General features: G+C 36.0%; 2 protein-coding genes across 3 annotated transcripts in view; both read right to left on the bottom strand.

Moving 5' to 3' along the window:
• F13B (coagulation factor XIII, B polypeptide) overlaps positions 1-19849 on the bottom strand; it is a 31704-nt gene extending 11855 nt beyond the window's left edge. The window contains exons 1-10 of the mRNA XM_011995737.1: positions 19741-19849; positions 15440-15640; positions 14341-14526; positions 13460-13636; positions 12929-13105; positions 9903-10082; positions 9630-9815; positions 8015-8197; positions 5925-6125; positions 3211-3393 (exon numbers count right to left, since the gene is read on the bottom strand). Coding sequence (XP_011851127.1) covers positions 3211-3393; positions 5925-6125; positions 8015-8197; positions 9630-9815; positions 9903-10082; positions 12929-13105; positions 13460-13636; positions 14341-14526; positions 15440-15640; positions 19741-19804 — 1738 coding nt within the window. The 5' untranslated portion in view covers positions 19805-19849. The remainder of the gene's footprint in view (positions 1-3210; positions 3394-5924; positions 6126-8014; positions 8198-9629; positions 9816-9902; positions 10083-12928; positions 13106-13459; positions 13637-14340; positions 14527-15439; positions 15641-19740) is intronic.
• A 25104-nt stretch (positions 19850-44953) lies between these two features.
• ASPM (asp (abnormal spindle) homolog, microcephaly associated (Drosophila)) lies at positions 44954-107398 on the bottom strand. 2 transcript variants are annotated; one of them, XM_011995719.1, is made up of 28 exons: positions 106846-107398; positions 104730-104873; positions 103104-104583; positions 100572-100676; positions 95936-96082; positions 94205-94450; positions 93137-93204; positions 91067-91208; positions 90341-90471; positions 89645-89820; positions 86127-86272; positions 85951-86036; positions 85214-85435; positions 83470-83677; positions 83237-83379; positions 82991-83119; positions 78877-79071; positions 61481-66235; positions 57064-57230; positions 55157-55253; positions 54135-54344; positions 52952-53101; positions 51648-51836; positions 50992-51184; positions 50737-50891; positions 49084-49260; positions 47628-47797; positions 44954-45252 (listed from the first exon to the last, which is right to left on the bottom strand). In XM_011995719.1, exons 1-28 carry the CDS (start codon positions 107140-107142, stop codon positions 45150-45152), a joined length of 10431 nt encoding a protein of 3476 aa, XP_011851109.1. In that variant the 5' UTR covers positions 107143-107398; the 3' UTR covers positions 44954-45149. The 2 variants fall into 2 exon arrangements, with proteins under 2 accessions (XP_011851109.1, XP_011851118.1); XM_011995728.1 differs by lacking the exon at positions 61481-66235.
• Between the last annotated feature and the right edge of the window lie 5690 nt (positions 107399-113088).

Here is a 113088-nt window from a genome sequence, read left to right as displayed (position 1 = left end):
AAAGCACAATGAAATACCATATCATGCCAGTTACAATGGAGATCATTAAAAAGTCAGGAAACATCAGATGCTGGAGAGCATGTGGAGAAATAGGAACACTTTTACACTGTTGGTGGGAGTATAAATTAGGTCAACCATTGTGGAAGACAGTGTGGCAATTCCTCAAGGATGTAGAACTAGAAATACCATTTGACCCAGTGATCCCATTACTGGATATATTCCCAAAGGATTATAAATCATGCTCCCATAAAGACACATGCACATGTATGTTTATTGTGGAACTATTCACAATAGCAAAGACTTGGAACCAACCCAAGTGTCCATCAATGATAGACTGGATTAAGAAAATATGGCACATATACCCAGTGGAATGCTGTGCAGCCATAAAAAGGGATGAGTTCATGTCCTTTGCAGGGACATGGATGAAGCTGGAAACCATCATTCTGAGCAAACTATCACAAGGACAGAAAACCAAACACTGCATGTTCTTGTTCATAGGCAGGAGTTGAACAATGAGAACACTTGGACACAAGGCAGGGAACATCACACACTAGGGCCTGTCATGTAGTGGGGGGTTAGGGGAGGGATAGCGTTAAGAGAAATACCTAATGTAAATGACAAGTTGATGGGTGCAGCAAACCAATATGGCACATGTATACCTATGTAACAAACCTGCACATTGTGTGCATGTACCCTAGAACTTAAACTATAATAAAACACACATACATATATATGGAGAGAGAGAGAGAGAGATGACCAATTGGATATACATGGAGTATAGTAACATACACCTAGTATAGAAAGATGAGGTATAAACTGAAATATATTAGTAATTACATGAATACGTAAATGAACTAAATATTCCATTATAAGGAAAAAATTATAAACTGCATAAGTATATTTTAAAATAAGCTATATATTGCTTATAAGAGATGCACACTAAAAGTAAGAACCCAGAAGTTTGAAAGTTAAGGGATGGAAAAATGTGTACTATGTAAATGCTTGTCAAAAACCCTTTGGTGCAGTTAAGGAGACTTCCAGTCCAAAAAAAAAAAAGGCATTACTATATATGAAGGAGGTCTTTTAAAATTAGACTATGCCAGTATACCAAGATTTAGTGTCCCAATTTGTGTGTGTACCTAATGAAATAGCATCAAAATACAAAAGCAAAAATTGACAGAACTAAAATACGAAATGTTTTACAATGCCAAGTGAGACTTTAACATGCTTCTCTCAGTCATTGATAGAAAACAAACACACACAAATCAGTACAGCTTTGGATTAACTTAAACATAAAAAAAAAAATTCAATCTAATTCGCATATATAAAGCAGTGAACCCAACAGTGACAAAGTTAACTTTTTTCAAGTACAAAAAGAATATTTAGCTAAAGCAAATATATGCTTGTTATAAAGCAAATATCGACAAATTTTAAAGTGTAGATATAATTCAAAATATGTCTTAATTGAATTAAACTAGAAATCAATAACCAAAAGAAAACTAGAAAATCCCCTAAATATTCAGAACTTTAAAAAGAAACTTCTAAATGATGCAGAGCACACAGAATGTATCAAAATGAATACTATAAAATTTTTGAGCTGAATGATAGTAAAAATCCAAGATATAAAAATGGGTTGGATGAAGTTAAAGTTGTGCTCAGAGAGAAATTTCTATTTTTAAATTCATTTTTTTAGAAAAAATATAAATGCTAAAAATCAGTAATCTATGTATGCATCTAAACAAACCAGAAAAAGAGTAACAAAAGAAATCCAAGAAAATAGAAGAAAGAAAATAATAAAGATAATAGCATAATTAATGAAATAGAAAGCAACATTTGATGAATCAACAAATGCAAATGTTGGTTGTTTGAAAACACTAATAAAATATGTAGACCCTTAGTAAGGCATGTCAAGACAGATACATGTTAATAGAAGTAATAACAAAAGCTACGTCAATAAAAACATCAAAAAGAGGATAGGAAGATGTCATAACTACTTTATGTTACTGGATTGGAAAATGTAGCTGTAATGAACAAATCAAGAAACCGCTCTCTACCAAAACTGATAGAAGAAGAAATAATTACCGTTATTTGTTAAACAAATCGAAGCTGTCAATTTGTCTTTTCATGGAAAAACTCAAGTCTCAGATGGCTTCTCTGGTTAACTCTTAAGATTATTAAGGAAGAAATAGCATCGATCCAGAAAACCGGAAAAGAGGGAACACTTCCCAATCATGGGATGAGGTCAGCACAAACTTGATATTAAACCAGAAAGGAAAATAACTGACCAGTCTTTCTCATGAAAATAGATGAGTAAAATATTGATAAATAAAAATATAACATATAATATGCATAATTTATCACAACTTTGTGGAATTTCTCACAGGAATACAATCATGCTTTAACATTCAAAAGAAGCAGTATAATTCATTAAATTTGCAGGGAAAAAAACAAAAATAATAATCATGAAATTATTTCAACAAATATTGCTAAAATTAAACACTGAAGATTCTTTAAAAATATTTTTTGCAAAATAGAAAGAAAGGTTTCTATACCTTTAACTTGATTTTTTAAAAAGTATTTATAACAACACATAGAAGTGAATTATTGAAAGTTTTACTTGTGAGAATGGGAAACAAATAAAGACATCCACTACCTCTTCCATTCAACATTGTACTGAAGTCCTAGCCAGTGAAAGAACATAAGAGAGATAAATAAAAGTCAGAATTGGAAATAAAAAAATATTTTCTTATTATTTACAGATGTGCTATTTTATGCCTCTGAGGGCCTTAGTAAATGTTGTTACTCTTACTAGGATGCCTTGCTAATAAAACATTAACTTGCTTCATCTTTCCATATTGAGTTGTCCATTTCTTTATTTCCCCATTGTACTAATGTTTTCTATTATAGTACAAATCACAATGAATGATAATTGTTAACGTTTACTCACACCACTATGGCTTATTCAACTTATAGCCCCACATCAACCTGATGTGTGGTTTGTCTTTAACAAATATTTATTAGAACAAACTGAACTGTAGTTATTTATGATCTAGAGGAAAGAATAGAAACCAGTGATGAAATAAGCACATGAATAAAATAACACAAATGTAGCAAATTTAGCATTATATTAGTGTTATGTTACCTCAAAAATGACAGCAAATTAAAAATATATAGTTTTACTTTGTTAGAGGCATATTTAGTAGTACATACCTAAACACAATGGTGGTGTAGTCCACGTTCCTTCTAAACAATAGGCCTCCCTAGATCCTTGTAGGAAATGGTGATCAAAACATCTGTATTCTACTGAAGAGCCATTTTCATAGGTGTCTACTATTGAACTGATAATGTCTCCATGTTTAATAAGTGGAGGAGATGTGCACATTCCTTTAGATTCTGCAAAAATTAGTTTTAAAGTATACAATGAATTGCTATAATGAACATCCAGTACTTTGTAAGTGCTACAGAAATAAGTTGAGACATATAACATAAAGGCATTTGTTTTTTCAGAGACAGAGTCTCACTCTGTCGTCCAGACTGGAGTATGGTGGCATGATCATGGCTCACTGCATCCTCGGCCTCCCAGACTCAAGTGATCCTCCTGTCTTAGCCTCCCAACTAGTTGGGACTACAGGTACATTTTTCTTTTGTAGAGACAGGGCCTCACTACGTTGCTTAGGCTGGTCTTGAATTCCTGGACTCAAGAAATCTGCCCACCTTGGCCTCCCAAAGTGCTAGGATTACAGGCGTGAGACACTCCACCTAGCCATAAAGGCATTTTTTAGGCAGTTCTGAAACATTTTTAAAATACTGAAAATATTTTTGCAATAATATTATACCATACAATTTATTTTCATAATTAGAATCACATGTTATAGTATTTACATACGTATTTAAAACTATCAGAGTATTAACAATCATGATTTTATTTCTCCCTGTCTATGGGATTTTTCTAGAAGCCATGCTTTCTGTATATATTATCTTCCTTTTCTTCCTTATTAAAAGTAATAGTCCCTATATCCAGGCAGTATTGAGACAATGGGTCCCCAGAAAGCCCTAAGTAGAGCAATGCTTTACAGTGTTTGTTGTTGAGTGTCACAAGAAGGTGATTAATTCTCTGATAGTCCGGCAACATTTATAAAACCTCTTGATTTTTCCTCTTTATAAAATTGACTTATTGGAATTCAAAGATGTCAGCATGGCCATCCTATATTGGTATGTATGCTGATTGAAATTTGGAAGTTGGATCACTCCTCTCAACTTTATAGATTAGAAGATGATAGTGGTGAATTGGGGTCATAGGTATAAATTTTCTCTAAAGATCCGTGATGTTGAGCTTTTTCTCATATATTTGTTTGCCACATAAATGTCTTCTTTTGAGAAGTGACTGTTCATATCCTTTGCCCACTTTTTGATGGGTTGTTTTTTTCTTGTAAATTTGTGTTAAGTTCCATGTATATTCTGGATCTTAGACCTTTGTCAGGTGCGTAGATTGTGAAAGTTTTCTCCCATTCTGTAAGTTGCCTGTTCACTCTGAGGACAGTTTCTTTTGCTGTGCAGAAGCTCCTTAGTTTAATTAGATCTCATTTGCCAGTTTTGGCTCTCATTGCAATTGCTTTTGGCATTTTCATCATGAAGTCTTTGCCCATGCCTATGTCCTGAATGGTATTGCTTAGGTTTTCTTCTAGAGTTTTTATGGTTTTGGATTTTACATTTAAATCTTTAATTCATCTTGAGTTAATTTTTGTATAAGGTGTATCCACAATGAGATACCATCTCACACCAGTCAAAATGGCAATTATTAAAAAGTTAAGACACAATAGATGCCGGTGAGGCTGAGGAGAAATAGGAATGCTTTTACACTGCTAGTGGGAATGTAAATTAGTTCAACCATTGTGGAAGACAGTGTGGTGATTCCTCAAGGATCTAGAACCAGAAATACAATTTGATGCAGCGATTCCATTACTGGATATATACCCAAAAGAATATAAATCATTCTACTATAAAGACACATGCACACATATGTTTATTGCAGCACTATTTACAATATCAAAACATGGAACCAACTCAAATGCCCATCAATAGCAGACTGGATAAAGAAAATGTGGTACATATACACCATGGAATACTATGCAGCCATAAAAAGGAATGAGATCATGTCCTTTGCAGGGACGTGGATGAAACTGGGAGCCATTATCCTCAGCAAACTAACACAGAAAGAGAAAATGAAAGACCATATGTTCTCACTCACAAGTAGGAGTTGAACAATGAGAACACATGGTCATAGGGATGGGAACAACACACACTGGGTCCAGTCAGAGGGTGAGAGGTGAGGAGAGGGAGAACATAAAGACAAATAGCTAATGCATGTGTGGCTTAAAACCTAGATGACAGGCCGGGCGCGGTGGCTCAAGCCTGTAATCCCAGCACTTTGGGAGGCCGAGATGGGCAGATCACGAGGTCAGGAGATCGAGATCATCCTGGTTAACGTGGTGAAACCCCATCTCTACTAAAAAATACAAAAAACTAGCCGGGCGAGGTGGTGGGCGCCTGTAGTCCCAGCTACCCGGGAGGCTGAGGCAGGAGAATGGCGTGAACCCGGGAGGCGGAGTTTGCAGTGAGCTGAGATCCGGCCACTGCACTCCAGCCTGAGTGACAGAGCGAGACTCCATCTCAAAAAAAAAAAAAAAACAACCTAGATGACAGGTTGATAGGTACAGCAAACCACCATGGCACACATATACCTATGTAACGAACCTGCACATTCTGCACTTGTATCCCAGAACTTAAAGTAAAATAAAAATAAAATAAAACAAAATTAAAAATAATAATAATAAAAAGAAAAATAACAAAATATGAATAAATTTTCAACCCAGGTAGCAGATATTGATCAAGTAAGATACTTGCAGAGAACATTGTTATTTTACCTTTTCTAGTACATAAAGGATATTTCACTTCTCCTCTGTTGCACTGCACAGATAATTCAGACAATGGGGTTAACGGAGATAAGTCATATCCCTGTTTACATACAAAATCTATTAAATCTCCATGTAAGACTTTCCCTTCATATTTCCACTTCATCTCTATGTTATTTCTGTTCATGTAATCCACATTAACAGTACATGGCTCTGAAAAACAAAATGCTCTTTTAAATTCTTTACTTGTCTGACAAATATAAAAGTGATATTTTTTAAAACAAAAATTATGACAAGTATCAAAAGCAATATTTTATAATTTAAATCATAATTAAGGCTTCTCACACACATATATACATATAAGAAAATACACACTTTATTACTATCAAATGAATCTATACATTACTTATTGTCATAAACTAAAACCACTTAAATTAAAACATCAAAAATACTGTTTAAGGGCATCAATCAGTTAGATTAATAATAGTTTTCTTTCTACAAAATAAAAACCTTAAACTACCATGTAGAAAATAATAGAATAATGAATAAAACCAAGACTCCCGCCCTCATAGAGCTTGCCTTCTAGTTGGGAGAAACACCTACAATACATAATAAATATAATAAAGACATGAATTGTACAATTTGTGGCAGATATGGTTTGGCTGTGTGCTTACCCAAATCTCATCTTGAATTGTAGCTCCCATAATTCCCACATGTCATGGGAGGAACCTGGTCGGAGGTAATTGAATCCTGGGGTGGGTCTTTCCCGTGCTGTTTTCGTTATAGTGAATAAGTCTCATGAAATCTGATGGTTTTATAAAGGGGAGTTTCCCTGCACACAATCTCTTGCCTGCCTCCATGTAAAACATGCCTAGCTTGTCCTTTGCCTTCCGTCATGATTATGAGGCATCCCCAGCCATGTGGAACTGTGAGTGCATTTAATTTCTTTCCTTTATAAATTACCCATCTCAGGTATGTCTTTATTAGCAGCGTGAGAACAGACTAACACAGTGGCCATCTTTAAACTACAGCATAAGATAACTTGGTTGAAAAAAAGAGTAATGGAGGGGGAGGGGGTAACAAAAGAGTTAGGTGAAGAGAAGTTGCACTTTTCAGTAAGGTGATTAGGGTAGGCCTAAATAAGAAGTAATATTTGCACAAAAGCTTGAAGGAGACTGAGTGAACCACGTCATTTTCTTATGAAAGAGTGTCCCAAGCAACTAACCAGTGCAAAGGCCCTGAAGTGAGAGCATTCTTGGCTTGTTTGTGGAAGAGTAAGGAGACCAGAAAGACTGGAGTGATTAGAGCAGGGAAGGGAGTATGGAGAGGTTAGAGAGACTCTTAATGTCTGAAATAATAATTCCTACAGAGACAATTCTATGCTTTATCATACCGTTGTGAATTTGTACTGATAGCCTTTCCGGCTTCAATAGTTAAGCAAGATATACAAATCCCCTTTCCCTTGCCCTAATAACAATGATTAATCTTCATTTGATATTTCCTTTGATTCATTAGGACCAAACCTAACTCTCTTGAGGTGGTTGTTCCAGATATAGAATGATGTAATTCCTTTAATGCTGTTATTTCCTTATGAACTTGTTTCGTTACTAGTTTTGCCATAAATATTTTAATCTAGTCTTTGTCCTTAGAGATTACTGTATCTCCACTCAACGCAATATCAATCAAATCATCAAAAACTTAATACCAAAACCATTTATAAAAATACGAGAGCAATAGAAAAATTCTACATGAATATGTGCCTGTGTCTGAATTTGAATAGGAACAGCCTCCTAAGAATTACTTGAAAGGTAGAAACTACTAACAAAAGGTTGAAAGAGCTCAAGACTTAAAACATACATTTATATATAAGTGTATACATATATACACTTAAAAATAGCTAAAGTAAATTTTATGTAATGCATAATTTACCACAATAAAAAAAAACACTAATATTTTAGGGACTTTCTACTTAAAGAACTGGGAGGGAGAACAGTTGTGAAAAAAAATGATTTATACAAAATCATCATTTTCATTATATAAAACACTACAAGAAAATCATATAAAAGTACGAACATAAACATTCCATGTGCTCTCTTTCTTACCCAAGCAAACAGGTGGGGATGACCATTTTCCTTGCTCACAACGAGATATTTTTGATCCCCTCAGCAAGTAATATTCATTGCATCTATATTCCACTGAAGATCCTGCTGCATAGCTTGCCAGTAACCCATCGGCAACAGCCCCATTCATTACAACAGGAGGATGCTTACAATTCTCATTATTTTCTAAGAAAACAGGTTGTTTTAAATTAATATGAGCTCAAAACAATATACTATAGTAACTCATACTGTAGTGTCTCAATATTTGTATTAATAAAATAATTTAGGACAATTGTTTTATAAATTCTTTACAAATATGAAAAATGTTTTTCAGCTCAAATATTTTTAAAATTTGCTAAGCAAGAGTTGACAGCAAATATGTTGCCTAAAAACAACTATATGTATTTTTTCTCTTTTCTCAATTGTGAAGGAATTATGATACAGACATTTCTTAAATCTATAGAATGAGAAACTATTCTTCAACCTAAAGATTATGGTCAATTCTAAAATTGCTCTTTGGCATTAACCCATTTTTATTTTCTTCTTTCTCATTCCTCTTCATCTCAGGTCTCAATCGACCCACGGAGGAAATATCCATTTTTTTCCCTCTTTGTAGTATCTTTTTTTTTTTTTTTTTTTTTGAGATGGAGTCTAGTTCCGTCACCCAGGCTGGAGTAGTGCAGTGGCCGAATCTCAGCTCACTGCAAGCTTCGCCTCCCGGGTTTACGCCATTCTCCTGCCTCGGCCTCCCGAGTAGCTGGGACTACAGGCAGCCGCCACCTCGCCCACCACCTCGCCCGGCTAGTTTTTTGTATTTTTTAGTAGAGACAGGGTTTCACCGCGTTAGCCAGGATGGTCTCGATCTCCTGACCTCGTGATCCGCCCGTCTCGGCCTCCCAAAGTGCTGGGATTACAGGCTTGATCTTTTTGGTATCTTTCTCTTACTCTGTAAATTTCTTTAGCATCCTTCATAGCTTTTGTCTTATTCAATAAATATCCTATATAAACATGTGTGTGAAGATCTCACTGTGATCTGATTAAGAAATGAGAAAGATGACAGGAAGAGTAGCCCCCAGGAGTGATAGTGTAGCCTGGTGGTGCCCTTCAGTAAAATCAAAGACCAGGGACGTGTCTCAGAAGGGCATAAGGTTCAGAATGGCCAGATGCAAAATATCGGCAGGACTTACCCAAGGTCAAGAACAGAATGCTCTACCCTAACTTTGTAGGACACATGGGGAGAAGAAGCAGATAATGCTTATGGCCAGCCACTCAATCCACCATGCCCTTATTTACTTTTGTAATGAAGCACGTCATCATTTATGTGCTGTCATTTCGAACTTACAGGTCATAGCATGACATAGATCAGATAACTGTGCTTAGCACCAGTGTTCAAAAAGTTTTTTTTTTTTAAATTCTTTACATTGACTTAAATTCTATAGATGGCTCCACACATACACGCACATACACATGCACACATGCAACGCAGAAGAGTAGGTGGTGTAGCAATGGGTTTCTAATTTGCCTAAGCCGTGGTCTCTTCCTAGGAATATGCAGATTAAAGTAACAGAATGGAAAATTTTACACCGTAAGTTTAGTTACTGATGGTAAATATACATACCAACACACTCAGGAGCAAGTGTCCATTTTCCACGATTACAAGTTATCTCATTCGATCCACGGAGAAGGTAGCCACTTTTACATGCATATGTCACTTTATCCCCATTGTAATAAATCTTAGAGTGTAAATTTGCTGTACCATTTTCAATGAAGGGTGGTTCCTCACAGGCTACCCTCTCCTGTCCTTCTGAAAAGGTACAGTTGAAAGAGAACAGACCATTTATCTACACATGCAAATTTCATTTTAGCAAGGCTTCTTCTAGGTGTTACTAACCAATGCATTTTGGAGGTTCTGTCCATTTTCCATTTTCACAACGTATTTCTTCTGACCCATGGATCACAAAATTAAGTTCACATTCTATATGAACTATTTCTCCATGACGATAAGTTGTTGAATGTGTTTGAATTTTGGAGTTTATGGGTAGAGGTGGAGGAGGACATCTGTTTCTTCTTCCTTATGGAAAAAAAATCAGCACCTTTAGTCATATAATTACAAAAATAATAAAGATTAAATAAAAAGATCCATTGTGTCAAGCATCATAGAGAGTATGGCAGACTGATTCCAGGAGCATTCCTTTGATCCCCACCTCCTGATGTTAACTTCCTTGTGTGATAACCCTTTCCATGAGTAGGACCTGTAACTTGCTTCTAGCCCACAAAATACAGCAAAGATGATGGATTAGTACGTGATTATGTACACATAATTATGTAACATCAGATTTTAACACCATTCTTGCCAAGAGACTCTCTCTCCTTGCTAGTTTTGAAGAAACAAGAAGCTACACCATGAGCTTCCAAAGCAGAAGGGCTGTAAGGCAAGGGGCAGCGGGCTGCCTTCAGTTAACAGCCACAAGAAACAGAGGCTCTCAGTTCAGCAGTCTGCAAAGCACTGAATGCTGTCAACAACCACAGTGAGTTTGGAAGAAGTCTTGCCCAGTCAAGCCTCAGATGAGACTTCAGTCCAGCTAACGTCCTGATTGCAGCTTTGTTAGCCAGGGATGCAGGGATCTGGTTAAGCCACACCCAAACTCCCAACCTACAAGCAATGGGAAATAATGTTTGTGTTGTTTTAAGGTGCTGAGTTTGTGGTGACATTGTTACGCACCAATAGAATACTAAAGTAGCAGGCATTTTACATTCATTACCTCCTTTAGTCCTAAAATAACTTTATTAAGTAGGAACTATTATTTCTCCCATGTTGTAGACAAACTAAAACTTATGAAGTAAATAAATTAATAGCATGCAGCAGATCTGTTCTTGAACCCACGTCTGTCTAAATTAAAGTCTCCTACTCTAAAATACTGACCACACTACTTTCCTATTGCTGCTGTGATGAATTACAATTTAGTGGCTTAAAACAGCACAAATGTATCCTCTTACAGTCCTGAAGGCCAGAAGTCCAGAGTCAGTTTCACTGGACTAAAATCGAGATATCAGGAGAGCCACATTCCTGCTGGAGGCTTTGGAGGAGAATCAGCTACTTTGCCTTTTCTAACTTCTTGAAATTACCTGTATTCCTTGGCTCACAATCCCTTCCTCAAAACATTTCAACCTGTGGCTTCCTTTATCACATCTCCCGCTTCCTCTTCTGTAGTCAATCTCCCTCTGCCTCCCTTTTATAAAAGCATTTCTGATTATATTTAGAGTCTGGATAGATAATTCCAGATAGTATTCCTACCTTAAGATTGTTAACCTCAAAGTGTCTTTTACCAGGTAAGGTAACATTTAGTGGTTCCCCGTATTAGAATGTGGTTATATTTTGGGAGAAGAGAGATATAATTCAGCCCGCAACACTGTCTATTGTATGCCTAATGACTATTTACTGGAGAAAATAGGCTTGTTTTCATGCTGGCTAATTTGGAAGAGGAAAGGGGTATAAAAGGCCTTAATAGGTCTGCCATTTATTTTTGAAATAGCAATGTGGGAGGCGGAGGCAGGCTGATCACCTGAGATCAGGAGTCTGAGACCAGCCTGACCAACATGGCAAAACTCTGTCTCTACTAAAAACACAAAAAAATTAGCTGGGTGTGGTGGCTGACGCCTGTAGTCCCAGCTACTCAGGAGGCTGAGGCAGGAGAATCACTTGAACCTGGGAGGTGGAGGTTGCAGTGAGCTGAGATCGTGCCACTGCACTCTAGCTTGGGTGACACAGCAAGACTCCATCTCAAAAAAAAAAAAAAAAAGGAAAACTATGCTTTAAAAAATTTGTTTAAAAAATCTTCTTCTCTACTACTATACCAAGGATGTCAAGCATGAATGAAAAATCATAAAATATTTAAAGTTACTGTACAGTGCATTTAGGAAATTATGATAGTTCTGGCAATCCCACTGCATACCCGTGGTCAGAGCCCTCATTTGTTTCCCCCAGCACCCATTCCAAATCTTCACCACTTTCTTCCAAGTTGTACCTTCATGTCTTTCACCTGCCTGTCAATAGACATTATGTCCCATATTACAGAAAATAAAAAACTACTATTAAACCCTTTGCCTCACCCTATCCTCCCAATCCTCAAACTCCTATTTATCTCTTAAGACCCAATGTAAATATTAGCCATCACTTCTGTGAATGCTATTCCACAGCATACCAATCAGAATCCCTAATGTTTATTCCTGCACTTTGTACCTGAGTTGATTGTACCATTTGTCACATTATAGCAATTATTTTTTCATATCTGCAATTATTTTTTTCATATCTTCTACTAGATAGGACCGTCCTCATATTAAATTGTATGTGTGTTTAAATAACTATGGATGTCTTCTGATAGGTAATTGCATCACCCGTTTGGACACATCCAGTAATAGAAATGTGACCATAGATATTACATTTTTGGGCAGCTTCTACTAGATGACCTCTTTTCCCATTTTCACTTCTGGGTGTTAGTGTTCTGTTTTTTCTGCTTTCTACCTCGCTATTTTAGAGATTAATTTTTACATCTGGAAATATGTGGCAAATAAAAAGAAAGTATCCTTGCAAAGCTGCCACATTGGGGTAATTAGGTCTAATAATTCCCAATAAGAAAAGTTATTTATTGTAATAAGGGATTTAAAATGTATAATATATATTTTTAAATAATAAATTTAAAAGATATAGTCATTTACAAACTAATACAAAACAAGATTTATTCAGGTGGAATATATTAAAGATTGCTGAAAATAGCACTGATTTAAAAGACAGTATTTATTTTAAAAATAGGACTCAGGAAAAAAATTAGATATGACCACAGGAATTTTATCAGAGCTAATAGAGAGTAAAGCTGATAAAGGCATGGCATTTTGTGAGTATTAAATTTAAAAATTTACCTTCGCATACAGGAGATTCTGGGTACCAACCAAAGTTATAGCATTGAATTAAATCAGATCCACTTAGATAATAATTTTCATGACAGAAAAACTGAATGACATCTCCTTCTTCATAGGTTTGCTTTACAGGATGAAAATAACCATTTTCAATTAATCTTAAAGAAGAGCACTTTAATTCTACAAATAAAAGAATGAATAAAATTACAAACAAATTTTTTTTCTGCTACAACAAAATTCACTATTTACGTGACATATCTAGAATAAAAATTAAATTTGCCAAAAAGCTTATGAATTCATTTTATATATTTGTTAAACATCATTAAGCTTATTCTAATTTAATCCTATGAGCTAAAATGAATTTTTTTCTACTTGGGAGCTTTCAATTATCAAAGACTGCTATCAACATAATTAAAAATAAAGGCAAAAAAGTATGAAAAGATGAAATATAATTAGCATGACAACTTATATACACTTCTCTATGAGAAAAAGCTTTCAGAGTGAGAGTAGATTTTATTCCAAATGAGAACCTACTGGTACATTTTGGTGTGAGAGACCATCCGTATGTGAGACATTCTACCTCCTCCGTCTTCTTTCCTCCGGCTGTGTAGTAGCCAGTAGCACATTCATATTGTACTTTGTCCTTCACTTTGAATGTTTTCTGTGTTGTGGAATAATTTCCATTATATAATTCAGGAGCCAAACATGTTTCTAAAATTATAAAAATTATTTATTTTATAAATCTTTTTAATAACCTAGAATATAAAAAAATATCAAAATGTGTTTTAACAGATCTTAAGAATATATGGTAAAATCAACTCTTAGTAAAATTGAAAAATAGCCCCAATTTTTCTTTGCTTCTATTCTCTTTTTTCATACACCTTGTGACCTAACCCTACCAGCTTTCTGTTCTTAAAATTCTGGTCTACAAGTGCTTGACCAAAAGCCAAAATTCAACTGAAGGCTTGTGCAGTAGCAATTGTGAAGTACGTGCTGTCTATGTATTTTCACAATTTAAACAACTTACTAACAAAGTATACGTATATTTAAATTATTGAACTATTTTTAAGTATATCTGGCATTGGTTCACAACATAAAATAATGTACATGATCTTAAATTCTTCTGTAATAAAGGAAATAGTGACATATAAAGGAAAAGCTTCTTTTATTTTATTCCATTCCAATTCCTTTTATTGGTGCAAAGTAAGAACTATTGGTGTAGGTGTGTTGTAGGGATTGAGAACATTTGGATTAAGGAATCACCTAGTACTTGAAAAAAGTAATATCAACTTCCTGCATTGCAGACATAATGAAAAATAAATTCTATTAAATAATAGATATCAATATAAGCTTCAATATATTCAATATAAGCTTGACAAGCTCTTATCTTCAGTTTTAGGAAATGATTCTTATACCATGTTCTTTCCTACAGGTTGGTTGAGAAGACCATCCATCTGAGAGACATTGAACCACTTCTTCATCCTTCCCTCCAGTGGTTTTGTACCCTGAAGCGCAACCATAATGCATGTTCTCTTGAATTTTATACAATAACTTTACATCAGAGATGTAACCATTACTCAGGTCAGGCTTAGTGCATTTTTCTATGGGAAAAAAAAATTATTTGTTTAACTTAATGAGGAAACTAAGCTTGTTTTTTACTAAATTGTAAAATTAAGTCAAAAATATAATGTTATTATTAGCAATTTCATTTTGGAAATATCTGCATAAATTTTTTTTGAAATAATCTGCATAATTTTTGAAAATTAACACTGACTTTCTTTGTATTTAGTATTTTTAGTTCTTATAGTAATTTCTACCCCTACCAGATCTACTTCTAGGTAGATTTACTAGATATATCAACAGCAATAACCATATTCAACATCCTCTTTTAAATGAAACTGGCTCAACCAAAGCCCCTTACTCTGGATCACCTGCCCTAGCGGAAGATCACTGATAGTTCGATGATAGTGTAGCCTGACATAAAATAATGAAATGAGTCAATTAGATTACCTTCTCACAAATTTGAACTCAAACTTTCAATTCAAAATGGAAAAACACATTTTTCAATGGGTATCATGAGAGAAGTTGGCACACAAAGGAGTGATGAGTCTTACAAATGATAAAGCATTAGAGTAGCAATCTTGCGCTTCCAGAGGCCAGCATTTCAAGCACTTTTCTGGCATCCTATGCTTAATTATCAAAATAAGTTTCTTGTTACTTAAAGTAAATTACATCTCTTTGCCTTGTAATGTGATAAACAATTTCAGTTATTACCCTATTCCCTTCAACAGAGTATTATTAAAAACAGATAAAGAAAATAACATTTTCATGTAAAAGCGTTCTTTATCGGATTTCAAATTACGCCTTCATGTTGTAGAAAGACAGATTACTAGTGATTTTGTTCTTATCTACTAAACGGTTTAACTGCTTTCTGTTTTTATTGGACCCCTATTTTTATATACGAATTTCTTTGAGTATGCAACGTTGAGTGACAGACACATCCAGCTGACTTACTGAAGCACCTTGGCTCTGGAGACCAGCCTTCTGTTGTACACGTGGTTCGCTCTTCTTGTCTTCCACTTTCGGTGGTATAACCAGCCAAGCAGAAAAATGACAATTTTTGGTCTATGCTCATTGGAAAGTAATAGCTTTTAAAAATATAGTAATATTGGGCAATTCTTCCATTTTCCACATGAGGAAAACCACAGGGTTTCTCTGAAATGAGTAAATGTCAAGCTGAAAATGGAAAAAGAAATCTAAAAACATAAATTTGTAATCAGGTGACAACACAAACTAAAAGTTTTTAGGGACACTTCAACTAGTACTTATTTTTCTTACTTAAATTTTCAAGGTACTTTTGTGATAATTCGAGCAGTCCTTTTATCATAATTGATCTGCAAATGACTTTAAACATCCAACAGTCACGGTAAAACTTAGCAGACCACTTTTTCAGAGAAGCTTTGCCTAACTTCGTAGAACAGTACTTTCTTTTTTCTTCCTAGAGACAGAGTCTGCCTCAGTTTTTCAGGCTTCAGTACAGTGCTGAAATATAGCTCACTGCCACCAGGAGCTCCTGGGCTTAAGCAAACCTCCTCTCCTGTAGCTAGGACTGCAGGTACATGCCACTACATCTGGCTAAGTTTTGTTTTATTTTTTGTAGAGATGAGGGGTCTCCCTGTGTTGCTCACACTGGTCTCAAACTCCTGGACTCAAAGGATCCTTCTGCTGTGGCCTCCCAAAGCACTAGGATTACAAGAGTTGAGCCACTCCACCCTGCCTGCACTTCCTAATAGATATGTATTGCAAGTCACATATGTAATTTAAAAATTTCTAATAGTCACATTCATAAAAATACTAAGGAACAGTTGAAGTTAATTTTAATAATAGGTGTTTATTTAACCTAATATATTGAAAATATTTTACAATATTTTACGTTCTTTATTTTCTTACTAACTCTTTAAAATCCACTATATATTTATACTTACAGAACATCTGATCTTGGACTAGTGACATTTTAAGTACTGTCTCCAATAGCTATATGTGGCTAATGGCCACTGTATTGGACAGCACAGTTCAGGAATAGATAAAATTTCTCCTTAACATGTGCAAACTCATAAAAAATTTTGAAATAAATCGCATTTTTAAAGAAAAAAACAGACAACCAATTAAAACAAAGCAAGACTTGAGCAAGAACTTTGCAAAATAGGATATTTAAATGGTTAGAGACCTAGTACTTAGCATTACTAGTCATCAGGGAAATGCAAATGTAAACCACCATGAGATAGTACTGCATATCCAACAGAACTGCTGAAATGAAAAAGGCAAGTTATCTCAATGATTGTGAAGAAGTGAAGAAACTGGAACTTGCATATTTCTACAACTGAAAGTATAAATCAGTCCAAACCCTGTGAGAGAATACTTTTGCAAGACATTTTGGGGTAAAACGTGTACAAGCTGTATTACCCAATTGAAAAAGCATATATTTTTATACCAAAAGACATGTAAAAGAATGCTTATAGTAGCGCTATTCATATAGTCCCAAACTGGGAACAATCTAAATGCCTATAAATAATAGAAAAGATAAACACGTTTTAGACTATGCATACAATGGAACATTACCCAAAACAGAAATGAACAAATGGTGAATCTCATAAACATAATATTGAGTGAAACAAGCCAATCACATATGAATTAATGTATACATTTGCATAACTTTTTAAAAGAAGACAAACTAATCCATGATAATAGAAGTCAGAATGGTTACCTTTGGGGTTTAGTGCCTTAGAGGGATCATTTTTGTTTCTGGGGTGCTGTCACTGTTCTGTATCTTGATCTGATGGTGTAAACTTTTATAAAAAAATATATAAGTGTATCCTATGACTTTTGCATTTTTCTGGATATATTATACTCCAAATGAAACATACATTTTAAAAATTTATCTTCATGCAGAAAATCTTAAAATCATAAAAACGCTTAAAAGAAAGAAATACTTGAACAATCCTAGGAGCTGTGTTGGGAAGAAACATGGGCAGTCATGGATGGAAGAAGGCCTGGATCCAGTATGATTACTCTGGCTTCAATGCCTTGGTTGATCACTGTATACCTTAATGCTACTGTGAGACATAAAAGAGTAGCAGTGCTAGCCTAGGTCTGAAGGAAATGGATGTGGAATGATGAGTAACAAAACTTCCAGCATCTGATGGAGCAGACAGAAAAACATGGGCAGGATGGTCCCCATTCCCTGAGAATTCTTCTCACCATTTTTCACACCCAAGCACCAAAGGAATTTACAATAAAAAGAGTCTTTCAAAATAGCAGTGCAATGGTGAATACACAAGGAATTTCCCTGGGGGGCACAGGTGCTTGTCAGGGAGGGGCAGCAAAATATTCTTTGCACAACAATCCTAGGTTGTGGCTTTAAAGACTCTGTCCTGGGACATCGCCCTCCACCACGAGGATAGGCACATTACTTGTTAAGGTAGCTGGAATGCCTTGGAGAATATGAACTCCTGAGAAAAAATTAATGAGAAATGTGAGGAATATGCTAATCATATATAAACCAGAAAATCACAGACATCTGAACATACAAAAAAAGTATATGAAGAGATGGACACACTACTGATCAGAGAATGGTAAATAAATAAAAATGGATGTTATGAATAACCGTGTAGCAACCAGTATAAAAATGGACAATATGAGGTGTTGGTGAGGATGATGAGAAGCAACAATTTACATCCTCTCTCAGAGATGATATACTTCGAAACTGCCATTCTGCAAAAGTAATCTCTCACTACTCACAGAAATCAAGTACAAGAATAGACTCAAGAATCCTACCTATGAGTGAATACAGACTAACGATATTCTCACAGAAAGATAAGTTGGTTATATCATAATATTCATTCTAGAGCTATTTGTGGTTGAGAGAGCTAGAGTAACATGTTAAAACACTGTAGTAGGTCCCAGGGGAAACAGACTTCAAGACTGGGAATAAGGGGATAAAATGTGTAAGTAAAGTAAGAGTGAGACCTTTCATAGGCCAATAATAACTGCAAACCATGAAATGAGAAATACAGTTAATCCAATTCTTGCCCCTGAAGTGCACAATGGGAGTTGAGAGAAGCATGCAAAAATAAGATCATTGTCTCTGTCTTCAAGCTGCTTACATTTTGTTGCTGTGTAAAACGCATTGTAACCTTATAATAATTAGAAAATTGACTAGAATATTGCAATGGCTTTATGGTATGGATAACGGTCAATTATATCTTCTGGTATTTCCCGATTTAGACAGAAAAATAAAATCAAAAGAAATTCTTGCAAAAATCATCCTATTATAGATTAAAAGTATAAAATAAGATGAATTCTGTGTCTTTCACTTTTATAATTTTAATTATAGATGTTTGGGTAGAAAACGTATAGTAAACTATTCAACTAAAACACAATGAAAACTTATATATTTAATTTCAACGAATTCCCTTAGATGTTTATTTTAGAAAAGCTTTATTGCTGTAGCTTCCTTCTTTGTATGTTCACTCTTGCTAATGCTAAGTGACCTCCCTGGATTCTTCATCCTACGGCCTGATAATATTGACAATGTTCCTAAACAACATACCCATGTATACTGCCTACCTTCCACTCTCACACTAATCTTACACACTGGGCAATCTGACTATAAAGCTTTCTAATAGGGAGTCCACAGGTGTTGGTTTGTTTGGAAAGTCCTGATTTACATGTATTGTCCAAACAATTATTAATAGAGCCCCTCTTTTACTCTCTAAGTGTTCCTGTTTGTACAAGCAATTGTATAGTTCACCTACTAATCGTTACTTAATGTCTCCAAACCAATGAATAATTCATTGGGATAAAAATCAAAGTCTCAAAAGTAGAAAATATTTATGGCTGTTTCCTTTTCAAATTTCCCACATGAAACTCTCACCTTATGAACAGAATTAAAATTGTACAAGTTTTCTCAGTATTAGGAGTGGATTCTAGCATAAATTTAGAATTAAAGTTAACATGTGACTTTGAAATGGACATATTGTTAGCCTGAAAACCTTTTCGAAGTATTTAGATCGTTGTCTCCTATGCCCTCTAGAGATACGAGGATTTTTGTTTTTCTAACTTATACTACTGTAAGAACACTTCACTAATTTTGCTCAAAGGAAAAGGTCTAAATATTATAAAAAGTTATATTTATAAAATATGTTATAAAATTGATATATGAAAATGAAAGAGTATACTAAAACTTGAGTTGTACAAATATTAGAATCTCCATTTATACGTTTTAGAGAATAAAGAATATTAAGAATTAATTTTACCTTCTGCATAGAGTTCTCCTGAGATTATCAATATGATGATAAAAGTCAGGTTTTTCAACCTCATCTTCAGTGATGTGCTTCACAAAGATTTTAACAATTCTAAAGCACTAGGAACTTGTCATTAAGTACACAATACTTCTCTTGAGGAAAAAGTTAATAATTTATAACCTCTCTCTAAGTCCTTTTGTAACAAGTCTTACATTTCACTTAAAATATTTTGAAATAATGTTAAAATAACACAACTATATTAATTGACATTACTTATCATGCCAGAGTCCATTAAGAGTATTATAACTGATTAGGGCAACAATAGCAACAGAATAAATAATTAACACAGGCTGCATAAAAAAACTAGGTAAATTTTCAACCTAAGTTCCCAATTGTCAATTCATAAAGTTCACTTGAGGCCATGAATCTTTACTAATATTGATCAGGTAAAAAGATGAACTTAGGAACATGAGATAATGGATACCTGATGTTGAAATACGTTGTTGCCTAGATTGCACTCCTTAAAGAGATATAGAACCATATTGTCTCAATGATAAAATAGTATTACTTATAATAGTAGTATTTGACATTTAGAGAGTTTCTACTTTGTGGTAAGTGGTGAGATCAGCACTATGCTACATCAACATTCATTCATGAGAAATGTTAAAATGTCTATGATATAGCGGGACATGTAACAGTTTTGAGGTATTTAGCAGTGAAAAAACGGGATTAAAATTATTGTCCTCATGGAGTTTACATACTAATGAGTTTTAATTTAAAATACAAAATAGGAAAAAATGGTGGCTAGGAGGCAGGACTAACTTGCAACTCCCACTTGGATGGACAGAGCAGGATGTGGAGACTCGCATCATGAACTTTTGCTCCAAGAACTACTGCAGGGATATACCAGGAAAGCCAAGAGATTCCACAGACCCTCTGAAGGAAGTAGGTTGCTCCCGCATGAAACAGAAGACAGCCCACATACTGTGAATGCCCAAACTGTGAAAAGTGTGAAAGGCGTATTGTCCACCCCTGAACACATACCCTTGGGGAGCCTGAAGGTCTAGATCACGGAAGAAGGATTTGACCTTACCTGGAGCCGAGACAATTTAGAGAGCTGAGTGAAATACAGGGGTAGAGGAAGCAGGGAGTAACACCCCATGGTCTCTGTGAGTCCCCAGAAAACCATTTCTGACTTGACTCACAGGGGCTGCCAGAGGAACTGGGAAAAGACCACAGGGAGAAGGAAACCTCCAGCTGAACTTTGTAACAATTCCAACCGAACACAGAGTTTCCTGGCCAGAACTCGGCGGGGCGCGGTGGCTCAAGCCTGTAATCCCAGCACTTTGGGAGGCCGAGACGGGCGGATCACGAGGTCAGGAGATCGAGACCATCCTGGCTAACGCGGTGAAACCCCGTCTCTACTAAAAAAAAAAATACAAAAAACTAGCCGGGCGAGTTGGCGGGCGCCTGTAGTCCCAGCTACTCCGGAGGCTGAGGCAGGAGAATGGCGTAAACCCGGGAGGCGGAGCTTGAAGTGAGCCGAGATCGCGCCACCGCACTCCAGCCTGGGCGACAGAGCGAGACTCCATCTCACAAAAAAAAAAAAAAAAAAAAAAAAAAGAAAAAGCGTGAATCTGGTGTGGGTGTGCAGACTCAACAGGTAGGGAGGCACAAAAGTCTGGCTTGCATTCTCAGCTGGGAGGCTGATAGCCTGGGGCAAGTTCTCACTCCTGTTCCCCCACTGCCTGGAAACAAACTCGGTGCTTTTGGGAGGAGCGCAGTAGAAGTGAGATTTGTTTGTTGGTTTGTGTGGGAGCTGGGTGGGGTGAGGTCTGTAACTGCCAGCTTTCCCCCACTTTCCTGACAACCTGCATGACACAGCAGAAGCAGCCATCATCCTCCTGGGAAGATAACTCCATTGACCTGGGAATCACACCCCCATTTCCCACAGAGCCACAGCAAGCCCCACCCAACGCGAGTCTGAGCTCAGACATGCCTAACCCTGCCCCCACTTGATGGTCCTTCCCTACTCACCCTGGTAGCTGAAGACAACGGTCATATTCTCTTGGAAGTTCTAGTGTCCCACCCACCACCTCATCCTCCCTCCCTTATACTACCACAGCTGATGCTCTCTTGAAAGCACTACCTCCCGGCAGGAGGCCACCTAGCAGGAAACTAGTGCATTAAACAACTACAACTAAGGACCCTCACAGGGTTCATTTCATTCCCCTGCCACCTCTACTGGAACAGGTGCTAGTATCCATGACTGAGAGACCCGAAGACAGTTTACATCACAAGACTCTATGCAGACAACTCCCAGTACTAGCCCAGAGCCTGGTAGCCCTTCTGGTGGCTAGATCCAGAAAAGTAATAACAATCACTACAGTTAGGCTCTCAGGATGTCACATGCCTAGGAAAAGGGGGAGAATACTACATCAAGGGAGCACCCCGTGGGACAAAAGAATCTCAACAGCAGCCTTGAGCCTCAGATCTTCCCTCTGACATAGCCTACCCAAAAGAAAATAAACCAGAAAGACAATTTTGGTATTATGACAAAACAAGGTTCTGTATCACCTCCCAAAAATCACACTAGCTCATCAGCAATGGATCCAAACCAAGAAGAAATTCCTGAACTGCCAGAAAAAGAATTCAGGAGTTCAATTATTAAGTTAATCAAGGAGGCACCAGAGAAAGGTGAAATCCAACTTAAGGATATCAAAAAAATGATACAAGACATGAGCAGAGAAATCTTCAGTGAAATAGATAGCATAAATAAAAAACAATCACAACTTCAAGAAATAAAGAGCACACTTAGAGAAATGCAAACTGTACTGGAAAGTCTCAGCAATATAATAAAACAACCAGAAGAAAGAACTTCAGAGCTTGAAGACAAGGTTTTCGAAGTAACCCAATCCAAAAAAGACAGAGAAAAAAAAAATTAAGTGAACAAAACCTCCAAGAAGTTTGGGATTATGTTAAATGACTAAACCTAAGAATAATTGGTGTTCCTGAGGAAGAAGAAAAATCTAAAATTTAGAAAACATATTTAGGGAAATAACTAAAAAAAAAAAACAAACAAACAAACAAAAACTTCCCTGGCCTTGCTAGATATCTAGCCATCTGTATACAAGAAGCTCAAAGAACACTTGGGAAATTCATCATAAAAAGATCATTGCCGCCGGGCACAGTGGCTCACTCCTGTAATCCCAGCACTTTGGGAGGCTGAGGCAGGTGGATCACGAGGTCGGAAGATCAAGACCATCTTGGCCAATATGGTGAAACACTGTCTCAACTAAAATACAAAAAAAAAAAAATAGCTGAGGATGGTGGCGTATGCCTGTAATCCCAGCTACTTGGGAGGCTGACGCAGGGGAATTGCTTGAACTCCGGGCGGTTGTGGAGGTCGTGCCACTGCACTATAATATATAAAAGATTATAGCAGAATGTGGTCGCTCACGCCTGTAATCCCAACACGCTGGGAGGCTGAGGTGGGCAGATCATGAGGTCAAGAGATCAAGACCATCCTGGCCAACATGATGAAACCCTGTCTTTACTAAAAATACAAAAATTAGCTGGACATGGTGCTGTATCTGTAGTCCTAGCTACTTGGGAGGCTGAGGCAGGAGAGTCACTTGAACCCAGGAGGTGGAGGTTGCAGTGAGCTGAGATCGTGCCACTGCACTCCAGCCTGGCAACAGAGTGAGACACCATCTCAAAAAAAAAAAAAAAAAAGAAAAAGAAAAAAAAAAAAAGATCATCACCTAGGCACATAGTCATCAGGTTATCTGAAGTCAAGAGAAAAGGATCTTAAGAACAGTGGCTAAAGCACCGGGTAACAAGTAAAAGAAAACCTATCAGATTCACAGCAGATTTCTAAGCAGAAATCCTATAAATTAGAAGGGATTGGGGACCTATCTTCAGCCTCCTTTAAAAAATAATTATCAGCTAAGAATTTTGTATCCAGAAAAGCTAAGCTTCATAAGTGAAGGAAAGATACAGCCTTTTTTAGACAAACAGATGTTGAGAGAATTTGCCACTACCAAGCCAGCAATACAAGAACTGCTAAAAGAAGCTCTAAATCTTGAAACAAATCCTGGAAACACAACAAAACAGAATTTCATTAAGGCATGAATCTCACAGGACCTATAAAACAAAAATACAGTAAATAAATAAATAAATAAATAAATAATTTCAATGTATTCAGGCAACAAATAGCATGATGAGTGGAATGGTACCTCACATCTCAATACTAATGTTGAATGTAAATGGTAAATGTTCCACTTAAAAGATACAGAATTGCAGAATGGATAAGAATTCACCAACCAACTGTCGGCCGCCTTTAAGAGAGTCACCTAACACATAAGGACTTACATAAACTTAAGGTAAAGGGGTGAAAAAAGATACTCCATGCAAATGGACACCAAAAGTGAGCAGAAGTAGCTATTCTTATATCAGACAAAGCAAACTTCAAAGCAATTGCAGTTAAGAAAGACAAAGAAGGACATTATATAATGACAAAAGGCCTTGTCCAACAGGAAAATATCAAAATCCTAATTATACATGCACCTAACACTGGAGCTCCCGAATTTATAAAACAATTACTACTAGACCTAAGAAATGAGACAGACAGCAACACCATACTAGTGGGGGACTTCAATACTCCACTAGATATGCCACCAAGACAGAAAGTCAACAACAGCAACAACAACAAAATGGATTTAAACTATACCCTGGGACAAATGGACTTAACAGATATATACAGAAGATTCTACCCAACAACCACAGAATATACATTGTATTCATCAGCACATGGAACTTTCTATAAGATAGACCGTATGATAGGCAATAAAACAAACCTCAATAAATTTAAAAAATATATATATCAAACACTGTCTCAGACCACAGTGGAATAAAGTGAAAACTAACTCCAAAAGGAATCTTAAAAACCATGCTAATACATGGAAACTAAATAACCTGTTCCTGAATGATAACTAGGCCAACAATGAAAGACGGAAATTAAAAAATTATTTGGACTGGATAACAATAGTGACATAACCTATCAAAACCTCTGGGATACAGTAAATGTGGTGTCAAGAGGAAAGTCTGTTGTCCTAAAGGCCTACATCAAAAACTCTGAAAGAGCACCAACAGATAATTTAAGGTCGCACCTCAAGGAACTAGAGAAATAAGAACAAACCAAACCTAAGCCCAGCAGAAGAAAGGAAATAACCAAGATCAGAGCAGAACTAAATGAAATTGAAACAAAAAAAATTGTTTTAAATATGAATGAAACAAGAAGCTGGTTCTTTGAAAAGATAAATAAAATCGATAGACCATTAGATTAACCAAGAATAACCAAGAAAAGAAGGAATAAAATCCAAATAAGCTCAATTAGAAATGAAACAGGAGATATTACAACTGACACCACAGAAATACAAAAGATCATTCAAAGCTACTATGAACACCATTACATGCATAAACTAGACAACCTAGAAGAGGTGAATAAATTCCTGGAAAAATACAACCCTCCCAGCTTAAATTAGAAAGTATTAGATATCCTGAACAGACCAATAATAAGCAGTGAGATTGAAGTGATAATAAAAAAAATTACCAACAAAAAAAGTCCAGGGCCAGATGGATTCACAACAGAATTCTACGAGACACTCAAAGAAAAATTGGTGCCAATCCTATTGACACCATTTCACAAGACAGAGAAAAAGGGAATCCTCTCTAATTCATTCTATGAAGCCGGTATCACCCTATCACCAAAACCAGGAAAGGACATAACCAAAAAAGAAAAGTACCGACCAATATCCCTGGTGAACACAGAAATAAAAATCCTTAATAAAATACTAGCTAACTGAATCCAACAACATATCAAAAAGATAATCCACCATTATCAAATGGGTTTCATACCAGGGATGCAGGGATTGTTTAACATACCCAAGTCAGTAAATGTGATATACCACATAAACAGAATTAAAAACAAAATCACATGATCATCTCAGTAAATACAGTAAAAGTATTTGACAAAATCAAGCATCCCTTTATGATTAAAATGCTTAGTGAAATTGGCATGCAAGGGGCATATCTCAATGTAATAAAAGCCATATATGATAAACTCACAACCAACATAATACTGAATGGGGAAATGTCAAAAGCATTCCCTCTGAAAACTGGAACAAGATAAGAATGCCCACTCTCACCACTTTTCTTGAACATAGTGCTGGAAGTCCTAGCTAGAAAAATCAGACAAGAGAAAGAAATAAAGGGCAACCAAATCTGTAAAGAGGAAGTCAAACTGTCACTGTTTGCTGATGATATAATTGTATACCTAGAAAACCCTAAAGACTCCTCCAGAAAGCTCCTGGAACTGATGAAAGAATTCAGCAATGCTTGTGGATACAAAATTAAAGTACACAAATCAGTAGCTCTTCTATACACCAACAGCAACCAAGCTGAGGATCAAATCAAGAACTCAACTCCTTTCACAATAGCTGCAAAAAAAAAAAAAAAAAAAAATTAGGAATATACCTAACCAAAAAGGTGAAAGGCCTCTACAAGAAAAACTACAAAACACAGCTGAAAGAAATCATAGATGACACAAATGGAAACACATCCCATGCTCATGGATGGGTAAAATCAATATTGTGAAAATGACCATACTGCCAAAAGCAATTCACAAATTCAATGCAATTCCCATCAAAATACCATCATCATTCTTCACAGAACTAGAAAAAGCAATCCTAAAATGTATATGAAACCAAAAAGAGAGCCTGCATACCCAAAGCAAGACTAAGCAAAAAGAACAAATTTGGAGGCATCACATTACCCAACTTCAAACTATACTATAAGGTCATAGGCACCAAAACAGCATGGTACTAGTATAAAAATAGGCACATAGAACAATGGAACAGAATGGAGAACTCAGAAATAAACCCAAATAGTTACAGCCAACTGATCTTCAACAAGGCAAACAAAAACATAAAGTGGGGAAAGGACACCCTATTCAACAAATGGTGCTGGGATAATTGTCAAACCATATGTAGGAGAATGAAACTGGATATTCATCTCTCACCTTATACAAAAAAAAAAAAAATCAATTCAAGATGGATCAAGGACTTAAATCTAAGACCTGAAACTATAAAAATTCTAGAAGATAACATTGGAAAAACCCTTCTAGACATTGGCTTAGGCAAAGACTTCATGGCCAAGAACCCAAAAGCAAATGCAACAAAAACAAAGGTAAACAGATGGGATTTAATTAAACTAAAGAGCTTCTGCATGGCAAAAGGAACAGTCAGCAGAATAAACAGACAGTCCTCAAATGGGAGAAAATCTTCACAATCTATGCATTTGACAAAGGACTAATATCTAGACTACAAAGAACTTAAACAAATTAGCAATAAAAAAAAAACAGTCCCATCAAAAACTAGGCTAAGGACATAAATAGACGCTTCTCAAAAGAAAATATACAAATGGCCAATAAATGTGTTAAAAAATGCTCGACATCACTCATGATCAGGAAATCCAAATCAAAACCACAATGCGATACCACCTTACTCCTTCAATGGTCATAATCAAAAAATCAATAATAGATGTTGGTGTGGATTCAGTGAAAAGGGAACACTTCTACACTACTGATGGTGTAAACTAGTACAACCACTGTGGAAAACAGTGTGGAGAGTCCTTAAAGAACTAAAAGTAGAACTACCATTTGATCCAGCAATCCCATTACTGGGTATCTACCCAGAAGAAAATAAGTCTTTATACAAAAAAGATACTTGCACAAGCATGTTAATAGCATCACAATTCACAATTGCAAAAATATGGAACCAGCCCAAATGTCCATCAACATCAATCAATGAGTGGATAAAAAAAGTTGTGGTATATATACAGGATGGAATACTACTCAGCCATAAAATGAGTTAATGGCATTCACAGTAACATGAATAGAACTGGAGGCTATTATTCTAAGTGAAGTAACTCAGAAATGGAAAGTCAAATATCATATGTTCTCACTCATAATTGAGAGCTAAGCTACGAGGATGCAAAGGCATAAGAATGATACAATGGGTTTTGGGGATTCTGGGGAAAGATGGAACAGGGCTGAGAGATAAAAGACTACAAATTGGGTTCAATGTATACTGGTTGGGTGATGGGTGCACCAAAATCTCACAGATTACTGCTAAAGAACTTACTCATGTAACCAAATACCTGTTCCCCAATAACCTATGGAAATAAAAATAAAATAAAATAGAGTACAAAATAATTCTGCAAGGCAGAAGCTATTATTATTTCAATTTTGTAATTTGTATTAAAATATATTAACAGAAAAGTGTACATATGTTTAAAATTCTCACAAATTTAAAACATTCATGAATCCAGAACCCAGAACAAAGAAGGAATATACCAGCACTGCAAAATCCCCCTCCCAAGTTACTGCCTACATCTACTCCAGTGTTAAACAATATCTTGACTTCTAACAGCATAGATCAATCAGTAGTTTTATACTATATAAATGGAATCATATGGGAAATATATGTATACTTTTATGTCTGGTTCCTGTTGTTTAACATTTTGGTTCTGAGATTCATCCATATTTGAGGGTATAGTAGATAGTACCTTTTCTAAATAGTATTACATTCTGTAAATATGCCATAAATTATCCATTCAACTATTTATGTAAATTTGTGTTACTTACAATTTATAAAAATCATTGACATCTGCTTATTTTCAAATTTTTTTTCACACAGAACCTCTACCTAGATGCTATCATTAACATTTTACTTTCTTCTTCTTCGTCTTCGTCTTTGTCTTCTTCTTCTTATTATTATTATTATTATTTTTTGAGACGGACTCTTGCTCTGTGCCCCAGGCTGGAGTGCAGTGGCGCGATCTCGGCTCACTGCAAGCTCCGCCCCCGGGTTCACGCCAATCTCCCAAGTAGCTGGGACTACAGGCGCCCGCCACCACGCCCCGCTAGTTTTTTGTGTTTTTTTAGTAGAGACGGGGTTTCACGGTGTTAGCCAGGATGGTCTAGATCTCCTGAACTTGTGATCCGCCCGCCTCGGCCTCCCAAAGTGCTGGGATTACAGGCTTGAGCCACCGCGCCCGGCCTTCTTATTAATTTTTAAATGCTTCAATTAACCTAATTTTTAAACAATAGGTCTCCAGAATGTATTCATTTTGCATAACTGAAACTTTGTAGCCTTTAACCAAAACTTCTTTATTTTCTCTAGCCTTCAGTCCCCTAGCAACCACCATTTTACTCTCTGTTTCCACTTGTTTGACTGTTTTAAATTCCACATATAAATGAGAGTATGGAGTATTTGTCTTTCTGTGTCTGGTTATTTCACTCCACATATGCCCTCCACGTCCATCCTTGTTGCTGTCAATAGCAGGATTTTCTTCTTTTTTCAAGGCTGTATAATATGTCATTGTATGCATATAAAGTTGACCCTTAAACAATGTGGGGGTTAGGACTGCTGACTCTGGGCACAGTCAAAATTCTCCATGTAACATTTGACTCCCCCAAAACTTAACTACTAATACCATGTTGTGAACTGAAAGCCTTACCAATAACATAATTAGATGATTAAAACACATTTTTTGTTATATGTGTTACAGACCATATTCTTACAACAGAGTAAGCTGGAGGAAAGAAAATGTAACTAATAAAATCATAAAAAGAAGAAATATATTTACTAAGTGAAAGTGGATCATCGTAAAGGCCTTATCCTTGTCATCCTCATGTTGAAAAAAGGAGGGGTTGTTCTTGGTGTCTCAGGAGTGGCAGAGGCAAAAGAGGTGGAAGAAATGGAAGTGCAAGCAGGAGAGGCAGGCAAACTTTGTGTAACTTTATGGAAATGCATTATAATCTCATATGTTTTGTTTTATCATTTCTCTAAAAACGTTTCTACACAGTACCAATCTTTCTTTCACCATTTGCTTTAGTTTCTCTGCCCATATCATAGAAGGGTTCATGTCATAAAAGAGACAAAAGTAGTCTTAAATAATCAGAACACTTCTGTCAGATTGTCTAATGTAAATTTGGTTTCTGGCACTGCTTCTTTTATATCTTCTTCCCCATGATTGGCACTGGTTCAGAAGCACTCTTCTCCATCAAGTCTTCTATTAATTTCTCTGTTGTGGTGTCCATTACCTCTTGAGTTTCTACAAAATTCATATATTTAAACCTTTCACCCCTTACCTTTTGTTTTTTTTCTTTTGCCATATCCACACTGTTCCTTGATTGGCTCCATTGTAAATCCTGTGAAGGCATGCACATGTAGACAGTTCCCTGCAGCAGGAGTTTATTGTTTTATGATCGATGGCATTCAGAGCGGATTATATAACAACAATGACATCTTCAGTAGTGTAATTCTTCCATATTTTTATGATGCTCTTTCTTTCGGGGTTCTCTATCTGCATGCTCTTCCAGAGCATTGACAATCTTTTCCATATGGTAATGTGGGTAATGAGCCTTAAAAGTCCTTATTACCCCCTGATCTAGAGGCCAAATTAGAGTTGTATTTGGGGAAAGAAGACGAATTCTACCTCTTCATTATTGAACTCATGGGGTTTTGCATGGCTAGGGGCATTGTTCAATATCAAAAGAACATTAATAGTCAGTTCCTTACTGGCAAGGTACTTCCTAGCTTCAGGGACAAAGCATCCATGGAGGCAATCCAGAAAAAGGGTTCTCATTGTTCAACCACGGTTCTCTTGTTGTACAACCAAGAGACTGGCAACAGGTCAGTTTCTCTTTTCCTTTCAAGGTTCAGGAGGTACCAACTTTATAGATAAGGGCAGTCCTGATCATAAACCCGACTGCATTTACACTAACTGGTAGAGTTAGCATACCCCTTCGTGCCTTAAATCTTGGTACTTCCTTGTCTTCCTTACTAATAAATGCCCTTTGTATCAGTTTTTTCTATTTAGACCATTTTTGTCTGCATTTAAAATGCGTTCAGGTAGATATCCTTTCTTCTCAATGATTTTCTTAATGGCACCTGGGAATTCATCTGCTGCTTCTAGCTTGGCAGAAGCTATTTCTGTTCTCTTGACATTTTTAAAACCAAAACTTTTTCTAAAATTATCAAATTATCTTTTGCTGTAGTTAAATATTTTTCAGCTTTAAATCCTTTACTTCCCTTTGGCTGTAAGTTGTCATATAACAACTTTTTTTTTTACAAATTAAATTATAGCCTATAAGGGTGACTTTTGTTTAGCAATCGTGCACCTACATAAAAGCTACATTCTCAAGACAGAAAGATATTTTGCAAAAAGTGCAAGTTTTTTGTGACTGTTGGCATAGATGCGGTGATGGCTATCCAAATTTCCTTTTCTTTCTTTACAATGTTCCTTATCCTAGAATAATTTACCTTGAAATTGTGGGCAATTTCATCTGCAGACCTCAATCTGCAGTACATATCAAGCAATTCAACCTTTCTTTTAATGTTATGACTTTTATTTGCTTCTGGGGAGCCCTTGCAGTATCACTGGTAGCACTTGGTATGTGTTCCCTGTTGCTATTCAAGGTTTACAGTATTGCACTAAATATAAAGAAGAATACACAAAAACCACGAGAGATCCTTTTTTACCGCAATACACAATTTACTAGAGTGATGAACTGCTCACATGGAAATGATTAGCATCACATGACATTTTAAGCAGATACAACACTGGAGCTCACTACATAATAACAGGAGGTGGCTATGAAATTATTGCAGAAGTACAGTATATACTACAATTAATTTTATGTGGTTATGATTTAATACTGCATACTTTTGCTTATTTACATTTATCTCGACTGTGAACGGTCTCATGTATGGTCTGCAAGTGTTTGTGTGTGTAAATTTTAATATATTTTGACTTTTTACAATAGATTTGTGTATATTTTATGGTAGCATATAATAAAAGACTATTATCTACATATATTTATGCATGCATGGTATATCTAACTTTTTCTTAATGTTTTTAATGTTTCTATGTTACACAGTTTACCTGCATGTTTTTTCAAATGTCACAAATTTCCAAAAAGTTTTCCAACACACATATTGAAAAAAAATTTACATAGGAGTGCACTTCAACGGTTCAAACCCATGTTATTAAAGAGTCAACTGTAATGCTTTTGAAAATTCATTCATCTATCAGTGAACACTTAAGTTGTTTCCATATCTTGACTATTGTAAATAATCCTGCAATGAACATTGGAGTACAGACACCTCTTTGAGATACTGAGTTTAATTCCTTTAGACATATATTCAGAAGTGAGATTTCTCGATCAAATGGTAATTTTATTTTTAATTTTTTTTAGAAACCTCCACGTTGTTTTCTATAGTAGCTGCACCTTTTTACACTTCCACTAACCATGTATAAAGGTTTCCTTTTCTCCACTTCCTCACCAATAACAGGTCTGAGGTGACATCTCATTGTAGTTTTGATTTGCATTTCCCTAATGATTAGTGATGTTGAACACATTTTCATATACCTGTTGGCAATTTGTATGTCTTCTTTGCCCATTTTATAATCAGGTAATTTATTTTCCTATTAAGTTATAGGAATTACTTATATATTTTGGATATTAATGATTTGCATGTGTTCCCCAAAGTTCATATGTTGGAAATGTAATCTCCAACATAAATGTGTTGGAAAGTGGGACATTTAAGATATAATTAGGTCATGAGATCTCTACCCTCATGGAAGGATTAATGCTGTTTTCAAGGGGAGTAGGTTAGTTATTGTGGGTGTGAGTCCCTAATAAAAGGATGAGTTTGGCCCCCTTGATGGTTAATATTAGATGATATGGTTTTGCTGTTTCCCCACTCAAATCTCATCTTGAATTCCCACATGTCATGGGAGGGACCTAGTGGGAGGTGATTGAATCATGGGGGCAGGTATTTCCTGTGCTGTTCTTGTGATATTGAATAAGCCTCATGAGATCTGATGGCTTTAAAAGGCAGTTTCACTGAACAAGCTCTCTCTTTTTCCCTGTTATCCTTGTGAGACGTGACTTGCTCCTCCTTGCCTTCTGCCATGATCGTGAGGCTTCCCCAGCCACGTGGAACTGTAAGTCCATTAAGTCCCTTTTCCTGTATAAATTGCCCAGTCTTCAATATGCCTTTATCAGCAGCCTGAAAATCGAATAATACAGTAAGTTGATACCAGGAGTGGGGTACTGCTGAAAAAATACCTGAAAATGTAGAAGTAACTTTGGAACTGGGTAAGAGGCAGATGTTGGAACAGTCTGGAGGGCTCAGAAGACAGAAAAATGTGAGAAAGTATGGAACTTCCTAGAGACTTGTTGAATGGCTTTGCCCAAAATGCTGATAGTGATATGGACAATGAAATCCAGGATGAGGTGGTCTCAGATGGAGATGAGGAACTTGTTGGTAACTGGAGTAAAGGCGACCCCTGTTATGTTCTAGCAAAGAGACTGGTGGCATTTTGTCTTTACCCCAGATATTTGTGGAACTTTGAACTTGAGAGAGATGATTTAGGGTATCTGGTGGAAGAAATTTCTAAGCAGCAAGGCATTCAAGAGGTGAGTTGAGTGCTGTTAAAGGCATTCAGTTTTGTGAGGGAAGCACAGCACAAAAGTTAGGAAAATTTGCAGCCTGACAATGCAATAAAAAGGAAAATCCCATTTTCTGAGGAGAAATTTAAGCCAGCTGCAGAAATTTGCATAAGTAATGAGGAACCAAATGTTAATCTCCAAAACAATGGGGAAAATGTCTCCAGGACATGTTAGAGGTCTTCACAGTAGCCCCTCCCATCACAGGCCTAGAGGATCAGAAGGAAAAAGTGGTTTCATGAGTTGGGTCCAGGATCCTCATGCTGTGTGCAACCTAGGAACTTGCTGACCTGCATCCCAGCTGCTCAAGCCAAGGCTGAAAGGGGTCAACATAGAGCTCGGACCATGGCTTCAGAGGTTGCAAACCTGAAGCCTTGGCAACTTCCATGTGGTGTTGAGCCTGCCAGTGCACAGAAGTCAAGAATTGGGGTTTGGGAACCTCTACATAGATTTTGGAGGATGTGTGGGAATGCCTGGATGCCCAGGCAGAAGTTTGCTGGAGGGGCAGGGCCCTCGTGGTGAACCCCTGCTAGGGCAATGCAGAAGGGAAATGTGGGGTCAGAGCCCCCACACAGAGTCCTTACTGGGGTACTACCTAGTGGAGCTGTGAGAAGAGGGCCACCAACCTCCACAGCACAGAATGGTAGACCCACCGTCAGCTTACACCGTGCATTTGGAAAAGCTGTAGACATTCAATCCTAGCCCATGAAAGCAACTGGAAGAGAGGCTATTCCCTGAAAAGCCACAGGGGAAGAGCTGCCCAAGACCATGGGAACCTACCTCTTGCATCAGCATGACCTGATGTGAGACATGGATTCAAAGGAGACCATTTTAGAGCTTTAAGATTTGACTGCCTTGCTGGATTTCAGACTTGCATGAGGCCTGTAGCTCTTTGTTTTGGTCCATTTCTCCCATTTGGAATGGCTGTATTTACCTAATGCCTATATCCCCACTGCATCTAGGAAGTAACTAGCCTGCTTTTGATTTTCCAAGCTTATAGATGAAAGAAATTTGCCTTGTCTTGGATGAGACTTTTGACTGTGAACTTTTGAGTTAATGCTAAAATGGGTTAAGCCTTAGGGAATGGTTGGGAAGGTATGATTGGTTTAGAAATATGAGGACATGACATTTGGTGTGGTCCAGAGACAGAATGATATGTTTTGGCTGTTTCTCACCCAAATGTTATCTTGAATTTCCACGTGTTATGGGAGGGACCCAGTAAGAGGTAACTGAATCATGGAGGTAGGTTTTCCCTGTGCTGTTCTCGTGATATTAAATAAGTCTCACAAGATCTCATGGCTTCATAAGGTAGAATTTCTCTGCACAAGCTCTTTTTGTCTGCTTCCAGCCACATAAGATGTGACTTGCTCCTCCTTGCCTTTTGCCATGATTGTGAGACTTCCCCAGCCACATGTAACTGTAAGTCCATTAAACCCTTTTTCCTGTATAAATTAACTAGTCTTGGGTATGTCTTTATCAGCAGTGTGAAAATGGACTAATACATTAGATATCAACTTGATTGCATTTAAGGATGCCTGGATAACTGGTAAAGTATTGTTTCTTGATGTGTCTGTGAGGGTGTTGCCAGATGAGATTGACATTTGAGTTAGTGGACTGAGAGATAGAGACCCGAGATTGACATTTGAGTCAGTGGAGTGGGAGAGGGAGATCCATCCTTAATGTGGGTGGGCACCATCCAATCAGCTGCCAGCACAACTAGAACAAAACAGGTGAAAGAAGGTGGGAAAAACTGGTTGGCTGAGTCTTCTGGCTTCCATCTGTCTCCCGTGCTGAATGCTTTCTTCTGTACCTCCTGCCTTTGGACATTAGACTCCAGGTTCTTTGGCCTCTGGACTCTTGGAATTACACCTGTGGTTTGCTGGGAGCTCTCAGGCCTTTGGTTACAGGCTCAAGGCTGAACTGTTGGCTTCCTTGCTTTTGAGACTTTTGGATTCGAATTGAGCCACTACTGGCTTCTTTCTTCCCCAGCTTGCAGGAAGCTTATCCTAGGACATCTCCATTTGATCATGTGAGCCAATTCTCCCTAATTAATTTCTTGTCATGTATACATATATACTATTAGTTCTGTCCCTCTGGAGGACCCTAATACAGATTTTGGTAGCAGGAGTGGTTCTAGAGGAACAGAGTTTTAAGGATGGATTTCTTTAGTTGGTTTTGGAGTTTCTGGAGATGGCTGTTAAATCTGATTAGATCCAAAAATGCTAAGGACTCTATTTCTGATAGTATGGAGAACACTGATAGTTTTTGATGTGAATTGTTTAGATTCAAAATAAATGTATTTGGTATTCCTTATTAATTGCTCCTGAGAAGCAAGGAGTTTAGTGTCTCTATAAATAATACCTTTGACCATATGTGGAGAACCAAGGAATATGATGAAGTTAGTTGAGTACTCCTAAGTTCGCTGAACAAAGTGATGAAAGAAAAAGATGAGCTCGGGGATTCTAACTCCCAGCTCCAGGGGTGCATACTTAGCCTCAATTTTTCTAAGATTGCTCTGGGTGAGGGCCTTATCTCCACATTCGTATCCACAAATCAGACACAAACTCTTATCATGTGAGTGACTAACCTGCAATGAAAGACGCATGCTCAGCGCCACCAGGTGTCTACTGTTAAAGTGAGGGCATTGATCAGGAAAGAATGGGACCCTGTAACTTGGAAAGGGGATCTGTGGGATGACCCTGATGAAGCTGAGGGCACTAAGCTCCTAAATGCTAATGAACCTTTTTCACCAGAGGAAACAGTCTCCCCATCCCCAGTGGTGGCAACATTCCCTCCCTGACTCATGCTGCCATCAGCCTCTCCACCTTTGTCTGAGTAGATACATCCTGTGATGCCTGAGGCAACAGCAAAGGCCTCTCCAGAGGCAGTTGCTAGGCAAGACAATGCTAATTCTTCTCAGGACCCACCCCCACTACCCCTCTTTGCATCTAGAGTTGTAACAAGACTAAAGTTTTTGAAGGCCCCTAGAGGTAAGGTTCAGAGTGTTACCCACAAGGAGGTGCACTACACTCCAAAAAAACTGTTTGAGTTTTCTCATTTATATAAGCAGAAATCCAGAAAACAGGTATGGGAATGAATATTAAAGGTGTGGGATAATGGTGAAAACACCATAAAGTTGGATCAGGCTGAATTTGTTGATACAGGCCCACTAAACAGAAATTCTGCATTTGATGTCACAGCTCAAGGAGTTAAAAGGAGTTCTAATAGTTTATTTGCTTGTTTACCTGAAACATGGATCAAAAGATGGCCCACTGTGAGCTAGCTGGAAATGCCCTATCTCCCTTGTAGAGGGTTAATGTAGAGGAAGAGATCCAAAGGCTTAATGTAGAGGAAGAGATCCAAAGGCTTAGAAGATTGGAATGCTAAAGTAGATTTGTCACTTTAGACCTACTCACACCAACTAGGAGGGTTCAGAAGACATACCCTTCACCAAAACCTTGTGAAATAGATTGTGAGGGAAGCATCAGCATCCTTGTAGAGCTCGCTCTGTGATTACTGCTCTCTGTATGCTAGATCTTACTGTGAGAACTGTAGTCACTCAAATGGAAAACTTAAATGTGATGGGAATAATTGGATCCCAAGGTGGCAGGGCCCAAGTGGTGGCATTCAACCATCACATCAAGGTGGATATAGTCGCCATAATGGACGGCAGAGGCAAAGCAGTAATCAGACAGTCTACTCAAGTAGAGCTCTGGCATTGGCTAATTAATCATGGTGTTCTTAGAAGTGAAATTGAGAAGAAGCCTGCTACATTCTTAATTTGCATAAGCAGAAAATTTCTAGGTCAAGTGGACAAAAGACTAATTTGAATCACAAAAATAGAGAATCACAGCCCCTCCATCATTTTGCAGACTTGAGCCAGTTTACAGACGCAGAAACCCTTGAATGAAGGGGAAGCCAGGTCCCCTTGAGGAAAGACTCCACTACACTGCCAACAATTTATGCTGTTAATCTTTTTCCCATCCCCCCTCAAGGAGACCTCTGGATTATTACCAGGGTGACTGTGCATTGGGTAAAGGGGAATGATTAGACCTTTAAGGAACCACTGGACACTGGCTCTGAGCTGACATTGATTTTAGGGGACCAAAAACATCATTGCAGCCCTCCAGTTACAGTAGGGGCTTATAGAAGTCAGGTAATTAATGGAGTTTTAACTCAGATCTGACTTATAGCAAGTCCAGTGGGTTCCCAGACTCTTCCTGTGGTTATTTCTCCAGTTGCAGAATGCATAATTGAAATAGACATACTTAGCAGCTGGCAGAACCCCCACACTGGCTCCCTAACTGGTAGGGTGAGGGATATTATGGTGGGAAAGGCAAAATGGAAGCCATTACAGTTGCCTCCACCTAGAAAAATAGCAAATCACAAACAATATTTTATCTCTGGAGGGATTGCTGAGATTAGTGACACCATCAAGGACTTGAAAGACACAACATAGGGGAGGTGATTCCCAACACATCCCTGTTCAACTTTCCTATTTGTCTGTGCAGAACTCAGATGGGTCTTGGAGAATGACAGCAGATTATCATAAGCTTAACCACGTGGTGACTCCAATTTGCAACTGCCTTACCAGATGTAGTTTCATTGCTTGAACAAATTAACACATCTCCTGGTGCCTGGTAAGCAGCCATTGATTTGGCAAATGCTTTTTTGTTTATTCCTACCCATAAGGCCCACCAGAAGCAATTTGCCTTCATCTAGCAAGGCCAACTATATACCTTCACTGTCCTACCTCAGGGGTATATCAACTGTCCAGCTTTGTGTCATAATCTTGTTTGCAGAGACCTTGATCACTTGTCCTTTCCACAAGACTAGTCCATTTCATTGATGACGTTATGATGATTGCACCCAGTGAGTGAGAAGTAGCAACTTATTGGTTGCTACTTACACCGAACTTATTGGTGAGGTATTTGCATACCAGGGAATGGGAAATAAATCTGACTAAAATTCAGGGAACTTCTACCTCAGTGAAATTTCTAAGGATCCAGTGGTGCGGACCTGTTGAGGTATTCCTTCTAAAGCGAAGGATAAGTTGTTGCCTTTGGTCCCTCCTACAACCAAGAAAGAGGCTCAACGCCTAGTGGACCTACTTGGATTTTGGAGGCAACACATTCCTCACTTGGGTGTGTTACTCTGGCCCGTTTATCAAGTGACCCAAAAGGCTGACAGTTATGAGTGGGATCCAGAACAGAAGAAGGCTCTACAATAGGTCCATGATGCTGTTCAAGCTTCTTTGCCACTTGGGTCATATGACCCAGCTGATCCAATGGTGCTTGAGGTGTCAGTGGCAGATAGGGACACTGTTTGGAGCCTTTGGCAGGTCCCCACAGGTGAATCACAGTGGAGGCCTCTAGGATTTTGGAGCAAGGCCCTACCATCTTCTTCAGATAACTACTCTCCTTTTGAGGGACAGCTCCTGGCCTTTTACTGGGCCTTGGTAGAAACTGAACATTTGACTATGGGTCACCAAGTTACCATGTGACCTGAAATGCCTATCATAAACTGGGTGCTTTCTGAGCCATTTAATTATAAGATTGGGTATGCACAGCAGCACTGCATCATTAAATGGAAGTGGTATATGTGATTGGGCTTGAGCAGGTCCTGAAGGCATAAGTTACATGAGGAAGTGGCTCAAATGCCCGTGGTCCCTACTCCTCTCGCCTTGTCCTCTCTCTCCCAGCCTGCACTGATGACCACATGGGGAGTTCCCTATGATCAGTTGACAGAGGAGGAGAAGACTAGAGCCTGGATTGTAGATGGTTCTGTACAATATACAGGCATCACCTGGAAGTGGACAACTGCAGCACTATAGCCCCTTTCTAATACATCCCTGAAGGACAGTGGTGAAGGGAAATCTTCCCAATGGGCAAAAGTTTGAGCAGTGCACCTGGTTGTGCACTTTGCTTGGAAGAAGAAATGGTTAGATGTGTGATTATATACTGATTCAAGGCCTACAGCCAATGGTTTGGCTGGATGGTCACGAACTTGGAAGGAATATAATTGGAAAATTAGTGATTAAAGAAATTTGGGGAAGGGATAGGTGTATGGACCTTTCTGATGGTCAAAAACTGTGAAGATATTTGTGTTCCATGTGAATGCTCTCCAAAGAGTGACCTCAGCAGAGGAGGATTATAATAATTGAGTGAATAGGATGACCTGTTCTGTGGATACCAATCAGGCTCTTTCTCCATCCATGTCACTACCCAATGGGCTCATAAACAAAGTGGCTATGGTGGCAGGGATGGAGGTTACAAATGGGTTGAGCAACATGGACTTCCACTCACCAAGGCTGACCTGGCTAAGGCCATGGCTGAGTGCCAAATCTGCCAGCAGCAGAGACCAATACTGAGCCCTCAATATGATACCATTCCTTGGGTGATCAGCCAGCTACTTGGTGGGAGGTTGATTATGTTGGACCTCTTCAGTCATGGAAAGGGTAGGTGTTTGTCCTCACTGGAATAGACACTCACTCCATCCTGAACACAATACCATCTGTGGACTCACAGAATGCCTTATCCACCGTTATGGTGTTCTTCATAGCATTGCCTCTGACAACAGCACTCAATTCACAGCCAAAAAAGTATGACAGTGGGCTCATGCTCAGAATTCACTGACCTTACTGTGTTACTCATCATCTTGAAGCAGCTGGATTGATGGAATGGTGGAATGGCCTTTTGAAGTCATAATTACACTACCAACTCGGTGATAATACTTTGTAGTGCTTGGGCAAAGTTCTCTAGAAGGTTGTGTATGCTCTGAATCAGGGTCCGGAATGCTGCCACCAGAAGAAACAACGATTCCATTAAACTGGAAGTGATGATTGCCACCTGGCCACTTTGGGCTCCTTCTGCCTCTAAGTCAACAGGCTATGAAGGGAGTTACAGTGTTGGCTGGGGTGACTGACCTGGACTATCAAGATGAAATCAGACTACTGCTTCACAGTGGAGGTAAGAAGGAGTATGTCTCAAATACAGGCGATACCTTAGTGCATCTCTTAGTATTACCATGACCTGTGATTAAGGTCAATGGGAAACTATAACAACCCAATCCAGGCAGGACTATAAATGGCCCAGACTCTTCAAGAATAAAGGTTTGGGTCACTTTACCAGGTAAACAATCACAACCAGCCAAGGTGCTTGCTGAAAGCAAAGGGAATACAAAATGAGTAGTAGAAGATGGTAGTTATCAATACCAGCTACTACCATGTGACCAGTTGCAGAAATGAAGACTGTCATTGTCATGAGTATTTATTTCCTCCTTATTTTGTTAAGAATATGTTTGTGCACATATATACCTGTACTAAGAAAATATCTTTGTTTTATTTCCTTTTATCATGTAGTATAAGATTTATTGACTTCATATCAGCATTTAAGTGTTGTTAGCTTTATGTAATGGCATTTAGGTTAAGGATTAGTGTCCTTCCAGTTGTACAAAGAATAGCTGTATTGTGGCATAACGATGACCTTATTATTATCTTTATTTTGAGATTAAGTATGATTTTAGGAGATGTATATGGGTGCCAAGTTGACAAGGGGTGATGGTTAATATTAGGTGTCAACTTAATTGAATTGAAGGATGCCTAGATAGCTGGTATTGTTTCTGGCGTGTGACTGTGAGGGTGTTGCCAGAGTAGACTGACATTTGAGTCAGTGAAGTGGGAGAGGAAGAACCCCCTCAATGTGGGCAGATACCATCCAATTGGCTGCCAGCATAGCTAGAACAAAGAAGGCAGGTGGGATAAGCTGGCTTGCTGAGTCTTCTGGCTTTCATCATTCTCCCGTGCTGGATGCTTCCTTTTGTTCATCCTGCCCTTCGACATCAGACTCCGGGTTCATCAGCCTTTGGACCCTTGGGCTTATTCCAGTGGTTTGCTGGGGGCTCTCAGGCCTTCAGCCACAGACTGAAGGCTGCACTGTCAGTGATATAGTTTGGTTCTGTGTCCCCACTAAAATCTCATGTCGAATTGTAATTCCCAATGTTGGGGGAGGGACCTGGTGGGAGGTGATTAGATCATGGGGGCGGATTTCCTCCTTGCTGTTCTCATGACAGTGAGTTATCATGAGATCTGATGTGCAGCACTTCCCCCTTTCCTCTTTCTCCCACTCTGACATCTGAAGGTATTGGCTTCCTCTTGGTCTTCTGGCATGACTGTAAGTTTCCTGAGGCCTCCCAGCCATGCTTTCTGTACAGTCTGTGAATCAAACTGTCACAATCAAACCTCCTTTATTCGTAAATTATCCAGTCTTAGTTATTTATAGCAATGTGAGAAAAAATGAATACAGTTGGCTTTCCTGCTGTTGAGGGTTTTGGACTCAGACTGAGCCACTATTGGCTTCTTTCTTCCCAGCTTGTAGATGGCCTATCGTGGAACTTCACCTTGTGATCGTATGAGCCAATTCTTCCTCTATTTAATAAATTCCCTTTCACATATACATATACTCTTTAGTTCTGTCCCTCTGGAGAACCCTGACTAATACAGATATCCCTTGGTTCTCCACATACGGTCAAAGGTACTATGTATAGAGACTAAACCCCTTGCCTCTCATGAGCGGTGATCAGGAATATCAAATGCATTTATTTTGCATAACTCTCTCAGCAGTTCACACCAAGGATTATCAGTGTTCTCCATACTATTAGAAGTAGAGTCCTTAGCAGTTTTTTGGGTCTAATCATATTAAGTAGCTAAGTTCAGAAACCCAGAAACCAACTAAAGAATCCTTCCTTAAAATTCTGTTCCTCTAGAACCATTCCTGATACCAAAATATGTATTAGTTGTTGTTGGGTAATAAATTGTTTCCAATATTTTATTATTGCCCATGTTTCTGCAATGTCAATACTGCACATGCTATTTTGCATATGTGACTATATATGATAAATCCCCAGAAGTGAAATGTGCATTTGTAATACAGATAGTGTATTATTTTTCTAATGAAATTATGCCTATTATGCCAATAATTCTTTTTCCAACAGCAGCATATGAGACAATGTTGGACCCATAGTACCAACCCATATCATCATTTATCGAATGCAGCAAAACAGTACTTAAATCTATAGCACTGACTGCCTGTATTAGAAAAGAAAAAGATCTCAAATCAATAATAACAGCTTCCACTTCAAGATTTAGAAAACGAAGAGCAAATGACACACCAAGTAAGCAGAACAAATGAATAATTTATTCTAAATGTCATATGAAAATGCAAAGGACCTAGAACAGTCAAAGCAACTTAGATGATTTACATCACCTTTGGATGATTTACACTAACTGATCTTAAGCCTTATTGTAAACCTATGATAATCAAGACAGCATTATATTTGCATAAAAATAAACAAAGACATCAATGGAAAAGAGAGGCCAGAAATAGACAAATATATATATGGTCCACTGTTTTTTGACAAATGTGTAAATGCCATTCCATGGAGAAAGGATAGTTTTTTCAATAAATGGTGCTAGAGCAACTGGCTATCGATATGTAAAAAACTAAACTTTGGTTCACACCTTACACTATATACAAAAATCAACTTTAAATTGATTAATAAACTACACAACTAAAGTGATACGACTTCTAATAGAAAACATAGTAGAAAATCTTTATGACCTTGAATTAAGCAAAGAGGTTTTAGATACAATACATCAAAAGTATAATCGATAAAAGAAAAAGAAAACATAAGCTGGATTTCATCAAAATTTAAAACTTCTGTTGTTCAAAAGGCACTATTAAAAGAATGAAAAGTAACAGACTAGAACTATTTGTAAACTACACATCTAATAAAGAACTCATATCTGGAATATTTTCTAAACTCTCAAAACTTAATAAGAAAACAACTTAATTTTTAAAATGGAGAAGACTTGAATAAACACTTCACCAAGGAGGACATGTAGATAGCAATAAATAAACAAAAAATAAAAAAATAACAGATGCTCAACATAATTAGCATTAGGAGAATGCAAATTAAAACCACTATAAGATAACGTTACTCATCTATATATAGAAGGCACAAATAAAATAGGCAGGAAAAATGATCAGAAGCTAAGTTTATTAAATAAACTGATATGTAATTATGCAATCCAGAGTAAGGATCTACTAAAAAGGCAACTAGGATTGGGAAGTGAAAATGAAAGTGGGGACTGAGAGTTATACCACTTTTTATTTTTCACATTTTGTAACATTTCTTTTATCTTGCCTGTCCTAGGAGTGAAACTGCAGTTCAATGTACTAGTGAGGATGTTATCAATGCACAAGATGTAGTATGCGTATCATTAAATTTGACAGTGTATATTTTTAAAGGAATTTCACAGCAGATTATAACTTCATCCCTTATAGTCAAATTTGAGCTGTGGATGCAGTCCCACTATAAGCAGTGAGAATAGCCCTGTAATTCTTTATCTGCCAAATCTAACACACTTCCCTGGGAATGGGCAAAGGGGAAGCCCTGGTAAGACCGATGTTACTGTCTGCTGTAAGAGTAGTTAGTAGTACAGCTGAAACAAGGGAGTTAGGGTGTGAATTAAAAGTCCATTAGAAATTATTGGCCTGAGATTCAACAATAGAAAAATTGTTTTAATATCTGGAAGCCATCTTCTTACATATGTAACTTCATCTAAATATTTCTTGTGCAACTATTAATTAATTATATCTATCTTAGAGGAAATTGGTGCCAATAACATTTTTACGCTGGTCAATTATGTCCTACCAGTATAATTTACCAAAGTGAAAATTACTTATTAGTGCTAAAATTCTGTTAAGTGAAAAAGAAAAATAAAACAATAAAAAAGTCAGCAAGTCAGTCAAAAAACAAAACAAAACAATATTTGGAAAATACAGAGTCCCAAAAGCTCCCAAAACACTTTATTGGAACAAAAAGAGAAAAAAAAGAAAAAAAATTCTCCAGAGTTAATTTCCATATACTCTTTAATGCACCAATATATTTAGATCTATCCTAACCAAATCATAAGCACATAATGTCACACAAATTAGGTTTAATTCTTAAATTGTTCTAATCAAGTTATACATTAAGTAGTTAAATAGTCTCTCAATTTCTAGCTACTCCTGATTTATTTTGAACAGTTAAACACTTTCATGGCATTCATACATGGGCAGACTTTGAGATTCTATCAGATTTCAGCCATAAGAATTAGACATCTGTGGCCCTGAAACCGCAGATACTAGTAACAGTGACTCAAAGCTGTAGAAAAAAAATTACACTTCAATACTGAATCATTTTCAGGTCTGTGGTATATAACTACACAACAAGATTCTATTATGAGCAATAGCATGTTCTTTCCACTTCAAATTATAACCCCCATCAGTTCAATGGTAAGAATTTTTAGTAAATACAGTGGTAGGTGTATTCTTTTTGTGAGCCTAGAAGGACTCACTTGCTTATCTGGATGCTTTAGCCAGTCAAGGATATGGATAAGGATGCCGTTGATATGAATTTGTGAGATTATTTTATCCTAGTCTCACTTCTTAGTGAGTAGACAGATCTTCCATTTCTAACATTTGTTTTATAAAAATTCCTCAACTTGCCTATAAAAAAGGTGTAACCAGCTATTATTTCTTTTTAGGAATATGATTCCATTCTAACTACTAATAATACTTTAAGATAATAGGAATAATATAATCATCTTATGACATTAGTTTGTTACATGCATAAAGCTATAAATAATTAAAAAATGAAGAAGGTAATGAACAGGTTATGCTTTTTTAAATACAAAGTCAGATTTCAAAAGTTGAACAGAGAGCAAAAATCACTTTACATACTCATGATTGGCTTTAATATTTTTTTACACTGTACATACTGAAAATGTTTACATTTACTAATAAGGAATGCCAAGTATATCCATCACCATTTGAATGGCTTGCAGGGGATTTGTGATTTCTTCCATGTTATCTCTTCTCAAAACCCAATCTGGCTTAAGCCTATTAAAAAAAAAAAATTCTGGCATTAATAAAGTTCTTCTCTTATGAGTTACCTTCACCTTTTTCGTCTTAGCTAAATTGTAGCTACTCCTGAACACATCATTTCCCTTACAACCTGCTCAAAGAGGTGGGAGAACTTCATATTATTGTCCATCATTATTTCCAGACTATTTCTCTCCATCCTTTCTAAAAACATAATGCTGGTTTCTTTGATGCTTATGCTATTTAGCTTGCCCACTGCCTTTTGGTCATCGGCCAAACTCTCAGTGCCTTATTCCTTGTAAACCTGGTTTTTGGTCTCCTCTTAACTCCTGTCACCGTTCTCAGCAACAGCAACACCTATATGACCAACAACCTAGTCCGTTTTTGCCCCGCTTTCCTTGCATTCTACCTCAACCAATCCTTTTTAATGTGATCACATACTAGACTGTCATCATCAGAAAGTGTGTGACCACGGAAATCTTAATTTGAGACTTCTGTTCTACATCCACCATTTCTGATTCATCCATGTCATCTGCTCTAACACAGTCACTGAACTAGTTCTTCTACCCCACTGAGATCTCCACTTTATTTGGCCTCAACACATACCCAACTTCCACCAGAATGCTGTTCTTACTTTCCTGTGTATCTAGCTCAGGTGCATCAGTATTATCAAAACCTCTGCAAATGTCATTAACAGTTGTCTCTCTCTCCTACCAAACTAGTCTGAAAAATTCTACTTGGATTTCAAATTGAGTCAAAATATCTGCCTTCTCCGTTCCTATACAGCTGCATATTACTAAAAAAGTTTACACAACCAAGTTGGCTTTATTTTTTGCCAATAATTGCAAATCTAAAATGAGCATTTGAAATTGCCAGCATGCTCTCTTTCTCTCCAAGATGACTACCTTGGTCCTTTCTCCTTTTCAAACTTCCGCTCCATCCCCCCTGAGCTGCTTCTGAGTTGTTAAGTTTATAATCTCAAACTTATTGAGAAAATAGTATCAAACAGAGGGGAGTTCATGCATCTTCTCACATAATTCCCTACTATATGCATTTCCATCATCTTATTCTGTCCTGTTAAAAATCCAAAGATGTATCAATTGGTGAGTGAAAAAAGTGTGGTATGACCATACAATGGAATAGTACTAAGTGATAAAAAGGAATGAAATTCAAATCCATGCATAAACATGAACACATTTCAAAAGCATTATGCTAAGTAAAAGAATCCAGTCACAAAAAGCTATCTACTATATGATTCCATATATGTGACAGCATAGAAATGGCAAAACTAAAGGTACAAAAACCAGATCAGTAGTTCCCAAAATCCAGGGAATAAAGAAAGAGAACTGATAAGGGGCATAAGGAAACTTTGTGTTACAGAATTATTTTGTATCTCAGTGGTGGTAGTTTCCTAACTGTATACAAAACCAATTGAATTGCATACATTTAAAGGATACATTTATACTGTCAGTAAATTTTACCTCAAAAAGCCTGACCTACATCAAAATTTTAAGATAATCTATTCATATGTTAGAATGAGTTTTTAAAATATAATGAATATTAAATTCTACCAAGTCCTTAAAAAACATGTAGAAATGGTCCCATTAATATCTTTCAAGCAAATGAACTTCTTATGTTATGCTGTGAAATATGCATGCACAAAACCAATTTATAACTATATTATACAATTTATAATTACGAGTATAATTATAAAGCTAACGGCTGTGTAACCACTCAGGTCAAGAAATAGTGTGTTGTCAACAACGTAGGATTTGTACCTAGTATAGAAAATTGCTAAATCTCAAGAAGGAAGGAAGGAAGGAAGGAAGGGAGGGAGAGAAGGAGAAGGGGGAAGAAAAAAAGGAGGAGGTAGAAAGAAGGAAGGGAGGAAAAAAAAACTAATTAAATGCCATGACAGTTCACCAAAATAAACTAAATCTTTTTGCCAATAAAATCAGAAAATGTCAATCTAAATTTCCAGAAGGAGAAATTTCAAGAATCAGGGTGATTATGGGAGGACTGGAGGCTGATATTTTGGCTAAGAAGGACTTTTGGCACTTCTTAAACAGTGTAGCTTGTCCTTCATGCAAAATAAAATAAATAAAATTAAATTAAATAAATAACAAAACTTATAACAAGCTTCTTAGCCTTAGTTCTTAACTATTTAATAGAAGAAGTTTGTTGAATAACTACTAAATATCCAAAGCTACACTATAATGTTATTTCATTATTTACCAAGATTGCCTCTTTTAAATTTGCCAAACATTCCATTCTTATTCACATGTTGTTTCTCTATTGAAAAGCACATCTTGTTTGTGGTAAGTGCTCAATAAATATTTGCTAAATGAATGAATGAACTGTGACACAAATTTATAGACTATTTAACTGCTTACCTTGAAACTATTCTGGTCCTTACAGGTGTTTCTGGGATAAAAGGAATGCTTATAGAAGAATTCTTCTTTTGCTTGTGAAGTATTCTTTCAGTATTCATTTTATGTTTATGAGCTGTAAGTTTGTAGAGACTGTAAATACGGTCAACAACTTTGGATCTACTTCGTACATCCTACAAAATAAAATGCACAATTACTAAAAAGTAGTAAGAATTAAAATTTTATCCCTTTAAGACTAGCAAAATCAAATATAACAAATAAAAACGAGGCAGTAAACCTTTTTTTTTTTTTTTTTGAGACAGAGTCTTGTCTGTCACCCAGGCTGGGGTACAGTGGCACGATCTTGGCTCACTGCAACCTCTGCCTCCCGGGTTCATGCCATTCTCCTGCCTCAGCCTCCTGAGTAGCTGGGACTACAGGCGCCCGCTACTACACCCAGCTAATTTTTTTTTGTATTTTTAGTAGAGATGGGGTTTCACTGTGTTAGCCAGGATGGTCTCAATCTCCTGACCTTGTGATCCGCCTGCCTTGGCCACCCAAAGTGCTGGGATTACAGGCGTGAGCCACAGCGCCTAGCCTGCAGTAAACTTTTAAGCTTTGAATAATCAAAGAAACCTCACCAAGTTTGGCAGGTAGATTGATTAAATTACGAGCTAATTTGTAAGGCAATTATAAAGAAGATAAATATTCAAAAGTTGCATAGTTAACTCCACACTGAATACAAGAAGGAATTATTATAGTCAACATAGGAATTATTACAGTCAACATACCTATCATATCCAGTTACCAAGTCTTGAAAAGTTTACCTCTGCAGTTTCCAAAGTCTTCTACTTATCTCTCAGCGACACAATCCTAAGACAAGCACAATCTCTTGCCTAGATCACTATATATCAACACTTGCCACCTTCCTTAATAGTCTCCCAATATCCACATATGCTCTCCCAAATTCATTCTTCCATCAGAAGCCAGAGTGTTGTTAAAATTTAAATTGGAAAATATAATTCCCTTGCTTTACCCTGCAGTGGTTCCCACTTATCGGGATAAAGGCCACAGTCCAATCATGGCCTATGGTTTCACCTATGTTAATTGTGACATTTAAAAAGAATGACTCAGAGGTCTCATCGTAGAAGACCTTGAAATACAATTATGGTTACAACAGGAGGATAAGAAGTTATACATATCTGGTTTTCTATCTTGCTAGGATAGTTTTCTCTCTAGTAAATGGGAAATTGTTACTTATATGGCTGTAATAAATTTATTTTCAGAATTCAGTTTAATACGTCAGAAAGAAACAACTCATAGATATATCCTAAACTCATTTTATCAGTGCAAAAAGCCAGGTTTGAACACACATAAAACCCTATTTTAGAGTGATAATTACTAAAGGAAAACCATAAAAGTCATAGATGTAAGATCACAGAAAAATAATCTTAAAGGAAGGCAACTGATTAATACTTACAGAGGCTCTATTTGTTGTCTTCAGTAAAACAGCCAACAAACAACAAGTTTTTGTAAAAATGCTTCCGCCTTTGTCGGCAACTTTATTACCAGGCTTTTCTCGGTATATCTGCAAAAGCTCCAATAGTGTATCTATACAATTTTCTACATCATAAACTGCTGAAGTAGTTTTCTCATACTTGAAGAGAACAGAATGAAATTAAAAGTTGTAATAAACACATACATTTACAAACAATCCAACCAAAAAACAAAATACAAAAGTCCATACCTATAGCCAAACTTTTGGACCGCCTGCAGTAAGTGCAAAGGACTTTGTGAAATAGCTCTGATATCATCATTTATAGATCTATCATATATGTGTATTCACATTTTAATCTTAATCTTTTCCCCCTAATTCTAAAGTTTCACATTTAAAAAAATCAAATTTAAAACCTGTGAAAACAAACATCTTGAAGTCAATAAAAGCAAACTTTTAAAGATAAGACCACTTTAGTAAGAATCTCTAAGGAAAAAGATAACTTATCTGTGATATTATTAATCAGAGGTAAGATAATGATAAAGGCAGGATCTAATTAGTTACTCTATTACATGCTCCTTGAGAGGAAGAAGAGCTTGCTCGAAAATGAAACAAGATAAATTTGATACTAATAAGTCTAGGATATATTTTCCATGTCTTGTTTTTCTAATTGTATTATTAGATTCATAGTGAAATTTACATGGTAACAAATAATGATACTAAGATAAAAATAACAAAACAACATAGCTGACACTTTGTGTGGCAAGTTTATGTATTAATGTGTATTAACTCAATCATCACAATAACGTTTTGAGTACTGTTACTATACTCATTTTATAGTTGGGGAAAGTAAAGTACAGAGAAGCTAAGTAACCTATAATAAGCTATTGGGCTGGGATTCAAACTCAAACAGTTTGGCCTCAGATTGGTGTTCTTAACCACTACCTCTCAATAAAAATATTAGGTAAAGTGCTTTAAGTTGTCACTGAAAGGTTAAGTAGGAAAGATAAATCTTTCAACCTTTGGTTGCATACAATATAGTTTGGAATAGTTCAAGGCCAAAAGACAAATTCTGATACACAGATCAACAGTTACAGAGTAACTAAGTTATAGCAATAATTTTCTTTCTCACGCTTTGCTAGATATGATTATAATGTGGTAATACTATTTTGATATAATGCAGTAGATAACACCACTACCTCTAAAGGCAGACAGAAAAGAATCCAAATTCAATTCTACCACTTATCACACTAAGGTTCTTAGGGGAGGAACCTTACTTCTATAATTATTACTTCTATAATTATTACTATTTCTTCTCTATAAAATGGGAATAATAATATGAACTATTGTAGAGGATGATTATGAGGATTAAACAATGCATGAAAAATACTAGCACGTAGTAAGTACTTAATAACTTTTAATCATTTTTAATATAAAGACTGAGGAAATAAAATAACACAAAAATTGTTATTTAAATCTACATTTATGTTAATAAACATTTTTTTCACCCTAAGACTCTTGCACATAAATTAATTTTAACTTAGAGATTTAAGCCCTAGTGATGAGTAAACACAAACTTAATTTGCAGGGCCTTATTTGTTGACCCATGAATATCTCATTAATAAAATGAAAAACTACCTTAGATACATTAAGCAAGACTTGCACAGCATATCTGATGACTTCCATACAAGGAACACTACGATTACAACTTCGGATCAAAACAAATATTTTAGAAATTGCTCCACTCTGGGCCATGTTCTCACAACAAAGTGGAGACAATCTAGTAACTACCTCTGAAAGAAAAAAAAAATAACATACAGGTAAATTTACAGCAACGAAATGAATTTTTAGCTAATATTACAACATTTTTTAAACATGTGAACATAAACTAACCTAGGTGTTTTAAGGCCTCAAGAATGGCAGAAAGGTGCTTATATGTCAAAAGGTAATGAAGGGCAAGTGCAGTTCTTTTGTAGAGTTTGTTTTCTTCTCGCATCTCCCTATTAACAACTTGAAGACTTAGTCGAATAGCTTTAATTTTTGTACAATCATTTTTCTTCCTCCAAGAATAGCCTCTCCATAATGCCTTAAAGAGATAAAACCGAGTGATTTTAAGATTATAGCCAATGTTTTCTATTTACATCTACATCTGTTTTCACAATGTAAACATTTTCAGTAAATTTATTTGACATGATCACATGCATTTCAATTAAAATTTCAAGTTCAAATAAACAGCAAAATCAATTTTCAAAAACAGAAATACAGAGAATATTCCTGTATGTAAACTGGGTAGCCTTTATTGACCAAAGATGTCTAAATCTATTCAAAATGTTAAAATACTTTTTTACTTATTGATTATAAACCTCCCCTAGAGTATTTGAAAATAAAGAGTTTAGCAATGAAATTATGGTAGTATAGAGCTTATGAGTTATTCTACTGGCTAATGTATTAGCTTTTTAAAATGGTGACTATGTATTTATAGCATTAGATATCATGTAGATGATTTGCAAATTAAAGTTTTGAACTAAAACTATACAAATTTCAATTACCTGAATTTTAATGATTCCACTAGTGAATTTTTCTTGCTTTTTACGGAGGACAAAATGGCGCACTGCTTTCTGTATTACTGATGCAGCCCTATTTTGCTGGCTCAGACATTCTTGACCTTCATGCTCAATCTTTTTGATGCTATATTTCTGAATAAATTTCTTTTGTTGTAATCTTGCTCGAAACCATCTCTGTTTAAAACACAGACTTTTGTTTTTCATTTCTATTTCAGGTTTTTTTTTAAAAAAATACAAATATACATTCATATATAAATGAAAGAAATAGAACAGTGTATCAAGAAATCTTTCAGCTTTCCCCAGAGGCATTACTTCCCCACTCCACTTGGTGTAAAAACCTTTCCAGTCCATGTTGGGTGCTTGTGTGTGTGTGCACACGCATATGCACAGGAGTATAGTTAATCCTGGACAACACGTGTCTGTGCACGCACAGGCACAGGAGTATAGCTAACCCTGGACAAAACGTGTCTGTGCATGCACACGCACAGGAGTACAGTTAACACTGGACAACACGTGTCTGTGCATGCACACGCACAGGAGTACAGTTAATCCTGGACAACATGTGTCTGTGTACGCACACACACAGGAGTATAGTTAATCCTGGACAACATGTGTCTGTGCACGCACATGCACAGGAGTATAGTTAATCCCGGACAACATTGTCTTCATTTTACAATTTATATAAATTCTACCAAACTGCATGTATCATTCTGCAATTTTTTCACTGAATATTTTATATGTAAATATATGTTAATGTATATAAACTAGAATTCTTCTTCAAAATATGTAAAGAACTCCTATAAATCACAATAAAAAAGAACATCCAATGGAAAAATGGGCTAAGTGTATGAAAAAAGATGTTAAAAAAAGTACACAGATAAGAACTTGAATAACCAACATATAGAATATAATTTTAGAATCTCTAGCCATCAAGTAAATCCAAAAAAAAAACAAATGAGATGCTGTTTCCCATTCATTAGAATGCCAAAAATCAGAAAGTCTTCCGATACTTCATGTTGGCAAGCGTGTAGAGAAACAGGGTACCCTCAAGACTTTGCTGGCAGGAATGTAAATGAGTACAATTACATCAGACAATAATTCACAACTGTATTACTGTGCCATAAAACATCAATCTATTTCTAACCCTCAAATCATTCTAACAGCTATATGGTGAAAGGCTAAATGTTGTACGACCTTAGCATAAAGCATTTGGAAATTGTTTATTACGTATCAAAAATTTCTAACAGAAAAATTATGTCCTATAGTTTTACTGCAAAGAAGAAGCAAACCTGAATACAGATGACTGAATTAACCTGCTTGTTAGCATTCTTCACAGCCAGGTAAAGTTTATAGGCTCTTTGAATTCTGAGAGCATTCAGGTGATAATATGCAGCTGCAGCGAAGTGAAGAAGTCGAATTTTCGTTTTCTGTTCTAAAATCTAAAGGTGAAAAAACAAAGCATATTCAAGTATCTGCTTCCTAAGTTAATCAATCAGTGTTTATTTTTTGTATAACCTCAACATCAAATTATATAAACTAGCAAGAATAAACTAATTTTTAATCATTACAATTACTTATATTGTAAATCAAAGTCATTACAATATTTTACTATACAATATTTCCAATAGTGTAAATCATAATTCAGAGTGTAGAAAGCAAAATTATATTTTGGGTACTTTACTAAATAACCATAGAATCTAATTCAACTAGACTGCCCTACAACAGTGAGTTAAGGTTTGCAATGTACTTTTAATTAGAGAAGGGTAAAAATATTAAACTCAAAAAAAGGTTACAGAATTCCAAGCAGAACTCTTGGAAATGGTGATATTAAATCAGAAAAACTTATGTGAATTAATATCTCTGCTATTAAATAGTACGGTGCAACTCTAGCATAAGACTCTGCAGAAGGAGCTTTCTACAGTTGCTGTTGGGCTTCAGACTTCCACTTGATGTTTAATGAACAAGATACAAACATTCCTCCTATTTAACTTCAAATCAAATTATTTTGTCTATGCCAGTACTTCACATACTGTAAGCTTAAATGTTATGACCTCCCTAAAAAGAATTCTCTCTTGCTGAAGATGTGGAAGCTGTCACAGGAATTCTGGTTGCGACACCTCAAAAGTTGCTTGGTGGTGGCAAAAAGCTACTAGAATAACATTTAACCTCTTTCGCATGTGGAGCCTCTCTCTCATATTTTCAGTTCCTTTGTTAAGATTCATTACAAAGGAGAAATTTTATTTTGCGACTTTGGTGGTGAACACCTGTGAGAAACAGTATGACTAGGATCACAGAAAAAAAAATCTGACGGTCAGTGCTCTTGTCACTTACCTTTCTAGCAGCTGAATGAATTCAAGTTAATGGTCATATTAGTTCTGAAATTATTCTCTAAAATCCAAAGTTTCTTAACACTATTTAACATCAAGTGCTTTCATTTTATAAGACTGAGATATGCTACTTGAAAATACTTACTCTTTTTCGTACTAGCCAACCACGCACCAGTGCTTGTAGGATAACTGTAGACTTTTTAAATTCAATGTATTTTATCCTTTCACGCTTTCCAGCCTCCCTGGCTCGTATATATTTTTGTATGATCAAAGCAGCAGATTTCTGCCGAAGAAAGACCTGCCTTTCTTTATATCCTCTATAATGTGCTTGGATCAAACAAGCAGCTCGATGTCTCTATGAGGAAAAATTTACAAGTAACATTAATAGGTAGAAATAAAAGGATTTCTAACCCACTAGAAGTTCTTTAATTTCTCAATGAGATGGCATAATTATGATTTATAGTTTAAGAATGTCATGTTTCATAGATATGAAACGGTGATGAAGCATTATTTCTAAACTTACATAGGTCTAGAGCCAAAATGAAGGTGTAAGCCAAGGGTCAAGGGTCAAGAGATACTTGGTGCTCTTCCCCTCTCATCCTCTTGATACTTTTCATTGTAAGAGGAAAAAGGACTAACATTACAGCTCAAACACATTTAATAAAAATGCTAGCTACAATAGAAAGAGCACAGTGATCATAAATAGCTATGACAGAAAATGTCTGTAGTTTGACAAAACATAGCACACCTTAGATTCCTCAATTACATAACACCCTGTGAGAATTACCAAAATGAGATACAGAGCCACAAAGTGAGCACATGATGTTGGAAATATGGCACCAAGAGACTTGCTCAACACAGGGTTGACACAAACCTTCAATTTATAAAAAAATGCAATATCTGCAAAGCACCATAAGGCGAAGTACAATAAAACAAGGTATGCCTATACCTCATACATTTTTAAAAACTAGCAAATAGTATTTTTATGGGATAATATAATTTTCAATTGACTGAAATAGATGTGTGTGAAATAAATGCATACTTAGGCCTTAAAAACACTTTTTTTTCCCCAGTGAAAGATTTATTTTTAAAAATTAAAAAATACAAAACATTGTTTTCTATTTCCTAAAGTAGTTATTTGCAAGTGAATTAATTTGTAATACCTACTTTTATCATTAAGAAGTGTTCATGAGCTATTTTTGCAGAAAGTATAGCTCTCCATTTTCTCTGAATGATAATTGCTGATGCTCTCACATTCAAAAACCTAAAAATTAGTTATTGGAAAGCAATTTCAAATTACTTTAACTTATTCAATGAGTATTTATTGCCTCCCCCCTTTAAACTATTAGAAGAGAATAAAATATAAGAAAGGCAATGACAGAATAAAAAAAGTGGGCAAGTATAATTCATAGTTAAGTTCAAACAATCAGAATTTACACACGTACACAAAAGAAGTTTTACAATTGGCAATATTCCAGTGGGTAAGAAATATGAAGTTCTACGATTCTAATACGGCACAGAATTTTGAACTGGATCAAAAGAAAGTATAGTTACCCAGATCTAGCAAAAAACTAGATAAAGGGGGAATGGTAGAAATAATGATAAAATATAAGATTTGAGTCTGCATTGCAAGTGAGTCTTTGAGCAGATGGGAGGTGGTTAAGAAGAGAATGTGATTTACAAGCAGCATCAGGTACTTCCTTTCATTTGAAAGGAAAGATAAGTATCATCAAAATATCTAAGTAGAGATATTTTGTAAACAGAACTGGAGAAAAATTTTTAAAAATCTGAGCGCTAGAGATTAAATTTAACAGATCAACATAATGCTAAGAGACAAAATGTGAGAATGGACAGGTTTTCTACTCTGTTCTTGATATTGTGGAAAAAGTAGAATGACTAGCTTGTTTTTTGCCATGTTTGTTAGAAAATAAGACCAAATGCCATTGAGTAAAATTCAGCATCTGTTACAGGAAAATTAGATACTGGTCCTTAATAGCTGATAGTAGCAACTGTATCTTTATATGCCTTTTAATTTTAATTTTTATGGCTATATAATAGTTGTAAATATTTACGGGGTACATGTGATATTTTGATTCAAGCACATAGCGAGTAATGATCAAATCAGGGTAACTGGGATATCTATCACCTCAAACATTTATCATTTCCTGGTATTAGGAAACTTCTAATTCTATTCCTCTAGTTATTTTGAAATATACAATAAATTATTGTTAACTATAGTTGCCCTATTGTGCTACTAAACAGTAAATCTTATTCCTTCTCAGTGTATTTTTATATCCATTAACCAGCCTGTCTTTATCCACCCCTGCTTTCTCCCTATCCTAGCTTCAGGTAACCAACATTCTACTTCTGTCTTCATGCGATCAATTTTATATGTTAAGCCCTGCTTCTACCCATGGGCTTGATCCAAACATTCCTCTCACACTCGTGTGCTTTCCTAAACCATCTTTAAAACCATCATTGATTCAATAATTCTGGGAGCAGAAGAAAAATTCTTATACTATGAACTCAAAAAAAGATGATTTGGTAACAGCTTGTGAAAATGTGTGTGTAAGAAATGAGCTAGGAATAGGGAAATACAATTAGCATAAGACAGGTTGGTAATTAGGGTCTTCATCATTAATGACAAAGAGTATGAGGAATAATACAAAGTTCAAAGAAAAAAGAATGAGTAAGAAAACAAATTTTGCCAGTAGTTAAGTCACCCAACAAAATGGACCAAAGCACTAATAAGAAAACCGAGTCTTAACTAAATGGTTTTATTAACTTCCACCTCTCTGTCCTTACTCTAATCCTTATGAACCTGAATTAATCAAGTATATGTAAATATTTTTAGTAGATTATATTAATTAAAGGCTATGCTCTATCTCAAAAAAGCAAGACAGTACAAGATATATTGTTTCCTTAATAAAGAAAATATCAACAAAACCAACCATATACATTAAACATAACAAATATTTAAAATAAAAATCAATAGGCAGTGTACTTTTATGTAAGGACTTAGCTCTATCACACACAAATACTATTACATTTTCCACAGAACTATGATACATTACCATGTTCTCTCTAGTTTGGTATAGAAGCAACCTTGAATAATTTTAACAGCTTTTAATATAGCTAGATATTCTTTGTGTGCTCTCCAACACCTATACCAGGCTTGAATCTTGCAGGCAGCTTTCACTTTACATAAATATTTCTTGGCTCTATATCTCCTCCACATAGCCTATTAAATACATAAATATAACAAGTATGCAATGAGTTGCCTTTTTTTTTTTTTTTTGTAAGACATATCAGTACAAAGACAGTTAAAATAAGGTTAGTGCAGACAAAAATAAATTGCATAGTCATATCATGACTCCATTAGACTCTGACACGTAGTGAGTCCTCTGAGAACAGTGGTGCTTACTACAGTGAACACCTATTATGTGCTTTATCACACATACCTTATGGCTGGCTGCCAGCCCAGCCTAACAAAACGCTAACCAGTATTTATAAATTGTAAGACACACATGTCTGAAAAGCCAGATGATGTGAATTATCCTCATCACCTCAATCCATTTGGAAGAACGAAAAGAAAATGAACACATTGACCTACTGCAGGTTCTGGGGAGAAAGAGGAATTCTTCCCAATCCATATTCACTTTGGGTTCTGTGTTCAGCCTGCAGGAGAATCCTGAGAGCTCCTGTGATAGGACTGTCAGACTTTCTGATTTTGACAACCTTCTGGCAGACTAAAGGTTTACATGACAGCGACAACTTATTGAACTAAGTACTAAGAAGATTAGTCCTTATAATCACATGGGTAGATAATACTATTAATTCTAATTTAGAGATGAGGAAATCAAGGCCTAGAGAAATTGAGTAACTTGATGTCACACAGGTTAATAAGTGGCAGAGTTGTCTTACTTGATATTTATAAATATCTTGTAAAATGGTTAAGATCTCTATTTTACAAAAAAGGAAAAAAACCCAAAATTGAAATTAAGAAGGACTTGTTAGCACACAGCTGTTAAGTGATAGAGTCCAGATCTGAACCCAAGTCTATTTGACTCCAACATTCCTACTGGAACAGGAATTAAAAGAAATTAAAGACTGTGTAAGCAAAAACTCAGTTGTATGTAAGAAAACCCAATTCCCCTAGCAGAAGACAAAGGGCTGGAGTCCTTTAAAATTAACTGCCTGTTTTTCTCTCTGTGGATAGTGAGCCTTATCTCTCCCTTTCCCAGGCATTTTGAAGACTCTGTTTCTCTAGCTGTGCAGCTGCAAGGTCACTAGACAGATAATCTCAAGTCATAAAACATGTTCCTTAAAAAGTAAGAAATAATGTAATACATATCTTAAATGAATAATTGTCTTTGTTTCTCACTTCTGTAATACGCTTCCCCCTGCACAGATCTCCCCACGCCCCATGAAATGCTTAAAGGTAGCTTGACTCTGTTCGGGGCTCAGTCCTTTGAATGTTAATCCGACTGGGTCGGTGCACCTAAATAATTAAACAATTCCTCCTCAACCCCTTGGTCTCTCTGATTCCTTAATTATCCTGCAGCACTACAACAAATACTACAGGCACAACTTATATTTAGATTAGGTTCTAAATTCAGTTGATAATGCAATAATTATATATGGTCAAAATTACTCTGAGATGTCCTTAACTCAATCAGAGTATATTGTATATGGTTTTTATGTAAACCTGAATACATTATTTATGTATATCCCCAATACCTGCCACCCTAGTCTTAATCAGTGGTAGAAGAATGGTCTCAGAATTGTTTGTTTAAGTTGGTTATTTAACTGTAACAGTAAAAGACTGGTTAATGGTAACACTGCATCATAAAACCTTCAGGAGGAAAGGAGAATGTTTTGTGGATCACTTTGTTGTTTTTGTTTTGCTTGTGGCAGTTTTAATTTACTAGTTTTTAAAATCAGTACTTTTCAATGAAAACAACTTGACCAAAAATCTGTCACAGAATTTTGAGACTCATTAAAACAAAGTTTTAATGAGAAAATTATATATACGTATAGATATGTGTGTGTATATATATAAGCATATATATTTATAAATATGCATACTTACTTATAAATATACACACACACACACACACATATATTTAAACACACACATCACACCTGAAGAACATTAAAATTTATGGACATTGACTAGAGAAGCCAACTTGGCGTTCAGAAGAAAAGAAGACAGCTAAGAGATTATCAAGAAACCAAGGGTTGAGAGAGGAAACAAAGTGTGCTCAAATTCCAAATGCTACAGAGAAGTTCATATATATATTTTACATAGATATTTACATATATATGTAAGTATTTAGTAATGTATACTATATCCCACTGGCTCCCAAACTTCGCTGTTCATTAGTCACCCGGGAGCTCTGAAAAAATCCCACGCTTGTGTTGTTTCCCATACCAATTAGAATATCTAAAGGTAGGAGTATTTTTTAAAACTCCAGGTTATTCCAATGTGCAGTAAAGTTTTAGACCACTGGCATATGCTAAAAATTACATGTGTAAAAAACAATTTTATTATGTAATTATATAAGAGAAAAAATAAATTTTTATAAGATTGTTATTTTGGCTATTTAATCATTTCAAGTGAATAAAACCATAACTAACACATCCAGTGAACACCTTTCAATTGTGAACTTATCGGTAGTGTTTGGAATTCGAGCACTCCTTTCCTCTTTCAACCCTTGGTTTCTTGATACCATAATCTCTTAGCTTTCTTCTTTCCCTCTTAACACCTTGTTGTCTTCTCTTGTCAATGTCTGTGAATTTTGATGTTCTTCAGGACTCAAGTCCCAGGCCCTCTTTGTTCACTCATTTTATGTATTGCTCCTTGGTGATCTCATTATTTCCAGAACTTTAATTATCAGCATATGCCAATACTGTACAAATCAAATTCTAAAACTCACACTGCTCTCTTGAACTCCAGACAAACATAGTCAACTCTCTTACTAGATATTTCAAGGTGGTTACCTGCTAGGTACTTCAGACCTTATGTACTCCAAGCTGAATTCATTGTCAATCTCAAAACCTGCTCTTCCCTCTTTATTATCTATGTCAAGGTGTGAGGGAGTAACTCTGCAGTTACTTAAGCCATCAACATGGCTTGTCTCCTTGTTTATGCTGTATACAATGCCAATTTAACAATCCCATTGTCACAAACCTACACTGAACTGTAACTCTCACCTGGCTTACTGCCTATCTTTCATTTGGTCTATCTACTTCTAATCTTGCTCCTTTTCCAGTCCATCTTCCATATTCCTGCTGGAGTAAGTTTTGTTTTTTTTTTTTAATAAAAATGACTGTCGTCTTCTCCTGCTTAAACTCCTCTAGAATTTATTTTGTCTGGAGCATAAAGACTAAATTTTTTCTGTCTTAAAAATCTATCAACAATCTTACTCCCTCTATTGCCAACCTGGTCCCATATCACTTTTTATTGTTTCTAGTTTTTTTTATTTCTTGCAATTGGAATATTCTTCTATACATTTTACTTGGCTATTTCCAATTCATGCTTCAGTGTAACATTTCAACTTAAATGTTACTCACTCTGGGAAGTCTCTGATCATGGAGACTAGCTTGATTTCCCATTCTGTGTTTCCTGAAACATACACTTCTCATGTTGTATTATAATTATACTTTCTTGTTCAATTAAGTTCCTTGAGGACAGCAACTAAGTATATCTTACTCATTGTCTATTTATAACACCCACTACAGCATTTGGCATATTTCTAACACTTGAATTTCTTGAATTAAAACATTACTTCTAAACTTCACGGTAATCCAGCAAGATATGAACATATTACATCTGGGTTAAGCCCCGGGTTATTGCAGGTGAAGAGAAATAGCTGCCGTACTTAGATTCAGTTCCTGGATCTGCCTCTCTCTGTGCAACATTGGCCAAATTACTTAACCTTTATCACTTCCTTCATATTTTAAAAGAGATACTACTGTACATTCCTCATACATTAGGCAAACAGATGAAACAAAATAATACAAAAGTGATTTGGAAGCCAAAGTACTAAACACTCAGAATAAAGTATGTCTAATAGGCTAAGCAGCAAGCAGCTCTGGTTAATAGATTACCAGAAGAACAAAGTTACTCTATTTTGCCTATATTATGCCAAATAATATTTCATCTTAGCTTACATTTTCTACTTAAAGAAATAACTTTGCCAAAGAGGGCTCTCATTTTCTCAAAATTCTTCTAAGAGTGCTACAATTAACCCACACTGAAATGTACCACAGGGTGACCATGGCCAGAACAATCCCAGTTCTGTGCTGTCTTGGCTGACTTACTAGTTCCCTTTCCCACTTTCAAAAATGTTCCACTTTGGAAGATAAATGGTCACCTCAACTAAGTATTTTTCTTTATGACCGGCTTAAGTTCATTTTATACATTCTAACAAATATTGGTCAAAACAAAGACTCACATTTTTATATTTAAATTAAATATAGAAATACCTGAATTTTTATGGTGCTATTTTTAATTTCCTGAAACTTCCGTTTCTGTATAAATCCTTTACTTCTAGCTTGAATAATGATAACACTGCTTCTGATCTGTAAATAAACTTGTCTTTGATGTTTTGCAGACAGAAATGCTCTGTAGTGATTTTGTAAAACCACTGCTGCTTTTCTATATAGTAAAAACTGTTTTCTGGTTTGCCACGTCCTAAAATAATGCTGTAAAGTGATAGCAGCTCTTTTCTGTTGAACAAATCTTCTCCGATACACAGCCATCTGAAGGAAGAACTGAATTCGTAGGGCAGCACATTTCTGTGTTTCCAGTTTTCTTGTGACCATTCTACGAAAAGCATTTTGAATTGTTACTGCAGCCCTACTTTGAGAATGATACTCTGCTTCCTGTGAACAAGCAAGGCCAGAAGCTTTGTACCACTCTTGAATCATAACACCTTCACTTTGAACAGCTTCATACTGAGTTTTATTTCTGTAACAGCAGAGTGCAGATTGGTTAACAATGGCTGCCATCTTTTCCTCTGATACGATTTTCAATTTTTGTCTAACTTTCATGCCTCTAAAAGCAGCCTGTATAGTTCGTACAGATTTCTGAACTGCTAAAAAGCTTTTTCTTTCTGTTTTTACTCTAACATACAACCTATAATAATTCTGTATAACCACAATTGCAGTTTTCTTTGTTTGATAATCAACTTTGGCCCTGTGCATTCGATAGAATGACTGAATGAGTGTGGCAGCCCGGTGCATATTTTGGATATCCCTTCGTACTTTAAAGCCTCTGTAGTAAGACTGTATACAAATAACTGCTTGGGTACGCACTGCAGTTAGTTTTCTGTATCTTCTTTGAATAGAAACTACTGTTGCTCTAAGGTGGAGATAATGCTTCCTTATTTTAAAAGCTTTACAATGCTTCTGAATAATAATGGCAGCCTGATGCTGTTCCTGAATCTGTTTTTGTATGTTCATGTCCTGAAAACTTGCCTGAACACAAGTTTCTTTCTTAAGTTCATTGTGTTGAAGTGCTTTCTGTTTCTTTTTATTTGCTCTATATTTTTCTTGTATGATTTTTGTAGCCCACTGAAGCTTTTGGTAGAAACAATACTGCCTATACATTCTGTATGTGCTTTGTATTATGATAGCAGCTTTGTGTTTTTCCCTTAAATGTTGTCTTGCTTTCATTCCTTTATATGCAGCCTGAATAACCACAGCAGAATGCCATTGTCTGATATAATTTTCTTTTTGCAATTTTGCAGCTCTATATGTTTGATAATGTTGCTGAATTAGAATTGAAGCCTGTTTCCAAGTCTGAAATGTAACATATGTTCTGTGCATCCTGAAAGTAGCCTGAATGAGAACTGCAGCCCTTTGCATTTCTTGCAACTTCTTCTTTACCATCAGTCTTCTGTAAGATGACTGTATTGTAATGGCTGCCTTTCGTAACTGCAAGAATTGGTGCAATTTATGTTTGGCACAAATGGTGGCTCGATATTTCCTCTGAACAAAAATAGTAGCTTTTTTGAGGGAAATGAATCTTCTCCTCACCAGTAATGATCTAAACCTACTCTGAATAAGGGTTGCAGAGGAATGCATACTCTTCAGATGTCTTCTAGTTTTCACACCCCTGAATGCAGCCTGAAGGATCACAGCAGAACATCTTTGTCTGAGATAATGCTGCCTCTGCAGTTTTGCAGCTCTGTTTGCTTGGTATTGCTGTTGGATCACAACAGAGGCCTGTTTCAAAGCCTGATATCTCATATGTACTCTGTGCATTCTGAAAGTAGCCTGGATGAAAGTAGCAGCCCTGTGCATCTCTCGCATCTTTTTCCTTATCATCCATCTTCTGTATGATGACTGGATTTTAATAACTGCGTTTTGTACCTGAAGGAACTGTAAGTGATGCTTTGTACAAAGATGTGCCCGATATTTTCTCTGAATCCAAACAGCAGTTTTCTTAAGAGACAGGAATCTTCTTCTCATCATTAGAGTTCTAAATCTCCTCTGAATGAGGGTTGCGGCTACATGCATCATTTTTAAATGTCTTCTAGCTTTCTTTCCCCTAAAAATAGCCTGAATATATATTACAGAATGCCTCAGTTTGTTATACCTTTTAAATTGTATGTTTCTTTCCTTCACTGCCCGGTATCTTTGCTGTATTGTTTTTGTTATTTTCTTTAACTTATTAAAATATGTTTGCCGTTTGTATCTTCTGTAGTTTGACTGAATGAGTGTTGCTGCAATCTGCATCTTTCTAAGAGTCCATCTAACTCTTACTCCTCTAAAACTTGCCTGAAGGATTTTAACAGCTTTCAAAATTGTCAGGTACTTTTCACGCTGCATTTTACCTTGATAATATGCTCTAAATCTTACTTGAATAACAATAGCTGCTTTTCTCATTGTATGGTAACTTATTCTTGACTGATGCATTTTAAACATGGCTTTAATAAAAGTGGCTGCCCTGTGCATGTGTTGAATGTGTCTTCTAACTCTAATACCTCTATAAACAGACTGGATTTTAATTGCTGTCTTCTTCAAATTAAGATACTCCTGATGCTGATGGTGTGTAATTTTAATACCTCGATACCATCTCTGAATTATAATAGCTGAAGCTCTATAGGTTGCATATTTCTTTTTGGTTTTGTAAGCTCTGTATTTAGACTGTATAGTGACTGCTGCTTTGTTGCAATCCTTTATTCTTTTTCTCACTTTCATACCACGATAAGCTGACTGTAAAGTTACTACAGCTGCTTTTGTTTTCAGATATAAGTGATGCTGTTCTCTTCCAATACTATAAGCCTTATAATACTTTTGAATCAGAAGAGCAGCTTTTTTCATGATTTTCCACTTCTTTTGTTGCACATGCATTCTATAGTATGACTGTATGATGATAGCACATTTATGTTGCCTTTGAAGTTGTCTTCTCAGTGTTTTTCCCTTCCACATTGATTGAAGTATTAGTACCGCATGACGGAGTTCAATATACTCCATACGTTGCTTCCTTCCTGCAGTCCATGCTCTGAAATTTTGCTGGATGACTAATGCTGCTGTTTTAAACAATCTAAACTGCTTCTGGGCCTTGGTCATTCTAAAAGCAGACTGAATCTTCAAGGCAGCTTGATGTTCTCTTCTAATCTGTTTCCGAACCTTCCAGCCACGATAAGCAGACTGGAGGGAAACCACAGCTGCCTTTGTCTTCAAAAAATGTGTTCTTGTATCATGAAGAGTCTTGTATGCCCTGTACCATCTCTGAATCTTTATAATAGATTGAAGCACAGATTGATATTTTACCCTTTTATTATAGCCTCTAAAAGCAGACTGAATTTTAAGAGCAGCTATAGATTGTTGTTTGATTAGCTGACGTACTTTGTAACCTCTGTAAGCTGCTTGTAAGCAAGTAGCTGCTTTTTTGACTCGCAAGAAGTTCTTCCTCTGATTGACCTGTGCTTTGTATGCATGATAGTAATTCTGAATGACAATAATTGCTTTACACATTTTCAGGTAGTACTGCCGAGCCTTTCTCATTCTGAAATAAGACTGCAGTGAAATAACAGCTTTTCTTTGTAACCTCATCTGCTTTCGGACCAGGTATCCTCTAACAAAAGCTTGCAGCTTGATACAAGATTCCCGCATCTGCATATACTCTTCTCTCTTTTGTGTAGCTATTTTTTTGGAACGGTAACATTGCTGGATAAATAGTGCAGCTGCTCTTAAATGCAAATATTGTTTACGTGTTTGTTTCATCTTAACAATTGACTGCAATTTTATTGTAGTATTTTTTAGACTCAAAAATTCCTTTTTAGAAACATAAGCACGATAATATGATTGAATCTTTATAACAGATGTGAGGATGTGAATATACATTTTCCTGGCTTGCATCCCTCTATATGCAGACTGTAGCACAATGACAGCAGAGCGTGTTTTCTGGTAAGATGCTAGAACTTTCCTGGTAAAAATGTAAGCTCGGAAATGAGTCTGAATTATAACAGCTGCTTTCTTCATCTTCTTATATTTCTGTAACTGTTGATGTTTTCTTATGTGTGCTTGCAATTTGATAATAGTCTTCTTAAGGTTTAAAAATCGAACTCTGTCTTGTCTCATTCTCCAGTATGACTGAATAACACAAGCAGCTCTAATTTGTCTACATAAATTATGAGCTTTCAGTCTCCTAAAAGCAGCTTGCAATTGAATGGCTGCAGCTCGTTTCTGCAAATAGTTGGTGCGCTCAATCTTTCCTTTCAGATATGCTTTGTAGTACTTCTGGATAGTTAGTATGGACTCTTTTTTTCTTTTATATAACTTTTGGGCTTGGAAGCACCGAAGTCTTTTCTGAATGACAATAACACAAGATCTAATATAAATATATTTCCGTAATTCTTTATGCATTCTATACCATGATTGTATGACAATAGCGGAATTTTCTTCTTTAGCTCGTTTCCTTAAATGCCATTCTCTAAAAGCTCTTTGCAATATTACTGTAGCTTTTACTTGTGATTGCATTTTACGTCGCTTCCATTTTCTGAACATAGATTGGATTATAAGAGATGATGATTTTAGCATTTCATATCTTTGTTGATCTTGTTTTCTTCTTAAATAAGCACGCCAATGCCTCTGAATTGTAACTGTAGCCCAAAGATATCGTTTATAAGATGTAACAGCAATTATCATTCTTATCCTAGATTGCAGGATGATTGAATAATATTTCAATTTCAGAAATCTTTTTCTAGTGGAATATCTTCTCCAATAACCCTGGAAAAGGTAAGAAAGGACACAAAGTTAAATAGGCATAGCTTCCTATATTTAACACTTTTGAAAATACTAATTTTTCTAACATTCTGCTTAAAAATAAACACACTGAATTAGAAAACTAATTATTTTTTGAGAGATATTTGTCCCCTTTGTTTTTAGTTTAGTTTTTACATTGAAATAGCTGTAGCCAATTCAGAAATCTATCCAAATCCTCATATTTATATACTGCATTTGTATTCCAGAGTCATAAGAAACATAAGCAAGTTTATGTTATATTAGAAGCAAAAGAGTCAAAATAAAACTATAGAAATATTCTTTGCTATCTATTGATTCTAAGTAATTTCCTATGAGTTTATTTCTGGGCCTTATATGGTCCCCTTATTTCAATGTTTCTAAGCTACCTTATGATGACTAGAAACTCTTTATGTGAAGGATCCTTCATCATCACATTACAGGCCTGATAATATAAATATAGAAGTTTAGGAATAAATGAACCAGATCACTCTTAGAGTCATTATTTTCATTAAGAATAAAATTACTTCCTTTTCCCAAATTTAGAACTATAAATACATGGCTTAAAAGTAGAATTCTAGCAAGACTCGAGAAATGACAAAACTTTTGTCTTTTGAAAAGCCATGGTTACAATGGTTAACTCAACAATGTGTTGGCTCAACAAAAAGTGCTACAAACTCTCAAGCTAATTCCAGTTGCTGGTATCTAAAATGGTCCCAAGCTAATGGCAGTCAAGTTCTAGATGTTTTAGCAATAAGACCATTCCTTTGTACAAATACTCCAAACACTGCTAAGATTGGGGGTGGCATGGAAAGGTTGTTCTCTACTACATCTTACTTTTTCTCACATATAAGGAGAGTAATATAGGGACTGGGTACCTCATTCTCCTATAGCAGTATCGAGTTTACTTGCAGCTATGACTAGCCTAAGCACACCTATCCATGGGTGAGGAGACTTAAGGAGAACATGCACATCCCTTTTCCTGACCCTTTTCCTATATATTTTATTGCCTTCTTTCTCTACTAAACATTACCAGAGGTTTTGTTTGTACTCTTCAACCTGACAGGAAATGATTGTATACATATTGCTTCTCTTACCAAGAAGAGATGCACAACTAATTAAAATATTTATCCAACAGCAGTCAAACTTATTTGTACAAAAGTATTTTGAAAACAATAAACTCTACATAAAGTAGTTTTAAATTAGGGCAAAGTAAAGCAATAATAGTACTCAGAAATGCAGATATTATTTTTCTTTTGAGCACCTACCCCCAACAGATATTTCTATGTAAAATCCTCAAACTAAGAAATTGAAGAATGAGTGTGTACTGATTGTTTTATACTTCAATAATCACTTTTTCTAAATTACTATTACCACTCCATTACTGAAATGTTAATCAATGTTGATATATAACATGGAAGATCATCTCCTCTCCTAACAGTTTTGCTTATTAAAATAACAATTTTTTCACCATTGTCATACAGCTCTTAAAAATAAATAGCTTTTACTAAGGAGCACATTACAAACAATTTTCTCACTTAATTCTCACAAAAATACAGTAAGTTGGCATTCTTTCTTCACTTAAGGAAAGAAACACTAATGTTACAAAACTTTTTGTGAAGTCCCACAGCAAATAAAAATAATTGATATTAGGACCTAGATTATTACACCAAAATCAAGTGTTCTTTCTACTCTACCACGGATATCTGTCGTAGGTTGATTGCATTAACAGCCGAATTCTTCATCTCTCCCAGTAACTATAACCTGAGCCATACTTTGTTTTTCCACTTACAAAAGAGTTTCTCTGCTTCAGATATGGGCACAGTCATGGAAATAATGCAGTAGAGCAGTGTAACTCAATCTCCAGTTTTCTGGTCAGAGGAGGAAACAAGGCAGCCCTGAGGAACTAGAGGGTACTAGGGAGATGGCAGAGACTGGGGAGCTCAGGAAAGCAATCTGATAATGTTGTTTATGAATTTCTAGGTTCACCACCAAGCTGTGCACAATGTGGATCTCAACCACAGTAGGCTATAGTCTTTAAGAACTGAATAAGATACAGATCACAATCTAGATCTCAGACTGGCTTCTGGGTGTTACATAATGAAACTGATATGATACAAACATCACTGTAAAGGTTTTCAAAAAGGAACTGTCATTGAAGCTATGCCATGGAAGGCTGATGAGAACATATGGCCTGAACCCAATCGAGTGAACTAGCTGCTAAAACTAAAATATCAACATTCTCCATAGTATTTAAACAAAACATAGAGTCTCATAACATACAGAATTCAATTAAAAATTATTTGACATACAGCAGAAAAATTTCAACTCGCACAGGAAAAGACAATCAATAGACGCCAGTGATGAGATGACAAAGATACTGGAATTGGAATTAACTGACAACGACTTTAGAGCAGATAAAGTAAAAATGCTACAAGTTGAAACTAATGGAAACATAGAAAGTCGCAGTAAACACATCAAAAATATGAGTAAGAACCAAGTGAGAATAGTAAAACTGAAAAGCACACTAACCAAAACGAAAATACACTGGTATGGTACAATAGCAGAATGGAGATGACAGCCAAGATGGCAAATATCTCAGCTATATGGGTCAATTCTGTTGCAACAAGTCAATTCTGCTATTATAGTACAAAAGCAGCTCCCAAATAACACATAAAAAAATAGTTGTAGCCATATTCTAAAAAATTCTATTTATAAAAACACATGGTAGGCCAAATTTGGCTCTGACCATGTCAGCCTCTGACCATGATATGTCAACCTCTGACCATGATAGACCATATTGCAGGTCACAAATGAAACATTATCAAATAGGAAAGAATTGAAATCACAGTATGTGCTCTGGTCATAAGGGAATTGAACGAAAAGTCACTAACAGAAAAATAATAGGAAAATCTCCAAACATTTAGAAAGTAAATAACATATTCTGAAACTTTTAATCATAGAAAAAGACTCAAGAGAAATTAAAAACTATTTGAACTGAATGAAAAAAAAATATGATATCAAAATTTGTAGTATGTGGCTAAACCTGTACTTAGAAGAAAATTTATACCATTAGTGGGTTACATTAAAAGTGGAAGGACTCAAATCAGTTACTCAAGGTTATACTTAAAGAAACTGTAGAAGGAAAAGCAAAATTAATCAAAACAAGAAATCATAAAGACTGAGCAGAGACCAATGAAGCCAAAGGGTTGTCCACTGAAAAGATCAAGAGAGTTAAAACTCTAGCAAGACTGACAAAGAAGAAAAGAAAAGATACAAATTATCAATATCAGGACTAAAAAAGGGAATATCACTTCAGGCTACCCAGGCATCAAAAGGATATTAAACACATACTTTGTATATACATATGGTAAATTCAACAACTTGGATGAAATGGATCAATTCTTTGAAAATTAGAAACTGCCAAAACTCATCAAAGATAAATAGTTCTATACAAATTTAAAAAACAGAATCTGGCCAGGTGTAGTAGTTCACACCTGTACTCTTAGCACTTTAGGAGGCCAAGGCGGGAGGATCACTTGAGCCCAGGAGTTCGAGACCAGTCTGGGCAATTTAGTGAGACCCTATCTCCACAAAAAATATAAAAATTAGTTGAGTGTGGTGGTACATGCCTGTAGTCTCAGCTACTTGGGAGGCTGAGGTGGGATGATGGCTTGAGTATAGGAGATTGAGGCTGCAGTGAGCCATGTTTGCACCACTGCGCTCTGGCCTGGGCGACAGAGTAAGACCCTGTCTCAAAAAAAAAAAAAAAAAAAGAAAAAGAAAAAGAAAAGAAAATCCAGAGAAGAATAATGTTTGAGATGATGAATATGCTAATTGTCCTAATGTGATCACTATACAGTATTTGTATCAAAATATCACTATGTGCTTTATGAATATGCACAATTATGTCAAGTAAAAAGAGGAAAAAAAAATAAAATAGAAATTTCCACTCTAAGATAGTATCACTAGTAAGTTTTTTAAAATGATTAAAGACAAAATAATACCAAATGTCAACAATCTCTTCCAGAAAACATAAAAGAACCCTGAAACTTCCCAACTCATTACACAGATGCAAAACTCTTCAATAAAATACTAGCAAGTGGAATTAATAAAATATCAATGCATATAAAAAAATACATCACTAATATTTGAATTTTATCTTTAGAATATAAGTTCACTGTAAGATTAGAAACCCAATAAATGTTAATATATACATTGAAGTAGAAAAATATTTAATGAAACCCAAATCTATATGTGATAAAACTCTCAGTAAGCTAAGAAACAGAGCCTCCTTCAACCTGATAAAGGGCATCTACAAGAAAACTACAGCCTATATCATACTTAATGTGTGAACAAGGCAAAGATATTGAATCTTACCACACCTATTTAGCATCATAGTGGAATTCTTAGCCAATAAAATAAGTGGCGAAAATAAAAAATAAAAAGAGTATTTAGATTGGAAAGAAAGGCAGACAACATGACTGTCCATGTAGAAAATCTCAAATAATCTAAAACAAAAACAAACATAAAAACTTTATAGAAATAAGTGAGTTTTTTTTTTAACAGGATTAATAGTTAACCCTGTTATATGTTAAAGGCTTAACACACAAAGATGAATGTTTATAAAACAGAAATGAGAACTGAAATTAAAAAGCAATATTATTTATAATAGCTTCAAAATAAATAAGATACTGAAGTATGAATCTAACAAAAATCTGATCATGAACAACTCAAAGATCTAAATAATGGAGATATATGTCACCTTTATGAATCAGAATAATCAACATAGTAAAGTTATCAGGGCACCTCAAAATATCTGTACATGTGATGCAATTTCAATCAAAATTTGACAATATTTTTTGAGGACAGAAAAACTAACCTAAAACTTAAATGGAAAGACAAAGCAACTAGAAAATTCCAACTCATTTTGAAAAAAGAATAAAATTGGAAGAATCACAATATCCATTAAGGCTTACTATAAAGCTGCAGTAATCAAGAAACTGTGGTATTAGTGAAGGTATAGACACATGTATTAATGAAACAGAATACAGTCCAGACAATCAACACACATGTGACCAACTGATTTATGACAAAGGTACAAAGACATTTCAATGTGGAAAGAAGAGTTTTTTACGACAAATAGTGTCGGAATAATTGGACATGTATATATAAAAAAAGTGAACATTGACCTAACCCTTACCTTAGATGAGAACTAACTCAAAATACATCATAGGTCAAAATTTAGAATGAAAAATTATAAAACTTTTAGAGTACTATGCTAAAAGCATAATCCATAAAAGAAGAAAAGTGATAATTGAATTCCATCAAAATGAAATACTTCTGCTGAACAAAAATCCCTGTTACGAGAATAAAAAGACAAACTGCAGATTGGGAGAAATCATGTGCAAATCACTAACAAAGAAGGAGGATTTACCTACGAGATATCCAGATTTCACCTACTGCCACAGTGCGAGGCTCAAAGATAGACAAATGGACCGACTGAATAGAAAGAAATACTAGAAACAGAATCACACATATAAGAATAGTTGATGTCTACTACACAAATAGAACAGGGTAGAGAACCCAGAAATAAAGCCACATATCTAAAACCACCTGACCTTTGACATAGTTGACAATTACAAACAATGGGGAAAGGATATGCTATTCAATAAACTGTCAGTGCAGAAGATTAAAGTTGGACCCTTTCCTTTCACCACATACAAAAAATTAACTGAAGATGGATTAAGGACTTAAATGTAAGACCCAAACCAATAAAAACCCTAGAAGAAAACCTAGGAAATGCCACTCTGGATATCAGCCTTGGGAAAGAATTTATAACAAAGTCCCCAAAAGCAATTGCAACAAAAACAGTAATTGACAAATGGGACCTAATTAAAGAGCTTCTGCACAGCAAAATAAACTATCAACAGAATAAACAGACAACCTACAGAATGGGAGAAAATATTTGTGAACAATGTATCTAACAAAGGTCTAATATTCAGCATCTATAAGGAACTTAATTCAAAAAACAAATAATCCCACTAAAAAGTGGGCAAAGGACATGGACCCTTCTCAAAGGAAGACACACATACGGCCAACAAATCTATGAAAAAATGCCTATCATCACTAAACATCAGGAAAATGCAAATCAGAACCACAGAGAGATACCATCTCACCCATCAAGACGGCTGTTATTAAAAAGTCAAAAAACAGATGCTGGCAAGGTTACAGAGAAAAGAGAACACTTATATACTGCTAGCGGAAACGGAAATTAGTTCAGCTACTGTGAAAATCAATTTGGAGATTTCTCAAAGAATTTAAAAGAGAACTTCCATTTGATCCAGCAAACCCACTACTGGGTATATACCCAAAGGAAAAGAAATCATTCTACCAAAAAGATACATGGATCCATATGTTCATCGTAGAGCTATTCACAATAGCAAAGACATGGAATCAACCAAGATGCCCATCAACAGTGGACTGGATAAAGAAAATGTGGTACATACACACTATGGAGACATACATGCGGCCAAAAATCATATGAAAAAAGGTCAACATCACTGATGATTAGAGAAATGCAAATCAAAACCACAATAAGGTACTATCTCACACCAATCATAATGGCTATTACTAAAAAGTGAAAAAGTCAGATGCTGGCGAGGTTGTAGAGAAAAAGGAATGCTTATACACTGTTGGTGGGAGTGTAAATTAGCTCAGCCATTGTGGAAGACAGTGTGGTGATTCCTCAAAGCCCTAAAAACAGAAATACTATTCAACCCAGCAATCCCATTAATGGGTATTTACCCAAAGGAATATAAATTGTTCAATCATAAAGAAGCATGCATGATGTTCACTGCAGCAATATTCACAATAGCAAAGACATGGAATCAACCTAACTGTCCATCAATGACAGACTGGATAAAGAAAATGTGGTACATACACAACCATGGAATACTATGCAGCCATAAGAAAGAATGAAATCATGCCCTTTGCAGGGACATGGATGGAGCTGGAGGTCATTATCCTTAGCAAACTAACATGGGAACAGAAAACCAAATACTGCAAGTTCTCACTTGTAAGTGGGAGGTAAACAATGAAAAAACATGGACACATAGAGGGAAACACACACTGGGGCCTATTGGAGGATGAAGGGTGGGAGGAGGGAAAGGATCAGGAAAAATAATGAATGGGTACTAGGCTTAATACTTGGGTGACAAAATAATCTGTACAACAAACCCCCATGACACAAGTCTACCTATATAACTGTGAAAAAAAAATAAATTGGACCCCCCAAATCACTAAGCTTAAAGAAAAACTCAAGCTGGAAACTGTTTAAGGCAAACCTGTCTCCCATTCTATTCAGCTATCCCTGTGCTCACTGAGGTAAATGCATATCTCATGCCTCCTTTAGAAAGGCTAATCAGAAATTCGAAAGAATACATCTGTTTGTCTCTCACCTATCTGACCTGGAAGCCCTCTCCCTGCTTCGGATCTTCCTGCATTTGTTTCAAGTTATCCTGACTTTCCAGACTAAACCAATGTACTGCTTACATATATTGATTGATGTCTCATGTCTCCCTAAAATGTGTAAAACCACGCTGTGCCCTGACCACCTTGGGCACATGTCAGGACTTCCTGATGCAGTGCAATGGGTGTACATCCTCAACTTTGGCAAAATAAACTTTCTAAATTAGCTGAAATCTGACTCAAATTTTGGGGTTCATATAACAAACCTGTACATGTACCCCTAAACCTAAAATAAATGGTAATTTTCAAAAAAAGGAAATGTAGCACATAAGCACCATGGAATACTATGCAGCCATAAAAAAAAATTAAAAAAAAAAATTATGTCCTTTGCAGTAATGTGCATGCAGCTGGAGGCCATTATCCTAAGTGAAGTAACACAGGAACAGAAAACCAAATATCACATATTCTCACTTATAAGTGGGAGCTAAACACTGAATACACATGGACACAAAGATGGGAAAAACAGACACTGGGACTGCTTGATGAAGGCGAGTCAGACGGAAGTATGGGTTGAAAGACTATCAGGTACTATGTTGAATACCTGGGTGACAGGATCATTTGCACACTAAGGCTTAGTGACACACAATTTACCCATGTAACCTCTCTGCTCACATATCCTCAGAATCTAAAATAGAAGTAGAAGAAACAAAAAAAGAATACATAATGTATACTGAAGGTACCATGGCAACAGGGCAAGGATGGTAATTTCCGTAAAACATGTTGAAACAACTGGATATCCATATATTTTTTAAATGTCTTCTAAAACAAATCATCTAAAAATTAATTTTAGGTGAGATCAAAATGAGGAAAACAAAACATTCATGCTTATAGAGTATAACGTAGGCATACATCTACAAGGCCTTAAGATAAAGAAGATCAAGAAACACTCCTTAAATAGTACACAAAAAACACTAACCATAAACGAAAAACAAGAAATTTCATTAGTAAGATATAAAACAGTAAGTTATAGCTTGGGAGAAGATACAACACACATATGAAATAGAGGCCTAATAACGATCATAGTATAAAGCCCTTTTATAAATTCACAAGAAGGCAAACAAACTAAAACAGTTTTAAAAGATGCTCATAATAATACTTCACAAAAGATTTCCAAAATGGAAAAGTTGTTCAACATCATTAATGAAGAAAAATCAAATTAAAACTACTCTGAATACTACTACATAATCACCAGAATGGCTAAAATTAAAAAGACAATTTCCAAATGTTCATGTAGACATGGAGTCATGTGAATGGTCATAAACATCTGGTGGGTTTTAAATCTTTGCAAGTACTTTAAACAACTCTTGGGCAGTGTCCACTAAAGTTGAAATACCTATAGGCATATCTCAAAGATATAGCAGGTGCAGTTCCAGACCACCACAATAAAGCAAATATTACAATAAAGTGAGTCACACAAATTTTTTGGTTTCCCAATACATATTGAAGTCATCTTTACACTATACTGCAGTCTATTAAGTGTGCAAAAGCATTATGTCTAAAAAACTACAATGTACATATCTAAATTTTAAAATACTAAATTGCTAAAAAATGCTAAGAACCATGTGAGCCTTCAGCAAATTGTAATCTTTTTGCTAGTGGAGGGTCTTACCTTAATGTTGATGGTTGCTGACTGATCAGAATGGTAGTTGTTGAAGATGGCTTTGGCAATTTTTTTAAAAATAAGACAACAATGAAGTTTGCTGCATTGATTGACTCCTTATTCAGAAAAGACAGCTCCATAGTATGCAATGCCACTTATTAGCATTTTACCCAGAGTAGAGATTCTTTTAAAATTGGGGTCAATCCTCCCAAAGCCTGCTGCTGCTTTATCAACTAAATTTATATACTGTTTTAAGTTTTACAAAAAGTAGATTTTTTTTTTTTTTTTTTGTTAACGGTTAGGGTCTCACTGTGTCACCCAGGCTGGAGTGCAGTGGTGCAATTATGGCTCACTGCTGCCTTGAACTTCCAGGCTCAAGGGATCCTCCCACCTCAGCCTCCTGAGTGAGTAGCTGGGACTATGGGTGTGTGCCGCCACACTTGGCTAGTTATTTTATTTATTTTTTTTATTTTTTGAGACGGAGTCTCACTCTGTCTCCCAGGCTGAAGTACAATGATGTGATCTTGACTCATTGCAACCCCTGCCTCTCAGGTTCAAGTGATTCTCCTGTCTCAGCCTCCCAAGTAGCTGGGATTACAGGCATGCACCCCCATGCCTGGCTAATTTCTGTATTTTTAGTGGAGATGGGGTTTCTCCATGTTGGCCAGGCTGGTCTCAAACTCCTTACCTCACATGATCTGTCTGTCTCAGCCAAAGTGCTTGGGATTACAGGCATGAGCCATCATGCCCAGCTTATTTTTATTTTTAAATGGGGTCTCACTTTGTTGCCCAGGCTGATCTCGAACTCTTAGCCTCAAGCCATCCTCCCACCTTAGCCTCCCAAGTTGTTGAGATTATAGGAATGAGCTACCACATTTGGCTACCAGGAGTAGATCCCATTTCAAGAAACCACTTTGTTTGCTCATCTGTAAGAAGCAACTCCTCATCTGTTCAACTTATATCATGAGATTGCTGCAATTCAGCACACCTTCAGTCACCACTTCTAATTCTAGTTCTCTTGCTATTTCTACCACATCCACAATTACTTCCTCCAATGAAACCTTTAACCAATCAAAGTCACCCACGAAAGTTGGTTGGAATCAACTTGTTCCAAACTCCTGTTAATGTTGATATTTTGACCTCCTCCTATGAATCATGAATGTTTTTGATGGCACCTAAAATGATGAAGCCTTTCCAGAAGGTTTTCAATTAACTTTACCCAGATCCATCAAAGGAATCACTATACAATGCAGCCATAGCCTTAGAAAAATGTGTTTCTTAAATAATACGACTTAAAACTCAAATTAATTTTTATCCATGGACTGCAGAATAGATGCTGTGTTAGCGGGCATGAAAACAACATTCCTCTTCTTGTCCATGTCCATGACCAGGGGCACTGTCAATGAACAGTAATATTTTAAAAGGAATCTTCTTTTCTGTGTAGTAGGTCTCAACAATGGACTTAGAATATTCAGTAAACCCTGCTATAAACAAATGTACGTCATCCAGACTTTGTTGTTCCATTTATAGTGTACAGTCAGAGTATATTTAGCATAATTCTTAATGATCCTAGGATTTTCAGAAGGATAAATAAGCATTGGCTTCAACTTAAAGCCACCAGTTGCATTAGCCCCTAACAAGAGAGTAAATTTCTCCTTTGAATCTTTGAAGCTAGAAATTGATTTCCCCTTTCTAGATACAAAAGTCTTAGATGGCATCTTCTTTTAATAGAAGTCTGTTTTGTCTTCTGAAAACTTTTGTTTAGTGTAGCCACTCTTATTAATGATCTTAGCTTGATCCTCTGAATAACTTGCTGCAGCTTCTACATCAGCACTTGCTGCTTTACCTTGCACTTTTTGTTATGGGAACAGCTTATTTCCTTAAACCTCATGAACCATTCTCTGCTAACTTCAAAATTTTTGCAGGTTCCTTACTTCTGTCAGCCTTTGTAGAACTGAATAGAGTTTGGGCCTTCTCTGGATTAGGCTTTGGCTTATGGGAATGTTGTGGTTGGTTTCATCTTCTATCTAGACCACTCACACTTCCTATCAAAGATCATTAATCTCAGATTACCATAATACATGTAGTACTAATGAAAAAGTTGGAAATATTGTGAGAATTACCAAAATACGACACAAACATAAAGTGAGCATATCCTGTTGGAAAAAATGTTGACAGACTTACTTAATACAGGGTTGCCACAAACCTTCAATCCATAAAACACTCAATAGCTGCAAAGCACAATAATGCAAAGAGCAATAAAACAAGGTATGCCTATATGCCTTAAGAACAGTTGTACTCCTAGTACAATTGAAGAGACTGAACACATTTCACACCAAAAGACATGTTCATAATACCTTTAATCATAATCACTCAAAACTGAAAAGCCAAATGTTCATCAAAAATAGAGCAGATTAAGTGTAGTGCAGAATACGAAATAAAAAAATTAAACCATGGCTATACTCAACAACGCTGATAAATCTCAAAAAATGTGATAATATCACATCAAAGAATTTATATGGTTTGAACTCATCTGTAACAATTCAAAAAGTAAGCAAAACTAAATTATTATGTTTAAAGAAAACACTTAGGAAAATGGTATGATTAGCATAATGGTTAGCTTGAGCTGGGATGGGAGAGTTAATTGAAAAATGCCTTTTGCTACACTGGCAATATTCCATTTCTTGATCTAGGTGGTTTTACATTGGTATACATTTTGTGAAAAATCATTAGGCTCTATATTTTTATTTGGGGTAATTTTCTATGTGTAATATTTCACATTTTAAAAAAAGGTTTAAAAAGACAACTATTTAAGTCGGAGAACCCCTCATTTATCAATAATGGTAGCCAGACACAAAAACTTTCAAATTTATAAATCAGATACATTGATGGGGTGAAGCTTCAATGGCATTTGTAAATAGTAAATTTAAATAATGCACATCTCTCATGTTACTAAAATATAATTTAATATAAAAAAAACTAATTTACATAGATGTGAAGACCATATTATCTAAACTCAATATTAAATATTTTTTCCTAAAAAGAAAAATAATATAGGTATTCTACAGAATAATTATAAGCACTATTTCCGTTACATGCCAACTAAGTGGATTAGAGAGAAAAATGTGTACAGTTGTTCCAAAGAGAAGTTTCCAGGACTCATAGCAAAGATAAAAAAGGACCTGGTTGGTTATGTGGATATACAAAGTAGAATGGTTGAGTATGCCAGCATGTCCTATAGAGTAGAAGATGCAACAAAGAAGACAGCAAGAGGTACGGAATTAGAATGTTTGCTTTTTCAGAGCAAATGTATTTCAATTATGTTTCAGCCTTCTGCTGAGCACCATAACGAGCTTTTGGGTAGTAAATATTTGTTAAATTAAGTATTAGATAAAGAATTCTAAAATATAATCATTGAAAACTTCATCACATTTTGCCTTCTTACTTAAAAAAATCATGAAAAGTTTTTAAATTCAAAAATTAGTCCAGGATACTGTACCTGAATAAGTGATGCTGCTTTATTTTGAACTTTTTCCAGCTTTTCCTTTTTTAATATTAATAATTTTCTCTGTGCTAAGACTCTTCGCCAGTATTTCTGAATGATGAGTGCCGCATTAATTCTTTTTCTCAATCTTTGTTTTGCTAGAAAATTGATTACAGCTGATTGAATAATTCTTGCAGCTTTATCTCTCTCCTAAAATAAAAAGTCAGCAAATGTAAATTAAACACTCGCTTAAGACCTTAAATTATTCTTTGTAAGATAATCATATGTTAAACACCAATTAAATTGATCCTGGAAATACAACACCCCCACGCTTCTTGTGTTCATCTTTGGAGTACTGATAATTCCAGGCATGTCGAAAGGGCTGATAGGTGGGCTTGCAGATAGGTTTGTATGACGAAACAAAGATTCCTAAGAAATAGTCTAAGATAAAGATCAGACATGTTTAATCTATCACAGATCCTCAGTAATCAAGATAAAGGCTATTTGAAGTGTAATGTGGTATGTTTCTCAGATTTGGGTCCACTAGATTCAGGACTGACTTTTAGGAAAGGGGTGGATTGTATGAAAAAAATAATGTGTTAGAGAATTGTAACAATTTCAACAAAGCAAAACACTAAAGGGGAGAAACAAAATACCTCCACCTTTAGCATAGAATATATTGTGGTCTTAGGCCACACAAGCTCAAGAAAAAGAGTATAGTTTGGGTTATGAAAAGTGGTATCTGAGATGCCCAACACTCGTGGTCAAAGAGGAGCCAGCTCCCTAGTTATGTTAGAGAACAATACCCCCCATATCTCATTTGTTACTTCTGATAATAAATTGCTGTAAATAATAACATATTCTATGTCCATTACCATTCTGAACACTTCACAAATAATCCATTTAAATCTCACAACCACCACCCTAAGAAAAAATGAGCAAATACTACTCTTATGATCAGTAGAAAACTGAGGCAATGAGGTTAAGTAGCTTGTTAGTTTATTGGCATTATAGCCAGGATATGAACCAGGCAGTTTGGCTTTAAAGTAACTTTGCTATACTGTTCAACACTAGATTTCTCAATTTACTTCACTGGAATCGGAGACTAGAAAATGAACTATTTCCTCTGGTGGGAAGGAATAACTTATGGCAGAGATGTTTGGCAGCTATTTGTGTTGCTGTCTGGGACAGTCCACCATGCAAGGGTAGGCTCTACACAGAGATGAGCTATAATTCCAATTATTAATTGATAACAATCAGTGGATGGTATCTGTGCATGAAAATTATACAATAGGGGAAACAACTATGGAAATAATCAAATTGTTATTTTTACATATAAAAAGGTGACCAATAGATTGAAACATAAATACTAAGGAATGGTAAGGGCTATATATTGGATCATTCCTCTGAGGAGAAAGAGTAGACAATTCTAAAATCAGGCTAAGGGAATTATGTGTTTAACAAGTTGATTAAGTCATCTAACACCATTGTCAATGCCCTTTTGAAACCTATGGCCTTTAGGGATGTAGAGGCTCAAGTTAAAAGCACACCCCTATTAGAGTAAATAAATAAATACATAAATCAGTAAAATTTTCAAATGTTGCAGTTCAGAAGTATATTGCATTTGAGTCAAAAGTTGTAAGAGTCAGGGCATTCATGGACAAAAAAGCTAAAGTAAATTGTAACTTATCTCAGTTTTTAGATCATCTCTATAGAACTAAAGTACAACCTTACATGCCATTAGAGAAGTTAAAGACGGAAAATAAATAAATTAGAAGAGGCAAATATATTACCAAATTTAGCAAGTATTTGAAAATTACATATACTGTTGATAAAAGTTTCCATGCCTGTCGTCATTGACCCTTTTTAATCAGACTGTTGTTGAGTCAGCCAGGTACCAGCTTATTTCTTTCATCTTGCCTTATATATATAGGGCCAAATTCTAGGACTTCTTTTGCTTTGGAGTTTATGGCTATTTGTTGACAGGAAGAACTGAGAGCTGTAATGTACCAGGGGATGCTTCAATAATTCATCAGGTAATTTTAGTTACTTGTCAAAGTTTCTTTGTCACTGTAAAAGTTTCAGCCACTCCATTATTAATAGATTCATATGAATTATAACATAAAAGCAAAATATAAAACCTGAAAAATAGCTATCTCAAGTTAATATGTTTAGTAGCTTGTAATAACATAGGGAGCCTGCTGCTTAATGTTCTAAATAGAAAATGGAAAGATATAATTGGATGTGAGGTAATTGTATGAAAGAGGGAGTATGGTCACCAAGAGAAAGGAGAGAAGCAGTGGTCTGACTGGGTACAAGAAGGTTAACCATTAAGTATAGGAATTTCTCTTAATTTAGTCCTTCAAAAAATGGAAACTTCTACTATTTGCATTAAGGAAATAAATCAAGAAAAGGGTTCTCACCAGCAAAAAGTTAAGAAAATTCTACAGTTAATATCAGACTAAGACTAGGTGCAGTGGCTCATGCATGTAATCCCAGCACCGTGAGAGACAGAGTCAGGCAGATCACTTGAGGCCAGGAGTTTGAGACTACCTAGGCAATGCGGTGAAATCCTGTCTCTACAAAAAATACAAAAATTAGCCGGGCATGGTGGCATGCACCTATAATCCCAACTACTCAGGAGGCTGTGGCACAAGAATGGCTTGAACCCAAGAGGCAAAATCTGAAGTGAGCAAGATCGCACTATTGCACTCCTGCCTGGGTGACAGAGTGAGACCTTGTCTCCAAAAGAAAAAAAAATCTGATTAATATAAGGCTATCTTAAGCAGAAAATAAAAGCAGAATACATATATATCTATCTCATGTAATTCTAAAACTCTCATTTAATGCAATATACAATGGATGAATCAAATAGCTTGAGGACTGGTCAGGGGAGACACTTTCCTGAACTCTTCCAATACCTGTGGAAGTATTGGAAGCTTCTAGGGGAATTGCTTTAGGAAAGTTTTCAGGAAGTTATTCTCCAAGTGATATGTAGGCAGAGAGGCAGATCTTGAGTTTAGGGGCACTATAGGGCACAGAGCATGTATAGTAGCAGAAAAGACCATTTGTGAGTATTAAGACCCCGCCTATTTCCCAAACTTTACTGTGAAGAGTTTGAGTAGGGGAAAAGAAAATTATTTCAATTAGTCTTATTTCCAAGTCTGGTGTGATATGAAAAAACATATATTGTGTTTAAAAGTTGTCAAAATTTAGCTGTTTTACACAGCTACCAAGAACTTTATCATAGATGCATTATATTTCAAAGTTGAGAAGGAATACTGGGTGGAATGTATTTCTGAAATATTTATGATAAATGTTACTAGGCATGGATACTTGTTTTTTTTTTTTGGTTTTCCAAATAAATAAATATAATATTAGTTAGTAGATGGAATAGGGAGATGAAAAGATTGAAATAGTTTGTTCAACTTGATCAAGGAGACCATTTTTTAGATTATTAAAAATAACAATTTTCTCAGAACTTACGAAAAAAATGTTTTACATTAATGAAATTTTTGTACTATTGGGGTCACAAAGGGAAACAACAAATAACACCTCTATTTTCATGCCCAGAACCTAACATTTTGAAAAATTAATAGCAGAAACCAAAATACCAGTTTTAAAACTAATAAAGGATAAAGTAGGAGATGGCTTCATGGCAAACAAACTAAGCTTACTAGTTAAATCACAAAATCAGACACTTGATGCTCAGGCCCAGGCAGCACTAGTTGAGGTCAAGCTTCACACGGCACCAATTAAAAAATTAATGGAAAGCTCCTGCTCTCTAGAGGCAGGTTAGATTCCAATAGGAGGAAAGGAAGAACTGAGTCAAGCATCCCTATGTATTCCTCACAAATTTAAAAAGCAGATTAAGTTATTCCTCTTCCCTTCTTGGAATAGACTAAGTAAAGGGGTGGACAGAGACTGGAAGATACATCAAATGAAGAGAACATTAGCAATTAGGGAGAAATACTCATACCTTCCCAACCCAAAATACATATACACAATTCATTAAATTTATCATAATAATGCCATACATCAGTAAAATGTAAAATCATATGAAAAATCAATCAACTGATATCTTAAAAAGTAGAATTCACACTACAGTGGTTTCATATTCTAGGAGTACCTGATGGCGTTTGAGATCTGTTTTTAGTTTATATTTTCTCCACGTTGTTTGTATGAGTCGAGCAGCTCTTATTTCTTTACGAAGATCCAAAAGCCTTGCACAAAGAAATGACAAATAGGTAATAACCACCTAAAAAAAACCCACAGAAGATAAAAACAGAATATCAACAGAGAATACAGTACTTACTATCATCTTCTGAGACTTTTATTATTGAATTAATAATTAAGAAACTCTTCTTTTACTTACCTTTTCATCTGGAATTGTATTTGACATATCTGAATGATTAATCATAGCAGGTATTCCACCAAGGTCTCTAACTGCAGACCTAATCAATTGAAAATTTTTCTTTTCATTTTCTAGGAGCTCTTTGTATAGTTCTGAAGTATTTTCTATTATGCAGGAGGAAAGGAGAAATTAGACAGTTGTAGCTTCAAATCAGACATGGCAAAGAATTGGAAAAGTAACAAAAAGGGACTAACCATGATCAAATGCTTTAAGAGACATATCCAGAGAACTGTCATCAGATTCACATGATGAATTTAATGCCACTGAACCAGTTTGCATACATTCCACAGTTTGAGTAGTACGCTGACATATAGCATCAAATGGCACATAGCAAGGATGGTAATGGTGGATCAGGTAACATAACACACGGCCGTCTGAGAAAGACACTGTAAAATTCTCCACCTGATTGAAAATGCCAGAAAAACAATTAACTGCATTTAGAAAGTAATATAGACACAATGGTTTGCAGAATACCTGTGAATGGTAGAGGCAGGGACTGGAGTGACAAACCTACATGGCACATAATGGCAAGGTTGACTGTTAACCTCTAAAGTTTAAAAGAAAGGAATAAAACAGAGTCTCCCCTAGAACCTTATGTGAGATCATGGCACATCCAACACGTTGATTTCAGACTTCTAACCTCTGGAACTGTGAGAGAGTAAATTTCTACCTTAAGCCACCTAGTTTCTAGTAATTTGCTATGGTAGTCTTAGGAAACTACAACAACAAGCAATGAGAGTGAATTCTCATTATTTGTGAAAACTAAATTGTGAATACTGAACCATTGCACAGAGGAGAAATATAAGGTTAGTGTCTTGTGAGCCTCTGGTTATAAAGTTTATCAACCAATCCACACACAACCTTGTTTTACATGTGTTTCTGATCCAATAACACTAACTCATGGCCAACAGCATTATAATTCATGCCTGCATTAAAATTAGTTAACGCATATATTTTCTGTATATGGCACATCACAGTCTTCTCCTAAGAACACTAGACAGGGCGTCATTACTACAGTTGAAGGCCATTTTAAACAGGGAACTCACCAACAAAAAGCACAAAAATGCAAAAAAGCACAATGCTAAATAGGTCCTGAAAAGATGCTTTTTTACAGTATAAGAGCTGAAACAAAAAGAGCACCACCTTGTTTGACATCAGCTAGCAACGAGTGACTAGGCATTCACACATGTCAATGAATGACCACAAAATACTGCAACTACTAATTTTGGCATTAAAAAGAAATTTTAGCTAGTATGCAAATTCCAAATATGGAATTAATATTGATGATCAGCTTTGTCTCTCTAGTATTCAGTTAAAACATAGAAGATTATCCATATGTTTAACAATTTTTCTACTAATAACTTCTTGGTATAACCATATTGCAAGGTTTACCATATTGAGTTACACATATCCTGTATCACTGTTCCTGTCTTATGTTTGTTACCAGATAGTTTATCCATGTGTTTAGGGGAATTTTTTTTTATATATTTACACTAAGAAGTATACTTCATACAGAAATATAGTGTCAACCTAACACATGATTATAGAGAGACTCAAATTTTGTTCTTCTTCTTCTATCTAGTGGTAAGTTCTTAGTTGTCCCTTTCTGCATGTGGGCTTATTTGAATTGACCTTTATAATAATGATACGATCCTTTTATGTGCCAGTTCTACACAAGCATCTTCTACTAAGACTTCCATCTAGGGCGTATTTTTCTTTTCTTAGTGATAAAATTATCATATATCATACAATAGGTGACAGATTAGATGAAATACGATGAAATAAGGTATATGATAATACATTCACTCATTTGAGGGAGAGTTTGCTTACACAGATGAATTAAGAAAGTCAAGAAAAGACTTTATGAATTAAGTTTAAGTGACTTTCATCAAAATTTATTAAAATATATTGGGTTAAAACAAAAACAAAGAAACTTACCTTTTTATTATAGAAGGCACAAACAGCATTTACCCAATCCATCAATAACTTTATGTTTTCACTATATTGTTCAAAAGAACCACTATCCCTTTTGCCTTTTTTCTTATTAATAAGAGCATCAGAATGGCAGGATAGTAGAGATATTGTTTTCTTTATACTCTTTGTGTGTTTTAGAAAGGCAATTTCTTCCTTTAATTGATCTAAGTTAAGGGAAATATCCACCTAAAACAAACATAAAAAAAGATAAATACTGTCATATTTTCCATATATTATTTTTAACCCACAGAAATCAAAGTAATTGTCTTCTACTTAGAGAAACTGTAGAAGATTGTTTAAACCAGAAAGTTAAAAAAAATCAAAGAAAATAAAGTGGCTGAAATGGATATTTTAGTACAAAACAGTCCCTTTTTTTTCCCCTAAAGGCAAACACCATCTACACTGAAGTGATAACAAGTTCAGTGGTTAAGAACATGGGATTTGGGGCCACATGGGATTTATCAATGATGTAAACTGTAGTTTCAGTTTCCTCACCGGAGAGGTAGACATAACACCTACTTTGCAGGTGTGGTGAAGATTAGATTGAAATATATATATATATATAGCGTTTATCAGTTACTGGGGCAAAATAAACCTTATTAAATGATGGTTGTTGTTATTCTTTATTAGATTCAAATTGTTTTTACAAATCAGTAATCAAAAATTGATAAGAAGTACAAGATGTACTAAATGTATAATACCTGAAAAGCAAATGCTATTTTCCAAAGCAACCTGAGAGTTTTTTCTCTGTGCCTATCCACAATATCCTTAGATAGAATTGTATTTCCTATAAAAGAAAAGGTTGTCCATTAGCACAATGTACGCACATATCAATATTCAGCGAGAAGAATAAGTTTTAACTCTACTCAGTTTTTACCATGCTCATCACTTAATTCAATTCCTCGTGATTTAAGAACTTGAAGAACAATGTCAACATTGTGCATCTTTTGAAGACGACTTATTGCCGGAATCCTGAGTTTCTTTGAGAGATTCCAGTTCTGTGTGAGAAGTTCCATGGTTCGCCTGGCAGTAATAAAATATTCAGATGAAATTATTATAAAAACATATATGAAAAAATCATTCATTGAAATATAGTTATTTCCCACATAAACCCCAACAGTTACAGGGGCTTTATGACCAGAAAGACTTCAAAATACTATCTCAAAACTCTGTTGCCCCATAGTTGGCAAGTAGGTTCTTATTTTAAGTTTGGGATTGAAGTGTGTGAACAGATGATAAGAAAATAAGACATACACAGATAAATGCACACATGAACAAAATAATAGGGCTCTACAGAGACGAGAAAGAAGAAAGGAAAGGAAAGAGAGGAGAGGGATGTAGAGCAGAGAGGAAGCACATTTATTGGGATGTACTATATTCTACATGTCAAGCAAGTGCTTTATTTTCTTATTTTAGTTATCATGGTAAAGCCCACAATTAGTTATTGTTAGATGAAGAAACTAAGGCCCATAGAGCTTAAATGAATTGCCGATGGTCATAGAGCTGGCAATGGCAAAACTAAGATGAGGACTAAAATCCCATTTTACTAGTTTCCACAGTAATTCCTTCATATATACACATATATTGTATCTGTATATATATTATATGTGTATATATATGTATATATAGATATATATTATATGTGTGTGTTTATGTATACACACACACACACACACACACACACACCCCTACAAATATTTGAGTATCTACCTAACAAAGACAGAAAAAGCAAGCCCCAACTGATTTCTGTCTGCAACAAAAAGCTGGTTGAATTACTTACACAACCAAAGTCTCTAAAGGCTAGAAAGAGACTTAAGATAATTCTAGGCCAACCATTCAATCAATTGTAGACCAACCCATCACCCATGGCATTAATAGAGTAACCATCCCAAAGCATTCTCAAGTGACTTCAAAGATCTATAAACAGCCATTTTTCTGACACTTAACAAAATAGAAATTTGGTTACTCAAGATCAATTTCTTAACTACTTAGAATTCCTAACCGACTAAACAACATCAACATCCAACAGTGCTAAATCCTCAGTAACTCCTATAAAAGCATAAAAATGGGCTTTCTGGCCAGTCACAGTGGCTCATGCATTTACTCCCAGCACTTTGGGGGGCCGAGGTGGGTGGATCACCTAAGGTCAGGAGTTCAAGACCAGCCCGGCAAACATGGTGAAACTCTGTCTCTACTAAAAATACAAAAATTAAATAGGCATGGTTGTGCACACCTACAGTCCCAGCTATTCGCAGGGCTGAGGCAGGAGAATTGCTTGAACATGGAGGCAGAGGCTGCAGTGAGCCAAAATCGTGCCACTGCACACCAGCCTGAGTGACAGAGCAAGACTCTTTCAAAAAAAAAAAAAAAAAAAAGGAGGGGGGCTTTCTTTGTGGAAAAATAGCACTGAACATTAAACCAATCCTTGTTCCTCGTAGAAAGTGGAAAAAGTGTAAAAATAATTCCTATTGGCCAGAATATTGATGTGGTGGCTTGAATTTATTAGATATATAAATTAGCCAACTAAAAAAAAATATGTGAAATATTTTAAGCAAAATGACCTTAGCTCATGTGGAACAGCTAAAGTGAGACAAAGCTGCAGTAAAGACTATTAACTTGTGAGAATACTGATCAAAAAGAAAAGAATGTTCATGGAAATTTAGCCTAAAAGAAGGCAAGGGACATGTAAATTGTTTTTCAAAAACCGAGGATTCATAAAAATCTAGAATCTCGTCCTCATAAATGTCAAAGAATTCCTCCATTCTGGCCAAGTGGTCCTCTGACCTCTGCTTGAACCTTCCAACACTGTGAACTGGTTTTTTGCTAAAGACATGTCTGAATATTGGAAAGTTTTTATACCAAACCCACACTCATCTTCCTGAAACTTTCATTGTTCATGCAGAGTTATTTGGCTTGGTAATAAACAATTTAATCACCTTTTAGTATAAGACCTTTCTTCAAATATCTGAAAACATTTATGTCCCAGAGTTTTCTCTTCTGTTCTATTTCTCTGAATATTCACGGTTCTTTCCATTGGTCTCCATGAAACATGGATATAAGGTTTTTTAGTTTATACTCTAAAGTTATCTCTAGTCAAAACAAAGAAATTAAAAAGTATATCCAAATAGCTACTTTCCTATTCAGTTGAGTTTTTAGACAATATGAATTTTAACATGAAGACCGCCTGCAATTAATTTTAGCTACAATATAAGCAATTTAAAATCTCACAAAAATGTACCAGGGTCAGCTAAAGAGTTTGGTAAGTTTTATTGTAGAAGAGATATTTTATAAAGACCATTAAATCTGTGTTTCCCACACATTAACATTTAACTAGCTGTTTTGAGGCATAAGAACTTCCTAAACACACAGAGAAAATACTTTCATTGCTTTAAAGAAATCTCTTGCCTTGACCCCAAAAGTGCTTCCTCGATAAGGATGTAACATATTTTGGAGAGTTCCTTAGAAATAAAATGAGTATCTCCAATCCGGATACCCTAAAGAGGCCAATTATAGCAAAAAGCTAATAGCCATTCCTTCTAAGCAAAATTGGCTATCCATTACACATATCAAAGCCAATTTTGAGCATTCCAGTTTGTTATTGAGGAAATATTGTGTAATTTGAAGTTGGATTTCATGAGTTTATGTCCCAATTCCACTGTGGAAAACTTGGGCAATCTATTCTACCACTTCATCTTTTTTTCCTCGTATGTAAAACAAGGTTCATACTACTAAAAGTGATCTCAAATGATATAAAACTCATGAAACCACTGTCAATAAAAAGTGTCATTTTGGCCAGGCGCTGTGGCTCACACCTGTAATCCCAGCACTTTGGGAGGCCGAGGTGGGCGGATCACGAGGTCAGGAGATTGAAACCACCCTGGCTAACACGGTGAAACCCTGTCTCTACTAAAAAAAAAAAAAACAAAAAATTAGCTGGGCATGGTGGCGGTCGCCTATAGTCCCAGCTACTCGGGAGGCTGAGGCAGGAGAATGGCGTGAACCGAAGAGGTGGAGCTTGCAGTGAGCCAAGACCGCGCCACTGCCCTCCAGCCTGGGTGACAGAGTGAGATTCCGTCACAAAAAAAACAAAAAAGTGTTATTTCAATGTTTGATATTTGAATTAGTTTAAAGGTCTTCCCAACTCCTATTCTGAGACATCAGTAATTATTATCCATGAGCCCTAGTCACATGCCACCAGGAAAAAATGTGTGGCTAGGAGACAAGGTTTCTGGACATAATATTGATATACCATTTCCCTGAAAAAGAAATCTCCATTTCTTAATACTAAATTTATTGTACTAAATGAAAGAGCAACATTGAATAATTACACAAAGTGTTTTCCAGAAAATATTAGTCTATTCCTTTAAGCAAAATAATTCTATTTCTTATACTTACACAAGGCGCACTCCACACTGCAAGTCTACAGCAAGATTTGTAATGGCAAAATCAAATTCATCAAATGGTGTCTGAACATGGTTAACAGGTAATCCCAATAAGCCAAGGTGACGGGAAAGGTCACCTTCACCACTTAGGAAATCTCGTGAAAAAGCCAAAAGGATTTCTTTACTAGCCTATAAAGAAGTAAGTTCCAGATATTATATTCCAATATGATAATTTTGCTTATAATAAAAACAAATCCTCCAAATCATTCTGTACATATAAAAATAAAATGGTATAAAAATAGTTTCATATTATACATTAATAATGCAAATTTCATATATTTCCAACTTAAGATCTTTCTAAAAGTTGCTCATAATAATACACTATAAAAACTAGCATTAATGTGATAATATACTACATCAAAATTAGGAAAGAAATTTTCTCAGAAATTAAATCTTCAGAAGCATAGTTTAATCCCTTTTCAAGTCAAAATTAAGAGTAATGATGATGTGCTGGTGAAAGGTAAACCAATAAAAATCAGGGATGGTTAGAATTACTGATGGGACTCACTAGACAGGCATTCCTATTTTACTCCCCTGAGTATTATTCTTTGGAAAACTAATTTTTTTCTAAAGAGAAAATACACCATAAAAGCAAGCAAAAGTCGTAAATGGGAAATATAAAATATAAAGCATAAAATGAAAAGCATACCTTGAATTCGGCATCTTTACAGAAGAGACAAGGATCATGATCAATGAGTTTGGAAATTTTAGCATAATCAAGAAAACAGATCAACAACAATAACTTTTTCAATGTAAACTTGGACAAAGCTCCTTCATGACCTTAAAGAAAGTACAAAAAAGCATAGCAAGTTCATCTATGCAAAGTAGATTTCATCTTAAAATATGATGATCATAATAATAATGTGTTAGTAAAACAAAAAGTGGGGGGTAGCAAGCACAACTAAAACACTATGTGCCTTTTTTAGTGCTTTATGTGTATAAATCCATTTAATCCTCCCAATAACTCTATGGGACAGGTATGCACCACTTAATATTTTCAATTCACAGATGAGGAAACAGGCACAGAGGCATCAAGAGATTTAGTTGGTCTTACTCAACAAATATTTAATGAACACCTACTACATGCAGGCACCATCATGTGTTAGATATATAGCACCAAACTACAACAAATATGACCCTCATAGGACTTATAACCTACTGGGGGAAGAGGATGGGTAGAGACAACAAATAGAATTATAAATGGTGATGGAGGAATTGATGGGGAATGAGGGTAGATGAAGGGAGAGTACTAGAAACAGAGACTTATTTAGATTGGTTTCTTTGAGAAAGGAAAATGTAAACAGAAACAGAAAGAATGACAATAAACCATTTACATATAGTGTGGAGAGAATGTAGGAGAGGCAGAGATATTTACCATCTCTATACAGATGAGGAACAGTGGGGTGTCTATACTCAGCTGCTATATCGGGATTCCAAAGTAAGCGATTCAGAATAAACATAGCCAACCCTGTGACATCACTGTTATCTTCCAAAGATATGAGTTCTCCATAAATTGTCTGAAAATAAATTAAAGCCAAAGTCAGAATTATGCTATCTCTAAGAAACAAAGCGATGGGACTGAGGAATGGCAGACCATAACCTAAGGAACTGGCAATGTTCTACTTTCTAAATGACATGGTTATTTGCTAAATAACTTCTTTAAACTATGCATACATGATTTATGTATTTCTTAGTGTATAATGGTGTACTTCGTAATGAAAAAAGACAAAGCTCAGGGCTAAGATAAGTCTTAATCATCTGACAAGCAACATTCCGATTTTAATTTTTTCATTTAAGTTAAAGAACTATCAAATATAGGCATGTTGTTCACATTTATTTATAACTGCCCCACTAAGTACATCATGAAGTTATAACAGAAACCTAAATACTCAAATTTTTATAATAGTTATCAAGGTAGAAAACATCTGCAAATCATCCAAGATAATCTGGAAAGTACAGGCCTATTTATAATCAATGATTTAAATATAAAATTAGTTTAACATTAGCATGCTTATTATTAATAATTTTTAAATCAATTAGAAAAAACTAAAAAAAAATCAAATTCTGCAACCCTACATTGACAAAATATAAAGATTAAAGCATGGAAAAGTATTAATTATTATCTACCAAAACAGAGGAATTTATCTTTATTTACTTTTTTTGGCCTTTGAAATTCTCTTAAAATCCTCAAAGGTCATGTCCATTTATTTAAAGAATCCTAGGGTGTAGTAATAAGGTACCTGTAAAAAGATTATACATCTCCACCACCTGCCATAAACTTGCTGTGACTTGCAGGAGGTTAATACATTCCTAACTAGTTTGTTGTTTAGCTAGATAATGTGCTTTGGCTAATGGAATGTGGGTAGAGATGATACAAATTACATCAAAGAGGTTTTAAAAAGCATTGCAAGGTTCCATACAAAGTTCTTGATTTTATTTTTGCCACAGAAAAGCTATGTCCCAAATATGGGGGGCTCTATTTCAATTGAGGTTCCAGAATTCTTTCACATGTGAAGTAGAGCTAATTGATATGTAACTTGCCAACTATTTAAAGGGAAAGGACACAGGAATTGAAATAAGAAATCCCAGCAATGACACCATAATACTGTGTAACCACAGTAAGCTTATTATTTATTCCCTCTGGACCTCAATTTATTGGTATATAGAAGTCAGATTATTACAAAGATCCTGTTCGGTCCCAAAGACTCTTCTATTTCAAAACCTGAAATAAATTGAAATAGTAATGGGAGACCCTACATTAAGAAGGTAAGAAACCTAGAAAAAATGTGAAAGCATACTAACAAAAGACTAAAGAATACAGATGCACAGAAGATATTATTAATAAAAATGTCTTTAAACAGCCAATTATTAATAGTATCTTTCTAATTCAGTTGGTTTCAACATTCTAGATATTACAAAGCCAAGTACTATGTAAAGAATGCAAATCCTGATGACATTTTTATGAGTACTATTTCATCAGATTGGTATAGGTTCAATTCCTGACCAATTAATTGGCATAGGGCAAGTCACTTTAACACCTAAGTTTCTGCTTCATTAGTGAAGTGGAAATAATAATACATAGCTCACTGAGTTTTAAGAAATTTAAATTAGAAAATGTATTCACAGCAGCCTTGTCTTTACATTTGTAAATTTTCAAAAACGAGTTTACTATAGTTGTCATTACATCCAACACCAAGTTATGTTTAAAGAGACTATACAGTAAAATGTTGTATTACAATACAGTGTAATAATATATAATGGCATAGTCTATTTACCTAATAAGCATTTATTAATGGGTCTTACATTTTATACTAAAAGATCAATCAAGCTAACCTAATGACTTTAAACTTTTATAAGTAAAACCACATTTTAATAAAATGAGTCTATTTTACAAAAAGGGTGTCATAAAAAAATATTGTTTTAGAAACCTGAAATGTATGCTTACCTCTAGACCAATTCGAAGCCACAAAGGATTGTAGGACAACAGCCAATTCAGGACTTTCTGACGTTCTCCTGAAATGCATGTCAAAAGCAAATAAGTTCAAATCGATAATCAAACAGAGATAAAAAATAAAACTTCATGGAGAGTATATCAGTGGGAAAAAAATAATTGCTTATATGAAATAAGTTAATTTAAATAAAATACACTTCTACTCTTAAATATACGTGATCATATTCAAGTATGTTGGATTTTTGGCAGCAAAGCTAAAGCATGTATACCTAGCTTTGAAATACAAAATCTCTTGGGGACATCAGTATCTGGAAGAGATAACCTGCATTCTTATGTTCATTGCAGCATTATCCACAATATCCAAGATATGGAATCAATCTAAGTGTCCATCAGTGAATAAGTGGATAAAGAAAACGTGGGGTATGTGTATGTGTGTGTATGTATATGTAAACATAAATATATATGATAAATATATATATTTATATATAATGAAGTACTATTCAGCCTTAAAAATGAAAGAAATCCTGTCACTTATGATAACATGGATCAATCTGGAAGATATTATGCAAAGTGAAATAGCCTAAGCATAGAAAAACAAATACTGTATGATCTCATTTACATGTGAAATCTACAAAAGTTGAACTCATAGAAGCACAGAGAATGGCGGTTGCCAGAGAATGGGGTAGAGGGACTGGGGTGATGCTGTCAAAGAACTGTAAAGTTTCAGTTACGCAGGATGAATAAATTCTGGAGATCTAATGTATACTATGATGACTATAGTTAATAACAGTGACTTGTATACTTGAAATTTGCTGAGAGTACTTCTTAAATGTTTTCACCACACATACACACAAGAAGGTAACTATGTGAGTAGGTATATTAATTGGCTTGATTGTTATAATCACTTAATAATATATACATATATCAACATCATGTTGTATACCTTAAATATATGCCATTTTCACTTGTCAATTATATGTCAATAAAGCTGGGGGAAAAAAAACACAAAACCTCTTGAATGTTTTTAAAGAATTAATGTCAAGATTTCTGCAAGCTTCTTACCCACATCTTTCCATAGGTGTCTATCTCTTCGAACAATTAACCGCCTAGCTTCAATTTCAATTTCAAGCTTTTTAATAGCTTTAACCATTTTTTCAGAAGTAAACAAACGACACGCTGCACGACGTAGTCTGTTTAACCTACACCGAGCAGTATAAGCTCTGAGAGACATTTCCTCTTTTGTTGGTGCTCTAGGAACACTTATTTTATGTTGATTCTCTACTCCCAAAAGAAGAGTAGCAGCATTTACTGGGTGAAAACAAAAGAAAGAATGTTTCTGGTTAAACAATATCTCTATATATTCTTAAATCCAGCAATAAAATGCAATTTCAGATGGTAAAAACAGAATCTATTCCTCACCCTCTCCAAGCTTACTCCTTAGGCCAGTCTATTATTGCAACCTGTTAGCTCTACCTGCGAAATGTATTCCAAGTCTAGCCACTTCTCACCGCCTCTACTATCACAGATTCAAACATGATTATCTCTAATCCAGACTACTGAATTAACCTCCTAACTGGTTTATCTGTTCCTGTCCTTTTTATAAATAGATAAAAGTCAAGTTTCTAAGGAATATAATTTTAAAAAATCAATTGAATTTTGGAATGTAATTTAATCTTTTATAAAACACATTTTCTTTTAAGAAAAGAACTAAAAATGGGGCTTTGCTTCCTTTTGGAAAGAAGTTGTTTTTTTTTTTTTAAGTGATCTCTAAGATCACTGCTTAGAGAGCATCTAATCCAAAGACCCTTTTAATGTGAAAATCCAGCCAGGTACAATTGCTCACACCTGTAATCCCAGCCCTTTGGGAGGCCAAGGAAGGTGAATTACTCGAGCTCAGGAGTTCAAGACCAACTCTGGCAACATAGCAAGAACTCTTAAATTTAAAAATAAAAAACTAGCCAGGCATGGTGGCGTGCACCTGTAGTCACAACTACTCAGGAGATTGAGGGAGCAAGATAGCTTGAGCCTGGGAAGCAAAGTTCGCAGTGAGCTGTGATCACATCAATGCACTCCAGACTGAGTAAGGGAGTGAGACCTTGTCTGCAAAAGCAAAAAAAGAAAAAAAAAATCCTATACACGTGCTTCTCTGACAAAAATAAATCAGTATCTGTCTGAACACCAGAACAATAGGAAAATCATCACTTTAAAAGTTAGCTGATATGATGGTTCAACAATTTAAACATTTATAAGAATTTTTCCTTATTTTGAACGAAAATTGATCCCTATAACTTCTATGCAGGAGCTGCACAAAAGTTAAGTTTCCTTCTCTTTCACAAGAGAACACTTCAAATGTTTGACAGGCATATCTCTACCTGGTCCCTTTCCCAAGTTTTCTCTTTTCCAGAACAAACACTGAAATGTTTAAAAATTCCTCCTATGAATTGGTGTTTATAGTTTCCTCATAATCCTATAGCTTTCCAACATACTTCTTAAACTAAGGTATTTAACAGTGGGACAATATACCCAAAGTGGGCAGGCCACATAGGACTGATTGCATTGACTGATGAGAGAGAATAGAGAACAAAAAGTATATTTCAGTACTTTTGGTAAAGAAAATCTACATATATAAATTTATGTAAGTAAAAATTCTTACCTATACAAGCATTTAGGCTAATGAACAGGGAATTATGCCATTAATTATAATAACTATGTATAATTAAAGAATGACAAAGTATGTTAAAAATTTTATCTGTTAAAAGTATTATTAAATTTAAACATTAATATAACGTTTACCTTCAGAAATATTTGTTTTTACAGTGAAGTCATCAGGGGTTAATAAAAAATTTAACCACCAAGTGAAGCCCTGTTCCTGCTTTTCCTTCCAGCGCTCATCATAAAACATGTTTTTTGCAGCAAATGGCATCGGGTGTCTGGGAATATCTAAGAATACAATTAGGTTACTACATAAGAAAATTTCCTTTAACTTATTGTACAATATATAGCAAAAGCCACTTTTACTAGCAATATCATCATTAAAACACTGAACAATATTTGCTTTTCTACTACTTGAAGGAAAGAGCTGAAAGCATTTTGGGTATGAAATGTAATCAGAGCAAAATGGGGAAAGGTAAAGGAATATTTCCTGGTTATTTAAAAATACTAAACCACCACAAGTCAACTGCATTAAAGTCTGATAGAATACCTTTTTTAGAATTGACGCATAATAGATGTACATATTTTTGAGGTACATGTGATAATATATTGATAGAATTTATACAAATCAGGTCAGTGTACTTGGGATATCCATCACATTAAATATCTGTCTTTTTTGTTGTTGTTGCCTTTTTGGTAGAATGCTTTATTTTCCTTTGGGTCTTTACCAAGTAATGAGATTACTGGGTAAATGGTAGTCCTGGGCAGACTGCTTGAGGCCAGGAGTTTGTGACCAGCCTGGGCAACATGGCAAAACCCTATCTCTACCAAAAACACAAATAAACTAGCTGGGCATGGTGGCACATCCCTGTAGCCCCAGCTACCTGGAAGGCCGAGACGGGAGAATCACCCAAACCCAAGAGACGGAGGTCTCAGTGAGCTGAGATCACACCACTGCACTCAGCCCGGGTGACAGAGCAGGACTCTGTCCCAAAAAACAACAACAAAAAGACAATGTGAGAATCTTGAAAGCTCAGAGAGAAGAGCAACTCTCACAGACAAGGGCTCTGGATAACATTAGCAGCTGATTTCTCAGCAGAAAACTTGAAGGCCGGTAGGCAGTGGATTACATATTTAAAATAATGAAGAAACCTGTCAATTGAGAAATCAATAGCTAGAAAACTTGTCCTTAAAAAATTAGGGAGAAATTAAGACATTTCCAGACTTTTTTTTAAAGCTGAAAAAATCCATTTATCTCTAAATTTGCCATACAAGAAGTGTTAAAGTCCTTCAGGTTGAAATAAATGAGCTCTAGTCAGTAACTATATAAGTAAGCAAGCTATATGAACATATAAAGCTCTCTGGTAAAGGTAAATACTTAAACAAATGAAAAACAGTATTATTGTAATTTTGGTTTGTAACTCCGCTTTATTTTCTATAGGATTTAAAAGGTAAATGCATTAAATGCAATTATAAATTTGTTAGGTGGTATACAATGAATAAAGATATAATTTGTTGCATCAATAACCTAAAAAAAGTAGAGCTATATAGCAGTAGAATTTTGATATGTCATTGAAGTTGAAATAAATTCAAATTAGAATGTTATAACTCTAGGATGTTATATGTAATTTTCATAGTAAACAAAAACAAAACACACATAGAATATACACAAAAGGAAATGAGAATAGAAACAAAACTTGTCACTACAAAAAAAATCAACTAAAGATAAAACAAGTAAATAATTGAGAAAATAGCTGGCAAAAATCAGTAACTCTGACTTATTAAAACTTTCCATGCTATATAAATCTGAAAACTCTATTTCACATAAAACTGGAGATGAAAGAGACAAATATTTACTGATAAAATTAAAAGTTATATAGGAATCAAACACTAATTTGTTTTAGAAAAAAATTATGAAGAGAGTAAAAATATGCCTTACAGTATCATATAATATCATGTTTTATAGCTCTGGGAAAATAGAAAATAAAATGTTCTGTTAGTATGAATCCTTCTGTGACCTAAAAAAACCCTATGGATCATACCATTATTACCTAAAAAGTCTATTCTCAAATGCCGCAGAGTGATAATTTTTATAAGGTAGTTATTAGTTTTAGATATGGAATAATATTGGTGATTTCAATTTTAGTAACATTGGATTAAGATGAAAGAATGAGAAGATAAAGGTCCCTCAGCAATATAACTCACAAACATGTTCAGAAGCAGTAAGTAAGTGACATTAATTATCTTTTGAAAGTCAATAATCTACGTTTTTAATTTATGCTGCTGGGTCCATTTATTCAACGAATAATTGCCAGTATGTGTCAGACATTGTTCCAGGCCTAGGAATGGATACATAAGTGAACAAAGATTCTGGTTCTTGTAGAGTTTCCATTAAAAGATCATTTAGTAAAATTTTTCTTCCCCCAAATTATAAAATCTGTAAGATGATATAACAACATGTATTAAAGTCATTGTGGGCTAGGCATGGTGGCTTATACCAGGTGTGGTGACTCATAGTGCTCTGTCACTCATGCTAGAGTGCAGTGGCACAATCTCTGCTCACTGCAACCTCTGCCTCCTGGGTACAAGCAACTCTCCCAACCCAGCCTTTTGAGTAGCACGGACTACAGGTGCATGTCACCACGCCCGGCCAACTTCTGCATTATCAGTAGAGAAGGGGTTTCACCATGCCGGCGGGCTGGTCCCAAACTCCTGACCGCAAGTGATCCGCCCACCTCGGCCTCCCAAAGTGCTGGGGCCACAGGCGTGAGCCACCGCACCCGGCCTTATTTTCTACAACTTTGATAACTTTAGTGTATACCCCAAATCTGTAAGACATAATATTATCGTTCAAATGCAACTCATGGCTCCTCATTGTACTCGGATTTTCTCTAGCTTTTGAATTCTTTATTCTAATACGTTTTAAGTGTGACACAAAAGCATGGGAGTTCTAATCAAAATCCAATCTTTTATCATAATAAAAACTATCAAGAAATTATTAGTAGAATTTAAAAAGGAAAATAGGCCTATTAAATAGATTTGTGTAACATAATATTTTATGCCTTTGAGTCCCCAACAAAGCCTCCGCTTCTATTTAGATAAAAAATGTAAAAATCACTACTGGATCCACAAGCAGGACTATGGTAAAGAAATTTCTCCACCTAACCAGCTCCTTTTACATGATGCTACATGTTTGTTTTTTCATTTTGGCAAATATTGATCGAATATCATCTTCGTGTTAGTCTACGTCCTCAGTGCCAGGATACAGAATCTGAAAAGATGGACACAGGACCTGTCTTCAGGGAGTTCACACCTTTTTCTTTATTTCTTGAGATGGAGTCCCTCCCTCGTCACCCAGGCTGGAGTGCAATGGCGAGACCCCGGCTTACTGCAACCTCCACCTCTGGGGCCCAAGTGACTTTCCCGCCTCAGCCTCCCAAGCAGCTGGGACCACAGGCATCGGCCACTACGCCCAGCCAACTCTTGTATTCCTAGCAGGGACAAGGCCTCATCATCCTGGTCAGGCTGGTCTTGAATTCCTGACCTCAGATGGTCTACCCGCCTCTGCCTCCCGAAGTGCTGGGATTACAAGCATGAGCCACCACACCCCGCTAGGAGTTCACACTTTAGTTGGGGATAATATACAATAAGCAAGCCAATTTTTAAAATGAGAACTTCAGAGTTAAATGCTACAAATACAATCTCACAGGAAGTTGAGATGTAGAATGATAGGACTCTCAAACAGAAAATTAAGAGAAACTCTTCTCTTACGATGTTTTTCTTTCTTTGTATTGGTGCTCAGCTGAGTCTACAGTGCTTCAGAAGCAGCCTTCATTTTATAAAAATCTATTATTTCTCATTGCAGTTGTTTTTTCTCTTCTTCGAGCTTCCTTATCTCCTCCTGCTGAACCGTTTTAAGATGCTCGACCTTGTCGTGCAGTTCTTTTTCAGCTTCTTTAAATGTTGCTTCTTTCTCCTTGACTCACTGCATAAATCTGTTTCAACTCTTCTTCTTCCCTCTGACACTGATCATTGAAGTCTTGTCTTTTGGCTTCAAAGATGTCTTGAAAACTAAGTGGCTGGTTGTCTGGGCCCACATCGGTAAAGCCCATTTTCTGCAGTTTTTGATACCTATAACATTCATAGTGCTGAGTGTGGGTTTTTTCTTTTAGATTTTTCCATATTGGTACAAAGAAGCACATCTAGGAACTTAACGAAGTCACAGTGATTTTCATTTTCCACTTGGAAAACTCCCCAAGGGTAGTGACGGTCTCTGACCATCCCTTTTCCAACTTTCACTTCATACATACTCCCTACCACGGCATCGGATAACAACCCATGTTTTTGACAGGGCGCGATGGCTCTCGCCTGGGAGGCCGAGGGGGGCGAATCACGAGGTCAGGAGATCGTGACCATCCCGGCCAGCACGGTGAAACCCCGTCTCCACCAAAAATACAAAAAATTAGCCGGGAGTGGTGGCGGGCACCCTCAGTCCAAATATCTGTCTTTTCTTTATGCTAGAAACATCAGTTATTCTCTTCTAGCTATTTTGAAATATACAATAGATTAGTGACTCTACTGATCTATTGAACATTTGGTCTTTATTTCTTTTATCAAACAGAAAGTTGATAGAATATCCTGTCATTTTAATACACACTTTAATAATTCTTCCAGGCTTTTATTCGACAACAAAAATCAATGTATTTCCATGTGAAATGCAATTAATGTTTCATTCAATGTCATGTTTTCAGAGAGTTTAAGTACAATAAATACTTGCCTGTTTTTAAAGGTTTTATGAAGGTCAAATTGGACTGCGCCACAGCGATAATGGGTTTTGTCCTTTTGTTTGTTTTAGAAATTGGAGTTTTAAATATTAATAAATCTAAAATAAATTAGAAAACAAAATTAGGAGCATTAAAATATAAATTCCCTAAATAGGTCAGTGATTTGAAAGTTAAAGTTTGGGGTCTTCACAATCATATTCATTTAGCAAATACTTAATAACCACTGTACTCCAGGCACTAATGCTATGAATTCGGTGATTTATCAAACCAACATCCAGAAGTTACAGACCATAAACCACAATTTATTTTGTGTTTATAGAGGCTAAAGTCTAGATTCAACCACAACTTATTGTGTCTGTATATTCCAGACTCTTTGCGAGGTGCTGAGAATATGCAGAATTGAAAAATATGGTCCCAGTCCTGAAGTAGTACTCAGTCTGGTAAAAAAAAAAAAAAAAAAAAATAAGTTTAAAAATGGTAGAAGAGCCTTCCCAGACGGGAATCTACTTGAGTTAACTTAAGAAATTAAAATTAGACATGAGGAATGTGGCCTGTTGCCAGAACTGCAATAAGGATGAAGCAAAGAGTACACGTAGGAAATGACATACAAGAGGTTAGAAGAGGTAGGGAGGAGTTCAACAATGTTCAAAATAATAGTGGCAGCTAATAGTTAAATACTTTGTTCCAGGCACTATCATAATCTTTTTCTCACACAATTATGAGAAAAAATTTATGAGAAGTGTACTATTATTACCACAATGTATATAATTAGGATACTGAGGCTTTCAGCAAATAAGTCACATGGTCTAAGGTCACATAAGCTAGTAAGTAGCCAAGATTTGAACAAAGGCAGTATAGTTACAGAATCTCCACTTAATCACTTTGAAGCGCCTACTGTGCCAGTGAAGAATTTTAATCAAAGAAGTAAAAACCCTCATTTATATTTAAGAAAACAGTATGGACAATGGAATGAACAGGGTTAAGATTAGAAACAGAAAATTACAAAGCAGTTATTACAATGACCCAAGGTGCATATGGTGAGACAAATTAAAAGAGTCAATGGAGACAAATCAGAGGAGAGTATTTTAATAGTGGAAGCAACAACCCTTAATACTAACTTATTAGAAAAGTGATAGAGAATAACAGGCTGATTCTCAAATATGTAAAAACAAGATGGTTGATATAATGCCAGGTGGCTACCAAAGAAAATACAATACAAATCACAGTAGCAAATAACCTATTGGAATAGCAGTTCACTCTTTCAAAAACAGGTTTCACAATAGCATATACTGCTACTAAATATAAGGAAAGAGATAAGAGCAGGGGTCAGCAAACTACATCTATCCCCCATGCAAAATCTTCCTGACAGTTTTTATACGTTCCAAGAGCTAAATACAGCTTTTACATTTGTAAAGAGTTAAAAAAAAAATCAAAAGAATAACATTTCATAAAACAGAAAACTTACATAAAACTCAAATTTCAGTGTTTATGAATAAAAATTTACTGAAACACAGCCATACTCCTTGATTTGCACATTGTCTATGGTTGTTTTCCCACAAGGGGAGCAGAGTTGAGTAATTGCAATGCAGATCTATGTGGCCTGCAAAGCCTAAAATGTTTACTATCTGGACCAATAGAGGAACAGTTTGCTTACCCTTGTTTTAAAGGAATCTCAAACCTATATCAATTGTGAAAATAAGGCACATGACTAAATTGGAACATTTAAAAAGTAAATTTCTAAGGAGAAATTCCTCAATCTGAAACCTTACAGAAATTAGTCCCTCTCCCTGGAACCACTTTCTTCTTTAGGAAGTCTTTCTTGGAAACATCTCACACTTCTTTGCAATTTACACACAAACCCTCTGCTTTTGTGCTTCCATAATTCCCTTAGCATAGCATAATCACAGGAGTGAACACAACTTGAGAACAGAAATTATACCTTTCCTCCCTGTGTACAGAGTGCCTACAATAATGCACATCACATAGTAGGTACCTTATTAGTCAAAAAAATATATCTAGAAAAATTGCCTTCTCTGTTCCTTTAAATTTGTCAGAGGTAGAAAGAGCCACTCGTGGTGACTTACTTGCCTCTCACATAGGCTCATAAATCAGATACCCAATATGTACAATTCTAATTCTAGACAAGAGGCTCCACCAGGTGGCTGCCTCAAACAAACAGTAGGTGTGAGTGTCGACCCTTCAGTGGCTTATTTGTTCATTTATTCACTTATCCATTAATTCAATTCATCTTTTATTGTACTTCTTGTAGGAGATTAAAATAGGTATGTTCCTTATTATCAAAGAATTTATCTGATCAGAATGCATCTACAAGAAACAGCAAAGAAAAATAGTTATCAGGCAGATACAAGATGTCACATAAGCTGTATTCACATTTGCTAAGGAAATGTACCTAGCAAACAAGTAAAAAGTATAAGTTAATACAGGCTTATCAATAGCAGATTTACTAAACCAAAAGGAAATATGCCCTTTACAGGTATACTTCAGATTTTATAAATAAGACTCACCAGTTTTCTTCTTCAGGTTTAATTTCTCTCTGTTGCTAATACATTTTGAGATGGGTGTTATCACATTTTTTGTTTTCTTAACAGATGATGTTTTAGGCTCTGAGGGAGAAAAATGGATTCTTTTGATTTCTCGCTCTTCTGTATGTTCTGTAACTGCAACTCTCACATTTGCATCTTCCGTGCTTCCATCACTCTTTCTTTTCCGAGCAACTGAAGCTGTTGTCAAAGAGGGCATTATTTGGTTTTTATAACTCTTAGATTTACTTAATACTGGATCTATAACTGGAAGATAAGAATGAAAGTCTTCTTTTTCCTTTTGATTATTTATTACTTTTTCATGTTCACCCACTGCACTGTTGAGACATCTTTTTGCTTTTGGTTTATTAATCTCAGTTTGGTTTTCTCTGGTACAGGTGGGCTTCCTTTTTGTAACAGTGGCAGAAAGTATTGGGCGTCTCTTAGGTTGTTTATCGTGGCTATGACTAGAAATATCCTGAACTGCAGAAAATTTAGGATTATTTTGTTTTATAAAACTGTAGTAATTTGACTTCATTTCTACTAGTTCTTCAAAAATAGCTTTGGGAGATTTTGAACCCTGACATTCAGGAATACATGGCAAAACTTCACTTTTGCTCCAGTCTTGAGGAGATTGTGGGACTTGAGAATTTCCATTTGATAATGGTACTTTACATGTTTGCTGAGATGTACACATATATGCCATGTTATCTTTTAAAAATTGATTTGGGGATAAAATAGGATTAACTGACTCTGATTCTAGATCCTGATTTAGTCCATAATTATCTTTTATGAAAGAATCTGGACTTAAAATTTTCTGATAAATTTCATGTGCAGTTGTTGATTGTAAATGCACAGGCTTCGAATTATCTGTCATAAACATATCTGATGAAAGACATGTTACTAATTCTAGTTCATTATTAGCTCCATGACTATTATTTACAAAAGAATCTGGACTTAGAAAATTTATTTGGCTTTGTGTAATGTTCAAAGTTGAAGAATAGTTGGGGGTAAGAATAAGTTTACTATTCTCTCCACTTTGATCATTAACATTTATGGAATTAAAGGAAGTTTCAGTTACAGCTTTCTCATTAAAAGAAACTTTTGAAACGTTGGCACTATCTACATTTAATAGTTCCCTATTTTCTGATGCATGAAGAGATGAGTAGGTAGTAGATCGACGTACAGAAAGCGGCAAGCAAGTTGCACCATGGCATTCATTGAAAGCAGGGCTAATAGGTGATATGGGTATTTTATTTTCTTCAAGTGTTAAAGAATTGTTTTCTGTTGGGGGACCGCCTTCATTCATAGCCAAGTTTTCACAAGCTTGTAGTGGGCTCCTAACTCTGTCAACTTTTTGGGAAACACTAAATGTTTTATTAACATTTTGAATATTTGAAACCCTTCTGTTGTGACTTGTAGAGGCTGAAATTTTCTTCTTTTTAATGGTATCCCAAAGACTCCTCTGCAAAAATAAGGAAAATACACCAATTAAGTTTGTAGCTATTGAATATTACCTTTAAATAAGCAATATTACTTCAAGCCTGTTATCAAAATAAGTTTTACTTATTATTAAACATTTTCTTAATCATAGAATGGTTAAAACATTACCTTTTTCTTTTTCTGCTTTTCTGCGTTTCCTAGTAATATAGCTTGGTGTTTCAGAACATCATTTACAAGAAACGTCATAATCTCTCTTACTCGGCCTTCTTTGAATGGTGTCCAGTTAACAGAAATAACAATTTTCTCTTTAGGCTATAATCAAAACAATACATTATATAATTACAATAGTAATTACATAATAACCAAAACACCTTACATACAACTTACAATATAGTAGGGCTTAATAATTGTTAACCAACACTCTATACAGTAAACATTTAATAAATCAAATATATTTTTCCTACCGTATCTGCTCACTTAATTATAAGAAAAAAAGCCACTAAAAATAACACAGTTCACAACAAAATAAAATATAAAATTTTAACTGTATTAAAGCAATTGAACAGAAAGTCTCTAAATCATTTTGTTTGAGTGGTTTCAAAAGATTTAATTGTACATTTCTAATTTTTAGATGTGTAGAGTACTTCTATTTCAAACAAAATGATCCTGCATTATGAAGACTTTATTTAAAACGAAATATATAAAGATGATCAACTAAATTCCTTTTTTCCCACAAATTCCTCTAAGGTCCACATCATCAAACTGAGATTTCTTAAACAGTTATTATTGTTCCAGGCATAAGTGCAGGTATCCTATGAAACTCATTTAATGCTAACATCCCTAGGAAGCAGGTATTACGATTATGCACATTTTACAGATGAAGTAACTAATATCCAGAAAAGTCTGCCAAAGTCACACAGGTACCTATCAGAACCCACGCAACCTAATGCCAGAGTTTGAACTTTAACATCTACACCCTACACCCTGGCAGGTAGATAGAATCTGCCAAATTTAAATGCTGACATGACAAAACAAATTTTGTTTTTCAGGAGAAACAGACAAGTTTTTGTTTTAAAGGAGAAATAATATAACATCATAAACAACTGATTTTAAAAAATAAGAATGGTGCATTTTTACTCTATAAAATAGTTTATTCTAAAAATACCAACAAAATTTAGCTCCACATTATAACAAAAAAGAGTAAGTTGAGGTATGATGTGGATAGAAAAGAAATCTGTCTTTCCAAAGAGAGGAAAGCAGGCAGTGATTCATGAAACAGAGGGGCGGGGTAGGCAGGTTCTGAAGTGTAGATAGATGAACCATTGGTGACACACAAGTTAAGGGATCTCGAATTAGAATCTCTTTTTTCTGCCTAATGAAGTGGTTATTAGCCTACTAGTTCAGATCTCCTCGGCTAACGGTTTTCACACTTTTGGAGGTTCTACTCAATGGAAAGGTCACAGCAGTCAAAATAAAAACACAAATTCTCCCGTCTTTGGTGAAGGGGATTGGAGCATTACTCTTGCAAATGCAATGAAGTAAAAGAAAGCTACAGGAGTTCTTGAAACAACATTTATAAAATTAAATTTAATGTGGCATTAAAATTACACTTACAGCAAAGAAAAAGAGGATTAAAATACTAAAGTGTGCAAACATAGTACACATACATACTGAAAACAACTCTGAATAGGTTTTTTTTGGTTTTATTGTAGGCATTTTGTCAAAACAAAGGCTCATTATTTCACCGGAAGAAAACACCAGTTACCTCGACTCTAAGGGTACAAATGGAAACTAAAATGCATATTAAGATGGCTGATAGAAAGTAATTCTAAAAAAGCTGCTTTAACCAACCAAGGTAGTCCTGTCAATCTTAAAAAATAGTGTTAAAAAAGCGCATTGTCTATAATTTAGAACTGCAACAGCATTTCGCAACGCCTTAAGTCTAGTAAAAACGCTTGTCAATTTAACAGAGAAGTCTATGCAACTTGCTCCTAAAGATGCTAAGTGCGCGCGCGTTGATGTGCTGTCACCGCCCAAGTTAGCGTCTATCCTAGCCTTCATTTAGAGAATATATATATATATATAAAATATTGATATATATACTCACACGCATGTGTATGCCTCAAGGGCCCACCCACAGTTATTAAGTGAAAGTGAACTCACATTATTATCTAAGGGTCTTTTCTGATTTCTTTTCCAAGCGTCAACCCTCCTAAGGAGGGTGGCAGGAAAGATAGCGGAGAAGCAGAGCACTGGCTTGGGGCACGCTCCTCCTAAGACCTACCTGCAACACGAAACAGCGCTGCGACACGCTGAAGCCCAGGTCCGCGGCCGGGAAGTGGGAGATCTTCACTTCTGCCACCTCCTCGTTAGGGTTGTCTAGGGCCAGAGGCAGCGTCCGTGAGTCTCCCAGGAGAACGTCCCCGAAGCAGAGGAAAGGAGACCTGCAGAAGTGGCTGAGAGACAGGACCGGCGGGGAAGACGCCTCCTCCTCGGTCGCGGGGCCCCGCAGCCCCGCAGGCGGCCTCCGCTCGGTCGGGCTCACCTCCCAGCAGCCTCGCCCCACTCGCCGGTTCGCCATGGCAGCTTCGAGACTCCCCTGGATCTGCTTGCCCCGCTCCCACGAGGCTGCTCCGGAGCGGGGATCCGGGACTTACGCTGACCGTTTCCCCTCAGGGGCGGCTGTAAAGGTCGTGGGAGTGAATTCGGCCCTTTTTCTTTTCCACTAACCTACACCCTAAAAAACAGAAAATAAGCCCAACAAACTCGCAAGTTCAAAAGAGGAGCCAAACAAGTATGGCGTTTTGACTCTGTTTAAACTTCCCGCCTCCACCAATGAGGCCCTCCGGGCGCCGCCCACCTCATCACGGGGCCAATCGGAGAGCAACATCCCCTGGCCAATGAGACGGCGGCGCTTCATTTGAATGATTTCATCTGGCCGCCAATCGCTGTCTGCGGAGAAGGTGAGAACAGTAGCGGAATCCTGGCCACCCTGTGAAACCCGGGGCTTAGAATTGAAATTCGCCTTTAGATTTTGGTTGTGCTGAAGGGAAGGGAGTCACAGCATTTCCACAGTACGTGTAGTAATCATTGCCGTTTCCAGGAACAATCATAGATAAAACTTCTAAGTAGGGAAAAAGTGGTTTACGTCACTCCTCTCATATGCATACCCCGCCCAGAATTATATTAATTAACTTTACTGTCGCGGTTTCCAGGGCTGAAGGGTAGAGATGTAAAGATAATTAGTTTGTGTGAACATGCTTATTTTAGTGACAGAACATAGCAGGGACTCAGTACATTTATATGCTGTTAATTACCTCGGGACGCTGGGAGCAAAATCAGGTAAACAAATGAAACCCGACATTCCCAGTAATTCATAAATGATCGTTTTGACTGGCAATGCCCTTCACAAATAACTTATTCGTTTTTATTTTAGTTGTAGGTATCTAATAATAATTATATCTTACATATTAGGGATTTTTAAAATTATTTATTTATTTTGAGATGGAATCTCGGTCTGTCTCCCAGGCTGGGGTGCATTAACGTGATCTTGGTTCACTGCAACCTCCGCCTCCCTGGTTCAAGCGACTCTCCTGCCTCGGCCTCCCAAGTAGCTGGAATTACAGGCGTGCCTCACCACGACTGGCTAATTTCTGTGTTCTTGGTAGAGAGGGGAGTTCGCCATGTTGGCCAGGCTGGTCTCGAACTCCCGGCCTCAAGTAATCCGCTCGCCTCCGCTTCCCAAAGTGCTGGGATTACAGGCCTGAGCGGCGCCCCACCCTATGCTTGGGATTTTTAAAAATCCTTTACCTATTTATCTCAATCTTCACCTTAAACCTAAGGTATCTCTTAGGGCATAGGTACCATTATTTGTACCTTACAGGGGAGGAATATAGGTCATGCAGCCTAAGTAGGAAGTGGCAGAACCCAGATAAGGTACCCAAGCCTGTAATCCCAGCAGTTTGGCCCTAGTCTTGCTCTTACCCACTACATTATATTGCCTCTAAAGGTAGTAGAAAACTTAAAATATAAAAATAATGTCTGGATGTATGTATGGTTACACAAAGCATGTAAAGAGAAGTCAATGGAAAGTGAAAATAAGGAAGATGAGACATGAAATTATATTTAATGGTATCCAATTTCACCTGAACCTTATTATTGGACCTTAACAATATTTAAATGAAATTTTTCCACTGGGCACGGTGGCTCAAGCCTGTAACCCAGCACTTTGGGAGGCTGAGGCAGGCGGATTCTTGAGGTCAGGAGTTTGAGAACAGCCTGGCCAACATGGCGAAATGCCATCTCCACTAAAAATTAAAAAATTAGCCAGGCGTGGTGGAGCACGCCTGTAATCCCAGCTACTCAGGAGGCTGAGGCAGGAGAATGGCTTGAATCTGCGGCGGGGGACGGGGGCAAGGTTGCAGTGAGCGGAGATCGTGGCACTGAACTCTGGCTTGGGCAAGAGAGCAAGACGCTGTCTAAAAAAAAAAAAAAACTTTCCTAGAGGCTTAAAAAAAAAAAAAAAAAAAAAACCAAAACCAAAACCCTGGAACAGAGCCTCACAAGTCACTTCAGTTCTCCTCAGCATCCACCTCCCACGACCTCTCCATTAGCTTAGGCTCCAAAAAATAAAACTTGGACAGAGGAGAGTGAAAGATATGCTGTGGGATGGAGGAAATAGCCTGTACAGCAAAGAGTTACAAGATTTTGACAGTCTAAGGTGGAATGTAATGGTGTTAGACCAAGAAGACAAATCATAAGGAACAATAAGGCCCAATTTATTGTAATGGGTGCGCTTTACCCATTTAAGTAATACAATGGCTGAAGTATCTGGGAATGACTTTAACAGTTTAATAGGTTCACTCATTGAAAACTGAACTCAGTAGCGGTTTACAGTGGTTACAGTCAGGTGGGTCAAGGCCAGGCACGATAGCTCTTGCCTGTAATCCCAGCACTTTGGGAGGCTGAGACAGGAAGATCGCTTGAGCCCGGGAGTTAAAAAGCAGCCTGGGCAACAAAGTGAGACATGGTCTTTATAAAAACAAAAACAAAACAGGCAGTTGGGTCGAAATGCTCAAATTACCTGGCATTCTGTAAACCAAAAGCTCAGGAAGATAGGAATGTTGGAGAAAATCTACATGTGCAACCTACTTAGTCAAGTCACCTCTAAACATGCACACCCTCCACCCATTCTCCCTTTACCAAGGTGTTGATAAATGCATTAATTAATAATAAGGACGTCCAGCATCCATGAAAAGATCTGGGTGACTATTTTTTACAGGCCAGAAATGATGATAGAGGATGCAATAATGAAAATTGGTTCTCTGATATCCATGTGAATTATAGGATCCACAAGTGGTCAAAGCTGATTGGCACTTAATAAACAAGGTGGTACAGTTCTTACCACAGTGTGCTAATGGCAGAATTGTAATTAGAGGCAGGGATCTGTGGCAATGGCCAGTTTCTCAAGGGCCCTATAAATAAGATGAGCTATATACTATGGTGCTGCCTAACATATATAGGCAGAGAAATATCACATATGCAAAGCAAAAAACCTAACTGAAGCCAATATTGTGGCAATTATGCCTTTTACCCACTTTCCAAACTTAAGACAGTTCATATACCCAAAGCTCCTTGACTAAAAAGAACCTTGCAACATGAATACCATAAATCTCTCAACAATTCCCCAGAGGGAACTGCAGTCATTTACCAACATGAATATGGATTGGGGACAGGAACTTTACCTCCTAAGGGTTATTAGATAATGAGATAATAGCTCTGCCTTTCTGCTATACTCCAGAATCCTAAAATGTCACTGTGGACCACCAGACATAGTGGGAGCTTCTCAAGAACAGGTGACAGATGGCATCTAAGTCAGAATCTGTGTTACCAATTGTCCTTTGGATCCACCCATTTCCAGAATATAAAATAGGAATACTTACTGACCACATTCTCACACTGGTTCCTAGATCCAAGGAACGAGGGCAATTATTGGAGAAAGGACCAAGTGGAGGCCCCTGAAAATGCCCGTTTCCCCACCCCTCCAATTCAGAGATTATTCTGAATACCTGAGAGATGCTGGGATAGTGATTTTGTCCACGTACCCACTTTCTCTACTTATTTGGCCAGTGCAAAAGCCAGATGGGTTCTGGAAAATGATAGTAGATTATAACAATTGTATGATGATGCCAATTACTACACTATGGGTTCAGATGTGTTATTTTTATACACAAAACAACACACCTTTGTCAGCTGGTTTGCAGCTATGAATCAAGCAAAATGCATTTTTCTTGTTTTTCCTCATTCATCCAGTATTGAAAAATGGAAGCACTTTGTACTTAAGTAGTAGTACAATGCTATAGCATTACTGTCCTGCCTCAGGGCTAGAAAAATTTCCTACCTATACTGTAATATTGTTCAGAGGGACCTGGATCTTAGTATCACACTGGTCCATTATATTGATGACATTTGCTAATTAAACCTGGTGAGCAAGAAGTACTTGTCAAGAATTGTGAAAGTCTGAGATTTTATCCCTCTTGCAAGCTAAAGCGTTAGCGTGCTAGTTTCATAAATGCCAGCAGAAAATATGATAGTTTTGGGTTAGAGACAAGACTTCATTATTCACAGAAAAAACAGTAGCTAGAGTGTCAGCATGTTCATTCACATTGATTCCTTCTGCTTCTTAAGTCTCATGGGACCATACAAAGGGCCCATGATGGATGCCTGCACACACAGTGGGTTGTATTACAGGAAAGGAAGAGTGAATTGGAGATTTGACTGTTTTTATAGTACTATGCCTGGGCAGGGAGGCATCCTATCATCCTTCAAGATTTGTACAAACACAATCCTGAGAAATGGCCTACGTAAAAATTAATAAGGGCTTCATATTCTTAGCATAGCCAGCAAGAATGTGTAGGCCTGCTCAGAGCCCATGGTAAGTTGCATCTCTCAACAGGAGCAAGCACTCTAGATGCCAATAATAAAAAAATGTAACTCAGATGGGACAAAGTTCAGGGTCCTATCACATCTGTAAAGTTTTTAGGGATCCAATGGTCTGAGACATGTCAAGCTCTCTCTTCTAAAATAAGAGGCAACTTGTACTTTGTATCATTTGGAAAGCCTCTTTAGATTTTGGAGGCAATGCATGCATTATTAAGATACATCTCATCAAACCATTTACCTAGTAAACTCTAAGACTGACATTTTTGAGTGAGGCCTGGAACAAGTAAGATCTCTGCAGCAGGTCTGGGCTGCAATAGCCGAAAACACTCATTCCATGACAATCCCAGATGCTCTGGCAAGTTTCCAGAGAAGTATCATAGTACAAAATTCCAGGTTTGGAGAATAAGACTATGCCTTCCTCTGCAGAAAATCATCTATCATTTGAAAAGCAGATCCTAATTATGCTACTAGGTTATGGTAGAGACTGAATGCCTCATCAAAGGGCTATAAGTGACTGTGTGATACAAACTGTTTATTATCAACTATTACCTAATCCAGGGATCAGCAAACTATGACCTAAAGGGCTGAATCTGACCCATTGGCTATTTTTTTGTTGTTGTTGTAAATAAAGTTTTATTGGAGCAAGGCCACACCCATTTATTTACATATTGTCTATGACTGCCTTCACACTGCAATGGCAGAATAGCTGTGACAGAAAACATATAGCCTGTATAGCCTAAAATATTTAGTGTCTGGCCCTCTACAAAATATTTGCTAACCTGGGATCTAATCTAAAGGTCCATAAAATTTGATGTGAAAAGCAACATTGAGCTATCAAACAAAAGCAGAATCTACAAACCCAGGGCTAAGCAGCCCCCAAATACACAAGTTAAGTGCATTTTACTTGTATATTTACACAAACAGGTGACTCAGATTTTAGTATCTTTTACTACTTTGCTACTTTTCTCTCTCAAACTACACAGGAAAAACTGGATATTTCCTAATGATAATTTCACAAGAAAAAGGCCTGATTTGTGGATGAAGCTGTATGGTAGGTCAGAAATAAACAGACTTGCACTACAGCTTCTCCTTAAGGGTGGATGGAAATATTCTCAGTGAGAATTCTGGATGGTACGTCTGGTAGTCCACTTCATAAGGAAGAGAACATGGCCTAAGGTAAAGCTCTGTGCTGATTCATGGAAAATGGCTGACAGTTTGGCCAGCTGATCAAACCTTTGGAGAAAACAAAATGGAAAATTGGTGACAGCTTGGTCTGGGGAGGACAGTTATATAAAAGAGCCTCTCAAAATAGGTATAGAAAGTTAAATTTGTGTTCCATGTAAATGCTCATCAGAGAATATCCATGGCTGAGAAGGAGCTCAAAAATCAGGTAAAAAGGACAATCTATCCTGTGGAGGTCAGCTTCTTCCCCCAGGGATCCATTTGCTTGCACATTGAACCCATTTAGAAAGTGGCTATGGCAGCAGTGGTGGAGGCTAAGAATGGGCTCAAGGTGGTTTCCCTGGCCAAAGCTGATGTGATAAGCCCCATGTGGAGTGCCTAACCTACTGAAAGAGGCTGATGC

The sequence above is a fragment of the Mandrillus leucophaeus genome, unplaced genomic scaffold (genome assembly GCF_000951045.1).
Source record: "Mandrillus leucophaeus isolate KB7577 unplaced genomic scaffold, Mleu.le_1.0 Scaffold1132, whole genome shotgun sequence".
In the NCBI taxonomy this organism is placed as follows: Eukaryota; Metazoa; Chordata; class Mammalia; order Primates; family Cercopithecidae; genus Mandrillus; species Mandrillus leucophaeus.
Note: the sequence above shows the minus strand (reverse complement) of the source record. Positions and strands in the feature narration are given on the sequence as shown.

Coding starts and splice junctions, on each gene's coding strand:
- ASPM (XM_011995719.1), bottom strand. CDS start 107,142: ATGGCGAACCGGCGAGTGGGGCGAGGCTGCTGGGAGGTGAGCCCGACC. Junction 93,205..94,204: donor ACACCTATGGAAAGATGTGG/GTAAGAAGCTTG, acceptor CATGCATTTCAG/GAGAACGTCAGAAAGTCCTG. Junction 57,231..61,480: donor ATAGCACCATAAAAATTCAG/GTATTTCTATAT, acceptor TGTATTTAATAG/GCTATGTGGAGGAGATATAG.